This window comes from Fundulus heteroclitus, chromosome 10 (assembly GCF_011125445.2).
Source record: "Fundulus heteroclitus isolate FHET01 chromosome 10, MU-UCD_Fhet_4.1, whole genome shotgun sequence".
In the NCBI taxonomy this organism is placed as follows: domain Eukaryota; kingdom Metazoa; phylum Chordata; class Actinopteri; order Cyprinodontiformes; family Fundulidae; genus Fundulus; species Fundulus heteroclitus.
Genome location: NC_046370.1, coordinates 18282185 through 18426363, shown reverse-complemented (window position 1 = coordinate 18426363; position 144179 = coordinate 18282185). Strand labels below are relative to the sequence as shown.

At 40.2% G+C, this 144179-nt stretch overlaps 2 protein-coding genes across 2 annotated transcripts in view; one reads left to right on the top strand and one right to left on the bottom strand.

Moving 5' to 3' along the window:
* Positions 1 to 40910: 40910 nt before the first annotated feature.
* tbkbp1 (TBK1 binding protein 1) lies at positions 40911 to 132866 on the bottom strand. Its single transcript, XM_036142167.1, has 11 exons — positions 132852 to 132866; positions 132271 to 132702; positions 90579 to 90840; positions 82539 to 82664; positions 77618 to 77722; positions 72346 to 72493; positions 65862 to 66064; positions 64466 to 64527; positions 58817 to 58932; positions 52496 to 53277; positions 40911 to 48475 (listed from the first exon to the last, which is right to left on the bottom strand). The coding sequence occupies exons 3-11, from the start codon at positions 90822 to 90824 to the stop codon at positions 48347 to 48349; spliced, it is 1917 nt and encodes a 638-aa protein (XP_035998060.1). The 5' UTR covers positions 90825 to 90840; positions 132271 to 132702; positions 132852 to 132866; the 3' UTR covers positions 40911 to 48346.
* Positions 132867 to 141049: 8183 nt separating this feature from the next.
* pdk2a (pyruvate dehydrogenase kinase 2a) overlaps positions 141050 to 144179 on the top strand; it is an 8900-nt gene continuing 5770 nt past the window's right edge. The window contains 4 exon segments of the mRNA NM_001309982.2: positions 141050 to 141214; positions 142265 to 142406; positions 142818 to 142889; positions 142983 to 143167. Of these exon segments, the coding sequence (NP_001296911.2) occupies positions 141097 to 141214; positions 142265 to 142406; positions 142818 to 142889; positions 142983 to 143167 (517 nt within the window). The 5' untranslated portion in view covers positions 141050 to 141096.

The following is a 144179-nucleotide window of genomic DNA, read 5'->3' as shown; positions in this document are numbered from 1 at the left end:
AAGGAATTTAGCACACTGTCATCTCTTTGGCACACACATCATCACTTACTAAATTTAACAGCTCTGTCTCATCACATTTTGCCGGTCTGTTAATCTTGGTGTTTTCTTGAGACAAGTGACGACGCACCTAACTGCAGTAGTGCATTCATAAAAAAAAAAAAGAAGCTTTACTGCAGGAACAGACTGGCTGATAATAATAAACTCAAGCCTGAGCAGTGAAATCCAAAATGATGGAAATGCCACTAACGATTTTGGTGCTAAAATGTTACTTTCACATTGGTTTTTCATGTGGAACCTGGATGCTTGCAAATAATAAGTGTGTTTTTAAATTTCAGGAAACACAAAGCTCTGCACATTTAGTCTCACACCTAAGCCATTTTGTTAGTCCTTACAAGAGCCTACGAGTAATGCATTGCATTTTTTCCTTAAGATAAATCAGAAATACAGCGATGTGAGCTATTAACAGGAAGTTGATGAGGGTATTGTGCTTTTTGGTAGAATCTAAAGTGTATTTGAAACACAGTTTATTGAACTGCAAACAGCTAGAAGACATTTTGACCTTTAATTATTACAAACTGTTTGGTAAAAAAAAAACAAGTGCTTCCTAGCATCAACAGCAGTTCAAGAAGGGCACTGTTTGAGTTCACAGGTGTCCTGACCAGAGTAGAGCATCCTGTTTGCAAAACATCCAGGAGAATTTGAGATAGCCAGCTCCAATGCTAGCCATCGGGGTGCTGGGTTCAATAACAAGGGGATTGTTTTTGGGTCAGGCTGACAGTGGGATTTGTGTCAGCCTTCAAGTCTCTGCTGGTCTATCTTCATGGCAAATCCCAAACAGCCAAATTTTTTGGACTTTCTGCCGCAAATCGAGCTAGAAACTTCCCCGAGGTCTTTCCCTTCAACCATTCAGTTCAAACCACAGCCAGCATGTGATACTGTGCAAATATGGCATTCAGCTTGCGGTTTTGTTCACTAAGCATCTGAGTCTGGGTAATCACGACCCGGTTCAACCCCTTACAAACCTCCAGCAGCCTTACAATGGCCAAAACTGCTGGCAAGACCTTCCATATTTATTGATATATCAGGTAACCAGCAGTCCTGTTATCACAAATCCAATTATGCAGACATCTTCCACATCCTCAGTGGACAAAATAGACAGACACAACATCTTCCAAACTTCCCAGGGATCCATCACATATCAGGCAGCATGTGTCCCCGCTGGACAACTCAGCTCTCCCAAGCCTGGTCTTCTCTTTGAGAAAATTTTATCAACTGTGTTGAGCAACCAGCTGATCAGATCCATAATTTTCGATTCGCCCAGGAATTGAAAATTAGGCTCTGTGAGAATTACACAGCATGCAGACAGAGAAGCAAGCAGGAGAGGTCCAGGGGGGGGAGAGGTGCAGAAAAGTGTCTGCCTTTGTTGAGAGCAGGAAGTGCAGGGATAGCTATTGCACCTAAAAGGAAATCTTGATTAAAAACTAGTTTTTATATTACCTCAGGTTATCTTTGTCTGGTTAAGTGTAACAAAGGAGCAAAACAGTAATAAATCTGTAAGAGAGGAAATGTTTTTCATCAAACTATATTTAAAGTGTTATATTTAAGAATCTGAGACAATAAAAAAAAAATAAAATAAAATTCTGCACAGTATCCCCCCCAGCCCCCGTAAATCAGGCCTGGCAAATACCAAAAGCGGTAACGTAAAATTTCTAAAAACTATAGAAAACTCTTTTATAATCACATTACCAGGTTGTGCGTTGGGTTTTAATCATTTAACAACTTAACTGGATCCCTGTGTGTGTGTTCATCAACATGCAGTTTACTGTGGCTGTGTCTTTTATTTTCTGAACATTAGTGCCTGTATTTTCCTGTGTGCATCTTCGGCGTTTGTGTTTACGGGCTTGCACATGTGTCAGGGCGTGCACACTCGTGTGAGGGCCAACAATCTGTCAGCTCAGGTTAACCCGATGCAGAGTGGCCACACCTTGGGGGTGCGTGAGCCCGGGAGGCAGGCTCTCTCTCATCAGCAGCATTAGTCCGTCGTGCGTGATGGCTGCTGACCTCCGGCAAAGCATTGGCTATGTCAGTTGGCCGGTCGGGCCACCAATGATACCCGGTTTTGGGCTCGCTTCCTGCCAGGAGCGCCACTCACTCTCCTGATGTCGATGGTAAAGATGGCACGTCGGTTAATTTGGGATAGGCATCATCAAGGACACCTTGTTATAATGCCCCCATGTCTCTGAATCATGGAGGCGATGGAGAGAGAGAGGGAGAGCACTTTGAGATGAACTTCTTCCAACTTTCTCGAGAAGAAATTAGTAAGTCATAGTTAACCTTTAGAACTCGCTTCCAATGTTTGCACCTTTAACTGTCAGTGTTTTAAAGAAGGATCAAATTTCCTTTATTTGTCTTTGTTGCTTTTTAAAATTGTTTGTACATCTGATTATCCAAAGTATTCCTTTAAAATTATGAGTTATAAGCATGAGTTCCTGACCAGTTCACTTCCATTCAATTCAGTTTATTAATAAAGCCCCAATTCAATGCAGATGTTCTCTAAAGGCACTTTTCAGGACACATGGATCAAATTCATATATCGGAATATATTGAAGGATCAAATCAATCCAACTATATCAACAGATTAAAATTCAGTTAAATGTAGCAAGCATGTGGTGAGAGTGGAGAGGAGCAATCTTTTTCAACACGAGGAGACCTCCATTAGGACACGACTCATGGTGAGCAACCACCGGCTTCAATCAGCAGGGGATTTGACAAAACAGACAAAACAGGAGAACAGACATGGTTGAGGAGTACGTTCTATGTTAAACAAGAGTAAACAGGTAATGACTGCAGTAGCTCTGTTAGTCCATCCAGAAAAGAAACATGGCACAGCAGAGACGATCTCAGCAAGTAGTCAAATCTATAGGATGAAAAAAAAGGGAACAGAAAGTTAGTGGGCTCAGTAACTCCTTCTATGGCTTTCTCAGGGAGAGAGACAGGAAAGACAGAGTGGTAAGAATGTTATATATATAGAAAGACATGAGGTTATTGGCCACAAACCCCTCCAGGAAGGTGTCACAACTAAACACTGAAACGCTATGCCAGTAGTAGCTTTAATGGAGACAAAAAGACAGAACACACCATTGTCTTCACATGCAAAATCCTTCTTCCAGAACAAATACAGATAAAACCACATGAACTTTTACACTTTTAATGGGATAATATAGTCAGAACCTTTATCTTAATGCAATAGGGTACCAGGTTTGGGTTCCAATTTTGTCATCAGAAGAGATACAGACAACTCCCTGCTCATGTTCTACATGACATGGGATTTTACAGCCCAGCAGCTGAAACAGTATGGAGGCTGCACAAATAATTTTTATTCATTAGCAATTAGCTGCTAAACCCTTTACTGTGACCTCAGCTATCGTGCCAGATGAGCGACCCACTACCAGGAATAAGGTAGATCCTGATAAAAAAAAATGTTGCATCCTCTCTGCCGAGTTTTGTTCCTTTTATCCTATGGAAATATTTCCATGTCTTCGTTCGTGCTGTTATGTTTCCAGAAACAGGATAAGGTGAGCTTGAAGAGACCTGCCAGTAGGGCCGATCCGCTGATGACTGGAATACTACGGTTGTGCGCCATAATCAATGATCGGCTGGTCAGAAAAAACAAAATGTGGGAATAAACTATCCAAACTGTTTTTAGTAAACCCAACGTATGTATGCATTGTCAGGTTGCACTGAATACAACACTTGTTTTCAACGCAGCCGTCACCGATTTCGAAAGAGTCAACGCGAGCTGTTCTGAGAATTATTGATCAGTTTAAAAGTAATGTCGGAGGAAGCACAGAGGTAGTGCACAGTTTACTTCTAGAAAGTAAACTGTGTTTTCTACAGAGGTACGCCGCCTGTTCAAAGGGCTCTTAGATGTCAGCAGATAACAGGAAGCTGAATGTATTATGGCAATGCTTCTTAGATTTTGTGTCAGTTCAATAGTACAGTTTTAACACATTAAGAGTGAATAAAAGCTTTTTAATGTTGGTTTTGATTGGATCTGATTGAGATCTGACCGAAAAAGTGGATTTAAGGTGTGCAAAAAAAAAAAAAAAGGCAGTTCAGCGTTGTATTTAAATTTTTTTTTTTTATGTGAAGCTTTTTTTCTTCCCAACATTAAAGGTTTGGATCAAGTTCAGGTGAATAATCTGTGAACGGAGACGTTTGTCTCCCCACTGTGTGATGGTCAACAGTGGCAGCAGGTGCACCGTGGGGAGGATCAACCAGGAGGCCGGGCCACCACCAGGAAGTGACCCCAGCAACAGAAACAATGGAAAAAAAATCCAGGGTTTTGGAGCTTTGAAAATATGAAGTGACATAGGGTGCCCTTTGTGCGGGGAATTGACGTGGTACCAGGCTGACACTGTGGACCCTCTAGGGGTTGATCTTCCAGTCAAGATCAAATGCCAAAACTAGGTCAGGGGGAAAAAAGAAAAGGAGATAGAAGGCAAGTGAGGAGATTTTGTTCTGTTAAGAAGTGTTGAGCACCTTAATGTGTGGTGAGAACCTGATGTTATCTGACCATCCACTACTTTGTACCACAAGACAAAGTTGATTTGTTTTATCAGACATGCATCAGTAGCCAGTAGAGATCTGATGTCTTGTGGTTCCATTGTCAGAGTTGACTCGATGCCATACTGTTCAGCAGACACTCTTGCAAATACGGTAACTACTGCTGGTCCAGGCAGTAAATCAATTTCACAGGTATTAAGATGTGAGGGGTAGAAAAACTTGGAACTTTTTTTTTTTTACAGCTTTGTTGGGTTGTGGGAATTTAGCTCCAAAAATATCAAGATAGACTGAGTTCAAAAGTGATTTTGTCCTCTCAACCCAGTCTTGAGAGGACTGCGTTGCAAAGATCATTAAATAGCTTTGGGAGATTCAGAGGGTGTGGACTGCAGCTTCAGGGTCAACCATGCACAGATGTATCCAGGACATGGATTAAAACAGTCTCATTGGTTGTGTAAAGCCTCTCCTGAGCCAGATACACCAGAATCGTGTTACCTCGGCTGAGCAGAGAAGAGACTGGGCTGTTCCTCGGTCCAAGCTAGTATTTTCAGATGAAAGCAATTTTTTATTTCACACAGAAGGTCCCAATGTCTGAAGAAAGAGTGGAAACACAGATTCCAAGCTGCTTGAGGTCCAGTGTGAAGTTTCCACAATCGGTGATGATTCGGGGAGCCATGTCAATCGTTGGTTTTGGTCCGCTGGGTTTCATCAACTCTGGGGAACTTCAGGGCACTTCATGATTCCTTTCACTGACAAGCTTTGTGGAAATACTGACATAACTTTCTGCCATATTGAGCACGGCATCACAATGGCATGCTGAATCACCCAGCTTTGGCTATTAAGGAATCTATGGATATTGTCAAGAGGAAGATGAGAGGCACCAAAACCAACAAGGGAGATGACCTGAAGGGCGCTATTAAAGCAAGCTGGGCTTCTTTAAATCCTCAGGAGAGTCATAGGCTGATCACCTCCATACCACACTGCACTGATACAGTGATTCATGCAAAACAAGCCCCAACCCAACAGCATGCATTTACTGTACGGTGCATGAATACATGAAAAATCCCTTTTTATGTTGCTTCAGTGTAATGTTGAAAACTGATAAGAATCTGTGTTTTAGATTTCCATTAGCTGCAAACTATAACGTTTTTTTGATGCATTATAACTACTTTTTTGTAGTAACAAAAAAGTTGCCTGATCTTTCCTGTGCCCATGTCCTTGTTAGGAGGAAAATTGTCCCATTTAAGAAAAATATCTTCGCATTTGCAGATCTAAGCATACAACATCAAACAAACAAAGAATCTGAACACGTGCAGAAGAATAATACTTTATCTTTACATGCTTTTCTATCAAATCACTCCAGAACTTAGTGTTATGGGTTTGACTCTAAACTTTGCTACATATGGCGAGCCACTTTGGTCATATTTCCTACATTCAAGGGAACATGTCATACAAAATCCACTTTTTTAGCTCATATATACATTTTGTTGTGTACTTGGAGTCTATAGGAATGCAGAAATTATGAATGTAGTCTCTCTAGGTGCTGCGTAGATGTTATTATATTCCTTTTGGGTCTTATTTTTTTTTTTAAGCTGTTCAGTTTTCCCTGTTTCTGTTAGCTTTTTTGAACAGTGACATCACAGTATTTGCAGGATCATGGACTTCCAGCTAGCCAGTCTTGTAAATCTGCCATTTTTATTTCTCAGATGATATTTTAGTACAAGCTGAAGGATGCTGAAGTTACAAGTGAACAAGTCATCAGTTGTTCATGATACTGTCCCCAAGCATCCTCCAAAAATAGCCAAATGTGGTAAAATTAAACACTCTGTGACATGGAGGGGTGGGTGGGGGGTGAAGTGCCTCATTTAGATTTAAAGAGACAGTACCAAAACGATTTGCACTCAGACACACCTCAGAACAGGGGTAAAAAGGGGGGATGTGTGGGTAAATTAAAAAGGAATTCAGACCAAAGCATTGCAGTTCTACTTTACATAGACCACAGCTGAATGATTTCAATGTGAAAAGAATCAACTAAAAATAATAATATACCCCCTTTTAAACTGTTGACATAGCGATGCATACACAGTATGTGGCCAATACATGCTTCTGTCAGGCAAAGTAAATTTTATTTGTATAACTATAATGGATGACGCTGGTGAACCTGATATTCAGCCGGACACAGAGTTATGTTTTTAAAAGGTTTTTGTGAGGATGATTAGTGACAGCTGAGGCAGGCAAACAGAACCAGACTTGACAGATGAGTTATGGCAGATGGTGCAGGCAGGCAGGGATGAGCAGGGGATCAGAGGATGCAGGTAGAGACAGAACAGAACGAGCGATGTGGACTGGGGGAACCACCAGAACAGGCAGAACAAGTGGCTGGAACTCACAGGGAAACAGGCAACTTTCTTTAGAGAGGCTAACAGAAGAGTCCTGCTGGCTGAGCACACCAGAACTGGTACAGTCAAAGCACATCACACTAGACGAGATGAGATCAGACGGGACGAGAAGAGGGATGAGCTGACTGAGGCAGGTATACATGGACTGGGAAACAGGTGAGCAGAGCTGGAAGTAATTACTGGCAGCAGGTGGAGCTGATCTGGGCTAATTGACTGGTGACTGAGTGGCTGATTCAAGAACAGTCCGGAAAAGTCCAAAACAAAACAAACACAAACCTAAATCATGACAACAAATAGCCAGTTTTTGTACAGTGACTGTTTATTTAAGATACAAAATTCTTAATAAGTCAACTTTAACAAAAGATGTAGATTAACATCGTCTTAAAGCGATCCATGATTAGTTGTAACAACAGACTTTGTTTATCTATTTTAGATGTAAATACAATACAGTAAAATACCGTAAGATGTTTAGTTTTTATAAATTTAAATACTATATATATATATATATATATATATATATATATATATATATATATATATATATATAAATGTTAATATAATTAATTAATTATAATTAGATATCCGTTAACATCTGTTTAGGGTCTGGTCTTCGATCCGGTGTCGAGTCTGTGATTTCACATTCGGTACCCGTGGCAGTGGCAGTATCTTCATTATTTAACAGGGCTTCCAGTGTTGCCTGTCCCTGACGAGTCTCCCAGCGTCTTTCGCTCGCAGGACAACGGAGTTTAAGTGCTTTATGGATTAAAATATTTGGCACAGCAATTGGGTTTCGATTGCAAGGGGAACGCCCACCTGTTAGGTCCTTCATCAATTTTATTCGTATAAATGACTCAAAGTCTTCTGAGAGCACAAATGTGGGTCCTTTGGAAGTTGTCTTCTTTCAATGTTTTTTTTCTCATTGCGCTTCTCTTGTTTTCCATGAGAAATGTGATGAAGACTCACCTCACCTTTTTTGTTGTATTTTTCTTTAAAATTACAACCAACAGCGACACAGCGTGGCCTTGTCTACATTTCCACCAGTCAAACGCAATACAATAAACAACTTGGATAACCATAACTCTGTAGGCTCCAGTCCTGTAGGACCTAACCACATCATTAACCCAGCATGCATTGCGCAGGTGAAAAAATGGCGACCTCCGTGGGTGAAAAATATAACAAAGGACATACAATTTTTGAAGTAATTATGAGTTTTTACGTATCACAAACAGCCTGTTTAAAGTTAATAGGAAAATGCCGACATATTTAGGCCAACATGTTTAACTAACCGTGGATCCCTTTTAAACTCTTTACAAACGCAGGCTACTGGGAAGAAAAATCGTTAAAAAAATGCGCTCTGACTCAAGACTTTTGCACAGTGCTATGAATATTCTTTCTGCTTTTTTCCAGCAGCTAAAGTTGGCCTGAGTTCTTACTCATCCAAGACTGCCTGGTGAAAGCATTGTGATATGAACAACAGCGGCGATAACAACAGAGGGCTGATCTTACCCTCCAGGGGAGCGAGGGTCTGGCTGGTCCCAGCACACCGACCCTCCCTCTGGCTCATGTTTGTCATCAGCTGACCGTTCCATTTAATTAATTAAAATTAGCATCTGTCCCCATGGCATTGACTTGTTACGTCAGTTAGAATCAGCTTTTTGTATCTGCAGGGCCCTTGGGGGGCTGCTGGCCCTAACGAGGCCCAAGATCCTAATTAGACGATGTAAAAGGGGAGGTGAAGGGGGATGGATGGGGGCACAAGGAGGAGCTGGACAACTACGAGGGGTGGGGGGTGGGGTTGCCCTGGAGGAAAACTGTGTATTTATATGGCTACACATGATGGAAGGGGAGGTGGAGGAGACAAGCAGCCCTGAGTCTTTTCCTCTCCCTCTTTTTGCCGCACATATCCTCTCTCTTTCTCTGTTTTCCTTCTTCTGTCTTTGTCCGGTAGGTCTCTTTCCGCCTTGTTCTCACCTCCATTGTCTCAGTGAAGCGAGGAACACACGAGTCGACAAGGGTATGCGGCACAGATCAGAGCAGGACATGAACTTTTAAAGTCTTTCAGGGTTTTTTTTTCTGAGCTGTTTTGTGAATAAGTCTTCCTAAAATTTCTGTTTATTTATCTTTGTTTGGGTATCTCAAAATGTGATACATTTTGAATGAGTTCAACACAGCAAAAGGAGATCAGGCTGAAGCCTTTTTCGACAAATAATCATTGTTGCTACATGTCACGATCTGGCTTGTCTGCACCCTATTCCTACAGGGCCTTGCAATAATGCCCCTTGTAAAAATGTTTAGATCTTCACAGACTTGAATGTATTTTTCATTGGCACTTTATGTTACAGGCCAAAACAAAGTAGACAAGCTATGAACTGTGATTTCTGCGAAAACAAAAATCTAAAAATGTGTCACGCTTTTGTGTTTACTCTTCTCTAAGTCAATACTATGCGGAATCACCTTTCTCTGCATTTACAGCAAGTCTTGCCACAGACACTCAGTTTGATTTAGAATAGAAAATAAATACCTTCAATGCCCACAATGGGAAATTTGGACATGCTAAATTTAGACAGAGTTACACTCTATCAGTAATATAAATAAAAAGCTAATTTAACGTTATGTTCTAAAGAAAAAGAGATTGAGCTTATCAGAAAAAAGAAAATACCTCGCTATCATTAATAGCATGACATACTCAGATAAAATGTGATATTCAAGTTAAATAGAAGAAAAACAGTAGCTGATTTACAGAACAATGTGAGAAAACTATGCAATAAGCATGACTGTATATGACTGATATTAGCATTTGGGTGATAATGTAAATGATTCATGATCAGATCAGAAACTGTGCAACCATTAGCATGTTGTAAATATTTATTCAGTCTGTTGTGAGCTGCAGAGATTGGAAAGTCTAACAGCAGCGGCAGGAAGGACCTGTGGAAACGCTCCTTTGAGCATCTAGGGTGCAGTAGTTACTGAAAGAGCTCTCCAGCTCTGCAACAGTTCCATGCATGGGGTGGGAGACATTGTTCATCAGTGATGCTGTTTCTCCTACTGTCCTTCTGTCTCTAACCACCTGCACTGGGTCCAGGGGGCATCTTAGGACAGAGCTGGCCCTCCTATGTGTTCGTCTAGCTGCTTCCTCTCAGTTTCAGGCAAGCTTTTGTGACCAACAAACCACACCATAGGAGATGGATGATGCCACCGCAGAGTAGAAGAAGGTCTTCAGGTCCACCCCTTGCTTGGGTTGGGTTAGTGTGCGCAGAATGAAAGAGACTGTTGGTGTTTGGTCTTGGCTAAAATGTTCAGTTTTGGTTTAATCTGCTGCTTCTTTACCGTGTCCTCTCAGCTACTTGTAGTAAACTTCAACTGGGCCTTTGCACGGCTCTCTTCTCCTTCCAGCCACATTGGTAGAGTACACAACGAATTGTTGATTTACTGAAATGTTTTCCCACCTAAGCTGTACAGTTCCTCCAGAGTTACCATGGACCTCTTGGATGTTTTCTATTTTTAGAGGATGGGTTGAAAAGTGTTCTGTGAGATTTCAAGATGCCTGTGAAGTAGTTTCAAAACCTACCTTTTACCCTTAATTACTAGGCACTACTTTTTTGCAGGTAACAGATTATGAAATATGCTTCGATTAAAAGTTATTTTTATGTCTATTTATGATACGTTTGCAGACACTGGCTTAGGTTTTCTTTTAAAGGATTCACATTTTTTTCAATACTTGTAGTGACTACCATCTCAGAACTACAGTTCTGAGGTTTCTTTATGGCCATATTGACAAATCATAAAACACAAAAATCTAATATAAAAAGTCTGTGTGGACATTCTGCAGACTTTGTGATTCACTCTCTGAGCAGCTGCCCGTTGATGCGACTGCTTCTCAGTCAGAAACCACAGCTGTATCTCTGCCTGGGTTTCACTCTGGTGTCATATCCTGATCCTCCCTCTCAGGCCGAGCTCGGTGGAGACAGATGTTCGGGTGGCCCTGCTGATGAGGGACCAGCCAATGAGAGCAGACAGGATGTGGGCAGCAGCTCGTCCTGGATAGACGTGTGTCAGTAAAACAGTGGGTGACACTGAAGGATGCCCATGTGGTGGGAGATGTTAAAGCTTTCTGAAAGTATCAGAAAGAGCATGAATGTATGTGTGCGTGTGCGTGTAGGAGATAGAAAGCGAGTCTATTTCAACCCGCAGAAAGTCTGAACAAAAGTCAAGACAAATGTAAAAAAAAACCAAACAAACATATGCAGTCCTGTGTAAGGCCATAAGCTTTGTAAACCACACTTCAGTCTTTTACATCATGAACAAGAAAGTTATATCAGATAAAGATGACCTATTCATTACCTATACATGCTTATTTGTGGAGGGTCGCATGGGAGCCTGGGGCCCATTTCTAACAGCCACTGGTTGACAAGCGGTCCATCACAGGACAAGAAAGAGACACACAACCACACAACTGAGGGCAATTAAGAGGGACTAATTAACCTGAGTCATGTTTTTAGTCTTATGGAGGAAGCTTGAGTACCCAGGAGAGAACCAATGCATGCAAATGGAGAACATGCAAACTCCATGCAGAAAAACACGACGTGAACCTTGGATAAACTAAAACAATACAGGCAAACTACTACTGCAGAACTATAGGCCCATCTCCAATCTCCCCTTTGTCAGTACAATTATTGAAAACGCTGTGTTTCAACAATTAAAAACCTTCTCAACTACGACCAGCCACTTTGACGATTTTCAGTCACGTATTGGTGCTCACCATAACACAGAGACTGCCCTTGTCAAAGTGTTTAATGATATCCGTTTAAATGTATATTGTGGAAGAACCACAATGCTGGTATTATTGAACATCAGTGCAGAATTCGGTGCAGTCGATCACTAAAATTAATTTAGAGCACCAGGAAAACTGGGTCGGCCTTTCTGGTACAGCACTAAAGTAGTTTAAATCCTACTTAAAGAACAGGAACTTTTTTGTATCAGTAGGTAACTTTACATTAGAGATGACAAAAATTACTTGTGGGGTTCCCCAAGGGTCCATCCTGGGTCCCCTCCTATTCAACATCTACATGCTCCCTCTAGCTCAGATAATAAAAACAACAACACCAGTTACCATAAGTATGCAGACGACACAAAGCTCTACATCACCATGTCACCAGGTGACTATGAATCTGTTCAAGCACTGAGTAGATGCTTAGAAGAAATCGATGTGTGGATGTGTCAAAATTGCCTACAGTTGCATAAATACAAAACTGAAGTAATTATTTTTGCACCAATAGAGGAGAGATCAAAGGTTTGCACATGATTCAGTTGCTTCAGCTAGAAAATACTGATCAAGCCTGAAATCTTGGTGTAGTGATGGACTCAGACTTGAACCTTCCAAGGCATTTAAACACAATTACAAAGTCGGCCTTCTATCACCTGAATAACATTTCCTGAAGAACATTTCCAGGATTAAAGACTAATGTCTCAGCAGGATCTGGAACAAACTCGTCCATGCGTTTATCTTTAGTTTACGGCAACGGTGTCTTCACAGGTCTGCCAACAACGTCAATCAGACAGCTGCAGCTGATTCTGAAAGCTGCTGCCTTAGTCCTTACTAAAACTAAGAAAGTAGAGCAAATCGACCCGGTTCTAAAGTCCTTACACTGGCTCCCTGTATCTCAGAGAATAGACCTACAATACTTCTGTAAGTCTATAAATCCCTGAATGGCTTAGCACCTAAATACATCACATATTTGTTATCAGTGCATCAACCCTCCAGACCACTAAGGTCTTCTGGTTCAAATCTACTTTGCATACCCGGAACCAGAACTAAACTCGGAGAAGCAACATTTAGTGTTTATGCTCTGCTTACCTAGAACAAACACCTAGAAGACTGTAAAAGTGCTGAAACCCCAAGTGCCTTTAAATCAAGGTTAAAAACCTACTTGTTTAGAGTTGCCTTTAATTGTTTGTGTTTTAGTTTGTTCAACTTGTCTTATATCTTGACCTGCTGCTACTACTCCACTGCAGTGTGCTTTCCCCTGTAATGTTTTATTCTGTTCATGTACAGCAGTTTTAATTCTCATGTTGTTGAAATGTGCAATACAAATAAATTTGCCTTGCCATGAAACCAGCACATTGCTGCAGCAAGGTGCTACCAGCTGCTCCCCTGTGCAGCCCACAAAAATAATTTGCGTAATTAAAATATGCAGTTTTCCGACGATGATTACTTTTATTTGGAGAAAAAAAAGCTTATGGAGACCAACCTAGCCCTTCAGTTACTGTGAAAAAGTAATTGAAAAGTAAAACAACAAAAGAGACTGAGCAAAACTGCCCTTCATGGGAGTGTTTAAGGACATAAACTACTTAAATTCACAAAAAGACACAAAGGTCCATCCCCAGGACTTCTGGTAAAATATTTTATGGACTGATGAGACAAAATGTAAAATTTTTTGGAAGCTGTGGGTCAAAAAGTACACATCTGCTGTAAAGCCACTATGGGCTAAAATGTCCTTACAACTCATTTACTGCATGCCTACCCCTGTCATGTCTTTTTTAAGATGTTTGACCCACATGCAGATCACACCAGAGCAGCTTTAGATGTTTATTGACGCACAGAACAACGAGATCACAAGTGGTTGTTCAACTGGGCGAGGCCAAAGGGAAAACACGGGGGGTCGTGCTCAGAGATCTGTGAATGAAAGGTGAGACGTTAGATGACGGTTTAACTCGAGATCGTCAAACCTATGGATGGTGAAAGGTTACTACGAGCGCAGAGACCGAGCCGGTGGGAGTGGAGTGGAGAGCGTGGTCCAGCAAACTACCGCCAGCAGCTGACTGAGTGACAGGCGGGCGGTCCGGTGGTGTCAGGAGGGATCTGAGCAGCGGCGGCGGCAGAAGGGGGCCAGAGACAGCTGAAGGAACCAGGTAGTCCAGTGGGAGAGGGTCCTCAGCCCGGCTTGGCAATACCAAGGGAGCGTCGGGTAATCTTCTGGAGTGGGATCCTGTGAGAGGTCGGCGGGAACTTGACTAGAAGACATTGGGGCTCGGGGAGACAATTAGAGGTTCCAAGGACGAGAGACAACCCTGAAGAACAGGAGACAAGAGTTAATTGAGGGACGCGAGAGAACTGTCAGCGGCCAATTCGGCATACCACACAGGTTAACGCTCTGGCATCCTTCAGCTGTCTGAACGGCGTTCTTATAGTGCTGCCGCATGCAGCAAAACAGGCCACAGGTGTGTGTTCCCGCCCACTTGTCAACTCGAGTCACCTGCGAATGGGAGAGAGAAGGAAAAGAAAGCGCCAGCGGAGAACTAATGAGCCCTGACAACCCCCTTCTCTTTTTGCCCTACTTCCTGTTCAGCTTCTAATCCAAAATGGCCAGTTGTGCTACAAAACCTTAAACGAAGACAATGGAAAAAGAAAGGCGGGCAATCCATATTTTAGTAACAAACATCACTCCAAGGTTGTGGAGCATGGGTAGAGCGTCTGGCCCATGTTTGGAGGCCTCAGTTCTTAATGCAACCATCCTGGGTCCAATTTTGTACTCATGGACTTTTCTTCCCCAATTCTTTCAACCTCATTTCCTGTCAGCTTACTGTCAAATAAAGGCAACTAGTGCCAAAAAAGACTTTACACCAGAAGGATCAGGTGAATAATATGAGTAATAAACTCAACAATAAGATGCCATCCAAGAAGCTTTCTCTTTTACAGAATACAAGAACATGAAGGTACAAAGTGTTATACTCTAGGTAATGAACAGAGATGTTCATTACGTCAGCCTCAGGAGAGGTACGCACGCTTCAACTGCTCGTCTTGTTAAAGCCACACACACACACACACATGCACGCGCACACACGCACACCTACACCTACACACGCACACACACACACACACACACACACACACACACACACACACACACACACACACACACACATACCCTTTTGTCAGGTGTTCAGTTGTACCCTCCAGAGGCTGTTTTGTTACAGGGTTTATGAAAGGTCAAACACATGACCTCAGAAAATGAACTAACCCTAGATAACCAAATCCTGAAATCCCAGGCTTTTGAGGTAACTTAAATTCAAGCTACGCAATTCCAAATTAAAAAAATACATCTCTTCTCTCTAAAAAACAATATGAAGGCATAACCTTTGCAAAGTTGTGCCTGAATGAATCACCAAACTTCTGAAACAATAACCTTTGAACATATATGACCAAGAAATATTGATGGTCATAATGAACTTGAACATGCCAAAGGATGTGGGTATTCCCAATGATTGAGTCAACCATAAACTAATCAGCATTCCAGATTATTCTAGAGTCAAATGTGAGGATGTATGTTGTGCAGTGACTAATAGCACTAATGGTCCTCTTGACAGATTCTCCTACCTGGGCTCCTTTTGTTAGCAGCAAAGGATTTTATTTAGGGGTAATAAATACAGATTTATATTATATAAACAATTTGTTTTTAAAACTAACATCATTTTTTTGCATTCACAATTATGCTCTACCTTTGTTGGTCTATCAAAACATTAATAAAATCCAAATAAAAAAAGGTTTAGTGGTTAGTTCAAGGATTTTTAATACATTTGCAGATTTTTGTAAAACCAATTGCACACAAATCCGTCTTCAGCAATCTCTTGCAAGAAAAAACAAAATAGAAAATGAAAACAAATCCTGCAATCGCAACAGGGAATAGGACAAAACCTTTTGGGTAGATGGTTATACCGTACACTGTGGTAAGCTACAGAACATTGACCTTGGCCAATAATCTAAGCCTCTTTTTAAAAGTGTTGGACTTGCATTGGAGGTGTAAAGTAGGATCTGTCCATCTCCACTTTGTGAGAGAGAGGACTTACACCCTTTCTTTTCATGTATTTTTTTATTATTTTAGTTGTCTTGATTGGTAAAACATTTGACCAAATAATTTCTAAACTGGTCTGGTGATTATTTGAAAATCCTAATAGTTGTGTCTGTTGTGACAATATGGTAGAAATTACAAATGCAAAGTTGTGTGGGAGCACGTTAAATGCTGGCTGTTGTTCAGGGTGTGTGTGTGTGTGTGTGCATGGCGCTTGTAGTGTGTGTGTCCGTCGTAGCTGCGAGGAACTCCTTCGACCAATCTCTGTGTTTGTCATCTGGCAGGCATTCTCAATATAAGCTCTCTAATTGCTCAGAAAATTACGGCTAACGATGATTTCACTTGACACAGGCTGACATTACTGTGACACCACAACGCCGCGTGTGCTCCTCCCCGCCCCGATCCCCCTTCCCATCATCCTCACCCTCCTCACCTCCTCAGGATGTTGTGGTGGCCCCCATTGACCGAAGCCTTACCCCCGGTGACCGCAGCTTGCCCTCTGCTTGTTTAAAGCTGTTTAAAGCAGAGATGTCCCAAAGTTCAATCTGCTTTGGATTTGCGTTCTGCCACCTTTCATCAGTCAGATAACTCATTTTGTGAACAAGGATGTACTCCAATTTATTTCCTGACTGCCTAAATTCAAAAAGGGTTTTCTTCCTCTTCTTTTTTTAATGACCGGGTTTTCATTAAGTCTTTGATTTCATGGCGCCAGGATTCAAAATAACGAAACTCAAACCAGGGAGCGTTTATACTAAGGGAGGATAACTACTGACATGGTGCAAGTTTGGTCATTTGGTGATCAGAAGCAAAACAAACTGAGATAAATCATCAAACTTTCTTAATATTACACAGGGACAAAAGCAATGAAATGCCACCAACAAAAAACAAAATTATGTCAACACCAGGGCTGCTTCGGAGGAGTTTTTAATCTAGACAATTTTTGAGTAATTGATTTATCTCAGTGACATTAATACCCGCTGGTGTTTCCATCTAAACAACAGTTTTTATTAATAGAATAATCGAAACTATGAACATGTTTAATCAGATAATTTAAATATTTTTGAGTAATCTGAAAATCTATTTTTAAATGAATAGACCCAACCAGTTATATCTCCTACTCAGTTAATCTGTCTTGTATTAATCAGCTAAACTACACACATTTTAAGCAACACAACATAATTATTTGTTTAACTGAATGATTGTTTTGTATTTATTTATTTTTTTGCTCAATAACATGCTTAAATCTAATCACGCTATATTCTGCAATTATAAACTCCTTTTAAATAATCTTGCGTTAATATTAGATGATCTGTGGATAACAAACTTGGTATGTTTACCAAAAGAGAATTTACAGGTTCAGAACTTGGGGCTGCTGGGTTTAAGAGGTTAAAGCAGAAATTTATCATGTGTTGCATACCAAAGAAAGACGTAAGACACATTCAAGAAACAAAGTAGCCTAACAACAAAGGGACAATTTCAGGATTGATAGCAATAAATACTATTAATGTATTTGAAAGTAAAAAGTTATAAATTATGATGGGCCTGAACTAAATTAAAGAAGAATATTGGTCATTTACATCCTAAGTCCATACAAAAATCTGTTTTATTAAATTATATAGAACCTATTAACAATGTAATAGTGGGGCCTGTGATATTTTCTTGTAACATACATAAATTATGTTAATTGACTAAATGTAATATTTATCAGATTCAATGGTATTTATGGAGACTTTATGTCTCTAATCACATCCATGCACGGTACTAATCACATTTTAGTGCACCTTCACACTGGACTAACTCGCTGTGACATAAAAAATCTGCCAGAACGTGGTTGATCTCTGCAGTGTCCCCTGGGGTGCATCACAAACACAGTGATCTCCCCATCGAACATCATGGAGAACGTTGTTCCCAAATGCAAGCGGGCATGCCTTGCACATACACAAAGCTTTCTTGTCGTTGCAATGATAGCATATCTGGAATGGTGGTGCAATGGGGAAGATCCTGGTAGCATCAATGAAGAGAGTCCCATGTGCATCAGTGTGGGTTGGTCATTATAGAATCTGAAGCAGGATGTTATCATGCCCACACTGGGCTGGCAGTGCTTCAAGTACTTTACAGCAAAAAATGGCACTGTCTGTGATTTGTTGTGCTATGAAGATGATAACCCTGTCTGCATCCTCTCAAGCTGCAAATACTGATGGCGTCCCTCTTCCAAAGCAAGGCTGAAAAGTCTTTCAAAGTTTGGTTCTAAACTTTTACTGTCTTTCGTCCACCACTTGCAACTCGTCATGACAGGAAAGTGAACAGACCTGGAAAAACTTAAAGAGATAGACGGCATCTGAAAATAAGGTCTTCAAAAAAGAGGAATTCTTCCAAATAATCTAAACCAAAAAGTGATTCTGCGGACTGTCAGAAGACAGTATAAGGATGCATCCCTTCCGCTGATTCATTTGGAGATAAAAACATTGAGTGAAACAAAAATCATTAAGATTATAAATAGCTCCATTCAAATGTAGTAACTTGCAAAGAAACCTGGACAATTAAATCCTCTTGATATCAGATAGAAAATCTAGTGTTGTAAAGGTCAACATTCAAAGACTTGTATTCTGTATCTGATAAGTTGATAACTTGACTTTAAACACAAAAAATGTTTTTGAAATGGTTCACCTTATCAAGAGAGTTGGCAGGAGGTCCATTAGCTTCCTGCCATGACTGTTTTTAGTTTTTTCAACCTAAAATGTTTCTAAACTAACAGTTATATACTGTTTTCTGCAGTAGGAGGAATTGTTGCTTTTTTATTTAAGTAAAAGCAATGAGAACCTCCTATAGTTTTTCTTTGTTTATAAATACTTTAACGAGCCTTCATGGGGAACTGACAAGTAGGCGGACTTTTTGCAATGCAATAAACATCTTGTTTTAGGCAGACCCAAGAAAATAGCGTATATTAAAAGCCGTATGCATAATGTCTTTGTGTTCTTTTTAAAGAAAGGTTTCTCTAAAAATGATCAAACGCTGGACTGAAATGAGTGAAAGAGCAGTAAAAGTCCCAAAGGGAAAACCCAAGGCACTCGGAAAGCCTGAAGAAATTAGTAAAAAACTCTTGAGAAGACTACAAAAACTTTGGTTGCTTGGAAAGAAAACCCGAAAACCTAAACATGAAATCAAACAAACATTAAAAGCATAATTTAAAATGGTACTGATACACAGTTTTTCTGCTCCTGTGTAATTGCACATGTGAATCTAAATAAACGGCAGGATGTGCACGAGGATGTCCGTGGAGCCGGGCCCCTGCAGGCCGAGAGGTGTCGCCTCTTTGTCTTGTCAGTGTTAATGTGAGCGGGGGCAGCCAGGCGTGGAGCCCTGACAGATCAGCAGACAAACCCCCTGCTACACCCTTCCCCACCAGCCTCCCTGCCTTCAGCTCAGCGATTAAATATCCTTTAACTGTCCAGGCGTCACCCCTGGTGCCTTTGATTTTTATTTAATTTCAGGTCAGAACCTGGATGTCTGCGGTGCTCGGGCTACGATGCATCACTGCTGGCCGCAGGACGGCCAGTGGGCACTGCGGGGTGGCACATGAGATCAGTGCTGACACCAGGCACCTCACAGGCATCCCTGCCATACTGTCACAGCAGAAACCTGTGGCAATAACTCTTGCTTGGGCACATATATAGCAGGTATACATGCAGAACGGGCACTTATGGTTGTGACAACCAGGTTCTAAATATGTCACACAGTGTAGGAAGATCCTCCGTTAACCTGACCTTTTCAAACACATGGCTGTGTGCAGAGAGAGCGCCATAAACAACAAACATCAGAGCTTTATGGTTTAGACCCAAGTGCTTCCGCAATGGGGAGACGTTTGAATGTCGGAATAAATGCCGGCCTATGAGATTTTATAAAGGTTTTCAACCACTTTGTTAGCGATGTTGAAGCTCTTGCAGACATTTTTCATCTTGCTTGTGCGTCTTTACATCCTGCATCACTTAAACACATTTAGCAATTTGTTTATGTAATCACTCAAGGATATCTGTTAGACCAAGGCCTGAAGAGCTGTTGATTATGACCCTGTGAAAAAAATGACAATAAAAAAAGCCTCTCATCTAGTTGTGTTGTTCCATTAGGCTGGAGCATGTGTTAAATTATACACATGGTGATTTCCTTTTACTGTAAATTATCTTGCGAGCCACAAAAACAGACATTGTGGGTTGATCCCGCCCACACGGCATGGCTGGCAGGCTCGCTCGTGGTCGTTGGTACTCGAACTTAGTCAGTTGAAGCCTCATGAGTCAGAAGCTACAATATCCATGCAGACGGAGAGGCGCAGACCACTGTTTTATCTGATCTGTACCTAGGCAGCACAGTCACCCACTCTGCCACAGCTCTTTCTATGACTGATACAGAAATCATACAACTGCATGTGTTTAAAGCATGCTTTTAAATTCGGCAATCCAGGTTAATTATAGAATAGGAATAGATGCTCTTACACATTTTCTATGTAAGAATTCAACTTTTTTGATATACATGCATTTTTCAAACGCAGCTACAGCGGTTTTCAAGCATTTCAAAAGAAGATTTCAGTTGTTCACAGGAAAAAAAGCTATCCAAACTTATCAATCTACCAAACCAACGTATGTAAATATATAGTCCTCCTCCCCCAACTGTGATTTGGAAGTGGCCCAGTCAAAGCCTGGACTTTATTCTGATAGAGATGCTTTAACAGAGTTTTCATGCCTAAAAAGTCTCCAATATAGTTAAATAAAAGTTATTCTGCAAAGAAGAGTGGGACAAAATTCCTCCACTTTATTGTAAAAGACTCATTACCAGTAAACATAAACAAATGAAGGCTATATTGTTGCTGCCAAGGATCGCACAATCAGTTATTAGGTTTAGAGGGCCTTTACTTTTCAAGATGGGGTCAGGTTTGTTTGGGGATTTTTTTCATCCCATAAGTGAAATCATAATTTAATTAGCTAATTTTTACCTGATGTTAAAATGAATTGCCTGATCCAAAACATTTAAGTGTGAGAAAAAAATAAAATAAAAGAGAAACAATCTCTAAAATAGGACGAATACTTTTTCACACAGACTTGTTGTATGTTTAACGCATCCAAAGCCATGAACATAACCATAGTACAGGAAACAAATCTGGTTTTTGGGTTTCCAAGTGGGCCAGTCACAAGTCAAATTGAAACTCCTTGCTCTGATCACCAGCTGATTTCTCGTGCATCTTGTTTGGGGCGCACTTCAACTTCAGGTTTTAAGGTATTCATTTTATGTAAAATCTCAGTAAAGTCTCATGTTCACAAACTTGACACTAGCGATAACAACAGAAACACCCTGATTGCTCATGTCCATGTCACTTTATTTGTAGAGGACATTTAAAGCCATTCTAGTCAGATCAAAGTGACGTACAGCAAAGTGAAACAAATCCAGAAATCGCTAAAACAAAAAGAAATGTGATAAAAAGGAATATATAAAATAAAATGGCTTAAAACAACAAAACACATTACTTTAAACAAATTAAACAAACTTAGACGTTAAATATTGCATTTATTTTCAACAAAAATGACAAATGAGTGAAAGCAGACCGACCACAAACTGTTCAGGGATAAAACATTAGGTAAGAGCCTAAAATAACTCAAAAGAGACTGAATGCGGTCCATAGAACCCAACGCAAGCATTCGTCATGATTAAGATAATAGTCCAGCTGCCCTCTCTGATTAAAAGTTTTTAATCCATCCCGGAAGACCCCCAGGCTCTTCCTGTTAGGCTCTCCTGTCACTCACCCCAACGCAGTGATGGAGGTGTGGTGGAAGAGGAGGCGCTGGCGGTGGTTGCCGAGGATGCGTGATGTGTTGTGACAGCGGGAGGCAGGGCTGGCGGGCGGTCACCACGCGGCACCATATTGCCGGGCTCCCCGGGGATGAGGGATCAGCATGCCAGCCTTGCCAAGAAGTGCTAATAGGCGCAACACGTCTTGCTTTCACACATTAAGGCAAGCGGAGGGTGACAGATCAGAGCTGTGATCCCGCTGCCTGTGAGGAGAAAAAAAAAAAGGGGTCACACCACCCAATTGCCATGCAGAGCAGGCTAATGATGAAAAGTCCCCAAGTCGAGCAATGCGAACCACCAATCACAGGGCTGAAACCTCTGCGTAGGGATGTATCTCAGACTCCCGCGTGTCTCCGAGTTTTAGAGACTCGCTCTTCAAGCAGTGCCGCTGAAGTCCATATTGTGACTGACAATAAACCTGCAAGTGCTGAAACGGGATCAACACTTTTTGAACGAGACGTTCACATTCTCACCCAAAGTGGCCGGGTCAATAGGAACGCTACCGGCAACAACACCTCTGTTGCTTTTGTTACCAAAACCCTAGAGCTTTGAGAGCAGTCTGTTCAGCTAAAAACCAGAGCTTCTAGTTACTACCACCTGGGGGTGGGGACATATGGAGGATCTGGCAGACCCTTCAGCACCTGCCTCCATTTGTTTGGCTCAGAGACACTTTGGTATCGTTCCTGTCATGTTGGTTTGATGGCAGAAAACAGACCCGAGTTCACTTTACTGCTCAAATTGAAGCAATTTTCAAATTAAGCGTAAATGATTATTGACAGCTGTTTGAGAGGTGACACTTGTGTTTCTGGTGTGTTGGCACATTTTGCCGCAACACCCAAGATCGCGTTCCCATTATGATTACAGTAGAGCCATTTACAGTTTTCTCATAAATTTTTAATGTAAACATTTTTACTTAAAAAAACTGACTTGAAGAAAAAAGATGGATGGACGAACGGATGGATGGATGGACGGACGGCAAGTAAATAGATCAAAGAGTCACCAATCACAGTGTAGATTTTAATTTTTTTCCATTTTGCTATGACTGAATGGATGTTATTTCTTGGATTTGTTGTTTATTTGGCCGGCTGGCTGCATGCCACTCTCTGCTCTTCTCATTTATGTAAGCAGCTACACCTGCGGCAGCTCGTCTCTCTCATCTCCTCCACCCGTGCTGTTCCCTTCATATACTGGCCTCTCACAGTCACTCACTGGCAGACAATTTGAAACCCTTACTGAGTAGATGTCCAGCATTCATTGCCTGCCTTGCCTGTTATTTGACCAAGTTCTTGTCTCTGGACCTTCTGGTCTCGCCTTACCATCGGCTTCTGTTTTCTGGACAACGACCTGGACAGTAATCACACCCTCAAACGTTTGCCTAGCCCTTTGGATCTGTCTGTCTGCCCAGCAGATTAGTTTCGAGCCTCTGCTTGAAAACACCAATTTTGAAAAAAATAAATAAATTCCACACTAAGATGAGGTGGTTTTTCTGCCATATCAAAATTGGGGTATTTTGAAAAACTGCAATAAAAACTATTTTTTTCTAATCACACATGTCAAGCGATCAACAACCAGATGTTACTACTGGTGAAAAAGATGATAGTTGGTAGTAGAAGGATGATGGAATGGCATGTTTTTTTTTTTACGAGTTACTGCATGAGCAAACTTATTCATGTCATGTGTATGTTTTTCTTTTTACATTACAATATTGATAAAGGAAGATAAAAGCAAAAATAAACCAAACCAAAAAATGGAAATCATAGATCATGGCACCACCGACATTAAGTTTTTCCTGACCCAAATCTTTTTTTTTTCCCGTCTGTTTCACAAGGAAGTAGAAGCCTCAATGCAGCAGATCAGAAATTAGGCATAAGCTGTTACAAAAAGAAAGAAAGCACAGGGGTTTACTGTTTGAGTGCTCTGCTTGGAAACCTTTGGGTAACCTTTACAACCTGCTTTTTTGGGTTGTTGGAGTGATCTCAGCAGGTATCATACATGCTTTGTCTGCCTCCAAAAGGTCATTTCTTCCATGTCAGTGGGCCAAAGATGAACTCCCTGCTACTGTGTGTTTGGCATCTTGGAAGATACTCTAGTGAAGACCCTTGTAATATGTCAGTGGCTGTCTGCTCTCGATTAAATATTAAAGTAGAAGCAAGAGCAGGCTGTAAGAGCTGGTATCTCATAAAAGAGCTCACTTCTAATACAGACTTCAGTTACCTTCTTGTATCCAATATTGATAATGTGTTACGAGTAAGAACATGCTAATACAGGGGTGTGCACGTATCAAGACACTGAATGAAGCTAAATGTTTGATATTGGATTCTGTGGGACATGCAAAGTTTAAAGTGAAATGTTAATGTCAAATTATGAAAATGAAGTGAATGATTTATGGGCATGGTGGCTCACCTCTGTGTCACCCCTGATGCGTGAGTCAGGGCCAATCTGTGGTCCAACACTGGTCACATGACTGTTTGGTAAAAAAAAAAAAAATACAAACCTTTCTCTGTACAAGTGGAATCACATACATAAACCCCTATTTTTCTCAGGATTGCTGTGAATGACTTCTGAAATAAAAAAAGAACAATGATTTGTAATGTTTTTTTTAAATAAATATTTAGCTGTGTGTTTCCAAAACCATCAGTATATTGATGATTATATTGAGTATATTATCACTAAATGCGCAGTATAATGGCTGCTGGAAAAGGCTGCAATAAACATGTGTCCATGCACTTGGAGAATAGAGCTGGCTTCATTTTATTTTTGATGGGAATGTCCCAGTATAAATTTTGAGCTAGGAGGCGTGGCCAGCGAGAGCATATTTGTATAAAAGCCCTGATACAGTTCATTCTGAAGTGATCCCAAAATAAGCTGAACTGAGGTGAAATCCCATTACCTGAGAATGATTTGGTGCAAAAAATATAATGAACATGTGTTGTACAGCCCATAGACCTATCCTAACTTTTTAAAAAGGAAGTATAATAGATCCCCTTTGACCCAGTCCTTGTCTTTGTTTCCTTGAGAGCAGGACAGCTAGCCATCACAGGAAGATAAAAAACTAGGAGTTGATTGCTATTATATTATATTATATTCCTTGGTTCTTTTTACAAGCACAATAATGTTAGCACTGCTACACAACAAGCTGCTACAGGAAGTTCAAAATGTAGTAGTTTTTAAATTTACTTTTTTTACCTGCTATACCAGTCATCCCTTCAAAAGCTGCAGGATTATTCGAGACTCGTCTATTGGTATTTGTCAAGTTGCAACAGTTTGCTGGTCATTTTGCTCATTTGTTATTTCATACCTTTGCAGTTTAAGTCTTTTGGCTTTTTTGGATACAAAATGATGCCGACAGCAATGTTTGTCGTGCATGAGTGAGTCCATATTCAACACGGGACAGTTTTGTACTTTGACAACCAATGACTTAAATACCTTCTAAATAACAACCCACATCCATTCATCATCAATTCTTCACAAGGGTCAAAGGTGGACTAATGCCTAGCTCCAGAGGTATTATAATATACAATTGAAACAAATTATTTGTGAAATTTGAGCATTTTAAGAGCACATATGTTATCGCTTACCTTTAATGGAAATGTCAGGGTTGAAAGTGTATGACATTGAAGTAGAATGGTACGAAATGGCAAATGCCTGAATCTAAATTATTCCAGTATGTTTGTTGGTTGATGATTTGTGTTTGGACCTTGGGCTCCGATGAAACACACCAACAGTCTGAGGTTTCCAGTTGTGTCAGATCAGAGTTGTGTGCATGTGAGGGACTTGTGAGCTCCTCGCTGGGCTGGTGCACAAACAGGAAGAGGATGAGACACATCAAGGTTGTATGACAGGACCGGGCCTGGGTGAGCAAGTCAGGCCTGGGGAGAGGAGTAGATCATAGAACCCCAGGGCTCCTATGGATCTCTGGTCCTTGTCCAGGTATGCTTTTTTTCTTGTTTTGGACAAAGTTTACCCAGGCCCTAAGCATCCGTTTGTGTCTGAAACAGACCAGAGCTTCCTCAGATGGTGGGTTGTGTGCCAGGGTATTTTAAACATGGTTTATCCTGGTTCTAAGCATCCTTTCCAGGTAAAGAAGGCCAAGAGCTCCACCTAGTTATGTACCCCGGGGACTCACGCATACGAACAACCACAAAAGAGCATTCAAAGGGTTCTAAAATGTCAACACCAGCAAGCCTCTTTCCTATACACAGCAAACATGCTGAAGTTAAAAGCCAGAATGTCTGGACCCTAACCCCCAATCGTTTATTTATATCGCCCTTTACACAGCCAATAAAGGTGACCACAGGGCTTCACCATTTAAAAACAATAAAAAAAAGCATGCAGAGATAAAGAAAACAAAGCCTAGAACCACACAAAACAGGTAATAATGATTCAAAATCAGGAACATAATCTCAGGTGGCTACTGACTATTGAAAGCCAGTCTGAAATTATAAGTTTTGAGACTTATGACACTGGTGAAGCGTAGATCTAGAGGTTCCAGAGCTGGTTCCAGAGTCTGAGTGCTGCCACTGAAAAAGCCCCATCACCCCATGTTTGGACCTGTTCTTTGGTATATCTAACAAAAACTGATTTGAATATCTTAAAGACCTACCAGGCACATGAAAGCTTAGTAATTCAGACAAATAAGGGTCTGTAATTAGTGCTTTAAATAACAAACAATAAAACTTTAAAATTCTATTCAATCCAATTTTATTTACGTATATAATGCCAATTCACAGCACATGCCATCTCAAGGCACTTTACAAAGTGAAATTCAATCAAATAATGCAGACAGATTGGTCATAAAGTTTCTTTTCTGAGGAAACCCAACAGCTTTCTTTGGAAAGAAATCTGAATCTATTTTAAGGCAGACAAGAAGTAAATGTAAAAGGGGAAGGAACAGAGGGTGATGTGATCACTTTTGGAGGTTGCAGGCTAGAAGACGGGCAGCAGCATTGTGGACAAGCTGAATGCGACTGAGGGATGACCTGAGAGGACAGAAATAAAGGACACTGCAATATCCATTTTCTAGCTGATAGAAGGCACGAGTGGCCTTCTCCATGTCAGGATGTTTTGGACTCAGACTCAGGTTTAACTTTGGCCAGAAGATGGAAATGGTAAAACCTTGATTTTATGATTGAGTCAATTTGCCTATGGAGGAATTTTATAATGAACAGATCAACAGTTCAGTTGATAAATAGTGAAACCAAATAGAAAACAGTTCTGAAATCATATCTCCCAGGCTTAACATCTTCTATCATCACTCTTTATCCCTTTGTGATCCCACTGTAACACCTTTACAGATAAACTTGACTGGAGTTTTTTTTTTTTTTCACTCATCTGTCATCCCTCCTGATCCATCCATCCATCCGTCCGCCCCGTCCTCTATTCCCACTCTGACGCCTGCGGTCCCCGGGGCGGTGCTATGCTTGCTGAAGCACTGTGTTGTGAACGAGTTCGCTGCCTGCCATCAATATGGGTGAGTTACAGAGGTCAGCGGTTCAAACGCAGTTCACCGCCTCTCGTCGACACTGGCTGCGCCTCTACCCGCGCAGATCGGCGAAGTGTTGGAGCGTGTAAGTGTGTGTTTGAGTTGCGTCTGTGTGCAGATGCCCGGGCCGCCTGCTTGAATGTGACTTTGTCTCCACGTGTAACTAGACAATGCATCCCGTGTCTTCAGACGGTTTCGGGTTCTTAGCTTGCGTGTTAACTCACTGAGCCACAGCACCGAAGGGCTTCGATCTCTGCCCTGTTTTCAGGCAGCCAGCATAATGAACATGTTGTCAGTGAGGCATGTGGGACACCAGCACAGATTTCTGCATGAAACAGCAGGTGGCCAAAGTGTTTTTGATCAGCGCTATCACTGCTTACATCTGAGAGGAAATGTCACAGCAGTCAATACAATAGTAGATGCTGCAGTGCCTGAATATAATTTGAATATCCGAAATCTTTATCTTTACACAAACATCCAAGCACAGCCTCTTAGTTATTGGCTAACTGTTTCTCTTTCACATATTTGTGTTCCCATTAACCAGAACACCGACGTAAATGGAGATTAGACCTGCTGATGAACTAAAAATACGTCAAAGATCTTAAACTTACCAAATGTTAGAAGCACAACAGAGGTTAGCGCTAAGGTCAGGCTTCCACGGAGCACAACAAGTCCAATGCACGAGTGCCATTTATGGATTACATGGACACCACTGTTTAGAGAACTTGATGCAGTTGCAACTCAAAAATCACCTGGTAATAAAAGTTGATTAGTTCATGATGAAGCTGGAGGCTTGACCCAGTTTCTGATTGAATTGACCAATATCTTCCCTTATAGGGAATTGAAATAAAAAATTCTGATGGTTAGTTTTTCAAACCGTTTGTTAAATACATAGGGACGACTGATCAGAGTTCATCAGCGTTGCTCTGTTTCATGTAAATAAGTAAGGACTGGTCCTAGAAGAGTGGAAGAAATTTCCGTGGCGTGCATACATCTTCTTATGATTTAGGTTTCAAAGGCTAAAAATCTACCCTCCAATTAGCACACCTCTGCTGATGCCACGTAAGGTAGACGTCAACTTATCAGATTATTTCTGACCAAGGCCATTTGTATTTTCTTCATTTTGATTTTGACCAAATTCATTCTCTAGTGTCTACTCATTTTGTATAGTTGCAAAAGACGTCTAAACCGTGCGAGAATACTCCATGGATCATTTAAACACTTGAAAGCTGCAGAGGACCAGGGCTGACCTAAGTGACTGTGTTGTTCCATTGTGGATTATTGCATTTCTGTTTTTTTATGGTTTTCCAGTGTTGCACTCCTACTACACAATCAATATTACCCCCTCTGAGCATACACTCACTGGCCACTCTTTTGGGTACACCTGTTCATTAGCTACAAAACAGAAAATGTGACTCAGCCAATCAAATGCCAGCAACTCTATAAATTTAGTCATCTAAGATGTGTCGGAGGGGACTTAATGAAGGTCAAACCAAGCATTGGAACCAGGGAGAAAAGGAAGTGAGTTTGAATATGGCACGGTTGATTTTCATACCACTTTGTCTGGTCTGATTATTTCAGCAACTGCTGACTTATTGGGATTTTCACATTTAACTATCTCTCAAATATCCAGAGAATGGTCCAGTAAGTAATAAATGTCCAGTGACATCGAACATTGAAACAGATTGGCTACGGTGGCAAAAGACGGCACCGGGTCCAACTCCTGCCAACCAAGAATAGGTAACTAACACGACCGCTTACATAGACTCAACACAATTAAGCAATGAAACAATCAGAAAATGAATATCTGGTCTGATGAGACTCTATTTCAGCAACATTAAGATGGTAGCCTCAGAATTTGGTGTAAATTTGGTCCTGGTGATGGAATGATGTGGAGGATATTTTTTTGGCATAGTTTTGCCCCATTAGTACCAAACTACTGTTCCTTAAACCCCGCAACCTACTTAATTAAATTGCTGACCATGTCTATCCATTGATGAACACAGTGGACCCAACTTCTATTGGCTATTTCCTGCAGGATTATCCACCATTTCACAAGTATCGAATTATCTACAAGAAGTATAATGTACTCCAGCTGTCTCCACGGTCATCAGATAGACAGCATTTTGGGATTTGTTGGACTGGGTGATTCACATCATGGATATGCAGATGACAAATCTGTTGCAACCATGTGATGCTGTCATATAAAATATAGACAAAACTTCATTCACTCCTTTTGAGTTCCTTACGTTGCACCCCAGCAGCACTTTTTTTTTAAAGTGCTGTGCAAAATTATTTTGCCACTTACACATTTTTTTGCCATACTATTCAAAGCAGTCTGGCCCTATGTACAATAGAGATCTCATGATTTAACTGCAATTATCCCGTTTTTGTTTTTTTTGGAAAGTTATGAAAGTTATGCGCACTAATTGCCATAGTAGGATTTGACTAAGCATTCGAGCACTGTGCTTCTGGCTGTTGGTGTCCGGTCCTTTGTGCTTGCTGAGACCCTCCAACAGGAGATTCTACTCCAGGCTTTATAAGGGAAGCTCCTCCCATAAGACAAACCATCATTAATTGGAATTCAATCACCGTAGCAAAATGACACACAACCAAAACACACAGAATACTTAGCAGCACCCAGATCAGTTAATACAACCATGATGTTATCACGCTATCTGATTTCACAGGTGTTTGTTATTGTTCTATTTGTAAAGGTGGTTCACACAAACACTGCCGGGCAGGATATCACAAATGGAACATCCTATAATCTGCTAGGCTCCATCCCAATACCCTTATTGAGTAAGGACTCTTTAGCCAAAGTCCCAGTGGTCGCCATGATAAGTGATGTCTGAATAGTGCAGTCAGTAAGCTTCCTCACTGCTTAGGAACCCCACAACATCCCTTGTCGATGCGAAGAAGCCTTAAGTTATCCCACAATCCTTTGCATGACATATAAGTACAGTCCTCTCACGGAAATCAACGGAAATGTCCAGAGAGAAGAAAGCGCACACTTTGTGGTTCATCTTCAGAAGGCTGTAGGCCAGGCTTTGACTCTCATCATCCTTGTGCGTTTCCGTCACGCAATGAGTTAAAGGTTGTACGAAATCGGCACAGCAGTACGAGGCTCCTTTCCTCCCCGCAATAAAGTTCTTACTGTTGACCCCATGAAAGGTGAAAGACTAGGAGCTAGAAGCTAGTAGCTGGAAGCTACTCTTAAGGGTATTCGGAGGGTGCGTCAGTCTATACGTGACTTTGGAGGCCTCCATGTGCTGCATTGACATTGTGGTGTGAAAAATCACCAGGATAGAATGGAAACATACAACAGAATATCCTTTACACCAACATTAAGCAACCAACAAGCCTTCTAAATCATTGCATTCACAGCAGACCTCAACATTGTAATCAGTGGATGCTTGGCTTTACTGCGTGCAAGACACCAATCTGAAGGATTGGGCTATATATATATATATATATATATACAGTATATGAATAAAAGAACTGATCAGGAGCAAACTCATCAAGGCTGCATTGACAACTAATATGCTCTAATAATATGCTCTAACTAATAATGCTCTCCTTTTCCCAGCCTGTTAATTTAGGTGGACAGCTATGTCACCATTGCAGCTGTCTCAAACTTTTTCCATTTTCAGATGATGGATGGAGCAATGCTCCTTCAGATGTTCCAGGCTTGTGATGTTATTTTCATTACATAACCCCTCTTTAAACCTTTCCACAGCTTTATCTCTGAATTGTTTGTTGTCTTCCTTGGTCTTCGTGGTGCTGTTTCTTCTCTAATTTTCTCTAACGACCCCCTGAGGGCTTCGCAGAACAGCTGGACTCATGCTGAGGATAAATTTCACACCGCATTTGTAAAAGAAACTTGAAGACCATGCATTTTCTTTGCACTTCACAATTACGCACTATTTTGTGTTGATCTTTCACACAGCATTCCAATAAGATACACTGAGGTTTGTGTTTGTAATGTAGAAAAATGTGGAAAAAAATGCAAGGTGATTTTACTTTTATGTTAAACATTATATACCGTACAAATGCAGTTTTTAATTGATTAAAAATGAACAAAACTGGGGTTAGAGCTCAGGAGTCCAACAGGTAAATTCCCATAGTGTTATGGCTCCTGTTTTTGAATTTATTTAGAAATCTTGTTGTACAAGATGAACTCTGAGTATAATCTGACTCTAGTCTGCTCCAGAGTAAAACTGGATAAGATTCTGTGGGTTGTGTGGTTTATGTGGCCACCTAGTGGGCAACTGCAACTCTTCCCACATGGAAACAAAAGGGCATGGAAAATCTGTTCCAAAGCTTACAAATGGGTGATCCCGCTGTTTACACCACACAAGCTGAGTGCTAATGAGTCACAGATGTGACGTTTTTAGGTAACTGAATGGTTAAAACCTGGTTTAGGCTGAAAGTGAAACATTGCACACATGATTTATATGTAAAGCTCTGCTATAGAGCTCATCACTGGAATAAGAGGTTTCTAGAAAAACGGGTTTCGACGAAGACTTTTCAGATTGGATCTGAAACCTCAGGTGCACAAATATTAAACAGAGTGAATCTGTTTTAGTTCTTTTCAGAACGTTTTGACTCCTTCAAGACAGTGAAAAAAAACTTTGAACCACCGCTCATTTCTACCGTAACTTGCTTAACCCTGCAGAGACTTGGTGTATTTTTATTTGTAGATCTCATCTGACTTTCTGAAGCAGTTTTATTTTTTCAATTAGTACCCAAGTGTCACATCTCGGAAATATCCAACACAATGTCAGCTTAGTCGGGTTAGTTTTAAGGCCAGAGCAAGGAGAGCACAAATCTAACCAAAGGCTGAACAATTTTACATGTTTGTTGAGTAAAAACACTGTTAAAGGGTTTTAGTAATTAACTTTGCAGAAATAAATAAAAAATAAATATTTCCCTTTATAGTCCCACAGATGGGACATTGTTCTCAGCTGTGACACATAATCATCTGATTAGTTGCACCTGTCTTCATCCTGTCTCTCCCCTCTGCTTTTCCTTCTGCAAGCCCTGGTTCTGTTCTTCTGCTGATGTTGCCTCCTGCTGCCCTGTTTGTCCCTTCCCTCTGCATTTACTGCCTGTGCCTCATCGGTAGGTTTTCAGTATTTATTTTATTAAACCTTTCACCTTCATTACACCCTGCACCTGGATCCTCTTTTGGACACATCACGACATCCTCAGTGATGCATAAGACTTGTAGCCAGTTATTGTAACACTTGATGGTAGTTGTTGCTGCAAACGGTTGTTCACATGGGGCCAGTTTTTAGTTTGCTTCCTTTGATAAATGATGAGTCATCATTGATGACTGATCTTAGCCTTTTAAGAGTTTGTTTTTTGATGATCTGAAACGGTTCAGTGAGACTACAAAGTACATTAAGTCAGCATAGAGGGGATATTTTTTGCCACAGCCTTGTACTTCAATTGGTCTTTATAAAGAGTTTTAAATATTTTGTTTGGACCTGCTTTTCAACTAATTGTCTGTCCACTTCCTGTACCGAAGCTTGACTGCATTTTGTAACCTGTACAAAGCAAAATGTGAAAAGACGTGGACAGAAGAACTGCAATACCTAAAAGTATTACCAGAATTCAATTCAATTTTATTCATATAACGCCAATTCCAAATGCCTGCCATCTCAAGGCTCTTTACAAAGTCAGGTTCAATCAAATCATACAGACAGATTGGTCAAAACGTTTCCTATCTAAGGAAACCCAGCAGATTGCATCAAGTCCCGACAAGCAGCATTCCCTCCTCCTGAAAGAGCGTAGAGTCACAGGGGAGAGTCATCTGCATTGTTGATGGATTTGCAGCAATCCCTCATACTGAGCATGCATGTAGCGACAGTGGAGAGGAAAACTCCCCTTTAATGGGAAGGAAAACGTCCAGCAGAACCAGGTTCAGTTTTAAAAGGTCATCTGCCTCGACTGGCTGGGGGTTAGAGAAGACAGAGCAGAGAGACACAACAAGCACAGAAGCACACATTGATCAAGAATCCTTTCTATGTTATATGGGAATGGTGGAAGATCTGCATCCTCTGGATGATGTAACAGTCAACAGAACGCCAGACCAAGTGTACCTACTATGAAGAGAAAATGACAGAGAGAACAAAAAGCTGAAATAACAACAAACAATTCAAATTGGAGAACAGTAGGAAAACTCAGCAGAGTGAGAGAAATACATTGTGATGTACTTAAGGCTTGTCTGAAAACTAGACAGGGTGTCTGCCAATATCTAAAAGTCATGTCTTCAAAACATAAAATAAACCAAAAAAATCTACAAAGATCTGACCCAGGACCTGGGAGATGCATCCCTCCTCAGTTGCGCGTCTATTGAATGCCAGGTTCTAGCTCTTTGGGAATCATAATGTTGTTGAAATACTATTTTCTCTTAACGTGCAATCTTTAGAATTTGGACAAGCAAGAAGTTTCCACTTTTGAAGACGGTTTAGTTTTGTGGGGCCTTTATTTCTCCCCTCTGTTTCCAACTCAGGGAATTTACCCCAGAAATCGTCCCTGTTAGAAAGATGTTACTTCTGGTATTAGCACAAACATTCAGGGTAGAGTTTTGTGGCTGGAGCACGAGAAGCATTTCTGATTAGTTAAATTGTCTCTGTATCCTGTTTCTGTCTTTTCAATTAGACTCACCTTGAGCTTAATTTAACTATAACACATTTGAACGGACTACCGGTGGGAAAATATCCTCCCGCCAAAGTAAGATTTTATGGTTTAAGGAATTTGTTGTTCAAGGCATGCTGCTGCTATGTGTATGCGTAAAATCAAACCGTCATCAACAGGAATTTAATTTTTATTTCAGAGTGTAACAAGAACTCTAGAACCAATAGTTGTTATCCCTTCTGGAGCAATTGTACCAACAGATGCAGTGAAGGCAGGAATCCGAATCCATTAAATTAATTTAGAACTTGTTGCAGGAACGCCTTTTTGCACATAGTTTGTCGTGACTTTACATCAGTTTCAGACTGAAGCCGCCTGGGATGAAAGCTCGATTGTAGCTTTATTTTTGAGTCACAGCTTTTTTTGACCAGAAACAGACGAGATGAAAGTCAGACGATCCAGTTGGCATCAGCGGATGTAACTTACATGAACAGTATCACATTCAAAAGAAGCATGACAAACAGCCCAGGATAGATTTAGGATTTAGGGTTCAGGGGAGTTAAGTTCTGGGGGGAGAAAGGTTCAGGTTAGCAAAAAGGGAACGGATGCAACTAAAAAAAAAATGGAAACAAATTGTGTAAGACAGGTTATTTTTGTTAATTTTCATATATCAACAACCGGGGCCAGTTGACAACTGTAGCTCAATGAGAAGAGGAGTTGTATTGAAATCAGAAAGTTGTGGGTTTGAGTCCAGCTTTGTCTTTATCCATGCGTAAAGGTGTTCCTGAGCAAGGCACCGAACCTCAACTTGAGTACTAAACTGTGTATTGGTGTATGAATGTGTGCGCAAGTATGAATGCAGCTGAGTGAATGTGTGGGTGAGTGCTTTGAGTCGTCAGTATGACTAGAAAGGAGCCGCGTTCATTCAGTCCATTTACCACAACACTACACGGTTTTTATGCCTCAATCATTAGCAAATGATTTAATAAGTGGCTCTTCAAGCTAAAAATGAAAAAGAACAAGAAGGAGCAATACATTGTCTGACTATGGACTAAAAAGAGTGAGAAGCAGCTACAGTCCAAAGGGTGTCAGCGTGAAAATGTTTACCGTCATGTCATTTTTTTCACATCTCATCCTTGAAGTGGGTGTTTTTGTCAAAATACAACAAAAAACCTGTGAGCAACCACAGGGTTTCCTGCCTTCTAGATACAACTGCCATCACTCAGCCTCAGTTGTTTTGCTCCTTTTCTGCCCGTATTTCTAAGCACTTCTCTGGACTTCGCAAAAAAATAAATAAAAAAATCCAATTTCTTCCACTCAAACCCTATATAAAAAGCCCACAGCTTTTAGATCAAACAGGCCAGTCGAGAGACGAAAATTCTTGTAGCTTATTGTGAAAAGTCAAAAGTGGACCTTTGAAAGCTTTGTGTGCTTTTTTTTTCCAGATACAAGAAGAGCATTAAGAATAGCAGTGCATTTTTAGCATCACGGGTCAGTCTGACACATTTACAGCACAGCTGAAGTTATTAAAGTTCAGCACACTGTTGATATGGGAGAAACTCATGCAACCTACAGCATTTCAATAAATGAAAAAGTCAGTGAAAATTTGGTTTATTTCACTATTTAATCCAAAAGGCAAATTTGTATATTACATCAATTCATTACACACAGGATGACATATTTTATTGTTTATTTTTGTAACTGTTGATGGTCATGGCTCACAGCTCATAAGAACCAAAAAGTGTCCTTTGTCCAAAAATTAGGGCATTACATAAGATCATAATAAATTATTTTATGGCATCGATGTTATAATTTATGTTATGTCCTACACAATCTTTTGAAAAACTGTTGATTCAGCTGTTTGTGAGCAGACTGTCAACGAACATTTTGCACAAGGAGGGTAAGCCAGAAATGATCAAGCATATTTTTGTAATGTTCAGATTAAGGAAAAAGTTTGGTAGAGTCCGAAAGAAGAATGGAGTGAAACAAAATCCAGATTGATTGAGGTCCAGTGTTTAATTTATATAGTCAGTGACAGTCTGCCGGTCATGCTTCCCTCTCCCGACTCCTCTACCAGGATTTAGCGCCTCCCGACACGAAACATTACCTTCTTAAATGACCCCGTGGTTCATTGGCCGGCAAACCTCAGAAAGGATTGTCAAGAGGAATATGAAAGACACCTGAGCCAACAAAGCCCACAACGTGAAGGCCCCAGCAGAGCCTTCAGCTTGATCTGCTTCATGCCACCCTCTTTTGATGCAGTAATTCATATAAAAGATTCCCCAGCAAAGGTATGAGTGGGTATATACTATATCCACATGTGCATACTGTTTCTATGGTCCTACACTTCTGTGGTAATCTTTTATTTTATTGGTCCGATGTTTTAATTTCCTGAGATACCAAATTCTGTGTTTTTATGAGCTCTAATCAATAAAATAAACAAAAATGTAAATATGAAATAATATCCCTCTGTGCCATCATGCTTTGGACTATGAGTTTAGTCAGTAATTTTAAATTATCCTTGCATTTCATTGGTGTTTATTCATTCTGTGTTGGTTAGTCATTCTCCCTCTGCTCCTCTAGTCTTGTTCCCTACATGGCAGCATGACATTCAGGTAATTACTCTTACCAGTTTCCCTCCTCTGTCCTTTGGCTCTCTGTTTTCATCCACTCCTTAATTAACGTTTCTGTTGTTCCTTGTATGTAATTGCTGTTTCTACTTCTGGTTTGCTCAATGAATCATTCTCCACACAGTTTTGCCTTCTCCCCGCCAGCATTTGATTTCTTTCCAGATCACAAATGTTTACCGTCTATGTGTATGGAATCTATGTAATACATAGTTGGCCCTTCCTGAACTGAATTACTCAAATCAACAAATATTTCAATGATATTTAATTAACTGAGATGCACCTATGCATAGGCATTATGCTGAATTAGACTCGAGAGATCACGGGAAATAGAGACAACTAAAAATGTTTAACCTCTAGGATCTGTGCATCTACGGTGTTGTTTGTGCGTACGTCTTAAATAGCACTATTTTGTATTTACTCTATTGCTGCATCAGGCAGTTCATGTCAGCACAGGGAGGTTCTTGCTGTTTTTGATCGGTGAACACAACACTGCTTTTCATAATTATTGACAAAGTCAGTGAGGTTTCTGTTACTCCGTCTTCTAGCTTATCATGTGAACCCAGCGGGGTTTGTGGTTTTGTGGCCCGGATGGGTGTGTGCGTTTTACTTTTTCCTGAGGTAGTCTTGAGTATTGAGGTTAGCGGCAGAAGAGCTAAAGATGTAGGAAATGAACCCGGTGAGAAGGATGGTGGTTATGACCTGAGGTAAAGAGAACGGTCTTCTTAGAAAACAAAGTTTCAACGTTTTCTACGTCAGAAGCACTTCCAGTAAAGGGACGGATCTATTTAAACTGATGCTTTGCGTGTAAAAAAAAAAAAAAGAGAAAAAAACAGCTTTCAGAGATGGCAAATGCGATCGTTGAGAATGATATCAACATCTGCACGAAACAAAATCATAGCTAATAAGTTTATATATCATTCTTCGAAAGATCAGCAGTGTGCTTTTACTCATAGTGAAAATGTATTTAATAAAAACATCACAAGAGCTTAAATACACAGAGGTGCCAAAACCCTTAACCTTTACATTACAACCATAAACTTTAACAGAATACAGATGTGCAAAACTGTGAAGTGAAAGTAAAATAACATGCTTCATTTCAATTTTTTGGAACAAATAAAGTAAATTCTAAAGTGTGCTCTGCACGTGTGTTTAGCCGCTTTACTCTGATACACCTGAATACAAAAAAGTGCATGAAAGTGTAGGTTGTCCACTTAAACGGAAAGGTTTAGCAAGGAAAGCAGCCGAGAGATCCATGGCATCTCTGGAGGAGCTACAGAGATCCACAGCTCAGGTGGGAGAATCCTTTGATAGGACAACTATTAGTCATGCACTCCTTAAATCTTGCCTTTTATGGAAGAGCGGAGAAAATAAATCTACAAATAATTCCTGATCCACCGGCACAGCAAACTTGGCGCAATAGTCAGATGAGATCAGAACTAAACTTGTAAACACTATGAGTGGCCAAAACCTAACGCTGAACATCACCCTGAACAATTCATCCCCACACGGAAACATGGTGCTGAATGCATCATACTTTGGGGATTTTTTTTTTTTTTTTCCAGTTAGGATGACGCTAAATACATGATCAATTCTGGAAGTCGGTCAAAGTTCAGTCCTTCATCCGATTGATTTGGGAAAACTGTCATTCAAAGATCAAAGACCCGTATTCAGTCAGACTAAGTTTGAGGTATTTTAGAAAGAGAAAATGGGCACAAATGTCTGTCTCTAGATGTGCAATGCTGGAAGAGACATAGCCCAAAAAAAATTACAGCTGTGAATGCATCAAAAGGTGGTTCCACCGAACATTGACTTAATGTTGCTGAATACAAATGCATGGCTCACCTTCCAGATTTTCATGTATTCATTTCATTACATTTACCACTTCACTTCCCATTCAAAGTTATAGATTACTTTGTGTTGATCACAAATAAATCCCAATAAAGTATTGGGGTAAAGGTGGGCTTAAGTGCAGAGCATGATGATGGTAAAATTTTAAGGAAATGAAGAAAAAATATAAAATAAGAAGAACAGGGCAGGGAAAATAAATCACGAGGAGAAGCAATGGCAAATATATTGCCAGAGAAACGGGACGACCAGCAACCAGCAATGAGTGATGAAACCAGGGAGTTTGATTACAGATGGAGGTGTGAAGAAACGTGAGGTAGACGACAGCTGAAAATAATGAGGAAATGTTTAGCAGCTGAGACCAATGAAACAGATGAGCTGAACAGAGGGGAGCGATGAACTGAAGAGGAAACATGGGAAATAACAAAATGTACATGGGATGAACTAAGTACGAAATCCAACAATTAATCCACAAAAGAACTGAAATATAAACAAGCGCCTCAGGATAACAGCACAAGGGAATTTGTTTTTCATGTCATGAAATGCAAAAAGAAAAAAGAAAAAAAAAAAGAGTTAATTTGATAGATATGGACAAGAAATATGCCACTTTAAAAGTCTTAAAATGAAAATTCACCCTTATCATTGATTTTGGCATGCAAGCAGGTTTTAAAAGACAGTACATTTTAACCGAGAATGTTTAAGTCTTGCCTGTAAAATGTAAAGTCACACCGACACCGGTGAACATCCAAGGAACTGACATTGAGATAGTTGACTCTTATGGGTATTTGAGTGTTCACCTGAACCATAAACTGGACTGGAGTCACGACACATATGCTCATTACAGGAAGGGTCAGAGGGATCAGAGGCACTCCTGAAGAGCTCTTTTGACTCTGCATCAGCCATCTTCTGTTGTGTGTTTTTTTGGAGCAGCAGCTTATTTATAGCGGAGAAGAAGGGAGCTTAGGGAACAGATCTAGTGAGCCTAGGGCATGACTTTTGAGTGCCCTAGTGCAAGGCCTAGTGAAAAGGGAAGGGCCTTCAGGAGAGTAAGGCTTATGGCTGGGCTCTAATTTAAAGCCTTAGTGGTTTTAGATAAGCTTCACCATGAAGGCCAGCTCTGTCTTAAGATCCCTGTGCTCTCAGTAAAGGGGGTGAGAGTCAGAAACACTGAAAAAAAACAACAACATTACTATTACACTGCAAAATGGGAACTAAACGCAAGTAAAATTTTCTGGAAATGAATCTATTCAACCTTGATTTTAGCAGGCAAGTTTAATTGATCTGCCAATATAATAAGATTTTTGCACTTAAAATTGGAGCAACTGATCTCCATCATCTTTTTTCAATTGCAGTGTATCTATTATTATCTTTTCACGGGTAAAATACGTATTCTATATGCAGATAATCTTATTTACCTGGACAAATACACTCATTTCAAGAACATTTTACTTACTTATAGTTCTCTTTTTGCAGTGCAGACAGTGTTTCCCACCCCATACATGAAGGTGTTGCAAAGCAGGGGAGTTCCTTGAGTGACGGATCACAGAACACTCCTTTGTGCATCATCGGTACACAAAACTGCGTTATCACAGGTCCTTCCTTCCAGCAGCTCTTAGACTTTATAACCATTACTGCTCCCAACAAGTTCAAAAGGTTGTTTACGTCCTGGCTGTTTTTGCACTGTGTAGGAGTGCAATATTTTCTTGTAACTAGTCTGTTGTTATTTCTTCATGCATATGAAAATTTTGTACATTTTCATTTCAAATTTAATTTATCTGAGTAAAATCTTCCTCTCTAAATAACTGTAAAATCTCCTTTCTTATGTTGTAAATTTGTCTCTACAGTCTCGTATTGTTGGTTTTTGTATTTTTTTCACCTTTGTGTGTATCTGCATGCTCCATTTAACTTTCATTTTGCTGCTGGTAAACCTCAATTTCCCCACTGTGGGACATTAAAAGATATTTCTTCTTCTTCTTCTATGATACATGATTCTGGCCTCATCCTTGGATCAGAATCAGACTACTAGAGACCAGAGTTGGAAAATCCCAACATCAAGAAATAATTGTGACAGAATTAACATAGTTACAAACAATTTATACAATATAAATGTAGCTGACAAATTTCCTTCATAATCAATAGCCTGTTGTTTCCCTGGAGTAAAAATATTGCATGATTCATAGGCCTTTTTCTCCTCACTATTCTTCAAAATGGGAAAGTGAAAAGAACGTTTCAGCAAGGCATTTGTGTATTGATCTTCATAAATCAGGAAATAGCTAGAAAAACATAGCTACTCGTCTTAACCTGTGTGTGCAGTCAGGGCAAAAATGAACGGTTTACAATAACTGGAAGTATAACAAAGGTTGAAGGAGGAAACATGTTTATCTTGCTATTAGACACAACGAGCAAGATGGTAAGAAAGATAAGAAAAATCTCCTAAGCTTGCTGTTAAAGCATTGTAGCAAAAATGTCATTGTGAGCATGCAATAAAAGGTGAATTTACTGTACAGGCTTTGAACGCATCTTTACCAGCGGTGCTAATAAATGTGGAGGGCTCTATACGAAGTTTCATGTGAATCTAAAACAATACATCAAACAAAACAGGATGTGAGACGCATCCTGCTAGACTAATACCATCACAACAGGATTGAAAAGAAAGCCAGCACACGTGTCATTTCAGTGCAAGTTTATTGACAGGAATATTTACAGATATTTAAAAGAAAACAGACATTTTATAGACCTACGTGGCAGATTTCTTCTTCCATCTATATATTAGAATCCTTGAATGCCAGTGGTGCTGTTACTCCACACATTAATTAAACACACAAACATTATTTCTCATTAGTGTTGTGGGGAGTCCATTAGGGCTGAGGTCTCAGTGTGCGCTTAAGTTTACTCCACAGAAAAAAGAAAAAAAAAAACAACAACCTGACTTACATAGGTACTTATAGATGAGTGGAGCTTTACAAGAATATGAAAACTTTTTCCTTTTTTCCTTTAGTTTTGCTCTAACACTTTTTAAAGGATCACATTGTTTGTCTCCTGAGAGTTTCTGAGCAGAATTCCAAGGGAAGTTTCATTTAAAAAAAAAGCAAACCCAAAACTGATCTGCACTGCAGTTTTTAATTCCTTCTATCCTGAGTAAACTGTAAATTCAGCTTGTTTTAGGGACTTTGACCAAAGAAAAACGCACTCAAACGAGTCCATCACATGTTAAAGTTCATCGAACACCAAAAACGGAAACCTAAAGCAGCAAATATAAACTGCACTTTGCTGACCCCAGCGCAGCCGGTGTAAGTGCGGATGTGCGGCGTCACAAACATCCGTGTGCATCACTTCACGAGCTCATGCAGGGTCGCAGTCACTCTGCACTGCAGCTGCTGGCCAGCACCATTTGGTCATGAAGCTTGCAGCGCCGGTAACCACAAAGCCGCATCTTCACACGCGCACACACACACACGCCTTGAACAACCACGTTTGTTTGCTCAAAATATACAGGGAAGAATTTGTTCTCTTTGGTTAGGAGCAGACATAGATCCTTGTGTTTGGAGTCCAGAAAACATCTATAGTGTTCATGAAATTTCTAACTGCAGATCACTTCCCCCCCCCCCTTTCAAACAAATGTATCTTATCAGAACAAAAACAAATCAGGTTACAGTGCCTGGCAAAAGGAATTATACCCTTTATACTCTTTTTTTTCATGTTTTGTCACATTACAACCAACCTGGACCCTTCTAACACATAAAAAAGCTGCAATCTACACCATTGCATTGCAGCTCTGACTTGATGTTTAGCGTGTTGTTCTGCAGGAAGATGGACCTCTGCCCCAGTCCAACAGGTTTTCCTCCTAGAGGACCCTGCGTCCATCTTCATATTAACTTTCACCAGCTTCTTTGAGTAAAAAAATAAATCATTCCACAGCATGATGCTCCTACCACCATGCTTCATCATTGGGAGAGTTGGTTCAAGGTGATGTTTTCAACACATACAATTCGGAAAAATGCCAAAAAGTTTAGTTTTGTTCTCATCGGAAGGCAACAGTAGTGTGGCAAAAGTGTAAATGGGCACGGCCCACTAGTTAACATATAGACTCCAAATAAAATACAAAAACCTTAATGTGACAAAATCTGAAAAAAAATATAAGGGGCATACATTTTTCTGCAATGCATTGTGTATCCTTTTTTGATAAAATCATTTTTTTAATCCATAATCTTTTAAGTTTCTGAAACTTTCAAAAACACATGTCCACCTTCGGGCTGTGATATAGGTGCACTACAAGACATATCACTAACTAGTGAGTAATAGTGTAAGGTTTTAGGGGTTTTACTCAGATATAATTCATATTTACTCGTGTGGATTTATATATGGATATATAGATTTACAGACACTCCAATTTGAAGTTGTGGAATAGTAAAGTATATGTTGCATCAGCCTCAAACACTTGCAAAATAGCTGTCTGTACAAAACTCTAAATATTTGTATACATAGTAATATAAGAACACGCTGTACATACGGTTGAGAATACTTGTGAGCTATTCAAACCCCCTTTAATTTGAGTGTCAAATGCAACCCAAAGGCCGTAGGGAGGTTTTAAATGACAATTCTGTTTTAACACAGTTTGGTCAAATCATACAATTGTAACTGCCACACAAACCGTCATACCAAGCCTGGACTGTAATGAGGTAATGAGGATGGTTATGGCTGATGTAAAAGCAACAGAATATGGTGTATCTTTTCTAGACTTCTTTGAATTTCACTGGTTTCTTGAGAAATTCAGACTAGTTCTCAGGGTTTCCCCCCAGGAAACTGGTTGGCGGTGGTGGTGAACACTGCTTTCCTCACCACCCACCTCCTCCAAAAAAAGAAAACAAGGAAAAAAGATCGTTATCTTTAGATTTCTCTGCTCTCCCCCTGAACATCTGAACTTTAAAAGAAGGTAACGATGTCAGGGATTCTCATATGTATGGCCTGCAATTGTTTATTTGATCAACCGGCCTAAGCACACTTTTAAATTGTTTCTGTTGCTCAACAATATTCTGTCAAAAACCTAAGTTGCTGGCAAAGCACAACACTATAATGTAACAACGGAAACTCTTAAGCCTTTGTTTTTTACAGGACATGGAAGTCTGACAATGCTTTACATCATCTCTGCAAAAGGGGGTTTCACATAACAAAGGGCTGTGATTTCTAAAACTTAACCTCGGTTTTGAAGTGAGTATAAAACAGAAAGTCTGTATTTTTACACTGATTTTTCATTATGTAACTGTCACTTCAAGAACTTATCTAAAATAATTAAATTAAATTTTTTTTTAAAAACTTTTGGTATTAGCTTCTTTTATTAAAAAACTGTATCTAACATTGAGAAGTTGTATTTATTTTTAATTACAGTTAAGATCATAATTCAGAGTTAAAACCTGTTGGAAGGAATCCTGCTTAGTGCCAGTAAACTCAATAAATCATTTAAACTCTTTCCTTAAAAAACTGCAATAAAGAAAAGAAAATGTGATTATTTATTCTTTTGTCGCTTTCTGTCACCATTTTATTTCACTCGGTTTTCCTTAACCGTTGTTATTTTCAGTAAAAATCTATGGTTTGGTTTAGGTTTAAATTTGTTAAGTCCATCCATCCATCCATCCAATTGATAACTAACAAGATCTCTTTTCATTTTTGACTCTATATGAGCTCAGTGCAAAAGTGAATTAGCACAGAATACTCAAGATATAGTACTAACTGGATATTCTAATCGTAAAAATCCTACATGGTCCATGTTACATGAATAAAATTAGATTTTTTTCTAAAGAAGTGTATGATTGCCATCTACTTTTATCTATGGGAAAAATAAGTACATCTCAAAACTGTATTGTAATGAAGCAATTTTTCTAAGTCATCGCTACTAATAGAAAATAAACAGTGGCACATGCTAGTTTTAACCATTTTATTAAAAAAGTTAAGTTTCAATAGCCTAAATAGGTTTTTATCATTTGGTTATCATGAGACAACATTGATGATTGGTACCAGTTAGCTCCATTGACTTAGCTAGGTTGGTTGGCGTAATGGTTCATTAGCTTTAGAAATTACAACTTGGATTTGGGATTGCCGCACTCAATGAAATAGTCATAAAACTGAAGTTTTCATGTGCAAGTTAAAAACTGGATTCAGAGGCTATCACTACAAAAAGAAAATAAAGAACAGCTAGCCTGTTCTGGAAGGCTTAGGCTATAACAGCCTTGCTAGCTTGTTAAGAGTTAATGTTAGCAACCTAAATTACTTTTTAGTAATTAATTAGTAAAAACTTTGCTAGGCTGGTAGGCTACCATGTAGCATCTTTCTGCTTTCTCTATATTATTACCAAGTAGCTTTTCAATATAGTTAGATTGTTACGGGTTATCTTTTAATGCCGTGTTTCATTAGCCTTAAGATGTGTTCACACCGAACGTGAATGAGACAAATGGAGTGAGTGATTTATAAGTTATCCCTGTGTAAAGACACATTCAGGAGCAAATTAATGGTCCGCGAGATGTTTCGAGCGATGCGGGTAGGACGAAATGTGCAAGTAGAGCGAAGCAAAACTGCAAATACACCAAAGCGAAATTTCAGTCAAGTTAAAAAATTTTAACTTGTCCGTCAATTCTCGTCACATTAAGGATCCTCCTCGTCCATTTATTTAAGCACATTTTTTGTCTTACCTATTTAGACAGTACAATTAGACTATATTTTTATTGAGCAATGATTGACTCAAGATCCCTGTAGTTTATGTCTCCAACAATAAATACAGAACAGTGACCTGCTCAGCAAAATACATCTAACAGTGGGTTTACCAGACAGGAGGAAACGAATACACACTCCTCCTATTTGATGACGTGGTGAAGCGAGCTGAAGGGAAAAAGCTATGTTGTCAGCCTGGATGGTTTGTGAAAGAGAGGCGAAAAGTGTCCAATGGCAAGGGAAAAACTTGCCTGGATCGCATTTGGTGTGACCGTATCATTAGTCATTTTCTGTTGCTATATTTGTTCCTGAAAAATGTCATTTAAAGATTTACATTATAGTTTTAGCTGACAGTACATTATCTCAAAGGTTTTTCCAAAACAAATTGGATTTTACTGCTTGTTTTTTAATTACCTTGTGACAAAACTAAAGCATTATAATGTAGAGGAAGTATTTTTACAAGTTGTCACTGCAGGAAGAAAATAAAGATGTAGTACTGTTTCTGTAATAGCAACAACCTTGCTAGGTTGGCATCAGTTAGCCTCTTACAACTTAACAACAACAACAGCTTATTTTCAGAGAGCTCAATTTTTTTTTTTGATAAACTGGTATGGGTTATCTGGGAAATCTGTTTCATGAGCGAAGGAAATTAAAAACTGTAAATTGGAACTTAACCATGTTGTAATTTGAAGTCAAAAGAACAGTGGGATATGTCAGTTGTTGTGGCTACTACAATCAATGCACATAACATAGTATTATCTGCATTGTATACTTTCTAACAGCAAAGGAGCATAGTAACAAATAGATGTTGTAACACAATAAAATGTATACTACTGGTTTAATGAGGGAATGCTGGGCAGTCCAACAAAAAAAAAACAATGCTTGGTTATCCCTGTGGCCACATAAACTGAAGGTAATAATAGAGGTAGTAAACCAGAGTTGTCCTTTAATATTATTTTCAATGGATGTTTTATCCTTAAACCATAACAGCACAGTTGAAACTCTATTCTTCAACGTACTCCAAAATACTCCAAAACATTTCTGCTGTTAGTTTTTGAGCCGGTTTCTCTGCCCGACATACTCTAATCTACAGCCTTTCAGCTCTTCAAAAAAACCTCCAACCAGTTAAAATAAATGGGTTGCTGTGTGGGGACCTCCCCTACATTATAGAATGACAATGTGACTGAAAACCTCAGAGCAGGTGACATCAGTATAATATTGTTTCTGTTTCCTTTTTCGTTTTACAAAGATAAAGAGTATCACAAGTAGATCTTATTCCAAGTCACATTAGCGATTAAAAAGAAATAAATCCAGCTATCAAATAATAGTATTGTCTTTGCTTGAACCCTGGAAAAATAACTTTGCTGTCAGGAGCTGTTTCATCTGTTTGGATATAGTATTTCAGATGGAAATCTCATGCAGCTTGTTTTTTTTTAGGTTTTTTTTGTTCGGTGGTCTGGGCCGCTTGACATCAAACTGTGATGAAGATTAGAACTCAAGAAAGACATAGGAGAGTTCCCCATTGGATAATTTAGTCTTTCTACAGAAAAGTACCTCATGTGTTAGGAATTTGACCCTTGTCTCCCATTTATATTTATAGAAGTGTGCAAAGACATGGGAGAAACCTATCACCAACATAACACATGTGGTGCATAAACATTTAAACATTGCAAAAATATATCTTCATGTACACATTTTGTCCCATAGATGTAGACAAAATAAAATGTAAATTAGACACAAAATCTAAAAATCTACACACCAATTAGCCACAGCTTTAACACCACCTCCCCAGTATTGACTGGCGTGTCCCTCTGTGAAGGAGTCCTCGAGGATGTACGGCAGGCTGTCCATGGATAGGAAGTAATTGTCCAACATGTCCCACAGGTGGTGTTGCAGGGCACATAACCCTTCTTAAAGAGGACTTCTGTTGCTATCAACATCCAACAATTAGGTAGGTGTTGTGTACCACATGGACCCAAAAGCTCCCGTTCTCCATCTTACTTCGGTGCTGTCTGCAATCTGTTCACAAGGGAAGATTATGCACCTGGCCGTCCGTTGCTCCGTGGTCGAGTTGCCAGTCACCCAGTTCTTAAGCTCCTGACTGATCTGTGACTACACAGTCCAAGCTTGGGTGTTCGATGTGTATCACACCCCTCATCAGACTGGACGACAACAGCTTGTCTGTAAAATGACGAACCAAGGCAACCTTCGCTCCCAACGTTTAAGTCTTGGTGGCTCGTTTATCCACTGCTGGTTTCCTTACCTTTAATGTAACTAACATTTACATAGACCGGAGAAGACACAACTTAAAATTTCTTTCATTATTTGTCAAGCTGATTTCAGTCCTGCAGAACTCCCTGTTCTCTTGCGCCCAGGTAATACATAATCAGAGCTGACACACATTGTGGCTGATCGGTGCGTACGGACACTGACGACATACATTTTATAGGCAATGTTAACTTAAAGTGCTAGGATACTTTTTGAACAGGCCGCAAGCATAAGAAGGTATATTCTGATTAAAACATCCCCATCGTTTTAAAAAAAGAAGACATTTCCTCACAGGGGGCCCTGCCCTGCAGGGCATTATCAAAACTGTTTTTATGTAAAAGAAACTTTAAGCTCAATCAGACGTGGTTTAGGTTCACTTTCTCCAGCTTGTCCATTTGTTTGCCAGAAGGTGAATGTGAAAGTGGAATGCTTTATACTCCCTTAACTGTCTTGTTTTTAAAAAAGTAAACTGGTAGAAACTCCCAACTTGTGTCACTTTCTAATTAACTTCTTTCACCATCAAAAAACACCTTTCCACATGTCTTCACTCAATTAACCCAACTTCTACCAGATTTTTTTTTTTACCTTGGCTCCTGCTACACAGGATGAACTGCAAAATAATCGACATATTATTCAAACTGAAGACTCAAATCTCCCTGATCAGATACCGGTAAAAGCTGAGACTAACTTTAAGGCGTGCTGAGCCCCTTGAACCGGCCAGTGTGCCTCTCATGCATCAGGGTTGGCTTACCCGGCTAAATAAAGGCGTACCACACTGTGAAGAGGACAAATGGAAAGGTATCTGACGCTTTATCAAACTATGAGAAAAACAGCCGCAACCAGAGCCAGTGATTACAGCAACAAACCTGTCTGAAGGGCAATCAGTAAAGGACTCTAACGATGGCGTCCACAAATCCAAGACGGACCTGTTTCAGAACTTCTCAAACAGCCAAATCCTTTCTGTCGTTTTCTACCGACACCTACAGATTCTGACAAAAATCGAAGTGGTTCACCCCTAAATGCGATTCCTACACGCGACTCTCTATTTGGACAAATCTGCCGTTCTCTTATATATAAACCTTTTAAAAGGAAAGAGAGCAGTTGTGTGCGTGTAGGTCGGCTGGCCCATGGCGATCATATCTTGCTGTTCTCCAGGTGGGAGTCAATGTGCTTGATGAGAGCGTCGTCGGGATATCCGACGGGGAAAATCAGTTGGCAGAGAGGGCAGCTCCTCATGTCGTTCTCCTCACTCTCCATCCAGAGCTGCAGAGCAACACAAGCACATTTACACACACGTGTAATCGGTTATTCACATACATAGCGTGTGAACTGCAGCTCAGTTACAGACATGGATAATATATGCCGTTCACTGTCTTTATATCATGGTGGGCTATACTGTGCAAAGCCAGGAAAACTATTGCGCAAGAGCACTTGTCTGAAAGTAATGAAAGTCTGTCTGTCTGCCTGTAAGTTAAACATTTAAAGATGAGGGGTAACTCAAGACTTTTATGCAATACCTAAAAATGTTCTCCTTACATGCTTTCTAGACTAACATATTGAATTTAGTGTGGAAATGTGTCCCACACAGAATTGCTTAGTTAGTCTTGGACTGTTCTGAGATTCTCAAAATTTGACCAGCGAAGTGAGCATGAATACACCAGCTCCGACCTTTCACCCACAGCAACTTCTTTTACCAGTCACCTTTAACATACTTATATTCTTGACAGCACTTTTTGGATTAGTCATAGCAATCCTTTACCCCACACCAAGACCATGTTTAGTATTTAAAATATGAGGCTTCTGATGTTTCCAAAATGAAGCATTGAGTGAAAGCTCAATGGAACAATTGTCGACGTGTTAAAGTTATATACATTTTTTTTTCCCTAATTTCAAACTTTACATAGTTTTTAAGCAAACCATGATCAGATAAAATTTTAAACAGGGGTTTAAACAGGGGAATTTATCCGTATCTTAATTCAGTAGAATGATTGTGTTGAGTGTGAAAAAAGCTCCAGGCAGGAGATAGTTTTCCTTCTAAGGTAGGTTTTGTTTAAATAGATGAGTCTCGTTCTCTCAAGTAGCAAAAAAAAAAAAAAAATGATTCTATCTTTTTTATTGGCTGTGTGGCACAATGTGACCATGTTGCCCCAGCACTGCTTCTTCCAAAGCTGATCCCTAGGCAGCTGAAACCTAAAGCCCTTTTTCACTAGTACCTACTCTGTGTGGCTTGGCCTGCTTTTACTCAGTTATTAGGTTTTATGATAACAGTTACTTGGTACCAGCTCCTGCTTCAGTACCTGCTTCGCCAAGCAAGCTGAGTTAAGCTGAAAAGCCGACATCAGAAGACTGTATGACTGACTGGCTTGGTGTCACCTGTTGTGTCGCTAGAAGCACTGCATCGATGGATGTCGTGAGAAGCTTAACACGCTATAAAGCTATTATCAGACCATAAAGGACCACAACGGCTGAAGTGGTGTGAAGTGTGAACTGAAAAAATCTGAAGTGGTTCGACCTAATGGACGCCAATTTACGAGAACCGACCAGCGAGCAATGGGGGGGTGAGAGTCGATTGGGCTCAGCCACTGACTCTGTGATTTTGCATGGTGAGGTGTTTTGTGTCTTTAAACATCTTTAATGTTTAAAGTCCCATCGGTGGTCAGGTGACTTTGAACAGACAAGAATTTTCTTTGTTCCTCTCACTTTAGTGTGAAGCTCCGGTCGCCTCCTTCATGCTCAGCGTTATATTATGTAATAGGGACTGCTGTCTTCTTGTCCCATTTTTGAGTCCAGACTGAATGAAACCATCAAAGCGCCACCAGCCGCTCCCCCTCCCGAGGCGCAACTTTCTGGCTGGTTGGAAAGGCTGCTGTGCCAGATATTTTTTCCCTGTCACCCAAGCTGGGAAAAGAGACTTTGAGAACCACACGTCCAGAAACACATTTCAGTTCATTGAGAGTTGAAGCAACAACTTCCAGACCACAGGAGGCACTTCTGCTACTTCTAATACAATAGTTTTCTGGTGCTAGCTAAACTAATGGGTGGTCCTGAAACTTTCAATCCTTTTTTTTTTTTTACCATTAGGCATAAAACTATAAAGCCCATTTTATTAAACTCCTGATGAATCTTTAATATGTCTTAAACCTTTAATCAACTTGACAATACTCTCCACACTCATTCTCTTATTCATAAAGCTTTGCCTTTTAGTTGATGAAGTGGGTTGTGGAATTTGTGTTACGACTTGGTTTTCTACAAGTTTTTGCATTTATTTTCACTAATATAAAACTTTTTTTCGCCTTACTTTAGACAGGTGATGGAAATCATGCTGTGGCAGATGAAAAAAAACTTCAGACAGAAATGTGTTGATCATCAGTCTGATTATGATAGTATTTATTTGAGTATATAACTCTAATACTGTCACATAACCTTGAGTAAAAATGCCAAAAAAGCACAGAATTTTTTTATTGATTCTATTTAAAACAGGAATGCAACAACAATCCCCTATGCCAAAAAAAAAAATTCATTTTCATAGTTAAGATACAGTGATTGATAATATGTATTTGTTGTTTTATTTTGGATACCTAGGGACTTGGAAAAACATAGAACCCAGGCTACATTTGGTCATCACTTTGAAGCAAATGTACTTATTGTGCAAAATTGTGCAAGAATATCATTTAACATGTAACACAAGTACAACAAGCAGACATTAGCTGGTTGATTAGTGTGGCTATCAGCTCAGGTAGCCCACCTGCAGTCTGACACATATTGTAGCTTGTAAAGCAACCTTATTCTTGTCAGACTGAAGAGTGGAGCTCCTAATATTTCAAAACAGCTGGATTAGTTTTGCTTTTAAGTTGGGGAAAGTATGGAAGCCTTCTTTCAGTGAAGTGACCAGCAATGCACAGCATTAAGCCGGGAAGGGACCATGCACGGCTTGTTTGTGCTTCAGACAACAGGAAAGAACTCAGGTCACTCTCACACTAATCTGCCAGCTGAGTAAAATTATTTTAAACTGTAGGAAAGATGGGAAATGTTAATGCTTTTGAAATCATTGCTTGCATTTACATAAGCAGGCCAATGCATTTATTTTTCATGGAAAACGTTACTCTCCCATTTCGTTATTGAGTTATGGATTAAACAAAACACTGTAAATTTGGTTCATCTATAATTTGATAAAGAAAGGGTGGCGACGTTTGAATTTCAGCGTCGCTTTAAAGATTCGCTAGTCACTCTGGACGGAACCAGACAAACTGTTTCCTCGTTTTTTAAGCTAATTAAGGATCTGCACATCTTAACTCCATCTCTGTACATCATGCACAGTCATAAGATTTATATCAAACTTCTCTTTTTTTCACTGAGAATATTGAATAAGACCATTTCTCAATGTGCTGGCCACCTCTTATAAGGGAAGTAAAAGGCAGACCTCAAGAACATTGTGAAATCTAGTGTGAAAACTCTGCTTTTAATGGAAACCGTTTTAGAGTTAAGGTAAACTATGGTCCGAGCGTTTAAGGTAACAGCTCAAACATGTAATGGTACTTTTTACATCAAGGTGTTATCATTAATGACAGGTGTACAATATCATTTTTTTTAGTTATTCAGATTTATTTTTGGCATACGCTTTAACAATATTACTTTCAGTTCATTTTTCATTTGAATTTGTAGCAAAACTCGCTGTGCTATGCCCAATCACCTCAAACTTCAGATCCTGCATTTAATTCCCCTCAAAACAATCACTTGTTACAATTCCAATAAGTTTTTTTGAGCAGTAAACGCCGCAAAAACAGCCACGGTCCCGTCGTTTGTGATGTCGCAGTTATGACGCAGAGGCTCGAGTTGATGATCTAAGTCGTAGTTTCCCAATTCTCTAATTTTGCACGCTTGTAACTTGCACACTTGAAACCCTTAAGAGCACTTCCACCGGGTGCACAGTTCATAGGGTGTTGGGACAGGATCTAAGAGAGTGCTTATGTAGCTACCACAACAGAAAACGAAAAGTGCTGCCATCAAAATAAAAGTCGATTTATTTAAAATTTAAAACAGCCCATTTAACTTCACAGAACCAACACTGATGCATGTTTGATTTCCAAATTTCATGTGGGACGGTAAAGGCCGTGCAAAAGATCCGCAGGATGTATTATCCCATAACAAGGAGATTTTTCCCCTCTTTGTAAATGTGATCAAATTAAATGATATTCTTTGATATTCAATGATGAATAAAAGGCTTTTTATACCTATTTATCTAGGAAGAAAATAGTGTGGAGGATTAACGTTTTATTAACTCACGTTGATGGAAGGCCAGGACTGAGCGTGCTCGGATGTTGGGTAACCCTGCTGGGGGTGGCAGCTGAGGTTATTGGGCCTCTGAGGGATGGGGAAGGCTGTGCAGGAGGCAGGGCCCCTCATGACACTGCTGGGTACACCAGGAGAGAGCACCCCCAGAGTCCTCGGGGGGCTGATGGGATGCGGACAGGTCCACTCCTCCTCATCCTCAGAAGACTGTGGTGGTTGGGGGGCAGGCGTGGAAGGAGGAGGAGGCTCAAAATGAAGGTGTGCCACCTCTGACAGGGGGAAAGGCATCTCTCTGGAGTGGCGCATGGAGCTCTCGCCCATGCTGCTGTCTCCACCGGCCCCAGCCTGAAGGGGAGACGGGGATCCTCGATGCTGCAGTCCACTGTGAGGGGAGCCGATGTGTTGGGGCTGCTGCTTAGAGTAGCCCTCCACGTAGGGCCGTGGCTTTGGCAGGGTGGAGACTGGGTCTAAGGAGAAGCGGGGTGGGCACTGGTAAGCGGAAGGGTCAGCTACCTCTGAGTAGCTGCGGCGGCCCTGGAAGCTGGCTCTCAGGTGCTGGGTGGGGGGTCGGTAGGAATAGGAGGCAGGTCCATCGCTGACGTCGAGAAGCGGGGAGCGGCGGTGCATGTCGGGGGAGAGGCGCTGCAGCACAGGAGAGCGGCGCTGCTGGATCGGGGAGTGATGCGGCGGCACCGGTGAATGGCGCTGAGAGATGGGAGAGTGGCGCTGGGATACTGGAGAGTGGCGCTGGTGGTGGATGGGAGAGTGAAGCTGCACTGTGGGAACAGAGTGGAAAGACATTGAATTAGAAACCCGAAACAAAATTAACACCTTCGTGCTTCATGCAACGGTGATAGCACAATAAAGAGTCCACTTTATGTAAATGCACAGACTTGAGTTGGAAATATGGCCTCTTGTTTATTTATTTAGTTATTTTTTACCCTGAACAACAGAATCTGATTTTCCAAGTTTCTTAGTAACCACACTGACCAGATTCACATAGAAGCACAATGTAAAGAGTAGATGCTGCAGCTCTTTCAATTAAGGGGGACCTCTACACACCCATGTTCAATTCAGTTTATTTATATAGCGGCAATTTACAGCACGTCATTTCAAAGCACTTTACAAGGTTCATTCCATCAAATTATGCCAACAGAACCCAGCGGATTGCATCGAGTCATTGACAAGCAGCCTTCACTCCTCCCGGGTGTGCATACGGCAACAGTGGAAAGGAAAACTCCCCTTTAACAGAAAGAAACCTACAGCAGAAACATGCTCAGTTTGAACGAGTATCTGCCACGACTGACTGGGGGTTCAAGAAAATCCAGCAGTACTTTCTATGTGAGAGAAAATTAAAAATGGTAACTGTAGTACTTGCTCCCTTTATAGTTTCCTCTAGGAGCAAAACACAGCTAGCAGTTAGGCTCTGGTCCAGTTTTCAAGGGTGAAACATGCAGTCAGTTGTAGTAAAAACTCAGGCAATAGCTGTCATGAAGAGGGACAGAGTTAAATACTGAAAACAGATTTTTGTTTATTGGTGTAATATGAGAACATGATGAATTTAAGAACTTTTTTCACCTTTAATATAACATTTACAATTCAACAAACAATCTGCTCGAGGGGGAAAATATGAAAAATAAAAAAATCTGCAGTGACCTGGAGGCATCAATGTTCACACCCTAAAACTAATACTTTGTTGGAAAACATTTTGGATTTTGGGATTCAGTCCTGTCACTATAGTGAATCTAATGAAACTGAAATAAAGTTCAGGTCTCCTACTGAAATGGTCTTTCATTCATTTGTTAATCCTTAACACTAAAGGCAGATCTTACAGAGAGGTTCCAAAGGATCAAAACAGCCTCATTGTGATGGAACTATCACATTTTATAAGGTCGGATGAAATCATGAACCGTTCTAGATACTGGTCAAAACCTTCAGGTGTCTCCTATAGAGCTTAAAGGCAATCTTATTTTTCTGCATGGATGTGAGTCGAATCCAAGCATGACAAATGGCTTCACAGAAGAGAGGTAACATTTTCTAAAATTAAAGTATCCAAAATTAAAAGCTATATCAGATATAAAATCAGTTAAATCCTCTGAAGAGGACTTTGGAAAGGAGATGTCCTTACAATGTGAGAGATTAAAAACCTTTGCACGCCAGAGATGGAAAATACTATCTAGTCAAGATGTGGGTTTCAAGAATCTTTTATTGTCACCGCGCAAAACTGTGGTGACGTTTTTTTGGGACAGGATGCTCACAAACAACAAACAGGTAGACACAACAGACATGGGCATATTTTTTAAATGAATTAATTGATTTATATAAAGATGAAGTCAGTCTACGAGAACAATGCTGACTGAACACTAAAAGTTGATAAAAATGTGTTTTAACAAAGCTGTAGTTCACGGTGTGGACACTTGTGTAACTATCTTGTTGTAGGCTTTTATTACATTTTTCTCTCCTTTAATAGATTTATTTGTTTTCATTCAAATTGTACCAAGTAAATGTTGCATCAAAGGTGACATATTTTTATGCTGATTTAGTATGGTGTAATTTTTTAGTCACATTTTGCACTTTTAATACTTGCTGAATATATTACTATTTTAATGTCAAATATTTTCTGCCCCTCGTGTACTAATGCAAATTTAGCCCCTCATTTAGATTAAGTGATTAAAAATGCACTTTTCAATTTTATAATCCAGAGATCTGCATGATTTTAATAGGCCATTATTCATTTCTACCCACAGTACTTGTATTAAACAAAGTAACTCAGTTAAATTCGATTAACCCCGCCGGGAACCAGAGATGAATGAAAAGTTTTGTTTATTACTAAGTAGTTCAATTCAGAAAGTGAAACTAATGTCACAACACTTGTAACCCCCTTGAGTATTTGAGTCCTTTTATGTTAGAATGATTCATAGGTCAGAGTTAAACAGTTCAACAAGCAAAAATGAAAAGTATGTCTTCTGGTGATGGAGGTTATCGGGACAGTAATCACAGTACAAAGGCAGCAAGGGTGCAAAGAAAAACTTGCCCGAACAGGTTCTGGAGAGCACAAATGCAAAATATGTGAATAATATTAATAAAGTCAAATCCTTCTCTGCAGTCAACCAACTAATGTATAAAAGGTCTGGGGGTTTTTTTGGCTTAAAAAAAAATGCAAACATCTGTTTCACAGTAGCTGTCGGCTGTTCCATTGGCAGAAAACTCCCCATTTTTCCTCTCACACATGAATACACAGTTTAATAATAAAACAGGATACAGATTTTAACCATATTTGTCGAAAAACAGACTTGTTTTTGCCGCTCCACTCTCGCTAAACTGTTAAGATGCATTTTCCTCATTAGAAATCATTGTGGCCAGCTGCTGAAAATACCATTTTCATCAGATGTCGCAACAAAGGCATTCAGTTAATAGAAATGCACTTTATGTTCCTCTATGGGTCCATAAAAAGATTTATCTGCACAAGTACAGTTGTAGTGTTTCCTGTAATTACAAGATATGTTGATGAGTGAGTCAGCCCTGTAGCCACCACTTCAGCTACACTTCCCATTACAGAAGAGGAAACATGATTTTGGGCTGCCTGGCTGAGGGTGCCAAAGAGGGGAGGAGGTGTTTGTGCTTTTAAGTCTTCTCTCCAAATGAGGAAAAAAAAAACAAAAAAACAAAACAGGGTAAATTCACAACATGCTCTCGCTTCCAACATTCAAGAAAGCTAACATAGCTACATGCATTTTCCCTGAAAGTGCAAACAAACTGCCACAAAGGTGACTTTCGTGTTGAAGATGGCTTAAAAGACAATTACATGTACATCCCTGATGAAGTTGCTGAAGTCCTCCCTGGTTCTAGTCTGCGTGCTCGGTTTGTGGTTGGTAGAAGATGCAAACTTGCGAGACAACATGTGTTCTTTTGTGCTTGCAGAGAAAGGTGTTGCTACCGTTTAGCACTTCTTTTTTACTTTTACTCCACGTGCATCTCAGATGTCCTATCTTTCCTTTGAAAGTGCGAAAGCAACACAAACAAATCACAACCAACGCTTGGGAAAGACGTAGAGTAAACTTGATTTAACATGCGTTCGTTTTTTTTACCATGTTGTTGAAATTATTAGTGAAGGAAAATCTATAAGTTAGGTATCAGTAATTTTCTGCAATGTGAACACTTTTTATTTAATAATAAACAAAATCTAAAAGTATACACGTTTAACTTATAGCAGGGCAAAGCTGAAAAGGACACCGTAACAATTATGAGCACAAACGGTGAGGGAAGAAGAGTAATAAAGTGGAAAAATAGGTAAACTACAGGAGGAGTTGACTGAATGTGTGCATAGTGTGCTTGTAAAAATTCAACGCTCGCTTGTTAAAAATCCAGGTTTATGTGATATAAAAATTTGATGTAAAAATTTGGATTATGATAAATACTTTCAGAACCCCCCCCCCCCCCCCCACCCACCCACACACACACACACACACACACTTTTAACACAATACACTACAACTTAGTTTTTATAGAGGGAAAAATAAGAATCATATTATCAAAGTAGAGGCCTGTCTGCGTTAGCCAAAAGTACACTTCTACATCCATCTAAAATCAACAACACAAAAGCTTCACCGGAAAAATAAACTTTTACAAAGAGTCAAGGTCCTCTAATAATATTAAAAGGCCCTTTAGCACAGTTACGCAATCATATTATTGTCATTTTATTTTATTTTTTCCCTTTTACTTTGTTCTTTGATTCAGGTTTTACAGCTTAGATGTCACATTAAAGGGGGAAAAGATTCTGAAAGATTTCATCTTGGTCAAATTTTTCACAGTACAAAAACTTAACACTTTTACAGGGGTGTGTAGACTTTTTCTATCCACTGTAGACTGGGCGGAGTAATTACTGGAATGGGAACCACGTGTAGGATTACTGATGGGTCGCAAAAGCGAGAAGTCCTTTTGTGAGCCGGTTCTGACAGAGATCACAGTTTGGTGATCAGTGCGTCTCCAGAATCTGGTGTTTTTTTAAAAGAATATTTTAAGATGATTAGTCACTTTAAAGCTAAAAATACTTGGGATGCGCTGATCCGTTCTGTGTTTGTGACCTGTCAATACCGATTTTAAATTTAAGAATTATAAACACGAAAGTATAAAAACAGCAATAAAAACCATTTCTTGTCTGCCATTATTGTGGCAGACAAGAAATGGTTTATTATTTTTATTTCTATAACGATAAGAGATGACAGACTTTATGTATTTTACAATTTTTTCAAAACAAAATGATTGCCAAGTTGATATTTTAAACTGCCTTTGTCATTTTAGTTTTAGCAATTAGCGCAGTTAGCATTTTAAACTGAGAAACAGCAGTTTGTGTCTATCTTAGACACCCAAAACAGAAACATTTTCCAAAATAAAGGGGTTAAAAGCTCATTCAACTCAAAACAGACCAACATTTCTGTGCTCTGTTAATCCTCCCTGTTATCTGACAACAATTATGCGCTCTTGCACTTCAACGATATAATGACATGTTGAAAATACAGTTTTCTTTTCTCACACCCTAATGAAATGAACTAAGTTTGAGTCTCCTGTCAGTAAAAACATTCCTACCAAAAATGGTTGCCAATGGTTTTATTATGGTACATTGCTAATTGGAAAAAAGAAGTTTTCGTCCAGAGCCGATCAAGCTCATCATTTCCTTTGTAAAGGTTGTTGGAAATGGAAGGTGTTATCTTACAATATCTTGCCCACTGTTGAAAATTTTAGTTTATTTAAAATGCACAAAATAAATACCCATTGGATAAACGATCTTACAGCTGCTTTATCCAGTGCTTGCTTATGATGGGCTGGTGCCTATCTGCAGGAGTCAATGGGCGAGAGTGAGGGTCCACCCCGGACAGGTGGGCAACACCCTATTCCAGCACAGAGCAACATAATGATGGAGAGGTGAACCAACTGTCCCATCTAAAGACTATTTAGGGTAACTAATTAACCTAACAGAGATTTCTTGGACTTCAGGAGAAAACTGAAGTGTCCAGAGAAATCCTAGGGCTGCATACGGTGAACATGATATGCTATAATAATATTTTATGATCATGCGCTATACTGTAGATAATAAACCCATGTTGGAGTAAATCAAAGAGTCTGCCCAGAGCGGGTGAGTTTTTTCCTTTTGAAGTGCATGTTTGGGTTTCACAATGAATGCACAACTGTTTACAACTCTTTCTCTGAGAGTGCTGCAGCGGTGTCTCTGCAGCTAAAGGATCGCACTCTTCCATTCAACGACCGGGATCGTCTTGACCCAGATTTCTACCGCCGTTGCAACACGTCAACGCTAACCTGGGCTGGCCGGCTCCTGCGCCGCTTTTCTCAGGATCTCCGTCTGCTTGGAGCACAGCGCTTGGAGGCGTCCCAGTTCCTCCGTTAACTCTGTGTAGGCCAGAGCCAAATTCACCCTGAAGGAAGAGAGGAGGAGGGCAATTATGCAATTATCATAATCATTGTTACGGCAGAACACTAGAGTGCTGGCACGGCGTTAAGGTGTTACAACTGTGTGGTTATTTAAACTGTAATTGCAGTCAAATTCTCGTCAAAATGGAATTTTTTTTTTCTTCCTCATTAGCCAGGAAACGCAGGCAACCGGGAACGTGAATTAATCTTCGTCTTCTCTGAAACCAAATAAAACCTGCTGCAGTGACACACAAGTCAGGCTGGCTAATTGAGAAGCTCATATTTTTAGATTGCATGTCACAGCGCATAATTTAAAATAACACCATTTTCATGCAAGATGTATCTTGACGCTCTCAGGGGCTGCACTGACGGAGAAGCTCTATTTCCACAGCCTTAAACCAGGATGGCTTCCGTATTTTAGCCACGGCAAAGAGGTGACTTCCCCATCGGATCAATTCATTTAAATCGATCTGAACTGAAATGTATTAAACTACAATAAATCTAAACCTTTGTGCCAAGCCGTATTCGATCTGATAACAGGGTGAGAACAGATATGGCTGCAGTTTTTCTAAACTCTTCAGTCTTGATCTTAAACCGACTCATTCAGGTTCAGACGGCGGCAGATAACAGCTTTGTTGTGCGGGCTAAGACTCGAAACCTAGCATCGAATCTACAGAGATAACGTTGCTTATCTCAACAATTTCTTATACATGGGTGAGTACTTCAAGAAAATTGAATTTATCATTAGTTTCATCAACAGATTTATAAACTGAAAGTTTCAAAACACGACAGCGGGTGTTTTGTATGAAAACCCTCACCACGTACATGAAAGCTTCAAGGTATAGTGAAACCTCTCTTGACGGCAAACATGAACCAAGACCACATGATCTGCCTTGAGACGAGTGAAAATGCCAGAGTTGAAAAGGGGATGTTAATTGTGCGCAAGGCCATCTCCGTATCTGATAAAGCGCTGTTAAGCGTTTTTGATGTGATGACCTTGCTTAAAAAAAAAAAAATGACTGATCTCATTCTTCCATAAAGATGGTGAAAGATAAAAAAAAAAAAAAAACTTCTGCATATGCCGGGGAGTTTTTCTGCATGAAAACGAATAGACAGAAACTTCCCTGCATAACAAAAAACAAAGAGAAACATCCTTCCTACACAGCAACAAAACTGTAAAGTTTTAACATATGTTCTGCAGCACCCCCACACGCTAATTTAATTTATTTTAGTTGCTCCTGCATTTTTTTCTTATATCACAAACAGACTGCTGGGTTTTATTTCTTAAATGCCATCGATAATTAGAATCTATCTGGATACAAGCGCACTCTCAAAGCCAGGTTTGCCCATTCATCGCTGTCCTTTCTCCCTCAAGATGACTCGTGAGCAACAACAGGTACCACTAATTTCAATTTAAAATAAAGTGAGGGTCTCTATTTCAGGGAAGCCCACATCGATCGAATAAAACCAGAAAAGCAACTGAACAGCTCATAACTTCCAGTGGTTAGTTGGTGCTTGTTAATGGCCCACCTACTTTCCCAACAAACTGCAGTGACTCACACACAGAGTGGGGGTATCGAACCCCCCGATCAGCCCACCAGCTTATAACAAACAACATTTTTCCCTTTTGGTTCAGGTTTGGTACAGGCATCCTTGTTTGCGGCTTTAAAACCTGCTACAGAAGGAAAGTAATAATCATTTGCGTTACTTACTGGCACGGTGGGTGGAGCATGCGGCTTGATGCTATTATCTTAAAAAGCGTCCATAAAACTAAGCCGCCCTGGTTCTTTACTCCGGCTTCGGCTGTTTATTTCTAAAGTCTGATATACAGCGGATTTATTGACTGTTTTAAACTGACGCTCCCCTTCCTTTTCACACTTCTGCCATCTCACATTTCAGATTTGCCAGTGTTTTTTTTTTTTAGCAGTTTTAGAAGCAAGCCCTGGCCAGAACGCAACACCTCTCAGCTCTGGCTCTAAGCTCTCGCGGAGGGCAAACAGGCCCGTAAACGATAGGGCTTCGGTTAGTCTCCGATTGTCTCTCTGTGAGTCTAAAGATTTTTTTCTCACAGCTTGCATGCATTGGCTTTCTTGTGCATATGTTCATTTGTTTCCTCTTTACTCTGTTGAATGTGAGTGTGCACGTTTTGTACAGTGTACGCTACAGTGCGTGGGAGGGGTGTGATAATGTCAATGCAGCATTGATGAAAGGGTTGTGCAAGGGGATTGATCAGGTAGAGAAGTGTACCATATGTGCGTGTGTGTGTGTGTGTGTGTGTGTGTGTGTGTGTGTGTGTCTGAGTGGGAGACGAGTGTGGGCTGAAATCTGACCTCCGAACTGATGTTTTAAAGGAAGAGCCGTCTCTACACCTGCCTCTGGGATCTGACGTTCCCTAGCTGTTGGCAATCGCTCAGAAAAACATGACTTCAGGATACACAATGGTGCACGTAATACCTCGCTTCTTCTTAGCTGAGAGAGGGAGAGGTATTACGAGAAAAGGAAGCAGATTTTTTTTTTTTTAGACCTCCTGGAGGGCGCTGGGGTCTTAGAGAAATCAGACTGATTTTTTTTTTCTTTCTTCACACTCTGCAGTCCATGTTCTGAATTTTGTTGTGCACGGCGTAACACAGAAAGGCGTCAAACTGTTCTCACAACAAGCCACAGTTATGTGGTGATGCTTTGCATCTATAAAGTGAACCATACTGCGTGCAGTTATATAAAGGACTGAATAGTAAATGGGGCTATCCAGTTTAATTTGCGCTTTCAGAGTTTCAGCAATCTCTCTGCAGAAGTTTGCATTACATTTCTTACATTTCTATTCAATCCACCATAACTCGTCTACAGTGTGTTTCTCAGTCTTGCTGCGCCATATTCACACTTCTTTACTTTATTATTCCGTTCAACAGATTTCCAACGGACCTCATAATGGCTGTACATTTAGGTCTACATCTGAGTTGGTCTTACCATGCTAACGTTAGCGTTAGCATGCTCCGAAAGCCCTTGTGGTTGCAGTTTGTTTTAAACATCTGGATTGTACAACACATGGCCGCTACTTTTACCATGCCATGTAATCAAATTCTAGTCATGTAAAAAAAAAAAAAAAAGTACAGGAATTTTAAACAAACTACTAGCCTTGATCAGTTTAGCATTAGCATGTTTGGATGGCTCAAGGCCCCAGGGCAGTGATCTAGTGAGCTGTTTGAGAAACTAAAAACTTCTACATAGCAAAATCTGCAGTCGGCAAATTTTTAACACCGCTGGGAAACCACTAAATCACTATGTTGTTAATTTGTGGACAATTCTAACACCAGTTTAGTCTGCATTTCTGTTTGTATTTTCAACCAGAAAAAGGGAATTCCACCTGAGCAGGCAGTGATTTATCTGAAATTGCTCTCGCTTTCTGTAAACTGAGGACAGATTAGTCAGTCTCTCCGTAAAGGAATAGTTCTGCACTGGTAGAATGGGGGTTGATCTGGGGGTAACGGCAGGTGCCTGCTTGTGCCTACCGCGCTGGTGGCTTGTGGTTGAAGAGGGTAGCTTGTTCATAAATTAACGGTTCCATCTGAGGGAAGCAAGTCTGCACATGCAGTTACAAGAAGCACAGCGGCAAAGAATGGATGGAAATAGGACAAAATTCTCACGATAACAGCAGCTGAAGAGAAAATAAGAGTAGTGCTGCTTCTTTGGTTCTTTTGCTGTTTACAAAAAGCTTCCACATACCGAAGAAGTGTCTAAGTATCACCACTAATTAACAGCCAGAAGACTTTTAACAAGATTATAAGGTTTAGGTACTGATCAGGGCAAAGGTTCTGTGTTAATAATCTTCACTAAAACGTCCTTTTTTATCGGTGCAATTTACATTAAACGGGCCCAATTACAAGAAAGAGCTCCAGGAAAAAGTGTAGAGGCAATTCAGTGGGAGTAAGCAATATTGTTGAGTAAAACCAAAAGGTGACCAAGGTCTGGAAAAAAGTAGTACACTTCCACCGCACACTTAGAACAAAAAAAAAAGTCTGCCTCTTACGGCTGCCGCACCGTTTACTTTCTGTTTGCTCCCCATCGAAACACCTCTGGGGTTTCATTGTGTGGGAGTCAGTTGCCCAACTTGCTGTGGTTTTTTTTTTTTTTTTTTTTTTGCCTTTTTATTTTTTATAGCTGACACCTTGTAAACATCAGATGGCTGGGGTAATTTTGAGACACAGATGAAGATAAGAGACCGCCCTCGCTCTGCCGGTAAGAAGCATAAAAAGATAAGAGTGTAAACACAGCAGAAGATTTTATTCTGATGGTTTAGTTAAGCAATGATGAGACAGACGAAAAATACTTCATTTTTAAGGTTTTAAGAGAAAAACGATGTATATTAAAAATATATGTGAAGTGGACAGGAAGATGTCCTGGTTTGTGGATGCACTGCCCCCTGCTGCTCAGGGCGATTATTTGCTAAATCTTTGATAAGCTTCCTGCAAATTTAATAATACCTAAAGTTTTCCTATTTTAAAAGTTAACTCTCAAATTTTTAAGCTGTTCATGATCTCGAAGTTCTGTTAAATTCAGTCAATTTAAGTATAGAGAAAACTTAGTAAATATCTAATAAATGCTTTTAAACCTAAAGGTTAATTGGTTGTATATTTTATTCAATCACTTGCCAGAGGACTATAACACAGACATAGGATAGGGAATCAGTGAATACAAAATTGAAAATTTCATTTTTATGATATTATGTTTATACATCTTATCCATCTGATATCGATCCACAAACAAGCTTTTTGATCGTGCTTTAGCCTTCAGGCTAATACAAATAGATGCCGTTGTCTGGCTCATTTCAACAATTTCAAACTCTTTTCATTGCCTCTGCTGAGACTCTGTTATTCATCATGTCAAACCTTAGTTTCCTTTTGTTAGCTTTGTAGTTGTTTTGTTGCTCATCTTGCCTTTGTTGTGCCTTTAGTTTGATGTATCTCTGCATATCTATCCTCCATGCTTCACCTGCTCTGATTGTGTGGGCATTTATTTTTTTGGGAAATTATACTTCAGCACTGGACCCTATCTGAAAAGCAGTTTGCTACGTTTTCCCCTCTCTCTCTCTCTTTCACCAAACTAAAATAGTTCAGCAATTGTTTTGTCCATGAGTCAGAGACTGCTGATAACACTACCCAACCTCACTTTAAAAAAAAAACAACAACACACAAACAACAGGAAAAAGCACCTAATGAGTGAGTATGCTCACGTGAAGCCACAGCATCCAAAGAACATTAGTCTACTGTTAATTCTGTTTGAACCCAGTTAGTCAGTGATTGGAGAACTTGTTTGCTTCCTAATGAGGCCCCTGGAGGTGGGCCTGAGCACATCCCAGCAGGAGAGCAGAGATGAGCTATCGCTGAAACATTTCTCAGTCTTGCTCTTTTTTCTGTGGTGGTTGCTCAGCCTGTGTTCCTCCTTGCTAACATTAACCACACTCCTGCTTTCCACCCATCTCCGTCTCTACATGAACCCCGCCTCCCTCATCCCCCTGCTAAGAGACCCTTGGTGGTCACTTACTGCTCATCTCCCACCTTCTTTATCCACTCCACATCGCACTGCTTGCACGGAGAAGTCATTTCCTGCAGAAGTAGAGCATGAAATTAGATTAGCATGCAGGTTGCTGGTGGGATATTGGACAAAATCTGACAGCGAGGGGCGATCTAGACAGCAAGGGGGAAAACTTTTACAATGAAGTGCAAGTGCTCAATGCATGTTCTTCACGTTTTAAAATGAAACTGCTCAATTCAAATATTATAAAATGGATGTATTTTGTTATATTTTCAACTTCAATATATGTCAGATAAAATAGGATAATGAGGGTCTTTTTTTAAAAGACAGTTTCCATGGAAGCCCCAATTTAGTATCAAACTCAAATTCTGTATTTTTTCAGCACATTGCCTGCAGCTTCAATCAAGAGATCAGGGCTTCCTGTCCATTTGAGGCCCATGACGGAATTATCATTTTCATTATCTATGTTATTGCTGCACAATTATGACTACAATTGATTTTTATTTTATTTTATTTTTTTGGGCAGAAATCTTGAGTTGTTGCCCTCCTGCTGTTTACAATTTCTCTGCATGCAGAAAATGTCTTATGTTTGCGAGGTCAATTTGGAATGTAACAACTATAAAAAAATTGCACCACGATTATTCTTTTCAAAAAATCCTCAAATTAGTTGAAAATGTAAGACGTATCCCAAGCTGAAGTTAATAATAATAATAATGAATAATGAAAAATATTTCTAGTAGTAATTTTATTCTTTCCCTCAGACATTTTTTTTTAATTACAATATTTCTGGCATTGCACATAAAATGTCTTTAGAATAAGTTTTCATGTCAAAGTAAAATCTTTATGTGGTAAATATAGGACAAACATTTTGTTTTTCAACAATACACTTACATTTTTTATTTGCAGTGGTAGTAATTAAGATATTATAAACCTAGGCCTACAAAATAGGGATTTGAGCAGAAGATCATTTTCTTTAACAGCTGGAAAAGTGAAAAAAGATGTACAAAAACCTCTCTATAATACATGACCTTTACAAAGTAAAACACATCCGAAGGGAGTTAGTTGCACTGCAGTTTATTTAGGCATGTCACATTGGAGGGAACTGTTTTCAGAATTTTGCCAAAAAAACAAAAAAACATCTGAAAACCAAAGTATCGCCTTTCTTCTACTTCACAATTATGCCCTGCTGTATTTCAGATCCCAGATAAAACACATCGAAGTTTGTCGTTGCAATGTGACAAAATGTGAGAAAAGTTCAAATGTCGTGAATGCTTTCTCAAGACGCTGTAAATTTAATGCGATATTTTGTCGATGGTTTACAGTTCGAGACCACTTCCGAGCAGTAGCACGTCAGTTTAAATGGTCCAGATGCTGTGAAGCAGACCGAAAACAAACCAACACCGACCCTCTCCCTCTGGTCGTTCTGCAGCTGTCGCATCTCGTCTTTCAGCCGCTCGACCTCTGCCTTCATCTCCTCCTCTCGCTGACACGCCCCCTGGGCTTCGTGCCGCGCCCCTTCCAGCTCCGCCTCTAGCCGCTGCAGCTTCAGGTCGGACAGGGTGTCCAGGCTGCGCGAGCTCTGAAGGGTCAGGGCGGGACAGTCCAACACTGGCAGGAAGAAAGCAAAGAGAATCAGAGGAGAGCGTGTAAACATGCAGCACAAAAGAACTCAACACTGAGCTTTTTGTTGCTTTCCCCCCCCCCCCTCTTCCTGACTAATGCGCCGCCCTGCTGTCCACGGTTGTACAATCGATGACTATAAAAGAGCCAAAAGAGCTGACTTCTTCCAAGGGCAGCATCTTTCAGCTTGTACCTGGGTGATTTGATCTGTGTGGGCTGGTTAGTGATTCAGCTCCGCTCACACAGTCCTTGAGCTACAGAAGACATAGCAACAGCACAGCAGCATCATCTTTTATCTTTGCTCCTGCCTCCTCCATAAAATACTTGTATGTGCAGTCACCGGTGCAAACCACTGAGCAAACGCCGCATTTCCACACACATTTTCTCATCCGTTCATCACGATTTAACACACAAGTGATGGAACCCAAGCAGCTTTGATGCAAATTTCCGTGCGCTCTCTGCCAGTTTGATGCCTAAGCAGAATGATAACTCCCCCTCATCGGGGTATACTACGGCACAGGCATCTGTTGGGGTGGCGGTGGCACAACTTCTTTCATGTTCCAGCCACCCACGTCGCTGACGTCACATTGTCACAATGCAAGGCAATTAAAGCTGGCAGAATCTCATCTGCTCCGGTTCTTCCACAATATTGCAGACTTAGCGGTGTTGTTTCGGCTGCACCACACTCGTTGCGCAGGAGTTTGTCTTGTTTTCCGTTAAGCGGCTTTTCTTTTGCACATTTGGTTGTGCGGACTACTCACAATAGAGATCATCTAGCGGTGCGGACGGTTGAACGATACACGCAGAACACATAATGCCGTGCCAAGTGTTTCTGGAGCCCAAAATGACGGAAGATTTAACTTTTTAGCAACTAAATTTATATTTTTTTAATATCTTGGACTTAGAAGAAACAGCTGAAGGCATATTGTCAAACAAACAGAGGGTTAGCCTGACTTCATCTGACGTTGAGAGAGAAGAGATGGGTATTTGTTGTATAATTTATTGCTATGTTGAAAGATGTGTTATCATTATTTAAAAAAATAAATTTGTCGTCGCAGTAAAACATTCCTAAAACCCAACAGTATTGCCAGCATTGTCAGTTTTACTATTTTCTTCACTGTTTATTCCATGAGAGCATCAGCAAAGATATCAATAAAATAAAAAAATAAAATGATTTAATGCAGGTATCATGAACAGTTTAATAATTTAAAAATAGCACTTATTTATTGAACTGGTGTTCTGAAGAAGTATATTTTAATACAGATATGATTTTGGAGCTGTTTTTGTGACCAAATGTGTATGCACGCACCCAAGCAGTTGTCTAAGATTGCAACAATGTTGGAAATTCCTTTTTTATCGTCACTTATTTGGACTTAAAATCACGATTTTAAGTCCAAATTGCCCCTTCCTGAAGAGGCTGTTGGTTTTTATTTTTAACAGTGCTAATTTGCTGTGATTTAGAAGAACCTAAATTAATTGCATTAATTTAATGTGGTCTTTGTAGGCCTGCTCTAGGCGGCTAAGATAAAGCTTAGATCATAAAATGGGAAGATGCAATATTGTTTAAATATACAGACAGCAGTGTACACTTTCTTTTTTTTTTTTTTTTTTTTTTTTTTTTTTCCCCAGTGTCCTGTCTAGCACTATGGCAATAGGAATTGATATCTCAATGCCAGATGGAGCTCGACAGATTTTGCTTTTACAAGTGGAGCAAACAGCTTTCGCCATAGTGCTCCACTTGATTTATGCTTGTAAATAGCTTTATTATGATTCCTGCAAGGAGAATTTCAAATTATATGGACATGACAATGGGAGAGTAAAGGAAGAACAAAAAGTGAAAGAAAAGAAAAAAAAAGAGTAGAGGTGAAAGAAAGAGGAGATAAAAGGAAGAGAATGATAAAATGTCCTCTGTCTGCTCCATCACCTGGAAAGAGACACAAAAAGAACAGCACAACCAACAGACATAAAGCAACAGATACACTCGAATAACACCTAGATGCCATTGCTAAATCATATATATTATTATGTAAGCTGACATGTGTAATGTGATATTTGAAAAAAGAAAGTGACACAACATAAATAAATAAATTATAAGATTACTGTATATAAGTGAACACTTAATACCTGGGACCCAGCACCAGTGGGAGATGTGAAAGTGCACTAGTTTAGGTGAAGATTATCCAGAAATAGCTTGATAGTGATTGTGGAGAACCGAAGACCCACCTTCCCCGAGCACAGAGGCAGGCGTCAGGGGACCCGTAGCCCCGGACTCCCAAAGGGGTCCCTAAAGCAGGTCGCCCAGGAGGGGCCGACACAGGATATCTGCAACCCCCCCCCCCCCCCAAGGAAGGAGCAGAGATGACCCCGAGGAAATCCCCCAGCCACCGCAATGCCGACGCCCTCAAGAGCCGCGGAGACGAGCCCGTGGGCTCCGCCGGCAGCCAGCCCCGCTGAAGTGGTCCCGGCCATGGGCCCTGAGGGCCAGAGGCCCCAGGGGCGCCCCGCCCCCGTGACGAGGGCCCCGGCCGCCCCCCGGGGGGCCAGGCCCCGCGAAGAGGCCGCCAGGAGCGGGCCGGCGCACGCCCGGGAACCCGCCCCAAACCCGAAGCCAACTAACGCGCCAGGGGGCCAAGGCGCCCGCCAACGAAGTGGAGGAGGGCAGGACGTGGTGGGATGGGCTCCGCACCTATCGGAGACTTGAGATGTTCTTGGGAGAGGGAGCGGACCACACCCATACCTGGAAAAAAAAAAAAAAAAAAAAAAAAAAAAAAAAAAAACTCATTCACCCCATCCCTCCCTTGTGCCCCACTCGCCACACACAGAGAAAAAAAAAAAAAAAAAAAAAAAAAAAAAAAAGACGCTGTACACACATTCCCACATAACACTCACATCCATCACTGACCAAAGGGTGGGGGGTCACCCCAAACCGACTATACGACTGCTTGTGCCCGACCCCCGGCCCCGGCCCCCGACCAGACGCCCCCCGGACCGGGCCCCCCCAAGAGGGCGGGCCAACACGACCCGCACGAGCCACCCGGCCAGAGCCCCCCCCTCCCCCTAAATACCTAATAAACCCACTCCCTCCCCCCACCTTACCCTTGCCATCCCTGCCCCCCGTCCCCTGGGGGGAGCGGAGGCATCAGCCCCAGACCTGGTAGGCCGCTGACTGCACACCGCAGTCCCCCCGCCAAGACCCTGGACACAGTGGCCCGCACCTCCTCCAGGCCCCAGACTCCTTGCCTCCATCGGAGAACGGGGGTGTGCAGAAGACCCCGACCCTCCCTACGCCTGCTCAAATGTTGTGTTGTTGCATGTTGTTCTCAAGTGCGTTTAAAAACTGGGAGCGCCGAAGGGGATGCACGGCACAGCCCACCCCCCTTTCGGAAGGTAGCTGTTGCCAGCGCACCCCTTCCGTGTGACTGCCCAGAACCCTCAATGTCTAAGTGGGAGAGGAGGTGAAGGGAGCCGTCCGAGGTGAGGCCCACACAACATAAGCCCCCTCCCAGACGTCTTCCCCCCACCCCCCCCTACCATGGCCTATATGAGTGTGTGATGTGAAAAATGTTTGAAGTGAAAGTGTCTAAGATGCAAAATAAAATTGGGGAGAGGGGCGTCACCAGAAAGTGGCAACCTCCAGTAACGCCCCCTCCCTCATGACCTACATGTGTGGCGGCGTGATGGAGCAGGCAGAGGGAGGAGTCCGGGGATGGGGAGCAAATGACTGGGAAGCCAACCCAGGGAGCCAGCTCCCCTACTGACTCCAATATGCACCCCCGCTCCCCGAAAGCCCCACCTAGAGAAGGGGGCCTCGCCAGCGGCACCACCGTAGCCCGGGGGCCAGGGAGAGGCCACAGGGCCCGCCAGCCAACCACCCACCAGGACCAACACCTAAGCCCCCCCCAGCCCACCCACCAAGCCTACTTAAACTAACTAAATAAATTAATAAATAAATAAATAAATAAATAAATACATAAATAAATAAATAAATAATAATAATAATAATAATAATAATAATAATAATAATAATAATAATAATAATAATAATAATAAGAGGGGGGGACCCTGGCCAGCCGGCCCGCACGAGCCACCCCAACCCCACCCCCCAGGTGAAACCCGCACCGGAAGACGACACGGACCAGGACCGGGACAGGGGGCCGGACACAAGCCCACCAGAACGTCAACCCCCCCCCCCAACCCCCCCCCCCCCCCCGTGGATTTAATCCCTCCCCAACATTAACGTTCAAACAACTCACCATACATTCGACAGTAGACATCCAGGCTGGGTAGATCCCTACTCCCCCTCCTTTCCCCCTCCCCCCACTGGCAGAGTGCCTTTCCAATAAAGGAGAAGAGCATCTGCCCAGAGGTGTTAATGACCATGCCCCCCTACCAGCTCAACGGGCCCCGAGGCCCCCCAGCGCACCAGAGGCCCCGTGCAGGGGCGGACACCCGGGCGCGCGCCGGCCCACACCAAAAGCGGCACACCCCCCGGAACCGGAACCCCCGAGGCCCCGCCGGGGCCCGCGCCCGAGGGCGGCGCGCCCCAGGGACCCCAGACCCCCAGACCCACCCCGGCCCCACCCAGCGGCAGCACAGCTACCAGGTCAGTAACCCACGTCCGTCAACACGCAGCTCCCAAAGAGCGCCGCAAGCGGCTGCTGTAGGCCACCCGTAGGCCTCCCAAACTCCTCCCAGATGGGGGCAACAGACCCCGGAGCCGGATCCACCAGGCGCCCTACTCCAAGTGCCCCCAGGGCCCCAGGAACCCCTCCATCCAGCCACTGCGCCCTGCAGGAAGCAACCCACCGCCCCCTATTCCACTAAGTGATGGTGTTGATCAGAGGAGCCCAAAAAGACCAATCAGATGTGGAAGCAGATGCTGTCTCTAGATTAATATGATCCAACAAAAGATCTCTATACTGATTGATACTGAGATTTTGTTTACTTTTCCAATTCATGAGGATAGTTTTCTTTGCGATGCATAAAGCAGTAAAAACCATGTAAACTATTTCTTTTTTCAGAGGACTTTCCTCAAAATTACCGAGCAGGCAAACTGATGGGGATGGTGTAATCTTACAGCTCAAGCACCTTGATAAGTCCTTACATATCTGTGTCCAGAACCTCTGGACTGGTGTGCATAACCATAACGCATGAAAATAATTATCAGGATGATTGCCTATGCAGTGTGGGCAGATATTAGTGTACACTTTCAGTCTCTTTCTGCAGGATGACGTTTGCTCAGGGATGTGCCATCTGCTCAGCAGTTGAGTTGAACTGTTAAACCTTTGGTGTGACCTCTAAGAGACAAGTCTGGCACTAAAACAGGAATCTTCCATTTGATTGAACTACAAGTGTATATTTCTAATAGGTTTCTACAGCAGTAGTGTTGCTTAGGGTAGCATCAATATCCCAATCATCCACTGTAAAAAACAAATCAATTAGTGGATTTCAGTAGGCCTAATGGCTTTCAGGGAAAGTTAGTTGGAATTGATATTAGCAGGTCAGAGCTGCAGGTCAGAGCTTAAAAGAATTAAAGCCAGTGGATTGTAGTTGTTGTTTTTAGGGAACAATTTGCATAAATAAAAATGTGAATTAGCATCAAAGTGTTTTACAAAAAATGTAAATTCAGAATTGAACGAGAAAAATTAAAATCGATGTCTGCTTTGCAAGTACGTTTAGGACGACAAAAGGATGCGAAGAGTATAGCAGGACGCCACGTAAACCCAGTCATGAAGATCTCAGAACAGAGAGCCGCACATTCTGGACAGTCTGGAAACATACAGAGGCAGACTAAAGACGAACAGAAGACAGGAGTGCTTTTTAGAAACCAAGGTGGGCTGTGAAACACCCAAAGCAGCTAAAGCTACTTAAAAGACAAGGCATAATACGTAACTACGACAGACGTCTATGAAAGAAAAGAAAAAGGAAAACTGAGGCAGATAAATATAAAGAATTCCCACACAAATCTACACCCTGTAACCCGGTCATAAATCATGTAAAAAGCGACAAAGAGATTTGCTGTTTCTCTGCATAGCTGAATAGCCAGCGAGAGAAAAAAAAAAAAAAAAAGAAAGCCAAATTGCTGATTTGAAAAAGTTACAGAAGCAGTCGAGTGGTTGGCTGTTTTTCAGCATTTGCATGTCTTTGAAATCATTGCTTTTACTTTTGCTAAAACCTGCTTGGGCACACTGGGACTCCTCTGTAAATGGCCTCGATTTGCCTTGTAAAATGTGTCCATAAATTGTAAAAGAGATGGTAAGGCTGCCTACTGTGTTTGTCAGGGCCGGAGTGGAGCTGCAGATACTGCATGTCTTTGCTGTGCAGCTGCATGTTGAGCTTCTGCAGGGACTCGTCCCTCTGCCTCAGCGCGGACTCCAGGTTGAGGATCCGCTCGACGTGTTTCTCCACCAGGTTCGTCTGTAATCACACGCACACACGATGCAGGTCAAGAAGGGAACACGGTCAAATGTTATCTGCAAAAAGAACCTTCCAAACATGACATTAGAGATTTTACAAAACAGACAATCAGAAACACTGTACCATTAAAACTTCAAACAGAACTATCTATGCATAACTGATTTCTGGATCCTGCTCCAGAAATTAGGTCTGAACCAGAACTTCCAATGATTGTGAGCTCTTAAATATAAGCAGGGTTTTCAGGTTTTTAGGAAAACTCTTATATTTTGCGTCTATTTATTTCATCAGATTGATTGAGAGACACAGGAGGAGGACAGCAGGACAAGAATTTAATGGGTTCGATATTTGGCTTTGATTACTGATCAATAATATTCTTCATTATTTTGTACAAAGGATGCCACAAATATGGAATAAAAATCTAGCATGTGGAGAACTCATTGAGAGTATTTTGTAAATAATATAGTAATTTCTTTGTACTTTTATTACAGTGATACATTTCTTAAAACAATAGAGTTAGCAGAAGGTTTTCCCAAAGAGGGAAATTCATACTGTGGGTTTGAGGGGAGATTCAATTGCCTGATAATTAATTTGATGTCCAAATGCCACCAACATTTACCTGGGAGCTGTTAACAGGGAAAATATATGAATCCAAATCGCTCAGAGTGTGAAAAGATTGTCAATAGCTCTGAAATATTTAGGTCCACGTAATGCTTTAAAAGTGACAAAGAAGCCTTTAAATTCAATACCGAATACACAAAGGAAGGAAATTCAGGTAAGGAAAATAAACATGCAAAATGGAGTGAGATGACGTGAAGAACTAACACTAAACATTCCCCTGATTTGGGGCTTTTCAGCAAGACATGAGGGCAAAAGGGCTCAATACTGATCAGGTCTGATTAGAATCAAGAAACTACTTTAAAAGAATGTCTCAGAACATGAAGCAGAATGGAAGATCTCAAAAAGTAAAGCGTCATTCCCGATCTAACGAAAATTTAAACAGCGTTAAGACATTGTCAATAGGAATGGGAGTCATAGAGCGTTCTTCAAGGCTTTGGGACTCTAGAGAACCGTGGGGAGAGCCGTTATCAACAAACGGATGAAACTATGGAACAGAAGGGGGGCCTTCACAGGAAAGGCGGACCGGATAAAATTACTCCAAGAGCGCATTGACGACTCCTACAGGAGCCCATGAAAGAATCCAACAACATCCTAAACCCTGCAGACATGACTTGCCTCCGTTAAGATCAGTATTCAAAATTCACCAATGACAAAACAAGATAAGGAAAAAAGTGAATTTTATATATATATATATATATATATATATATATATATATATATATATATATATATATATATATATATATATATATATATATATACTTTTGGAAAAAAGTCTGTATATATATGTGTATATATAGTATTCTGTGGACTGAAGAGACAAAAGTGGAACGTTTTGAAAGCCGTGGGTTCCATTAAATCTCATGTAAAACCAACAAAGCCTGTATGAAAAAAGTTGTTATACTGAGAGTCATACATGGTGTTGCCAGTATTATGGTTTAGGGTTGCTGTACTGCTGCAGGGCCTGGACGACTTGCCATAACTGAAAGGAACCATAAATAGTGTTCCCTCCCAGAAAGTCCTGACGCCCACACTCACCTAGGCTATGCAGCGGAAAAACGATCCGAAGCGCACCAACTCCACCCCTGATATGACTCAAGTAAAACATAAATGACGGAGTGGCTTAGTTCCAATCTGACTTACATACGTATTACAGTGTCCCTTAAAGCTTCCTAGCTGGAAACCCCTCCAATGTGGTTGAATTAAAACTATTCTGCAAAGAAGAGTGCGCCAACATTCCTCCACAGTGATGCAAAAGACTCATAACCAGTTATGACAAATGCTTAACGGCAGCTGCGCCCGTCAAGTTGTCTCGGATATTAAAATTTGTTCCATTAAGGTGTGACAAAAAACTGACAAAAACAGAAGAAATCGCTGAGGGGGTGGGGTGTGCTCTTTCATGGCGCTATAGACTTTCATTCATGTACATTATTTCAGTTTAATGTAGCTCATTAGTGCTACAGCACCATGGCTCTTAATAAAGAGAAGTGTTCTAAGAAAATAAGTCATTCAGCAGCTCTTGAATCTTCAAATTTCTTTACATTTTTAACCAAAATAACAACTAATCAGTTGCATTTCTTGAGTGTTTTTAACCCCCTTTCACTTTAAATTGAAATGTCCTTCACCTTATAGATTGTGTTAATGAGTAAGTGAGCGACTGGCTGGAACGTGAAGGAGGCGCAGTTTGCAGATGAGGTCCGGTAATGAGCTGCAGGTGACCCTGCGATGGTCCCTGCCAGGTGGCAGCTCCCACATCTGTGGATTATTTCGTTGCCTCATCACTCTGACAGTTTAGAGCTGCTGAAGATGGACTCCGCTGTCAGGTGAGATGCTTTATTACCCCAGAAAGGCACCAAGGGAAGTTCGGCCAGCCAAGTCTGTTCAGTTGGAAAAGCTCCGCCTGGTGTTGATTTGTAAGCACTTAGAATAAACGAGATCTTAAAGTCTCGACCAGCAGAAGGATACACAAAGGGAAATTAAATCACATGTGGCTTAATTCTTAATGTGAGCAAAATGAATCAAGTAAATAGTCAAAAGCTGAATATTTTCCTTCTTTTGTAGCCAAATTATAGTCTACAGGATCAGAAAATGCAGTTTTTGTTGAAAAAACAAAGATCCATGACATACAATAAAGTACTTCAACAGTGAAGTACTTCATTATCTGATTGCCAGCATATTTTACTCAAAATTTTGGATGTAAACTGGACATTGGAGTAGGTGTCGCAGATGCAAGAATGAACTTTGTCCACCAGGGTTTGTTGGGAGGTGCTAAAGCCCTTAAATGATTTCAAAAACCTAATTCTTTCAAACTATTTTGTTAAAATTAATCCTGATAAGATCCAGATGTCCAAATTCTGCCTAATTGTTGTTCTTATGTTTCATTTTTATGTTATTGTTTTTATCTGTTTTCCATTGTAGCATTCTGAGGTTTGATGTCAAATGTAAAGTGCATTACAAATAAAATGTATTATTATTATTATTATTATTATTATTATTATTATTATTATTATTATTATTATTATTATTATTATTGTTCTTGTCATGTTAGCCACATAATTGAGTTTAGTTGTTTAACTGTTATAAAAAATTATTCTAAAATTTTTTGGTATCTTCAAATTTAAAATAGCTTTTTTTCTGTTTTTTTTATTAGATTGTATGTGCTAGACAGACACAAAGTAGTGTATAATTCTGAACATGATATGTTATTTTATTGCAAATAAAAAAAACTGAAAAATGTGGTGGGGTTATGTATTCAGCCATAACCCCACCAACTCATCCTTTTTCTCTGATGTCCCTAAATACATAAAATGCAATCATCTGCCCTTACAACTCACCTAGTAAATAAAGCGGACCTGTGCGTGAATTCATCTCAGTACATAACATTCTCACTGTCAAAAACCAGACCATACTCACACGTATAACCAGCACTGCTGGAAAAATTGATCTGCCAACACCCAACCTTTCTGAACTCAGTTACAAGTCCATCACACATGTCAGAATCTCAATAACGCAGGACTCTACTCATCCACTACAGGAATGCAAAATCTCATTGAGCTCAAGACGCAGTTATAGGACATTAAGGTGAGGGAGGACACGTTTTGGAAAGAGCCTGATGCCTGCAGTCATTGGCGTCCTAAACAACAAGCCCCAGCGAGGCTGCCATGTATTGACATGTTGTGTCCTGTGCAGTATTTTTATGATGTATTCAGTGTGGTGGAGTTATGTTGTGTCCTGTGCTGTATTGTTACTACCTTCTGGTGATGGGAGTCCAGGGGCTGAAAAGAATTTCCCATTGAGACAATAAAGTCTAAATGCAAATGATCAAGGAAGAAGACCAAATAACGCAGCAGGCAGTTCAAGGGAGTAAGTTTAGAAGAGGTTTATTCTCGGATTATTATTTTATTTTCTTGTATGTGATAACTACAGCGCTGCCAATGCATGTCCGGCGTCCACCTAAACTTGACAGACCAGGTAAGTAGAGCTTTAATCACAAAAGCAGCCCAGAGGTTCATGCTAACTCTGGAGGAGCTGCAGATATCCACAGCTCAGGTGGGAGAATGTTTTGACAGGGTAATTATTAGTTGTGTACTCCACAAATGTTTTCTTATGGAAGAGTAGTAAGAAGAAAGCCACTGTTTAAAGAAAGCCATATGACGGCAAGTTTGCCACAAGCCATTTAGAGGACACACCAAACATGTCACAAGGTGCTCTGGTCACAAGAGACCTAACAGGCACTTTATTGCCAGTGTGCAAAATGCTATGCAGGAAAAAACAGCACTTTAAATAAAACATATGTGGTACCTAGCGGCTGAAAAAGACTTAACACAGGGGCGCAGATTCATCTTTCAGTATGATGACAATCCTAGACGTGCGGCCAGAGCCAGAATGGAATAAAATGAAATTATAGGTATGTGTTAGAAAGTCCTGACCTAAATCAACTGAGAATCTGTGGCAAGGCTTGAAAGTAGACACTCACAGATGCTCTTCATCCAATCTGACTGAACAGGAGTGAAAAGTACAATTACATCATCAGCTGCAAAATATTTTCTCATGGGCCTCAGGCCACGCTCAGATTCCCTTCAATTATGTGCTATGTTGCGTTGGTGTGTTACAAGAAATCTCTATAAAATACATTGAAGTTTGTGGCTGTAATGTAACAACTTTTGTGGGGGGGGGGGGTATTAGCCTAGAAAAATATTTAGTAATGTACTCTCTGGTCGATGATGTTAATTGGAAAAACTATGTTATGTTAAAAAACAAATGCAAAATGTGCTCACTACTTTTTTCAACTTTCGGAACAGAAATATGAACATTTCTGCAGCAGGCAACTTCTAAATTTGAAGATCTTTCATATCATATTTTTAGCTCAAAATCCACATATTTCATTGAAGATTAATGATGTCATATCTGGCTTTTAAATCGAATCAAGGTCTACAAACTGTGACACTAATACTTGACGTATAAACCATTAGACACCAATGTAAAGCTATAAGTATTGCCACTGACCATCTTGTCGAGGTCCCTCTGGAGGTTGTTCTTCTCCATGTGGATCTTCTCGTAGGCCTGGATCACATCCTCCAGCTGCTCCTCCCTCTCCTTTCTCTTCTGGAGCTGAAGAGAGGCAGATAAAAAGCTAAAAAACACGTGTGTGTGTGTGTGTGTGTGTGTGTGTGTGTGTGTGCACACATACAGACAAAAACAAGTTGACACATTTTCCACTTCTGAGTTTTCAAACTTCGCCACAAAGGAAAAAAGATGGGGAAACTTATATTGTGAGAGTCATTAAATGTGTCCCTCAAGATGATGTTTTGTAACCGAGTGAAATTAGGACACTGAAATTCTAAGACGTCAGCATGCACTTCCCCCAATCTCACAAGCATATAAAAAAAGGACACATTTGATGTTCTGGCGGTTCAGTCTTCTTACCGTGTGGCATTATGTATGTCAGAGTGAGACACAATCTTATTTGGAAGAGCTGAGAGCAAAACTGGGTGAAATTAGGAGATTTTCAAAGGAGGCGAGGGAATAGAGCTTATCTAACCATGACGAAAAGGAAATATGGTCACTTTCATGCCTGTGCAAATTCTGAGTTATCCGGGTCATCGCAACAGCCAGCAGGCTTAAATCGGAGGCAACCGGACTTTTGTTCAGTGCTGGTCACTTTCAGACAACAGAGGGGTTGGGGGCATCAATAAGGGGCTGGAATAAACAGAGAGGTACTCTGCCTGCCGAAGCCCAGAGGAATGTTCCATTTGTCGATCGAAACGTGTGGTGAAAACTGGTACTGGTGCGCCGATGGCTAACGGAAAGCTTTGTGAAAGATTACAGCAGTATTTTATTGGGTTTTGATGTGACAGACCAACAAAGAATCAGAATCAGACATACTTTAATGATCCCAGGGGGAAATTACTTTTGTTACATGCTCCAGAACACACACACATTGTTATATATATATATATATATATATATATTTACAACATTCCACACAAGGTAATACCATCTCACAATAGTCATATCACTTCACCTTGAGGATCCAAGTGGATCCTTGTGACTTGTGCAAGAACAGTGCAGAAAATGCATAAATGACAGTTACGGGGGGGGGGGGGGGGGGTTGTAGAGATTGATAGCCACAGGCAGGAATGATTTCCTGTGGCGCTCAGTGGTGCATCTGGGTAAGAGGAGCCTTCTGCTAAAAGAGCTCATCTGCTGGGTCAGTGTGTCATGGAGAGGGTGTGAGACATTGTCTAAGATGGACTGTAGCCTGGACAGCATCCTCCTCTCTGCTAGTAAAGTAAAACATTTTAAATGTGTAAGATGCATGTTGTATAGAGCTCCTATTACTCTATTACCTCTAATTATAATCACCTAAATAAAATGTCCTTAATTAGTAAAACCAGCCCATCTGTGAATTCAATGCCCTTAGTCATGCATCACCCCCATAGTGACACATGGCAAATGGCTTGTACTTAAATAGTGCTTTAACTAGTTTGATTGCAATCAGTTATTTACCCATTCACACACCTGGGGGAGACTGACTAAACCACTGGGCACTCTCACCACCGCCAGCAGGCAATTTGAGTGAAGTGTCTTACCAAACGACACAACAAATGAGACAGTAGGAGCAGGGGATCGAACCGGCAACCCACCAATTGCAGGACAAACTCCCTAACACCTGTGCCAGTGTTGCCCTAGATGCTGTGGGGTGATACTGTGGGATGCATTTTTCTAGCGGGGAAACAAAATCCGGTCCGTAGATAAAAAGATGGATGGTCCTAAAACAGGATGGTACAATATAGTTTAGAAGACTCCAGACTATGGCAGGGGTCCATCTGCCACAACACATCCAGAGCTACAGTAGAACGGTTTAGATCAAAGCATATTCATGTGTCAGGATGGTCCAGTCAAAGTCCAGACCTAAGTCCAGCTGAAAACATGCGGCAAGACCTAAAAAATGAAGTTAGCAGAAACTCTTTGTCCAATCTGACTGAGCTTGAGCTGCTTTGCAAATAAGAAACTTGAAATGTTGTCCAAAGCTGGTAGAGACATGCCCCCAAAAGGCTTGAAGCTGTAAATTGCAGCCAAAGGAGGTTTTACAAAGTGTTGACCCACAGGGGCTGAATAGAAATGTGTGCTACACTCTTCAGATGTTTCCTTGGGAAACGTTTTGAAAACCATGAAATGCTTTTCCTTCAACTTCAGAACTTTGTACTACTTAGAGTTATTCACCTGACAACGCAATAAAATACATTAACATTTGAGGCTGTAACCAGACAAAATGTAAAAATGGTTAAATGCATTGCAAAGAAAGATGGCAAAAGAAAAAGGACTGTTCAATTAAAACAATTACAGCAAAGAAATAAAAAACAACGTATAGAACCATACGAGCAGGCAAAAAGGATTAAATATCAGAAACACAATCTTTGGGTGCTAGTTGCCATTAAAAGCTAGCCTTAATAAACAGGTTCTAAAGTTTGATTTTGAAAGACTTAGACCACTAATGAAGCTTAGATCCACAAGGAGCTAGTTCTAGAGTCTGGCTGCTGCCACTGATAAAGCCCAATCAGCCCAGTGTTTTGACCTTGGTGAATCTAATAACAACTCATTTGAAAACCTTAAAAACCTTTTAAAGTTTACCAAACACAAGTTTGGTAATTCAGATGAATATTGTGGAGCCAGGCCATTAAGTGCTTTAAATAAACCAATAAATGCTTAAAATCTATTCTGGAGTGGACAGGAAGCAAATGTAAAGAGTAGAGAGGAGGGGTGATACTATTACGTTTGGAGGTGTTGGTTGAGCCACTGTTTGACATCAGCGAATATTACTGTGAAGTGGCTTCAAGGATCAGTAAATCTGTAAATCATCATCATAATAATGAAAGGACTGCTCGTGGTGAGTCATTACTGAACCCGGAGGCAGCATTTGACCTTCACACACATACACTATGAACAAATTTTCAAAACAAGTTAGGCACGTAGCTTTGAATTTATCTTGGATTTTCTCAAATCTACCAAAAGATCACAGTGGTCTCAGATATAGTATCTGTACTGTACACCCCCCACTAATCTGGTTAATTCACATGTTGATTTGAGATAAAGTTGCGAGTATTTGGAGGTAATCCTGTCATTCAATGGACGAAGCCACTGCCAGCAGAACAGCCCTATAGCATAATGCCTCCATCACCATGACAGTCAGTGTTCTTAGGTCTGAAAGCCCTGTCATGACTCCTTCAAACATTGTTCTTACTATTGTGGCTAAATAGTTTAATCTGTCTCGCCTGACCATAAAACAGTTCTCAGGAAGATGTTTGGCTCGTCTATGTGGGCTGCTGAAAATGTCAGTACATGTTGAAGGTGTAGATTTCATGATCATTAGCCTCTTGCTTGGAGGGGCCATCTCAGTCCATATTGATGATAAACTAGCTTCACTGCAGACAGTGACGCTGATGTCCTATCATCTTCCAGTTCATGACAGCCTTGAGCTTTGGCATACAGCTTCTATTTTTGGCAAGTGAAACTTGGACAAAAATGTGTGTTCCAACCAGAAAAAGAAAAAAATGTTTCCTCTGAGAAAAAAAAGGCCACTACAGCTTTTCTAGATTGACAAATCCTGCATCTCTGTTTGACAATCCAGTCAACAAGTTGGCATCAGACCATAAAACGGCACTTGCCTGTCTGCTCTGTGTCAAGGGTGCTGTGATGTTAGACTGTTTCTCAGGAGCTGGGCTCTGCCCCTTAGTTGCCCTGAAAGGAACTCTTAAGGCTTCAGAATATCAACACATTTTGGATAAATTTTTTTAACTTCATGGTAACAGTCTGGGCATAGTGCCTTCCTATTCCATCTTGACTGTGCACCAGTGCACAAAGCAAAGTCCATAAAGACATGGATGAGGGAGTTTGGTGTGGAAGAACGTGACTGGGTCCTGGCATCAACTCGATAGAACATCTTTGGGATGGATTAAAACAGAGACTGAGGGTCAGGCCTTCACATCCAACATCAGTGTATGACCCCATATGACAAATTCCCGTAAACACTCACCTACATCTTGTGGAAAGGCTTTGTAGAAGACCTGAAGCTGAAAAGGGTGGACAAACATCACATTCAACCATATAGATTGAGAAGAGGATGTCACCCAACTTCATATATGTGTGAAGGCACATGAGTGAATACAGTATAACCTGTATACTGGTTTAATATTGAGATTCTCTACACCGTATTGGTCGGGTTTCCAAAGAGCACTCTCCAGTGAGCCATGTCTTATTTTGTCAGTCTGAATGCCAGGTGTCAGATACCTCTTTTAAAACATTTCCTCACTCTTTTGCAGTGTTTTTTTTTTTTTTTTTTTTACCACTGCTATTGCCAGTTTCACCACGGCCTTCCTGTGTGAGACGCCTGGCATGTCCCCGTGCCCTCATTCCCACAGTTGTGAGAGCACTGGAGTTACAGCTGAGCAGAAGAACACTCCAAGCCCCTCTCTGACATGTGTGTGAATGAAGCACGCACGTATGCACGCTCTTCGTCTTTTGCTCTCACTTTAACTTCTCCAAAGACATGTCCTCCAAAGTAAAGTGTAATGCATCTCAAAGACCATCAGTCAGGAGCTCCAGAACATTGACCTGAAGCTCCAGGGTTGCACTTCATTCTTGGACAGTTTCCCAAAGACATCCAGTCGTATCCATTTGTCGTAATTTTTTTGCCCAGACAGCAGCTGGAGCAGCTTAATTAGCTCTGGACATTTCTTGACCTAAATTGAGATGTAATTAAATTAGTTTTTAATGAAAAAAGGATTTCCTCTGAATGGGGCTTCCGGGGAAAAAAAAAATACTTTAGTGTGATAAAGGGTTTATTTTAGTCACAGTATTAAAAAAAGAATATGTGTTAAATTGGATTTCTTTTCCCCATGTTTTACTTCCTGATCTGGATTTGTACCTCATGGGTCAGGACGTTGACTCTCTGGTGCAGGTTGCCATTTTCTGACTGCAGCAGCGCTGTGTCTTTACTCTCGAAGGAGCAGTAGGAGTTGGTGTCCTCCCCAAACTCGCTAATCATCGGGAACTGCACAAACAAGGCAAATCAAACAGAGAGAGAGAGAGAGAGAGAGAGAGAGAAAAACACATTTTTTAAAAACATATTGCTGAAGAGTACAGTGGTAATTGTTCTGCCATGTTCCAGTTTTACATTCTTAAATGACCAGAGATAAACTTTAAGGGTTAATTCTGCTACTATTGAGATAGCATGTGGACTTTTCATTAGCGGTTGCCCTGAGCAGATGTTGTAATTTCAGAGCTTTTAAGAATAAGGATTTCCAATGAAAATAAATAAAGGGCCTAATTGGCCCCCAAATAAAAGCATACATTTACATTGTATTGCTTTATATCACTTATCCTGCCGTTGAAAGAAAGAAAAAAACATAGATTTTTAAACCGCTTGAGCCTTTTTCGCATTTTTTAACATTGCACCTCAAACTTGAATTTGTTCAATTGGGATTTTACATGATAAACTTACACAAAGTGCAGTATACAATTTGTAATATATATTCTTTACTAAACAGAATTGTATGGCATGCATTTGCGTTCATCAGCCCCAATGTCAATACTTTGGGGAATTACCTTTTATTACAATTACAGCTGCAAGTCTTCTGGGGCACGAGACAAAATATTTGCCCATTTTTCTTTGCACAATAGCTCAAGCTCTGTCCTATTAGGTGGAGATCATCTGTGAACAGCAATCTCCCGGTCAGAGATTCTTAATTGGAGTTAGGTCTGGATTTCGGCTTGGCGAGTGTAGCGCATGAACGTGCTTGATCCAAATCATTCCATTGAAGCTGTGGCTGCATGTTAAGGATCCTGCTGGAAGGAGACCCTCCACCCCACCCCTAAGCCTCTTACATAGGTTCTTCTAGGATTCTCATGTATTTAGCTTCATCTCTTTTTGTATTAACCTTCAGCAGATTTCCTGTCTGGAGAAAAGCATCCCCCTTAGCATAATGCACCATCATATTGAAACTTTGGTATGATCTGTTCAAATATATTTCTTTTAGTGTCCCTCGTTGTTTTTTTTGTCTTTTTTGTATTTTCTCCTACTTGTCCTCTGATTTACCTGGTTGTTTTATCCAGTACAGTTTGAGGAACAACATTTAAACTTCAGAAAATAAACAAATAATCAGTTTGATTAAATGTCTGAACAGAAAGAGTATAGAAAGTGTAGGTTAAGCATGTTTTGAATAGGATGTGCTTGATTAAGGTGTAGACCAAGTGTCTACATCACAAACCTGCTATTGTGCTCCTCAAAACATGTCTGCTTTGCAGGAATGGATCGTTTTCGTACCGAAAGAGGCCAAACAGAACAGTTCACAGCATCACACTGCCTCCACTAGCTTGCCGAACTTTTCATAATATATACCAGTGCCATGTGTTCCCTGGGTAAGGGACACACGTGGACCCGGTCTTCCATGTGATGTAAAAGTAAAACAGGATTAGTCAGACCAGGAAACCTTATTTCCTGGTCCAGTTGTGATCCTGTGACAGAAGTCAACATGAGTGCCCTGACTGTTCTGCAGCTATGATGCCCCGTGTGCAACAAACTGCAGTGCCCTGTGTTTTCTGTCACCCTTCTATCAGAACCAGCAGGAACTTCAGCAATTTGAGCAACAGTAGCACAGACAAGTCAACACCCCCCACGAGTAGCAATGACCCCAATGCTGGTTTACCACTGTTTTTCTTTCCTTGAACCAGCTGACATAGATACTGGTCATGCAGACTTGTAACACTTTACATGAGCTGCAGTTTTGGAGATGCTCTAGTCTAACCCAATCATGCAATCATAGTTTGCCCCTTGTCAGACTCATTCAAATCCTTATGTCTGATGATTTTTCTTGGTTCTACAACATGAACTTTGAGGAAGAAACGTCCCCTTGATGCTTAATATGTGCTACCCACACAGCACATGGCATAATGAAGAGATAATCAGTGCATTTCACTTCACCTGTCACTGGTCATTACGCTATGCCTGATTAGTGTAAATTTATCTGAAGTGTCATGGAAACTGTTGAACTAATACTTGTGAAAGGAAAAGGTCAGAGCTGCCACAAATTAAACTAACTGCGATGTTAAGAGCGCCTTTAATCCAGAGGTGGAATAGAGATGAATGAATATTTTGAACTCAAAGTTGCAATAATTTTGTATGAATCATAAAGTGCAACCACGACCTACATACCTGACTCCTCGTGGACTCAAAGTAAAGGGGGCACAGCAGGCATCCAAAGCCTAAATCAGATGTCCAATTTTTAAGACTTAATATACCCAAATTTAACCTAGTTGCTCGTGGGCAGTAAAACGTGCAATAATACAAGTTTTTAACTTTCATATTTTCTATTTTATTTTCCATACATGCCCTTACAATTGTCCGACGTGTAAAATGAGCTATCTTCTATTTACCACAGTTGCCTCTAGAGGCTGGATTAGTCAGTTTATGAGAGAGGGATATGGGTTGAATCCTCTGGTAATGCGCATGGGTGTGATGCACTGCGCTCATGTTCACCCGGCTACTTTGTTGAGTCTCCGCCGTAATTGATGCATTAGTGAGAGACCTCGGGCTAACTTCAAGATTTCTACTTCTATTACCTCACAAGACATTACGCCTCTAAACAAAAGACCCGTGCAGTCGCAGCGGCAGATGCTTTTCCTCTTCTCCCATGCAAATGCACAACACTGGTGTCATTTCATCTTGTCGCCAGAGGGGGCAAAGTTGTGCGAAAATCCTGGAAGTTACGCTATGCTGCTTTAAGATTGGATGCATTTTGGTAGGTACTAGACTGAAAACATCAGAAAAGTCTACAGAACGACTTTTAAAGTCCCCCAAAAAGCCTGGTGAACCATGAATGAGAACCAGTTTTAATGATTACAACAAAGTGATTAATGACTTTAGAGTTTTGCACTGTTCTCTGCGTAGTTAAAGACTTGCACTTGACACATTAAAGATCTTTATAACTTGAATTTGTGTTTTATTGACTGATAAACCTGTGTAGGAGCAGCAGCCTATCTTATCCTAAGTCACTTCTGAAAAGTTTTAGTTTACATTTAAATCAATGAAAAGTGTAATTAAGCAGCGTGAAAGTTAAATTGTCGACTATCAGTTGAGGGCTGAAGCAGATTAAATGTAATTTTAGATCTAACCTTTAAAGGTTTTTACGGTTACAAAACCAAACTCCGGTTGTTAGCAGAGAGTTGTGTTCCAGGCACGCTGGTTATATAACTCAGTGGCGTTCAACCTAAATGAACACATTTCCATTTAGAGTGCCTACCATAAGGGCTTTTCATTTTCTCTGTGAAGTCGTTGCCTCGCTGATGCAATGTCTATTTGGGGAGAAAACAACCCTTTTCCATTTAGAAGAGCATCTCTCTGTGCTCGGTTTAACCGTAAATGGGGTAAACATGTGCAGTCGCCCACCCCACCCTCCCTCCCCGAGGGCCAGAGATTCCTGACAGCGCTGAGATTCAAGAACTCTGAACTGGAGAGCAGCTTCTCTTCAGCCCATGTTCAAAGCGGCAAGAAGGGTTCCCGTCCATCACAGCAGCAGCTGCGCTCTGGAGCTTCTTTTCTAACGGGGTTGGTTGAGGCCGGGCATGTTGGCGGAAAATATTCTCTTTGTGTAATCTGGAATTATGTTTAAACATGAGCTGTAAGGAAGAACATAGTTTCTACAGGATACAGGCAGGATGCATAAAGATTTAGGTTAATCCATCCATCTATCCATTTTATGCCAGAAATATTAGATAGTGGGGCTCTTTCTCCCGAAAAGGGGGCAAAAGGCAAATTTCTAATGATGACTTCAAGTACAATCATTATTACTGACTATTAATGTCTTTTGTAAGAGTATTTCTTCTTTTCCTGACTGTCTTGATCACACCAACTGGCTCCACTCTGTTGAGCTGTTATGTTCCCTCAATCTACTGCCAAGTCCCTTTTGAAAGAGCCTGCCTTGTTTAAAAATCCTTCCCAACAATGACTTCCCAGATGATTTTATGTAACAAACCATCTGGAGCGTCGGGAAAAGAAACGATGGAGCCAAAACCTCACATTTAGGTACATCTGAGCCTGAGAATCTTACCATTTTAATAACTGTGCTCGTTCGGTTTCACTTAGGGTATTAAGTTATTTAAACCCATTATTAAATATAGCAACAGTTCCTGGTAATTAATATTTGGCAGCAGGGCTGTATATTTTGGGACCTCTTTTCTGTTCTGTTTGGAAAAGTAAAGCCTTCAGCAAAGTCTGCCGCTAAGTTTGGAGCGCAGAAGACTGAAGCATTAGTGACAACACGCCAAGCACAACACGGATTAATCCAGACAGTCTGATACTAGGAGCTGGTGTGGAGGTGGGTTACAAAGCACCTTGCAGGTAGGCAGGCTAATGCACGAGGTGCAGACACTGCCAATCCGTCTACTGGTGAGCGCAGTCAAGGTCAGCTCAGGTCATGGTCCAGTAACCCATTCCTACTTCAGTCAATCACTTTGAGGTAAAAAGTCGTTTTAGGATCAAGATAACTAGAGCTTTGACGTGTAAAAGTCAACGTGGCAACAGATCTCTCACTTCTTCTGTAAACTGACTGTAAACTGTAGCGCCACCTTGTTTAGGCAGGGCTTATAATCCATGTGAAAAAGTCAGACTCGGTACCAAGGTTGCCCTTTTTATTGCCCTGTTTTTTTTTTTTTTCCTGAATCTCACCAAAACAACCCACCATAGAAAAAGAAGCAAAAACTGTTGTTGTTTTTTTTCAAACTAAGGAACACCTTCGAGCATGGAACTCTGTCTCTTCATGCATGAACTACTGGAACAGCAAGTTTGCATAATAAAATAGGAAAGTTTGTTGTTCCACAGTCATTCCAATACAGCAACAAGGCTTTAGACTAAGACTAAAAAAAGACAACCCAGCAATGGTGTTTTTGCAGAGGCTGCCCATGCTAAGTCCAGAATTATTCATACCCCCAGCAAATATAGATTTAAAATGTACTTTTATTCAACCAACAGGTTTGTTTCTGACAGAAAACAAGATGCATCTCTCTAAACGACAACAAAACAATGTAAAAGGATTATTAGTTTTTAAGAAAATTATCTTTTTCAATCTACATTTAACCAAGTATATGTTGAAAATATTAATAATAAATTAAATCTGTATTGCTATTATCACTCAAACCCGTTTTGTAACTGCTCAGCAACTTTTTGCATGTTTCCACTCGGGAAGGCCTGAATTCTTCAATTCAATTTTAATTCAGGTTGCCAATTCACAACACATGTCATTTACAGAGTCAATTAATTCAAATCATGCAGACCGACTGTTTAAAAAGTTTTCTTCTTAAGGAAACCAAGCAGATTGCATCGACTCTGACTTGTAGCATTCACTCCTCCTGGTAATTTCGGTCACCCTAATCTTTAGCTCCTTCCACAGATTCTGCCAGGGTATGACTAATTTTAGGTCTATGTGTACATTTAAGAATCCTTTTAAAGTAGTGCTCCTCACTTTTAAATTCCTTTTATGTTGTGACCTCTCAGAGCCTCGTAGTCCTTGTTGTAGTCTGCGATCCTCTGATCAGATAAAGTTAGTGGTGCTTTATTTAAAAAAAAAAACAGATCTCTTAAAGCCAGTATGGAACAGGTTGTCAATGCTTGATTGCGTCAAATATTTTGCAGAGCTAGACTTTTTTGTTTTCGACATGCTTTTAAATAATACTCAATTTTATAACTTGTTTACTTTGTTTTATCACAAAATGTTTTGTATTTGTCTTTTTTATATCTTCCTCTGTATTTTTGAGCGTTTGTGAAGTTCTATGAGGTTTTTCACCTATCAAAGGTGCTATTTGTAAATGTATTTTCCTTACCAACTGCCCTGGGTTGCTACCATCTCATTGCGGGATTTGCTGCTTGTGTTAACAAGCAATTGATATTTATTTATTCAATTATCGGCAGAGCTCCTCGGCTCAGACTGCTGTCTGACCGGCATGCTTGCTGGTGGAGATGAGACTCGGTGGTTAGATTACGCAGCAGGTGAGGCAGAAATCCTTCTAGTGATGGCTGAATTGGCATGCAGACTGAACCGCGCCAGTGTGAAGGAATGAGCATAAAGTAATGACGTGGGAGGACAGAAAACAAGGAAAAACGGGAAAAGCAGTTGAAAAAAGGGGCCACAACGGAGGAGGAAAGTGCTGCAAGACACTAAAAAGGATGAAGCACGAGGGAATATAGGAACATAATGATGTGAACAGCGAGGGGGAGAGATAAATTGTTGAAATTAGGAACAAAGGAGGATTAGAAGGAAAAAAAGAAGTACACGCTTAGATATTTCACTAATCATTAGTCTTTGGTGTTCTGCTTTTTCTAGGAATTATACAGGAACACCAGACATTTTCCTCTTAGATTCTGTTTCCTATTTTTCACTTTAAGGTTGTCAATGTAATCTACTGTATACAGAGTAGGAATCAAACGCCTCATGTTTGCTTCTCAGAAAACCAAAGAGATCAATGCGATTGAAATAAAAAAAAAAGATTGCTTTGTTATTGTAGAATGTCAAATATGTGCAAATGAAGTTCAAGGAGGAGAGAGTCAGAACCCCTGGACGCCTCCAGCGAGCAGCTGTTTCTGCAGGCTTCAGGCTGCCAAACTGCTGTTGACTCACTCACAGGTGGCCGTTTGCTCAGGGACCGCTCCCAGAGAGGCAGGTGTTGATTCTGCTGGAGCAGGTGCAGATGTTGGCCATTTGGAGTAGAAGTTGTCGCAAATGCAAACACGCCAATCCGACTCGTTTCTGTCCTTTAGGTCGCCATCTGCCACATTATTTATTTATTTGTAATTTTTTTTTTTTATCTACCTGAGAAATCCAGGATTCATTTTTTGTTTCCCGCTGCAAAATCCAGCTGATGTGATTCCTAACGCTTAGGAAGATGTTTTTTTTTTTTTTTTTTTTTCATTTTGTACAGTAAAGGGAATCGATAGTATAAAAGTAATGCGGAAATAGTTTTTTTTTAATTTTTGGAAAAAGTTTTATTACAAAACACCAGAATAAGTATGAAAAATGGTCAAAAAAACTGATTCTTATCAAGGAGACACTGTTTTAAAATTGCACTTGGCAAGTAACAAACAGTAGGGATGGATGGATGGATGGATGGATGGATGGATGGATGGATGGATGGATGGATGGATGGATGGATGGCATTATCTAATCCTAAACTTTCAGAACTTTTGTCGTCAGTATCCTCAGGTGCTCTCAGGGCTGCAGTTTGTAGTTTGGAGTTGTAATTTGTTAATTACATAAATCCTCAATGGGGGAAGCAGCTTTCTCTGTATGATCAATTTCTGTGAAGATTTCCTACTACCAGAGTGCAGACTGAACTCTGAAAATGTTTTACAGAGAGTGTTTTGAAAACAACATTAGTCATGAAGGCTCACCACTTCTTCCACTTTTATGCTAATATTGCAGTTCTGCTATCTAATTTATTCGGCATTGCACAACCTTATGAGGCGTTAGTTTTCTTTCACTTTGTGTCTGAATTTCAAACTTCTTATTATGTCTTGTGTACCACTGATCAGTCAAATCAGGGGAAAGACGTTGCAAACAAGCTTGGACTGTTAATGCTATGATGTATGATAAACTAGATAAAACTACAAAACAATCATTTTGCACATTAACCTTTTGTTATCCGCATTTTCAAATCTAATTGAATGGCATTTGTGTGTTTTCTTCATCTAGAATGAAATGACCTTCAAAAAATATTTTTTTTCCTTTTTGAAACTCTCACCACCTTAATAAAAACAGAAAACATCTCAGTGGCTCTCTACCCCTTCCAATAAATTACAACAGCACAAATCAGAGGTTCTTCTTTCTGACACCAACAAGGGCAAAAACAGCTATCTTGGTTGTTGTTGTTTTTTTTTTTTTTTTAATGAGCCAACTGTTGGACCTGAGCATGTTTTCACCTTGATCTCATAGATCTTCAGCTTCCTTTTTATGCTGGTGTTCTCTCGCTCCAGGCTGGACAGTCTCGTTTTGATTTCCTGGTAGGCGGAGATGAGGGTGAAGTGGGAAGCAGAGTACACGTCGTCGGTCGGAAGGGGCGAGGTCCTCCACGCCATGCTGCCGCAGCCGTCCTCCTTCAGGCCTCCTGCGTCGCTGCCTCCTCCGCCCAGCAGCCCCAGCTCCCCTCCACCGAAAAGAGACTGCATCGCTCCGGGCCTCAACCTGAAAGCAAACCAATATTGGGACATGAATTATTTAAGCACCAAATCTTTTCCATTCTTTGGAGTGCACCCTCCAAAAATACCAGAATTTTATAGTGCCGCCAGGCTGCATATTCTGAAAGCACCAATCAGCTGCTTGCAAAAAAAAAAAAAAAAAAAAAAAACTAAACCATTTGAATTTTGGAGCTTAGTTTATAAAATCTAAAAATGCTAATATAAAAAAAATACAGAAGATAATGTTTAGGTTATATTTACGGTACTAGTTTTGTAGATGGTAGATAACTACATTGCAAAAGTCACTCAATATACAGTCATATTCAGTAAATTAGAATAATATTGAAAAGTTCAGTTATTTCAGTAACTCGGTTCACTTCGTGAAACACATTATTTAGATTATAACACAGATTGATGATGTTTTATAGCCTTTATTTCTGTCGATCCACCTCCAACTAATAAAAACACAGCATTAAGAATTAGAATATTGCATCAGACCAATAAAAAAAGAAAGAGTTTTCATGCAGAACTGGGGACTTAATGAAAACTATGTTTAATGCTGGTTTATAAGTTGTTGTTTTTTTTTGTTTCAAAATGTACTTTTAATCTGATAAACAAGCCTCTTAGAAGGTATGAATGTATAGCTCATTGCAACCTACAGGTTGCCAGAACACCACTCTCCCTATTTAGCCCGAGCTGGGCCGTTAATTGTGAGCACAGTGGAGATAAATGGCGATTAGCTGATAATCACGCTACAGATGATATCTACTGTTATTCTATGCTATATGTCCAGATCATTATGGATATCCAGCATTATTTCTTTTCTAATTGAGATCTGATTTTTTTTTTTTTAAAAGTGTGCCTTTATTTTTTGGAGCAGTGTATTTGCACAGAGGGCTGTGCAAAAGTTTGAAATTATTGCACGCTTGTTGGTTTGCAGCTATTGTTAAAAAAAAAACACAAAAAAACTTCACCTTCAGACTCATCTGACAAGCTGATGATAACGCTGATACTGTTGCTTTCTCCAAAATAAGGCTGAAGCTGAAGGCACAAGTGAAGTGTTGACCTAATAGACAATCATGCACCCCTATTTATGCTTTTATGCTACATTCTCCACTCTAGGAAAACAGCAGATTTCTCTGCACTGTACATTTTTGAAATAACCTATTTTTCTTCTTGTCATCATGATCCGAGCGTTGTATTTTTCATCTGCTGTGTTCGGTGCCCTTGAGATTATTATTGTCCCCGTTGGTACGCTTTATCCACAGAGACTCCTTACACATGGGCAGGTCCAGATGACGAACTCTATGGTTGACCAGTAGGTATGAAGTGGGCTTTAGGGGCGGCTAGCGTGAATTGATCATTGCGGCAGACTGCTGAGATCCTTTTGATTGCAGCCAAAGCAGTAGTGGGATGGGATGCACATAGCAGCCGTGGTGCCAGCAGTTTATCAATATCTTACTTGAAGCACCGCCAGCCCAATGTGGGTGTGATGGCATCTTTAACATTTGATTTTCTATAAAAAAATATTGGAATATCAATAATGTTTAATATATGCCAGATACAGAAGTGAATGAAAACATTTCCCATTTAAAATGCTTTTCGTGCCTGGTAGCAATACTAACATATACTTTCTTTTTCAATTTTGGCTGCATAGGTAGGCTCACTAGTGCCTGAACAGAATCTGATATTTTAATCAGACTGATTAAAATATGAGTTGAGTCCATGCTCTCGTTCCATTTCACAGTACTTAAAAAAACATGAGCTTTGACAGCCTACTCTGAGTGGCATGATGAATGAGCCAGGTAGTTAGCCGATCCTGCTACATCACAGCTAACCAGCCCTCATGCCCCAAAGACTCTCAGCAATGCTTTCAAAAGTAACAAATGGCACCTGTGATATCACCTCCCTGTTGTAAAACGACCATAGATATGAAATGTGCCCAAAATTCATACAGGATGTGGCAAGGGGCACTGAGATGTGTCAGTTTAAGGACACAGAGGTAGTTACACAAGATGATTTTTGATGTATATTGGAATAGATGTCATCCTGACTCCCAGCTCTGCCTTGTGAGTCAGCGGTTGCCTACTGAGCTATTTTCATCTACTCCCTTCCTCCACTATGCTATTTTTCTTACATTTCTAAGAGTGAGGGGAATAAAGCCTCGGCCAATCCACATCTCTCTTTCGCGTCAGTTTAGGAGGATGATCCAACAGCACTCCCACCCGCTCAGGCACGCACACACAAACTCACGGCTGTGCACACAAAGCCCAAATACAACAATAAGAGCTGGCTGGAATATATGTTCAAGCAAAAAGGCCTGTTTGGCGAAAGAACCCACAGACACGTGTGTCAAAAGTGGGAAAATACAGCTACATCTAAAAGGAATTTAGAACATTGTGATAAAGTTCAAAATATTTCTTAAAAAGAACTGAAACATAAATCATATATCTTCATTACGCATAGAGTGAAATATGTCAAAACTTTATTTCATGTAATAAGAATGATTATGGCTAAAATATAACGGAAACTCAAAATTCAGTGCATCAAAAAACGTTGTTTACATATGATCAAAGAAAAAGGATATTTTAAGCAGAAATGTCAGGCAACTGAAAAATATGTTACTTTCTAAGCACTTAATACTTGGTTGGGCCTCCCATTGCATGAATTACTAGATCAGTGCATCGGGGCAGTCAGCCTGCGGCCTTCAGATCATCTGCATAGTTGGGTCTCATCTTCTTGACACTATTCCACTAGGTTATAGCAGAATGCAATGCTTGGAGTCTAAAGCGGCACATTAGCCTGTCATCATCACTGGCCAGGATATCTTTGATCCCCGAAACCGCATTTCTTCCTAATTCTCCCATTTACAAGGTCTTCCAGCAGTATCAACGCATCCACCGCGCAGCATTACGCACAAACTGTATTTGACAGTTTACAGCAATTAAAGTAATTGCCTCACACCTTGTCACAACTACCCGTTAATCTGTAGTGCTTGTCTCCCTGGTGGGAGGAATGTGATGAGAAAACCCTGATAAAATGTTGGGCAGACTTTTATTTAAGATTGAATTTTATTTGAAAGGTCCTTCTGTATAGTTATGGTTCTCCAGCATAAGCATGAATAAAACTGGTGTTGTGAATGCTTGTGATAAAGTGTATTTAAGATTAAAATCTGAAATGCGGTGAAGTTGAACGTCTGAGAGGAATTCAACCACTTCACCATCTGCGTCGTCAATTTCCTCCGTTGCCAAAATGAGCGTACGCATGGGTCAGAGGACCACATATTTTCCTGTTAATTTTATTTATTTTTATTAGATTCCAACTTTTTCGTGGAAAGTGACGTACACAAGTTTCAGGCCCTATTTTGTGCATATGCGGGCTATATAAATGTAGCAACAGTTTTTTTTTCCCCCGTCAGCTTCTTTTGTTAAGTAGTCTGTGTCCCTCAGCTTCCCTGCTCTCCTTCTGCCATACCTGTTCCACTTCTCCTCTGATTGCTCATCTGGTTTCTCTGTCATTTTCTCACTCCTTCCTCCGTATTTAAGATCACTAGTTCTCTTTGTTCAGTGCTGTATCCTTCCGTTGCTCTATTCATTACCGTTTAGGTTTGTCTACACGTTACAGCCCATACTCCATGTTCTGGTCTTCTTATGCAACTCCTATACATACTCCTTTTTAATTTTCCTTCACAAACTGAATCACAATAATAACATGTAAATAGACTGAGCTTACACAATGGTTTTCCAGTCAATCAGAACCTTTAAGATGATTTTTATTCAAGTCGTGTTTACTCGTTTCACCCATTACCTTGCTCAAGGACACTTTAACTTGTGCTGCAGGGAAGCTGGAATCAAACTTGCAACTTTACAATTACTAGACAGCTGCTGTTGCTACTGAGCCCCGGCCACTCCATGCACGCCCATCTCAATCTTATTAAATCAGAAAATTATTTAAAAGTTGTATTTTGTCATTTAGCTTGAATGAACCTTATAAAAGATATGAGTGATTTGTCAATGTATAATTTCTGTTCACTTTGAGGATCATGGTTTACAGCTGATGAAAACATAAAATGCAGTTTTTTTGGAACATTTGGACAATGCATGAAACCTAAAAAAAATAAAATAAATTTGTATAGCTCTTTGGTTTTATCAGAGCCTACGCAATCTTTGGATGACTGCTAACTTGACAGTTGTCCAGCAGACAGTCTTTCACCAGATGGATAAACTACAAAAAGACATTACTAAAGAGTGCTGCATCCAAATATTTTCATAGAAAGTTGAAAGTAAGGGAAGATTTTGGTAGAAGAAAGCTGCACAACGAACACCGATAACTGTAGTCTGGAGAGGATTTCGAAGAAATCTTTCAAGAGCTTCAAGGAGATTCACGAGGTGTGGATAGTGGCTGGAGACAGAGGTTCAATGCCACCACACACTGGCGCATGCAGGACATGTTCTACAGGTGTATGACGGCCACTTAAACTGGCCAGCCGGATTGATAATCTGTAGCACTCTAGTTCTACACATTATCAATCTGGGACTGCTCCTACTGAATCCGTTTGGAGAAAGAAGGGAATTTCAGCAGAACTCTGAGCATCGTCATAGCTCCGGTTCTAGTATAAGTCCCCCACTGGCTAATACGCTTATTATATATATATAGTTTATTAACTTTATATACCATCCATCTATCTATCTATCTATCTATCTATCTATCTATCTATCTATCTATCTATCTATCTATCTATCTATCTATCTATCTATCTATCTATCTATCTATCTATCTATCTATCTATCTATCTATCTATCTATCTATCTATCTATCTATCTATCTATCTATCTATCTATTTTTTTTCTAAAGTTGCTTGCAACTTTCATGCGTTGCAATGTTTTTGGGCTTGTTTTGGAACAGGAAGTTGCTTTTTTTTTGGCTTGTTTTTCCTACTTATTGTTCCCACCCAACAAGACCTATTAATGGATCTGGTCGTGCTACTGCAGCGATACAAACAGTGTCAGAGTTACAAGTAGGGTTGCCAACTGTCTTGATTAGCCAAGATGTCCCAGATTTATTTTGACACCAAAATTAAAATGTCCCATACACTACAGCCATTGCACCGTATTTTGACTGCAGCCAAGTTCTGAATATGATGCAAAAATCCTTTATCATCCCTCAGGTGGGAAATTCAGGTGTACCAGCAGCAAAGTGAAAGGCCAACAGAAGCATGTGGATTCACACAAGGGTAAAAATATAAAAAACAAGACTGTATGCAAGGGCAGACAAAAAAAGGAAAATTACACTGTGCATTTATTTAAAATAGCAAAATGAAAGAAATATTAACTGAGTAGGGTCATTTTGAAAAGTACTAAGCATGCATGGATATCTGTGCAGAATAAACAACAGCCTGCTTACATGAAATGAAAAAAAGCATCATTGTATCTATGTGTCTGTGCCACACAAACTTACACTGAAAATTTCTAAGAATGCTGTTTATGATTGGTGAACCTTATAAATATCAAATCAACCTCAACAAATTCCATCTGCTCTGTGATGTTGTTTCACATAATCCTGAAGAAATTTGAGTATAATCAGGAAATTTGATCATAAATCTGTTTTATAATCAAGACCCTGGTAATGCAATGTGTCTGTGTAAATATCAGGACTTGGATAAGGTCCAAATTGCTGACTTTATTCAATTAAAGTCTGCAGAATTGCTGTGGGAACCAAGCATTCCGTGAGCATGAGTATGATAAGACATTGATACATAAAACATAGTTTTACATTAGCAGGAAAGGAGATCTATGCCAGAAATAAACTTCATTTTAATTTTTTTATTACCCGTTTGATACTCGCATGAAAAGTCCCAATTGAAAACCTGATGTCATTTATTCCGTCCATCACACATTATCTTGTTTTTTTATTTACCATTTTTGTAGAAGAACATGTTGTTGGGTCAGATTAACAAAAAATAAAAAAAATCTTAGAAGTTTCAGACACAACCTAATATCTTACTAAATAGAAGTAAAGAGAGGGGGAAAAAAAAACAAAGAAAAATGTTTAACAAAAGCTCCTTTTTTGGTGAAAAAATGCCAAGACAGCTAACATATGCCTTTTATTATACTGTAGATCAGATCAAAATGACATGCAATCAATGCATGAAACATCGCAAGCAGAAACTACTGTAACATCCATCCATCTTCTAATACACTTATCCACTTTCTCCAGCTGTCAATGGTATCCTGGACAGGTTGCCTGTCTATCGCAGGGCAACACAGAGACAAACAGGACAAACAACCATTCATGCACACACTCACACCTAAGGAGAATTTAGAGTCATGTTTTCGGACTGTGGGAGGAAGAGAGGGAGATAACCCACGTATGCACAGGGAGAACATGCAAATTCCATGGAGAAAGACCCAGGGCAAGAGTAGGACTTGAACCCAGGACCTTCTTGCTGCATGGCAACAGCGCTACCCACTGCCCTACCATGACATGTGTTCTGCAAATCCCCTTATGTTTTTTTCAGAAGCAATTTATTAACTTTCACTGTTTCCTAAATGTGTTACTGATAAAGATCTTAAAAATGGAATATGCATATGTTCAAAAGTCAATATTTAGCATAACCACCTTTTGCTACAATTATAGCTAAGTCTTTTAGGTTAGGTCAACTTGATTTGTGCATCTAGAAAGTGGCATTTTGCCCCTTTTTTTAGCAAAATAGCCCAACCTTAGTCAAGGGTCAACATTGTCGCTCTGGCTGTGTGTTTAGGTTTGTTAATCTTCTGGAAGGTGAACCTCTTTTAATTATCTCCTTCCGTATTCTTACCAACTCTAACCAGTTTTCCTCTATCTGCTACCCAGATCTCTCAGAAATGATGCTGCCACCATACCTTCCAAGTTGAGTATGTGGTTGACGGTGATTTGCATTGTTAGTTTTCCTCCAAGCATAGCGTTTCACAGTTTAGTTTGGATCTGAACAGACAAGCTTTTTTTCTCTGGGATTTAACAGTGTTCTGTGAGAGATGTTTTATAACCTAACCCTGCTTTAAGGCAAGTTTATTTGTAAAGTGCTTTTCAGTAACAAGGCAATTCAAAATGCTTTAAACTTCTCCACAACTTTGTTCCTGACCTGTTTTCAGTGTTCCTTCGTCATCATGGTACTGTTTGTTCCTGTTCTCCAACAATTTTCTAAGGTCTTCACAGAAAGGCTGGATTCATAAAGAGATTAAATTACACACAGGAGGGTTGTGTTTACTAATTAGGGGATTGCATTGTAAAAGTTAAAGGGGTGTGAATTTTCACTCAAAAAAAGGCCCAAGAAAAATTAACCCAATACAATTTGTTAAAAAATTGACAATTTCGCTAAATTTAAACTTAAATTCTAATCAGCTGAAGAGCAGAAGTTGAATTTGAGGGCCTTATAATTTGCATCAAAATGAACACATCTGGTTCCCTTTAGCTAACATCCATCGGTAAAGATAATGCTGTGTAGGCTGGTAACTGCGGCTACATTTGCCTAACAAAGGACAAGGACAAAGGGATATTCATGCTTGTGCTTCTCTAAATTAACATATATAGTTTACCCAACACAAGGCAGTTCACACACATTCACGCAGCTTAACTTCCTGTCTGCATATAGCCGTTACCCCCTACCTTTAGATTCAGAGTCAAAACTTCCCCTTGTAGTTTAAATCAGAAAACGCAGAGGGCCACCCTCTGTGATACTGACACGCCAGTTGTGGCGGATTAATTGTTAACAGAACAGACAGAGGGTGAAATTGCCATTCTTTGTGATTGTTTTTACCTCGAGCCCACACAGCATACACTTTTTCTCTTTCCCTGAGTTTGCCGCTCTGCCTGCTCCCTCCTCGTCCTTCCTTTCTACCCTTCTCCTTGGAGACCGCCCCTCTCCTCCTTCTGTGATATTGTCTACAGTATTGAAAGGGCCTCCGACTGCTGCTGTGTTTTGTGTAAATGGAAAGTCAAAGGAGCCGTGAACTGCGTAGGTAACACTGAGCAGTTAATGCACTCATCAAAAGCAAGTCTTTGGTTTCAAACAGATCTCCCATGGTCACTTTAGTGAGAATCTAGGATAGACAGACCGAGTCTGACATTTTCCTCCAGCATGCCTCAGCACTAAATTAAATTGTTACCAAGCTTCCTTGCCCTTAGTCTGTGTAACAGACTAAGGGCAAGGAAGGTTTTATAAGCAGTCGTTGTGCAGTGCATCATAGTATTTTGTTTATTACAGTTACATTATACCTCAACACATTTAATTGGATCATGCGATAAACCCCAACAAAACAAAGGATACCAAAATAGTGAGGAGGAATGAAAATATGCTGGTGAAGATTGTCAGTCATCCAGGTCATGGTCATTCCAAAAAAAAGTAAAAAACAAAGCAACTGGACTTGTTTTCCGTAGTTGAAGACGTTTCGCTTCCTCTCCAGGAAGCTTTCTCAATTCAAAAAGTCTGGAGTGATGTGGAGTACTCATTTTTTTTGGAGTGAAATGAAAATAGTTCATGGTTTACAACATTTTTACCAAACCAAATCTAACAAGTGTTTTGTGCAATTGTTCAACTGAAGGGAATACGATCTATTAGGATCTATATTTTTTGTATTTACACACATTTAATGGCAGCTCTGACATAGCTGTGTAAATATTTTTGCACTCCGAAATATTATTTGAGATATTGCCTTAAATGGGCTTAGTTTTCCCATTAGTGTCACACAATGTAAGAAGAGGGGAGGCCAGTGAAATTCGGGTGTAAGAACTATGACGTGGCCAATATTCTGGCTTCAATGAGGTCAGGACGACATGCAGATGCAGGATATTGCAAAAAGGGGCGTCACAATCCTTTTTAGACAACAGTAAAACACGCGGAGAGACACAGCCCTGCAATGCTGCTTTTTTGTCCTTGTACTAATCTGGTCCTTGACGTGCAGAATCTCATGCCTGGGCCCACAAACACAGAAACCTGAGGAGTCCCATCATACCTGCTGGCAGGTTAATTGGCTCCTGGTGTGTGCTGCGCTGGCCGGCTTCGGCCTCGTTTGCCGTGAAAGCCAGGGGAAAGCAGGTGCTCTGGGCTGAAACTAGGAGTTATGGGAGCATTTGGCAGATCAGAAAGGGAACGCCACCTCTTTGCCCTGGTCTCACTATTCACAGACATACTGTCCGAGTCAGAGGTGCCAAATGTCCGGCCTGCTGTGGGGATCACGGGATGACACTGAGAGGAGCTGGACAATGCCAGACGGAGAGAACGTATGGCATCAAAGGAGAAAGAGGATATAAATGGAAGAGCACCACCTGCTTTAGCATGTGAAAAGTGGAGGGCGGGGGAAATGGTTGCAATTCCCCTTATAGAAGATGCTTTATCAACTGTTCTTCAGTTGACTTTTTAATGCACAAAATCCAGTCTTATAGCAGCACATTATATGCTCGATTTTTTTTCTTTGTCTCCTCAAACAGAAAAAAGCAACCACATACACATATGGAGATGGTATCAAGTACCAAGCGACAAAATTACTTTAATACAAGAAGACAACACATATCAAATCACTGGCTGAATAAGCTGATCACTGAACCACATTGGGACTAAACGCTTTAAACAAATGAGACAACAGAAGGAGATGATGGCATTCACAAAATTCACTTTCATTCATCAGGAGAGGGTTTGTCTCCCTTCTGTTATCACTACATATTCAATTTATCTCTGGATATTGTCTGGACACAACAACTGTAATTAGAGATTTTGGTTGCAAAGGGTTTCTCTTTATCCAAACAAGGTTTTCAACAGTCAGAAAAGCTCCAATCCAATAAAAAAAAAAAAAAGAATATAAACATCTCATAAACTTTCAGCAAAAACAATAGAAGCTAGAAAAGCACCAATCAGGCTTTAAATACAACCATTTTTTAGTGTTCTTCGAGGCCCAAAACAGAAAATGCTGTCGGTTCTTTGATTGAGGCATTGATTTTAACTACCAACAAAGATTTTGCAAGTATAAGATCACCCTCACTTATCCATCAAAGCAGGAGTCCCTATCCCAAAAATCACAAATATTTAAAGGAGGTGGCTTTGTAGGGGGGAACTGATAATATCAGGATGGGACATGCTTTTAGTCTAAAGAAGAGTGGTAAAATAAAGTATTGTTTTGGCAACTCCTTCTTGGAACATCCATGCATACTTATAGTTAAACCCAAAGTGATTCATACCCCTGGCACATTTAGGTTTTAAGTCAAATTTTATTGTTACGGACATATTTCTGCTGACTGTAAGTAAGGCTTAAAACAATAAAATCAATTTTCCATTGTTGTTTTGACGATTTATCTCTCAGGATGAGATGTAAGTCTTTTGTCCGGAACTCTGGGTATTTGTTGGCATTAACAAGTGTTAATGCCAACAAATACTTTACATTGATTATTCAGGGTTATATAACATTTTCAACATCGTGTATAATTTGTATAGATACTTATGTGATGTACTATTTATGGATTGAATTGTGCTACTTTTGGCCCTATTGATGTTATTTATTTAGGTGTTCATTTCAAAGCTGCCTAAGAGACTTATATTAAAAGTCTCATCAAAGCAAAAGACATACAGCCAGATAAAAAAACAAAACAGCATGAAAGCAGTGGAGCTAATGCAATATTTGGTATTTTAGACCTTGTTTTAGTAAGCTGACAAACACCGAAAACACAAATCTTCTCAGATCTGCATAAGAGAATTCTTTTTTTTTTTAAATCTTCATATGAGTTGCTTAATTAATAAACCTCATGTGGGCCTGGCTGAGGCTTTGCACTTAACACGACGCCTAACAGGTTTCCTCATCAGGGTCATCAGTCAAAACACAAAATATAGACTTGAAGGAGAGAGTCCAGCTGATGAGAGTGAAAGCACATCATCATCAGCCCACAATGGTGCGTAAAACGTGATGCCAACAAAGCATAATGTTAACCATGATTTATTTTATAATAAACTTACCACGTTAGAGCACAACATGCATACAAATATGCAATTATCAATTTATGTTGTCTAAATAGAGACACACCTATGGGAATTCCGCAGCCGATTTCCAAAACCCACTTGAATATAATTTTTTTTCCGTCTTTCAAAAATAAATTACGCTGTTGCTTCATCGATTACAAGCTGATTGCCCTTTAATGCCTGCTTAACAGACAGGTTGGACCAAATTATGTCTTCTTGCTTTATAACAGGGACACTAAAGATTTTTTGCCGCCTTCTTCTTGTTTTGAACATCCGCCCATGACTGCCCATAAGAAGGCTTGTTGTTAGATGGATAGAGATGCTCTCACTCGTCTAAGTAGCCTCCAGCTGTTACAGTATTCTAAATAACAGAGCTGAATAAGTAGCAGTGGGCTGTGTTTCAAGGCTCCTTGGAATAAAACAGTGGATGAGCCTCTCTGATAGCTGTCTGACCTCAGACAAATGGTAAACAATGGAATGGATTTAACCCACTTAACACGCCGAAGGGGAGGTAGATGGCATGCAGACTCAAACAGCAAGCGCAATAAAGACGCACAGGCATCGTTGGGCACAGACAACGGAATACCAGACTGTTTCAGACACAAAAAGGAATGCAAGCAATTACTAAAAGTGATCAAATTTAATCTGTCAGAGTAGTGAGCACGGCGCCTAAAATCTGTCTTCTCACCCACACTTATCTCAACTTTCTTCTCCAAATACCCTAAAAATGCCTTTGCTCTTACAGTTGCAGTTCTGGACTCCTACAGATAGTTACGAAAACCTCTCATGACCATCAGGTGTTATGCATAAAAGAAATGTAAATGTCTGTACGACACAAGAGTACTTTAAATATGAATTATTTTATTTCCTTATATCCATTTATTTCCTGTCCCGGCTGTATTTTTTGTCACTGAACCAGTCCATTGAGCCGCGTGAACCTAATTCCAAGATGGTTCTTAAAAGAGTTCAGTTCTGTTCATACAAAATAAACTAAGCCAGGTACCACAACTGAAAATCAGGCTGCAATTCATCAGCTCCATTAACAGCGCTCATACAATCTTTTAGAAATTTATACTTGTCTTTTTCTCAGTCCATCATCAGTACATCATTTGGAAAAGGAAAGAGCATGACACCACTGCAAACCCAAGACAACAAGGAAAGCCTTAATCAGAGAAGCAGCCAAGCGACCCACAATCGCTCTGGAGGAGCTGCAGAAATTCTCTGCTCTGGTGGAGAATCTTTACAGGACATCTATTTCTCTTGCACCTCACAAATCTGCCCATTTTTAGGAGAGTTACAGAAAGAAAGCTAAAGTTTATTGGAAGTTTTTTTTGCAGTTCATCCAAAGCCCTGAATGGACACAGCACACACATGGAAGAAAGCACGCTGGTCAAAAGAGGTAACGTCTAAGTTTTTGGGCAATATGCAAAATATTATGTGCAAAATAAAAATAAATAAATAAATAATAATAATAATGTATACATACACACACATATATATATATATATATATATATATATATATATATATATATATATATATTAGGGCTGGGCAACGATTAAAATATTTAATCGCGATTAATCGCACTGATTAATCGCGATTAATCGCGATTAATCGCATTGTATTTACAAACTCCAAGAATGAATTCAAAAGTAGTGTAAAGAGCACTTTTATTTTAATGTTCTGCTGCCATATGAACAAAAGTGTTGTAACATTTGTAGCACTTATCAGTAACACATATTTAGTGTAAAGCTCAACTTAAACATGTAAAACAAAAAATAGCAATAATAATAAATTAAAGCTTATTGCCACTGACAGGGAATTCTCTTTATGGGGAAAAAAACTACCAAAAACAGGCAATTTCTGAGGTAACAGCAGGGAGCAGCATTACCATTTTATGTTCAATACCAAAGTTTAACTTGGCAGTGGTTCCAACTAACTTGTTTCTGTCATATTCCATGCTGGAAGAACTTTAAACTGAAATGCTTGCTAACTCGATATGCTTGCGTTTATTTGACGTTGATGTTTATTTGACGTTAAGCTGATTTGATATATATATATATATATATATATATATATATATATATATATATATATATATATATTCTCCAAAATGAGGTCGTCAGACTGCTGTCCACTTTAAGTAAGATACTCGCTGCTCACAGCAGCTCCACAAAACCCCACTTGAAAGCACAAACTCTCCTTTGGAGACCAAAATGTAGTGTACGCTAAAACACATACAAAACAGCCTGGGTCCCAGCTGCCACAATACACACCCACACAAACCCACAGGGGAACACACAGCAAAAAGTGCTTATGCAGCCTGTCAGCGCAGCACAAAAACACCACCTCTAACAAATGCCGCGCTGTGCTGTGCCATCCTGCTCCATGATTCATCACCAGGGGAATCAGCTGTGCACGCAGGCGGCCATAAACTTCCATGCATGTGCGTGCGTGAGTTAGAGAGAGAGAGAGAGAGAGGGGCAGCTGCCATTTGGGAGATTGATGGCAGGGGCAGGAGGGAGACAATGAGTTGTGTTGTTATATTTTTTTTCCCCCTCAACCCAGACGTCTGTTTTTTTCCATTTCTCTTTCCCCTCCCTCGCTGAAGCTCCCCTCATCTTTCTTTTTTGCTGAAGTTGAAGTTAAACGTCAACTCCTCCACCCTCCAACCATCATCCTGTCTTCCATCCCCATCGTTCTTCCTGACATTCATCCATCTTGGTTTTCACCAGCCAAGTTCATCGCATCCCCCCCTCCTGCTCTCTCTCTCTTCGCTGAAGGGGAAAAACTCTATCTTCACTATGAAAAAGAACTTTACCCACAAGAGGCATTAATCTCCCGATTAGTGCTAGACCCAATACTTGGATGCCCTTTCTCTTAAAAATGTGATAAAGCTGAGTTAGGCTGCAGCCCAGGAAAAAAAAAAATGAATAAAAGCATTGGCAACAATTAATAAGCCACCTTCTTTTACCAGTTCAAAAATGGACACACACACAGTCCTGAACACATCTGGAGCAAAAATTCATTGTATTCATTCTTTGCTGACAGGGTTAGTCGAAGTCGGATGACTCACGAGCCCTTCTGTGTTTCCTGCTGAAACAAAGCCTGTAATTTGGTCTCCGCTGGCAAAAAAAAGGAGCAAAAAGGAAGACAGTGCGATGCTTTCTCTCATTGCACACTTGGCTCGCCAGGAGGCTGGAGGGAAAGATGGCTGCTGCACACAGATGAGATGCACAGTACAATGAAGAGGAAATGCAGCCGAGCAGCGGAGGCAGTGAAGTCATAAAGAGATCATTTAGGCTACTCTTATAAATATTTTGACTATTCTACCAATGGACCAAATGATTTGGTGAAAAATAAATGCAAATGAGCCCAGTGAGGGTCTGAAGAAGACTCGACTGTTCCAACTTCATCTTATCACGTTCCTTTGTTGCTTCTGCATCTTAAGCTGATCTGAAAACGATGTAGGCTCCACCTGGGAACGGCATCAAACAGAAGATAAGCGAAACTGGGCGCTCCAAGGTGAACAAACTGCGCTACAACATTATTTTTTTTTGAAGACTAACAGATTTGTGTTTGACTCTAAGGGAAGCGAAGGAACTGATACATAACTCCATCTGAATTATGGCGCAGGCATGGATGTTCACTGTGCGGTTAGGGGCTGGATTTGTAGGACTGCTGACAGATTATTTAAGGTAAACTCCACTGGTTCCTTGGTTTTAAACGGGTATGCCTGTTTCTAAATCACAAACTGATGAAAATGTTCAAATAGATGAGTGAAGGAAGCTGACAAAACAGAGAGGAAAACAAGCAGTAAGTGTCTTAAAAATACTTATTTCGCTTATTGAACTTTTTACATTGTATGGTTTAACAGTCTCAAGCATTAAAAGAACAAGACGTGAATTTATTTTTTTGTCTGGCTAAGAAATTTTTTGTTTTTGTTTTTTTACACAATGTATTGTGAGTTAAAATACGTAATTTCATAACAAATGATTAATCGACTGCGCAGTCAAGCGTGTCCAGGCTTTTTATAGCAGGAATAAGCAGCGAGCTGGGGAAAACCCGGGATGACTTTTCTCTGCCAATGGCAAACGAGGGGGCGGAGCATGTGTCAATAGTTTGTTCATCAAATGCTTGCATTATTCTAGCTGTTCAAAGTAATCTTTGGTTCAATTGATCATGGGATAAAGTAGATTACTGGAGCATTTTTCACTGTGTGGATTAGATGCGTCCATTTATTTAGATACTTAGAGCAAACATAAATATTCATAGGCAAAATACAGATAAACACCTTAGTGGTGACACATTTTTCTAATGATGACATGTGAGGAGTTGAGGTGTAAATCACCGGTTTGTCACAATATGATGTTATATCAATTGGTTTAGATGACGATAGGATTTTTGTTAATACAACAAAGTCTTCTACGATTTCAGATCGATATGATGTGATATTATCTGCCCATCTAACACTATTATTTACATTGATATCAACATTTAAATAATAAAACACTGAAATAATAAAAAAAAAATGCGTTCTTCTAATTTCTAAATAATAACATTTATTATAATATTTTTCGTGGGGTGGGCACCAAAGAGCCCAGTGCTGGAATCTTGTAATCATGCCTCTGACTTTTTTAAATTATAAGTAGCTGGGTGAACGAGAATGCAGTGCATCACACCAATGCGCACAACCAGAAGATTCAGCCTCTATCCCTCTCTCATAAAATGACTAATCCGACGTCTAGAGGCAACTGCGGTAAATAGAGGATAACTTATTTTACACGTCTGCCAATTGTAAGGGCATGTATGGGAAAGAACACTTAACGTTAAAACTTGCACAATGCACCTTTAAGGGAAGAAAATAATCGGATTTGGTGTGTTAGAGCACGGTCCGGGTATGATCACGGACGTATGTCGACCATTTACATAAGAGGATGCCATTTACACAAGACGTCGAAGAAAACAAAGAAAAGTCACTCGATGAAGCCTTGTTTCCTCTGGAGGATTGTGTGTGTGCTAGAGTCGCGTGTTTAGTCTCGTGCGTGCTGACTTGGAGACCGGGAGGGAGAGACGGAGGATTCTCACTGGGAAAAAAAAAAAAAAAAAACAGTTGCTGGCAGGGCTTACAGTTCAACTAAACTGTTCTCCTTACTCACAGTTCTAATTAGTGCATGATCAGGCATAATTACTTTAATGTAAACTAATGGAGTTAATACAAATCATCGCAGAATCTCTGTTGGACTTAGGTCTGGATAAGATAAGATAAGATAAGATAAGATAAGATAAGATAAGATAAGATAAGATAAGATAGGCTTTATTGATCTCACATTGGAGAAATTCACTTGACACATCGGCTCAGTAGTCAATAATCAGAAGAAGGTGCCAAAAGCAGGAAAAGTTGCATCAGTTTCACACAGTGTGTTCTCATATATACAGTGGATCAAAAATAAAGTAAATAAGAAAAATAAGAATAAAAATACAAAATAGAAATAAGGCAGAGGATGTCTTATGTACATCCACGGTGACTATACATATGTATTGACATATATTCAGGTGGCAATAGCAGCAGAAGTCACTTCTTTCAGGAGAATACCCCTTCTTTAAGGGGTTATACACATCAGTAGCTCGTGGCACCAAATCAGTTTTGGTTTACTTTTAAAAGCGCACCACTACTGAAATAACGACCCAAGGGGGAAGTTCAGTGATCTGTTCTGTCTCTGCAAACTTCTGTTTCTTGCAAGAAATCAAGTGCTTCAAATATGCACCTCACATCGTCCCTCTCTGTGTGCTTCTGCTTTGGATCCCCCCGGCAGCTGGCTGCACAGACCATCTGTAATTGCTATGTTAGAAACTCGAGCCACAATGCCAGTTTACACTCACAGCAGTCAGCTGATACATGGCTGTGACCACCTCATCACTACCACAACAAAACACACACGTAGACAGAGGGGGGATCTTTAAATCATGCCTTTAAATGTTGTGAAAGGCGCTCATGTTTCATCAAGGAGGAAGTTGTGTTCAGGGTCCAGTGGTACTTTTCCTCCACATATAGTGTTTGCATGTACACAAACAATTTTTAATAATTTACAAGTCACCAACTTGACTTGTAACAGACATCAGACAGGACTTAATATTTTTTTCAACAATGGCTTTCTCCTTGCTCCTCTCCTATAAAAGGCATAATTGGGGAACATAATATTTGTCCTGGCATACATATTCTCAACCTTGAGCTGTGGATTTTTGCAGCTCCTCCAGAGTTAGTATCGGCCTCTTTGCTGCCTCTCTGATAAATGCTCTCCCAGTTGTGTCACACTATGGACATTTTCAGATGATGGATGGGACAGTGCTCTCGGACGTTAAAAGCCTGGGGTATTGTTTTATATCCGAACCCTGCTTTGAACTCCTCCACAACCTTCTCCCTCACTGGTCTGCTCTGTGCCTTTATCCATACTAAGTTTATTTTGCATACAAGCGGTAATTGTTTGCGCTGGATATTATTTAAGGGTATCAACTTAAAAGGAGAGTGAAAACATCTGCACTTTCAGATAGTTTCCCAGTTTGTGAGCCAAACGTCTGTTTAATTTTTTTGACAAGAAGCATACAAATGGCAATGACCAAACTGACCCATAGTCAGATGATTCTCACAAAAAAAACATTGTTGTATTTATACCCTCCACACATTCACATTTATGAAACAGATACACATGATGTGTGGAGGTGGTTCATTACTAAAAAAAACATCTGTGTACAAACTGGGTGTACTCTAGGTGGCATAAATGGTATCCTGCAGGACATTATTAAAATGTTATTAGAAACTATGGGAAGGTATGAGATTCTCACATTATGTTAATCTGAAGTCCCACGATTTCATTGCATTTACACAGGAAGATTCACTTTAGACCATCGTGATTTTTTACCCCTGGCAGGCTCAGATGTAATCTTATAATTTATGTTTCATCTGACTGGTGGTATCATTAACGTTTCAGATTGGCCCAGCCAGAGTGCCGATTAAAATCTAAAAGAAAATTTGTGAAAGGAGCTACAGATTAGGGTGATGGCCAAAAGGGTCTACCAATCTCAACATTTTGTAGATCTGCACAAAAGATGAATGGCCAAAATAACAGGGGGCACATGCAAAAAGGGGGTCAGGGTTTATGAGGAGCATTTGATTGCCGTAAGCTATTTTCATAAATCAATGAGAAAAAGCTAACTATTTTTTTGGTATGGCATATTTTAAATGAATTAAAAACAAGAACAAAATTATATTTTTAATATAACATTTTATGTAAAATGTAAGCAAACAATTTTGGATTTAACAGTGAAATATTTTATTTAAAAAAAGCAAAAACTTGGATATTTACAACTATAAAAATGCTTTGTGAAACATTTATTTCTGTTTTGACACATACACTTAGAAATATAGAATAAATACCCACAGAATTTAGTCATTTCAAAAGGCTAATTGTACAGCATGTTCCACCTTTTGACATGACGCTTTTTATTGAATGACACAAATAGGCTTATAGCAAGCTGACAATAACAGGTTAACTTTTCTGCTCACATCTCTGGCTATCTGCACGGGATAACTGTGATAGCCTTTGTTCAGCCAGCTGACCAGCAGTTACCAGCAACAGATGGGAGACAGCTGGCACTGTGCTACTCTATCCTTTTAAAACAAGCTATTTGCTCAAATGACAAGCCTGCAGTTGGCTGCTTAACAGACGTGGTGCCAATTTTGTCCAATCTAGCTTTATATGCCGCACCGAGTGGCCCATTGTTAGTTTCTACCCCTGGCTGTCTACAACTGGTAACTATATTATTATTTATAATAATATAGGTAAATATATATTTGCCGTGTCTCAGCCAGCTGACTGGCAGTGTGCAGCAACAGATGAGGGAGGGATACTTTAGCCTACAAACAATTGCAAACGACTTTACTCACTCCTGCACTGTTCCCGGCATCTCATTTAAAAGACCTGAAACGATAGGAACGGTGTGATGGAATGGATGCTTTGCCCTTTCTGCTCAGAAATAGATGTAAATACGCCAACTTAGACAAAATATTACACAAGAATCAGCATTTATTCTGCCAGTTGTTTAGCAACAATAAGACGTCTAATGTTGTCTGTACAGTAGAAAGGGGAGAGAGAAAAAAAGCAAAGCTGGCCGTGTTGTTTTGCCCATGACTCATACAACCCTGCGCTGTGTGTGTGATGCAGGTGTAGCTAATAAAAGATACAATTCAGCACACTCTCCACTAACAAGGAAGAAACCACGCCTAGTTTCAGTGTTTCCACACTGTTCTTAATCTCAATAAAGGGCCAACTAAGAGGTTTATCAGTTAGATTAAACTAAAATGGGTGAGAAATAGAAGTGAGCTCAATATTACATGGATTTTAAGAAGAGACAGATAAATAAATGTCCGTGTTCATGATAATATCGGGGTACTATGTCATTCTTTCTCAGATTCTACCTTGCAGGAGGGATCCTGCAAGCATGAAGGTACTCCATGCGATTAACCGTAGAGTAATTTGTCAAAGACAGTACAGTAGTTGCCTAATAAGATTTGACAGATATCCTCCATCTTTCAGCTTTCTAAAAAGGAAAACACATTTGTTCAGCTGAGAGTGGACGTGCACAAAAAAAAATCCACAAATCTCCTTACCTGGCCAAAAAGACAATCACACATAAGTGGAATAATTAGTCACTGATTAACTTAAAATGCATGTTTTTGGACTGAGGGAGAAAGTCAGATTCAGAGACATCCATACAAGAATCAAGAATCTTTTTTTGTCATTATGTGTTATCATACTGAAATTATTTGAGGAGACAGACACCGGCTCAGTTTTTTTTTTTGATTTGTTTTTGTTTATCAGTTGATTGCACTGACCCCCAAAGCTTCCTGAAAAGCTTAACACATGCAAATAGTCTTTAGGGTTTAAGAAGGCTCAGATATGAGTCCAAAAAGTCCCTTTAGGAATGATAGAACTTGCTGTGTCGTTGCATGAATTAATTGCCCAACACTCCATCACTGATACGGTCATGCCCACAGTAAATATTGTGCAATGCTTCAAGTTATATAACTGTGCGATGTACATGGATGGGTGTCCAGCCAGACATTCCCAGAGAAACTAGTGAGCAAATAAGCATTACTGGGCTGGTGGTTTATTGATCAGTATTCTCAGGATCCATTAGTATAATAGTTGACCTTTGAAGAAAGGTTTATACTGTCCATTTTATGTCTGTTGTTGATAAAATATTTCCGAGTTTTATGTCTTTGCTTGACCTTAGCTCACATCGCCACAGCTCTCTTCTTTTTCACATCCTCCTTCAGTGACTCATAGAGTTCAGAACTAATAACAAGAGCAATTAAACCATTTTCCATTCACTGTCGTGGTGGTAGCTCACTCACTTCTTTGTGACGTCTTGCATCTATTAAACCTTACGTCATAGGGTGCGAAATGAATTGCTGCCAAGATTTTATTGAGCTCAATCAGCGGGACATGTACGTGCCATTGCAACGTAAACAGCAGTCTCATAGACCCTCGGAGATCTATAAATGATCCCACCTCAGCCACTGTTTGACAGAAATCAAAGAATGGCTTAAAGGCAACTATTTGCAACTAAATGCGAAGAAAACAGAGACCTTCATTATTGCTCACGATGCTTCCCTGTTGTCAGGGATGCACCAAGAAAAGGTCCAACATGGTTTTTACCTCTTGAAGAACATTTCAAAGTTGAGATTATGGGTGTCAAACATAAAGAATTAGAAATAGTAGTGCATGCTTTAATCCCATCTTGTTTGGTCTATTGTAATAGCATTTTTACAAGTCTCAGTAAATGAGCTTTAAATCAGCTTCAGACGGTCCAGAATGTGGCAGCTAGACTCTTAACGCAGACAAACAGCAAGAGAGGACATCAATCTCTGTTCTGACCTCTCTGCACTGGCTCCCTGTACAGGATGGGATACGTTTAAAAAATGTCAGGGTACTTTAAAAATAAGAAAAGCTCCAAAATATATCCAGAACTTATTGATGCCTCACTGTTCCTCTTGGACTTTAATATCATGTGAGCAGAGGTTGTTGGTGATGCTACGCATTTTAAAACTTGTGGAGATCAAACTTTTCAGGCTGTGGCCCCGGGGCTCATGGACTCTCTCCCGTTGCCCCTGCGCTGCATGACCTCCACTGACTCTTTTAAGAAGCAGTTAAAGACATTTTATACAATCAAGCTAGATTGCTACATTTACTTCTAAGGCCTAAAGTCATGCCTGGGTTAGTTTTTAATTTACTGGTCACTGAAGCCCAGAACCAAAGGGTTGAACATCGTCCAGAAAATTCCTTGATAGACTTGGCGGGTAAATGTGAAGTACACAGCGACATTATAATTTTTCTGAAATACTGGTTTCTCCACCAGCATCCCAGGGAAAGTTTACGCTGGGGTGTTGGAGAGGAGGCTCTGACTGATTATTGTACCTAAGATCCAGGAGGAGCAATGTTGCTTTCGTGCTGGCCGTGGACCTGTGGAACCGTGGACCGGATCTTCACCCTGAGATGGTCGAGGGAGTACGCTTCTATGACCTACGTGTGTTTTGTGCATCTAGAAAAGACCTAAAACCATGTCCCCCTAAGAATGTTTTGGGAGGTGCTGCAGGAGTATGTGGTATCTTGGTGGCTTTTAAGGGCCATCCCGTCCTTGTATGCCCAAAGAAAGACCTGGAGGGACTATATATCTCTCCAGCTTGGGAATGCCTTGGGATCTCCCAGCAGGAGCCGGTGGATGTCGCCGGGGGGCTTGTTGCCCCATGACCTGACCTTGGATAAGTGGAAGACAATGGATGGATGGGTATTAAATCTAATCTACAGTATCTATACTTAAAATATCTGGTACATTACAGAAATCAAAATATATCATATATGCTTTATATATATATATATATATATATGCTATATATATGCTATATATATATATATATATATATATATATATATATATATATATATATATATATATATATATATATATATATATATATATATATATGCTATATATATATATATATATATATATATCAAGTAAAATTGATCTATTGTAATCAAGTGAAACTTGATATACTTAACATAAAAAGTAGGCTGCATATATCAAACATCCTTGACACGTCAAATATACTCTATGTATCAAGTATATTTGGGATATCTTGAGGTACGTGTGCTTGTTTTATCAATTTTATTTAAAATATGAAGTGCCGTATATATGGTTCCAACTTCGATTTCTCATACGGATGCACCAAAAACCGTTTGGTGTTTCCAGTGTGTTAATGAGAGGTGCGAATTCAGTTGAAACAGTTTCATATAAAAAGTTCCTATATTTCAATCTGGACAGGGCCTAAATAAACACAGTAAGCTCAAGACCAAGAAAGGGCACGCGTGTTAATTAGCGAGCGAAGTCGAGTGCGACTTGGAAAGAACAACCAGATAAAAAAGATGCACAGTAGCACAGAACAGAGCAAAAAAGAACAAAGCTGGTGCATGCTTTCCTGATCCGCAGCATGTTATCTATACGCCCCTCTGCCCTGTCTGAGGTGCACAACAGGTTCAGTTACAGCCTCCATTATTTGAGGACGCTCAGATCATCACAAGCTTAAGACAGAAAATAAAAAAAAACAAGTGTTTAATTGCCTCTCTCAAAGCTGATATGAAGATCTTAGGCTGGTGATTAATTAATGGAGCCTGGGGCTGCGGGTTCACGCTGGATGAAACAACATGATGTGTGAGAGGGAAGAGAGCAGAGGCTCGGATCTGAAAGACTACACAGTAAAACGAAAGACGGCGGGAAGACAGCGTGTAACATCTCGTGTGACGTCATTCAGCTGGAGCGTAAAGACGTCTGCTCATTCAGGTGACGCTAACATTTCTGATCACGCATGTGTGTCGAGCTTCTGGTGCACATGTGCATCATTTTTACGGTGCTTGGCAAAGGACAAAGCTGCCCAGCTTCCAAAAAAATGATCCTCTTCTCCTCTGCGACATTGAAAAAGGTGCATATATGGCTGTCGGTGCAAGAGAAATGGATAAACCAACCTCCACGATAACAACCAAAAAACCCTTACATCACACTTCTCTCAGTTAATAACCTCCAAGCACCCCTTTGAACATGTGTGAGAGTCTGAGGACTATCCGATTACACCAAAACGGCAAAACCCCAAAGGTGTGAAGCGGAATCTGATCCTCATGAGGAAACTCATGCAAAATGTAAAAAAAAATAAAAAATCATGCGCCCCAGTAGACATTTATGGATGACCATCTTTTCAGAAAAGCTGTATTTTACACAAGGAGGGCCTCTTTTTGTCCGTGTGTGCAATATGTGAGCCTGTGAGTATGTGTGTTCAGGGAATAAAAAGACACTGAGGGGGTGGGGAAAGAGTAAGAGCACTGGAAATGTACTCCAGTGACTCTACAGCTTCCAAGTGGACAGCTGGATTCTGCCTTCCAACTTAACAATATGCACATTCAAAACTATATATATATATATATATATATATATATATATATATATATATATATATATATATATATATATATATATATATGTATACATATATCATTAATTTTACCAACATGTTTCTTCTGACAGGAAAACAATATTTATCCTTTGGAGGGGCCCAGGGCAGAGTCTTGCATTAAATTTGATATATGAGGAATACTATGAGGAATATTGAGCATTTTGCAAAAGTATACACAAATAAGGGAAAGCACATCAGCGTCAATTTATTATCAGCATCAGGACTTTGAAACGATTGTGCAGTTTCTATACTCTATACTTAAAAAAAATCACTGCCAGCTAATCGTTTCATCCCCAGAACTGACAGGTTTCGTCATTCCTGAGAAAATAATAAAACCGGCATGTACAGTGGAGGTCATGGAAGAGCCAACACCAATTTCATCCTGAGGGTATTAATTCAGCCATGTGTAAGAGACTGGATATGATGTGAATGTCACATTGGCACAGAGCTCATACTCTGAGAGATCCTCACCGACAGCAGCGGGTGAAAAAAATGCATAAAGATGTCCGGGGCTGCAAGCCGCAGCAGAAAGTTAGCTCAGACGGCAGGAAGATTTGTTTTTGTGTTGCCGTTGTTGGACAACAGTAGAGCCAGTAGGTTCACGGCGGCCAGAACATTAGGAAAATCATAACGAGATCAGGACTCTATGATCTATGATCACACAAGCTGTTCTAAATTAAAAGATGCTTGTGCAGCATATGCATTTGTACCAACTCTGTGCCCCCTCTAATCCAAGTTGGGGTCTTCTTCAGCAAATCAGCATCTACCGACGTTATGCCCTGATTAGTTTTAGTTTGACTACCCCATGCCCATCCTTGTCCAGAAACAGGTGCCAGTGTCACTGGGAATACAAAGATGCTTGCCGGAGATTTGTCAAAAATCTTTAAGTGTCTGCCATTATTAACTTTTTTCTCACCACACATAACAATTGTTCACGTATTCTAATTACTTTTTTGGAACCTTTAATGCCAGCTTTTGAGATGAAACTCTTTAAAAAAAAAAGTGATATGTAATAGACAGAAAGAAGAAACGTATAGAAAAAGTTCAAATGAACCTTAAAATATACAACCAGGGCAAATTCTATACAATTTTCATTAACACAGACAAAGTAATTAAAAAAAGTAAACAAATATATACACACACACACACATACATATATACATATATATACATACATATATATATATATATATATATATATACATATATATATATATACATATATATATATATATATATATATATATATATATATATACATACATATACATATATATATATATATATATATATATATATATATATATATATATACACATACATACATACACATATACATATATATATATATATATATATATATATATATATATATATATATATATATATATATATATATATATATATATATATATATATATATATATATATACATAATAGGGTTAAAAGGTATTTCCAAAGGGATGTAGCGCTGTATATGAGTACAGTACCGTTGCTGCAAACCCTGCAACGGTACTAGGTTTTCTTTATTAAACCAGCAAGCAATGCGAGCAGAGTCACATAAAACCATGTGATGAGTGCTAAGAGTAGAAGAAAGATCTACGGCAACCAATTAAAAGGCTGAATCTGGGGGGACGCAACATCTAAGGAAGATAAAAGAAACGGCTACAGCAGATCCCTTCCGAGCTGACAGACTGAAAACAGGTAGAAGAGACTGAGGCCAGAATCTGAATACGGAGGTCCTCGTACTGCCTGGACTGCTCTTTCTATTTAGCGGAAAATGAAGAGGAGCCGACTCTGACAGCCAATTACTCAGACACGAGCACAAACAGCCTTGTTAGGCAGCTGAGGCTACATGTTCCTGGTGATGTACATGCTGCACACATCATGCATGTAGACCAGAATTAGCTCAAAGTCACCGTCGTGTGTCAGGGAAAGAGCTCAGATAGCCTTTTTTTTTTCTCTACTGTTTGATCAGACCAGGCCTCTGGCTGCAAGATATACACGTACAGCATGTTCTTGTCTCATTGTGGTTGCAGCTCGTTGCACAGAACCAAAAGAACATTTAAAACAGAGCTTTAAAAAAAACAAGAGGCTGGGGTGAAGCTCTAGCTTTGCAGTTGAAAAAGCAGCAGCATCCAGGGCACAGAATGATCCTGAGTGATCTCTTCCTGTCTGGAGTGTCACTCTGCCTAAAGCCGGCTGTGTTTTTCAGCTGTGTTATTTATTGGAAATCCATGCGCTGGGACCTGGCCCGGCTGCAAACGGATGGATTGTCCCGCAAATGTAATTATTCTGCGTACCCTCAGTCAGTCAGTTCAGCAGGCAGGTTGTTAGAGAAGTCAGACTGCAGACAGAAGAAGGCATCTTTGTTCTGATAGATGACAGGGAAACGGCTGAATATTTCTGACAGCGCATTTACAGACTCTGGCCTCGTTTCATGGACTGAGAAAAATAAAAACAATGCTATCCTGTGAATTTAAATTGACAGTGCTTCACATAGCTATTTAGACATTTTAATGTTTTTGCACAACACTTACGTTAAATATTTGCTACCAGGGCTGCACAGTAGTAGCACTGTTGCCTTGCAGTAAGAAGGTCCTGGGTTTGATCCCACGACTGTTGGGTTAATTGCTTACTCTAAATAGTGGAATCATAGTGGAATTTACAGTAACAACACTTCAACGTATGTATCATAACAATCTTCTCATTCTTATTTTTCTTTTGCATCAAAACAATCATTCGACTGATTCCCTTCATTTTCAGCATCTTGATCATTTAGATCTGTATCAGGCTTGCACATAACCAGTGAAAGTCCATCCATCTTGTCAAATAGATCACTAACATGGAGACTTTAAATGCATGTCACATGAAATAACATAGCTAGCTGTATCTCCTATACAGCATCTAAGTAGTCCTTTTGAATTAAAATCACATTGATGGTTGCAGTTGAATTTATTGTGCGGCAGTTTTTTTTTTGTTTGTTCCTACAATGGTTCTGCAAATAACTTATTCCCCCACCAGAGCTATACCTCTCTGCAGCTCCATTGGACTGAAAATATATGGAAACATGCGTTTGTAGCTTGACAAGATAAAAGCTAAAGATGTCTGAACACTTCTGTAAAGTAGCTAGAATTGCTAATGTGCAGTCGAAAGTGTTAAAATAATTGTAACCAAAGCTAATATGGACATCTGATCAGGAAACATGTTAATCATTCACTGGTTTAACTCGCGTTGTGGTGTCCCAAAAGGTAGTCGCTTACGAAAATTGCTACAAAAGCATTTATTACCCGTTGCAGATTTTATGGTGCTTTTCAGATTTCTAAACAAAAATAGCACCATTACTTCGTAGCTGCAGTACAATGAAATCTATTCGAGAGACGTTGGCAAGACGTTTCCTTATAAAACACAGGTAGGACACTTTCAGCGTGTGAGCAGATATTTTTAGGCGCACCACAGGGAGTTTAAGCAATCCTGTAACAAGCGGCGAGCAAATGGGTAACCTGGTTTCCCTGCGACACAAAAAGAATCGTGAATCCCCAGCGAGCCTGAAGGCTCCGGGTTCGACGAGGGCTTTCTTCCTCTTAAAAAAAAGAAAAAAGTCCTTTACACACAACTGCTGTATCTTCCCATTCCGTACGCACTTTAGTCCCGCTCTGTGTCAGAAACATATTGGACATACTGTGCATATTACAGTTAACCGGTCGGCACAGTGTCTGCAGTAGGTGTAGAGAGTTTCAACAACGTTACATCACTTCTTTTTTTTTTTTTTCCCAGTTTCCCCAGCAACCAGGTGTCCTCCAACAGCAACCACCACCCTGTTATGTCATTCGGCTGTTGTCAGGCAGTGCTCAAGGTTTCCTTACAAACAAAACCGTCGTGTTTCAGTTCTGCTCTTGGAGAAAGACTTCGGCGCAGTCAGTGGAGTTGCTGCTGAACAATGGAAAACAGCCGGGAAGGTGCAGTGGGAGGTGTGAGTTTGTTCCCTTTGGGAGCAGCAAAGAGGAGTTTGGAAAGCCTTTTTTTTCTGCAAAGTGACTCATCTAAAATCAGAAATCTTGATTTAGAAGAGGACACTAATGCAGGTGATCCGCCCAGCGATTTTCTTTTTTTTTTTATTAGAGACATGAGAAGTACAAAATTCACTGCCTTTCAGCTACAAAAACTTTGCTGATGTGCCAAAAAAAAAAAAAAAACATTGTAAAAGATGGAGGATTAACTGATTAAACGCTTGGGGAAAATTGCGACAGAAAATAACTTTGTACAAAGAATTTGAATGTGTTTTTCTTGAATAAATCAGCTCGTGTTTCTTCTTTTGTTCAGCCCTCTGTGCTTTTCTGAGCGTGACGAGCTGGTGGATGACCAAAATCAATTATTACCAAAACCACGTCTGTAACAGAAATTAGTACCAAACGATGGCCCTCTTACCTGCCTAAAACAGCCGCTGCACATATCAAACATATTAAGTATATCCATCCAGAGTAGCTGCCTGTTACAACAATAAAGCAGCATAAAATAAAATAAACAGTTTCGTGTTGTAAATTATTATTTTTTTTACTACACTGCCTTAGGCTCACATTAGATAAATTCTCTTTCTCTTAACACTTCACTTGTTTCATTTCGCCGTATGAGAAGATCACGGTTACAGACTGCTGACCATCATGGTTTTTGTCATGAATAACAATAAATTTATTGGCAACTCTGGTAACGGTGTACAAGCACTTCTAAATAAATGGAAAAATCCACTGCATTTGCAACCTTTCTACGTTTTCTAAACCTAATAGTCTAATATTGTAATTTGGACCCTGAGTCTGTAATAAAATGTATGTATGTATGTATGTATCTATCTATCTATCTATCTATCTATCTATCTATCTATCTATCTATCTATCTATCTATCTATCTATCTATCTATCTATCTATCTATCTAATATCGTAAGATCATCCTCCCTTATAAATGATTCATCTTAAGCCTGGATTTTTTTTTTATAATGTTTAGGTCTGGACATTTTTTGAATACCACAAATATAAATGCAACAAATTAATAAGCAGAGCTAATTTACATTGCTTGTCTTCCTGATAGAAAGTATGCATAATACAAAGTATATATATATATATATATATATATATATATATATATATATATATATATATATATATATATATATATATATATATATAAGAAGATTTACTTACATGTTTAAACAAGTTTACATTTTTCCTCATGCCCACACACACTTACATACCTGGATGTCCGCATGTGCAAATACCCCCACATGTTTTTATACCTGCAAGGACCTAAACACACACACACACACACACACACACACACACACACACACACACACACACACACAGACCAGGTATTGCACTAAATCCCACTCAGAATCACATTTTACCTGACGTTAGCTAACTCTGCACACAGATGTGATAGAATATAGGGCATATTTTTGCCTGATTTATAAAGGTGGTAAAAGTTATACATTCCTTGACATAACTGGTAGGGTTTTAAAAAGTTAGCCCCCATGATGGAGAGAACCGTCTGCCCAAAGGCAGTAAGTCTGAGTGGAGTTATACAGTCCCCTCTTCTAGAGGCTCTGGGGATTCTGCCCAGAGAAACACACACAGGTTGATTTTTAAGGCATTCACCCAATGGCGAGGGAGGTGGGGGTGGCAAATCGTGCAACACTTTATCCACCATACAGCTCCTTTTAAGGCCCATAAAGTAAACCTCCATAAACATTTAAAGCACTCCTATAATTTAACCTTTTGGATTTTATTGTGGATGCACAAATATAAGTATTCAACAAAAGACAGTCAATGGATTTTTGTGTATGGCGAGCCATTTCTTTCTTGATTCACATATGTTTCAGGCCACTATTCTGTTCAAAAGACTGAATGACGTCTTATTTCAGTTTTCTGGTGAATTTGAGAGGATAAAAAGCCCACAGCATCCTAGTTCCACCACCATAACTACCTAGAGTGTGTAATGCAGTAAATATGTTGATGAAGATTCTCAGTCTTCCAGGTCATGATCAATCCAAAAAATGGTTAAAAAAAATAAAATAAATAAAACACAAATCCAGTTGTTTTATTTTTTTAACCATTTTTTGGATTAATGCAGCAAAGAACAATCCTAATCTCATCTGACCAAAGAAAAAGTCCCGGTTTAGAAAACCCCACATGTGATCAAGAGAGGCTTTTTCTTGGCATTCGCCCTAAGCAACCAGTTAGCACTTATATATCTCCTAATGGTTGTTATGCACAGTCGGTGACCCCAAGCTGCCCCTCTATGCTGCAGTTCTCAAACAGTGAGCTTTTCACACATTTCTTCCTCCTTCTCACTGTGAATGGTAGAAAGATAAATATGGGTTCTTGTCACATCATATTTATGCCCCTGGGGGGAAAAAAAGTAATGGATTACAAACAAATACAGCAACAGTTGGTGGGCTACAAACGTCTTCCCTATCCATCTATCTATCTATCTATCTATCTATCTATCTATCTATCTATCTATCTATCTATCTATCTATCTATCTATCTATCTATCTATCTATCTATATATATATATATATATATATATATATATATATATATATATATATATATATATATATATATATATAGGAGAATTTATAGAATGTCTGCAAGTCAAAAAGAAACCTTAGCTAATAAGACTAAAAAGCCACTTTGATCTTTCATCGCTCTGTTCATGCGTCAGAAGCCAGCATGTTGCAGACTGATTTTTATTGACAATGAGCTGAATTGCCAGGTAGTGTTCTGTGAGAGAGCAACCTAAACGTATTATTCTGAGCTCATCAGCTTGTCCTTTGATAGTCCAAAACTTTTTTTGTCTCTCTCTCTCCGTATGGCAGGAAATCTTTTTTCCCTCTCTGAAAATAGTCCCATGCCTCTGGTGTTAGGTAGACCCGGCATAGATATCATTAAAACGAGAATTAATTTCCTTATTCATCAATTTCTCATACGGTGACGCTAATCTGACTGGCAACCTGTCAAGGCTGTTCTCCGCCTCTTAGTCATTTAACCACGATGGATGGAGGTTGGAAACCTGCGCACGAAGACACTTGCGTGGCCGATCACCATCACATGTACTCACACATGCACAGACCGCTCGGCTTTGCACCCCGCTGCCGCCCGTATGAATCTTAATACCTTTATCTCCAGCTTCTACCGTTACGCCCCAAAATGCAACAGATTTAGGTTTAAAATTATTTCTATTCAACTGAGAAGTTGGCGTCTAATAGGAAACCAGATATTAACCAAAATCTATGGCTTGTTATGCAAAGATAAACGCTGTCATTATCATTGTTTTTGAGAATGAATCTTGAACTAGAAATCTGTCGTTTATACAACAATACAGAGAGGTGCCTGGTACCGCAGTCCTTTGACTTATTCAGGAGCCACATGGAAACATCACTTGTACAACTCCCTCAAAGGACAGCAGCAGAGAAGTGCGTCATTCCCTGTTTTTTTCCCCCCCTCTCTGTCTCCTCTTTGCTTCACCTCTTCAACCCTTGAAAGCCATTCATGAATATTCCATCAGCCAGCAGGGCCTCCACCCGCCCTCTTCATTTAATGATTCAGTCTGTATGTGTCTTACATAAACGTCCGTGTTTATGCATATGACCAGGATCGTAGCGTATCGCTTCACAAACCCGCAGACGGGAGACGCGGAAAATGAGTAGGGAATGGTTGCAAAACACACAGGAGGAGAGTGAACGAGGCATAAATGATCAATCTGTGAATTATGCCGGCACCGTCTCCAGGCAGGACACGTTGTACGTGTGTGTATGTGTGGCTAATATGTGCTGCCCACTGATAATGATACTGCAAAGCAAGACAAATGACCTCCTGTTCCTATGGTTGCCACTGAATCTCAGGTGGAAACTACAGCATCATCATCCAGCAGCGGAGAGAACAGAGTCTGGTTTTTATGCAAAGCCTGCCCTAAAAAAATCAAATTAGTGATAAAATATTATGCAGGGTTGGAAATTATTTTTAATATCCTTGACTCAGTGTGCCTAACCTAACATCCTCTGTTTCTTCGTGGAACTTTGGGCATACTTCATCTATTTTCATTTTTACTTTTCCTATTCCAGTATGTTTTAGGAAAATAATCCAGAGAGGTCTAATAGAGCTTAATAAATCTATTAGTTAACATACCGTCTGAAACATTCAGCTAAACTAAAAGTAAAATAAAGTAGTAGCCAGGGGCCACAAAACAGACCACTTGACTGATCATCAGCAGGTGCGACCCCTTCTTTCAAAGCAGATACTTTGCATGTTTGCTGGTCTGGAGCTTACAAGAATGGTGAAAACTAAATGTAAAGGAGCAAAACACTTACCAATGACCTTACAGAAATTATTTTTGCTGCCCATCGGTATGGAAAGGAAGTTGAAGTGAAGGACCATCAGCAAGTGTGACCACCTCTACAGAAAAAGGAGTGTTGGTCCTATGCCAGTCAGGAGCATACAGGTATTTTTTCAACACATAGGTGCCAACGTCCAGTTTTCAAGATGTGTCCCTTCTCCATTTTAATTTGGAACATGTTAAATGTTAAAAATCATGACAGGACGACTGAAAAGCAAAAGGTTGAACAACCATGATTTGTTTGAAGATTTGCTGGAACGAGAGCCTCTTCTCTGTCTGAAACAAACATGGCACCAAAATTTTAGATCTGCGAAGCTGTCTTTGAAAAACAAACAAAAAACGGCTAATTTAATGGAACAATATCTTTTTATATAGATGAGACAAACGCTAGAGGCGTTTCAATATAATACACAGCACCATGTTTACAATTTAAAAAGCAGCATGTCAGCAACAGCAACTCATACCAGTTCCCGATTACGGTGTGGGAGAGTTAATGATCTGGGCTTTGTTTTGGAGACACAGGATTTGTGCAACTTGCACTCACTGAATGGACCTTTTAACTGTAAACCAAAATATATAAAGGAGTATAGAGAAAAGAAAATATATTCAATATATTCACATGCACAAGGAAAAACAAAGTGTGAGTATTTCATGACATGTTTCATTTCTAACTCACAAAATGTTTGTTTGTTTAGCTCAAAATGTCTCAGATAAACATATCTAAGAAAAGGCAAAAACTCTTATAACTGATAATTTATCAGTCTGACGTCAGAACGGAACTTAGCAACCATCACGAGTAACGAAAGTGAACTTTTTTTTTGCTGTTCGACTTCAATTTGAGCGTTCACCCCTAGAGCAGCTCTTTACCATTGTAGCTGTAGAGCTGAAAAGTCCAAGGTCTCATGGCATAAAGAAAACACGGCACAGTTTTCCCAAAGAACATGACACTGGATGATTGCATTTAGTTTCTCTCTTCTCTTGAATGGCTCCAATCTGAAGCTTGTTAAGTAATTTCTATAAATTGTCATGCCAGAACACTTATTAAATTCCTTGGCAGAAGAAAATGAATTAAACTGATTTTGCCGTCTTTTAACTGTCTCACAAACTGTATTCATTCTCTGATTTATGGCTGTGACAAATTGTCATGTTCGGAGAAAGAAAACAAAACAAGCTTTTGAAAGACTCTTGCTGACATCTCAAGACCACATCTTTAAGCTGCTGTCACATGGTTTCCTATCTTATCTCTAGGACTGTGTGGAACTTCAAGTCCTGTCACATCTTTGAAGTATTTGTGGTTGATTCGGAGGTTCTGTCATTCTGAATAGCGCATGTGTGTTGGGATCAAAGCTGTGGTAATCTGTGTTCTGCTGCTTCACAATGCGCTGTTTTACTTTTGCCACAACAAATGGCTGACTTTTCACATCAAATGATCTATTGGCTGTCTCGGAATTAAACGTTTTCTGAGTTCAATACTTCTGAGTGGTCAGAATGGTGAATTAATAGTAAAGTATGTCAAAAGTGAGTGAATCTTCACCGGCGTACACAAAGCTTCTGCATTGTGTAGCCAGATATCTAGTAATGTAATTTTGGTCAGTTGCTGCAATATTTGAACTAAAGTTGTTTTGAATCTGTGCAGCATATGTGCCTTGTGAGAGCTACGGTGCACATGAAGCAGAATGTTTCAGAGTCGAAGGAAATCTGTGGGAACAAATTGTTTCAGACTTTGCAAGCTGAGGTGATGGCTGCCCTATACTATGAAACTGAGGCAGAGAAACTGAGGCTGCAATTCAATGGTTTGGTTAAAAGCATAATCATGTGATAAAATGGCCCAGTCAAAGTCCATACCTAAATTCTACTGGGAATCTGAGGTAAAGCTTGAAAAATGCTGCTCACAGCTGCCCAAACAGCCAATCTGACTGAGCTTGAGCTAATTTACAAAGAAGAATGGGAAATCATTCCAGTCTCTAGATGTGCAAAGCTGGTTGACATATCAGAAGACTTTCAGGTGTGACTGTAACAAAAGGTATTTCATAAAGTGTTGATACAGAGTTTCTGAATGCATACATACATACACTTTTGCGGCTGTATGTATACGTATGTATTGGCTCAAAAAATACGATCTGAAGGAAAATACTGGATCACACCAATATCATTCATCTAAAGAACCATACATTTATGACAGAAATTGCATCTGTTTAGCTCCTGCACATTAATTTATTCAGCAAAAAAAAAACAAAAAAAAAAACACTTCCTCTGTTCAGTCGAAGGCGGCAATGTTCCCGGACTGATTGCGTCAGTAACCTCCCCTTCGAAGCGCACATGAACAGACTCTCTTTAGACAGGAGCAACTCCAGAGCAGCCTTCGTCAAGGTCAGCTGGCACAGTTCAGCCCCACTAAACACGCTCTAATTGTCTCCACCGACAAACGCTGCGAGAGCTTGTTTCTGACTGTGAATCATCTATAATGAAAGCGCTCTCCTGTCTCAATTCTATAAAAATAAAAACGACAAAGACACTCGACGTAGCGGGGGGGGGGGGGGGGGGGAGCGGCTGATGTGGACTGTCCTTGGACGATTCAATCCTGTTCAAAACAAAATCAGACTAAGAGACCTTTTCCTCTTGAGAATAGAGTCCCCGGCACATTCGCTTCAGAGCATCTTTAAAAAGAACAACAAACAAAATGAAAAAAAGGTGCTAATCAGCACATTAAAATGTACGTTCTACAAAAGCTTTGAGTTTACATGGGTTTGCGGCAATCTAATTTAAAAACGTGGAAGGTAAAGATCCAAAACAAGATTAAAGAGGCAGAAAAAGAGCAAAACAAGCACAGGCCCAACGGAGACTATACAGGAGACATCGGCTGAGTGATTGGTGATTAGGAGGTGAAGGTATGAATCATGTTCTTAAATTAGCTCCTTTTGACGGGACCCCTGGGGACCTGAAAAGGAGGCTGAATGGTTTAACTGAAGCGATGAAGCTCTGCAGATTGATGCTCAGGATGAGGTGACCCGCTGGCCTCGGTTAAAGGCTGCTGCCTGATTGAAACGTTCGCTTCCTTATCAAGGCTGTTTGATCGCGTGGATTCGTAAACGTACAATAAGTATTCAGGGCTGAAGGTTCTCCTTGGTGATTTCTTCTTCGTTTACCCCTGACTGTGCAGGGCCTCGGCAGCACCACATAGCTGTTTACTCATGATCCAAGCAGCCAGACTTTTCATGTATTCTTTTAAAGTGATCCCGATCAATGATGCTCCAGTGCTCTCAGAAGTTCTGCGGCTTCTTTTTCACACCCCATAAACATAACACGACCTTTTCAAAGCCTCACTTGACTTTTTTTTCTCAGCCTTCATCCATGCTCCCATAAAGCAAAAAATGTCAGTTGGCTGATCTACAGCTTTGCAACAGATTAAACTCCCAACAATGCCCCAGAGGATGTCTGATGTGATAATGAACAGCTCTCGGTTTTTTACATAATTGACAAACTCTGTAATTTCATGTATAGAAAATAGACGGGCACAATTCTCAGAAATACTCATGCTCTCAAAGACAATACAAATTCCCTAATATAGTTTATTGCCAATAAATTATGACTGAATAAATCGATTTACTATTGGTTTGCATTCTATTACCAACACAGCGAAAAAAGGGTTGGACCATAGCATATCTGTAGAGCTATGCAGAGATGGAAATTCACTCTGCCAAGGATACTAATCCATTTTGTTCCAAATAGCCTTGTAAGGTTAAAAAAAAATCCCTTTTTTTCTGCACAAAATGATCCCCGGGCCTAATTTCAGTACTGCCACGTCACCAACACAGGTCCCTCAAAACATTAGAGGCCTGGGAGCATTGTTTTAAACGGATATTTAAGGTTGACCAGTCTTTGTCTTTATTTAGTCCAGAAAACGTAATATTTAGATTGTATCTAGGGACGCACAATTTATCAGCATTAGTGTCGGTATTGGTACTATGAGAGAAACTGGGCCGATATTAAAGAGCAATGTTTGTTTCCAGTTTGCTGCTGCTTGTGGAAATGTTCTGAAAGGGTCATGTGGTGTTTGTTTGGACATTTGACAGGGACAGTTATGCAGCACACAATTGTGGGGTATTGAAGTGAAGCGGAGCAGTAACGTTGGCTGATTGATCATTTTTTTCACAATGTCGAAAGGGTAGGAAAATGCATAATGTGTATAGTATTTGTAAACATTAGTTATCAGCCATAAAAGCAATATTAAAGTCAGATATTTTCATACCACTGCATCCTACTTTGAACAGAATGGAACATCATCTTTTTTTGACTAACGTTTAATTCACAGACAGGTTGCACTAAAAAGGGGCAGATGCGTCTTCTCGAGTTAAGCAATGGTTACCTCCAACCAGAAGCACTCAAAGAACAGTCAGCTCCAACAGCATCCAGAACTTCAAGACGAGAGGTTCGGTTGCTGAGAAAGTTTTGAAATGCCCAGAAATCTCTGGGATCATCTCCTCCCGAAGAGGGAGCTACAGAATCATGACGCCTGCAGTGCAGAGCTTGATCAGCACTGGCAGCAGGCGGTGTAGGTGGGTAGGGGCATCTGCAGGCAAAGTGAAATGAGGACTTTATTCACCTGAGTAAATGCGATATATGTCTGTGTCTCGCTATAATTCAATGTTGTGAACACATTGATAGAGAAGAGCAGATACAGATAAAAACAGAAGTGGTGTTTGTAAAAAATATGGGATGGTAAAATCTAACCTCATATAGAAACTCAGTAACTACCCAAAGCTGATCTTTCTCATCAACACTACTCAAGTACATAATAAAATCACCTGACATAATTTACAAAAAATATAACCAAGAACAGTAACAAACAAGAATGATTGTTACTTTTAATTTAATTTTCTCTAAAGATTAGAGTTGACTAATATTTTCTCAAGCCAGCTGAAATAGTTTGAGAATCAGTCCGATATGGACGGACGGACGGACAGAAGAACGGACGGACGGACGGACGGACGGACGGACGGACGGAAGTATTTGCCTTTGAAATGTAATATTTGCGTTCTTCAGCAAACCATTTTAACAAACGTATAAATGTAATGAAGCATTACATTTGTGCCGCTGCTAAAACTTTTAGCCGTGGCTAAACACAGAGCTGTTTTCCTGTGACTTTAAAAACATGAACAAGCTGTTCAGCATAGATACATAAACAAACAGGCTTCTCCATTGTTGGTGAAAAGGGCAAGGTGTGATTTCTGCTTCCTCCTTCATTGAAAATGCAACAGAAACACGATTTAACCTTTGGATGATATTGTCTTGAGAAAGGAGAGGGAGTGTAGCGTTGTCACTTCTGTTGTCAGATCTGTAACACAGACTATCTGGTTCATTGTATTTAGATATTATACAGGAGAGCAGTAGCCAGATCATTTTCAAGATTAACTTTAACTAAAACTGAAACATTGGTATATATTAACCTATAAGGCCATTCTAAGCCACCTGTCATCATAACTTCAGATACTTATCTAAAAAAAAAAAAGGTTGTGTGGGTACAGTCTCAGACTCCAGGATATTCTATGATTGTCATTAAAGTTCAAGAATTTTTATCAACCACTAGGGCTGATTGATCTCACAACAGTTAAAAAAAATCAGCATGTGATAACCATTTGCTAAAAATCACAACATAAATCCAAGAGCTCCAGGAACAAATATGTCCTACATCTTGGCAGCAGGTATCTGCGCCCAGAAGGAAGCGGCTTGAGCTCATGGTGTCGCGGGTGATCCGAATACGCTGGGATCGTTCTGGCTTTTCTCACTGACCTAATCTTTATCAGTTCAGTCAAGTTGTTTAGGTTAGGTCAAGTTTGCATGTTGTTGCAAGTGAAAGCACGAACCAGCAGGTCAAGTTATAATTTACTACAGGCTCAATAAAACATCTCCACAGAAATAGAATTCACATTAAAACCACAAAGCTTCCAATAGAAATATATTCACTGACTATCCTTGGGCTATCAATGATAGTTCCCAGGTACTTATACTGCATCACAATCTCAACATTTTCACCAGAGATTACCACAGGTAAGGCAACAGTGTTGATGTGTTAAAAAAAAATCAATAACAATTTCCTGTGTTTTTTTTTATACATTTAACTCTACAAAATGAGGACAAATAACAAAATCTCTGATCACTGACCAGAGATCAGGGTCATCGCTGATGGAGAGTGTCAAGATGACAGAATCATCAGCAAACATTAAAATGTGGTGCTATGAAAGCTGACTGCAGCAATTCTTGGTATAGAAATGAAATGAAATGAAATTAAAATAAATAAAAAGGGGGAGAGGACACATCCCTGAGGGACCCAGTAGAAGAAAAGAAGGAAGAAGATAGAACCCTGTAAACTCTCACCCGCTAAGACCATACAGTTAAAAAGGTTCATCAAGCGACATATGAGGCCAAAGTCAACACCATAACAACACTGCAGATTATTGGCTAAACTATGAGCTTGAATGTTGTTAAAGCTGATAAGGAATCAATAAAAAGTACTTTTCGAGCTCTCTGGATCCCTTAAATCTTTGTTTAAAAGAGTTCCTGGTGCATCTTCCACTCTACCAGACTAATAGGCAATTGAAGAAGGTCCAAAATACTTCTAACCTTTGGTGAAATTACCTCGTTGACAATTTTTCTTTTTAAATAACTTCATTACTAAAGCGGTATGGGCAAATGGCTTGAAGTTCTGTATTTGACGGCCTTACTTTTGGGGACAGGAACAGTGACAGAGTCTTTCCGAGGCTGGGAAACCCTAAAGGACTGGAGAGACAAATTAAAAAGAAAAAGAAAAAAGGTCAGACAGCTGCAGGGCCAATTTTCTGAAGAAAAAGAAATTGCCTCCAATGCCACCAGGACTTTCGCTCTCTTTGACCTGTCTAAAAAGGCTAAAAACACTTACAATGTCAATCTGCATGAATGAAGGCACATTTTTAAAACTAAAAAGCTCTTCAGTGAAATCATAAAAGGTATAATGATTGTTAAAAAAAAAAGGTTAAAAGCTTTAGGTCGCCGAAGAGTCACACAGGGAGTCAAAAGAAATTGGAGTCAATTTGTTCAGTATCCCCCATCCCCCACACCCCCCACCAAGCCAGCTGATCAGAGTTATTGGGCCTGGAGATGTTTTCAACCTAGTTTCAGTTCTTTCTTCACTTGTTTCTTAAGTGAGTAGTATTTAGCCATGACACCATTAGTAAGATTAATGTTTCACAGAATAATATGATTTTTAACCAACAAAGGTCTATTATTCGAACATATATACGTGATAGATTTCCTGGAATAACTGATTTCCAACAATAATGGTAATTTTAGTTTCTATAAACTCATCTAGAACATGTCCCAGTCAGTGCAAATGAAGCAGACCTGAAGGCAGTGAATTATTTTTTTCTGACCAAACAAGAACTAAACGTGGCTTTGGCTTGTGCTTCCGCAGGACCAATTTGTACGCCTCCAAATAGACAACATAATGGGTCCATCTGAATACCCTTATTAAGTAAGCCCACCTCACGAAAATGAACAAAAATGTCCGGAGAGAAGTTTATTTTCAGAAGGCTGTAGGCCCGGATTTGACTGGCATCACTGTTGTGCGTTTCTTTTACATAATGACATCGGAGTTAAAGGCTGCACGAAATAGGCACAGCAGTCCGAAGCTCCTTTCCTTCCCACGATAGAGTTCTTACTGTTTACCCCATGAAAGGTCAAGGAACAGGAGCTAGAAGCTATATTATTATATTATATTAAGGGTATTCAAATGGAGCCAATGATTCAAGGAGCCTAGTGGAGTTCCACTCAAGGAGATCTAAGGAGGTTTGTTCACTGTCGGTAGCAGTTTGAAAACAAAAATCTGGAAAATTTGTATCCAGTCCCTTTATTCTGAAACCCAATTCAACCCAATCCTTTCAGAAGCAGAAGTGAAATCTGTGTGTAGTTTAGCATCATTACAAACCTATCTGTTCGTTAGAGAACATTAGGGATCAAACAGCATCATGAAGACCAAGGAACAAGCATGCATGTCCAGGAGAAAGTTGTGAAGAAAGAAAAAGACACCACTCCAATCTTTGGACATGCCGCACAGCTCACCTAAAAATGGAGCCTGACACTGCAACCCTGCACACTTGTCCAAGGAAACTACCAGGCTGGTCAAGGATACTAATCAGAGAAGCAGCCAATAAGGTCTTGGTAAATCCACACCTTAGGTGGGAGAATCTGTTGACAAGGAAAACTACACCCAGAAAGAAAAAATCAAAAGTGTAATTTTAGAGTGCGAGCCGTGTATCAGACAGAGCAAATATCTTGAAGACAGTGCTCTGCTCAGAAGAGATGAAAATATCATTTTTTTGCCCAGGATGCAAACAATTACATGTGGAGGAAGACCAGCACTGCACGTCGTCCATAAGACAGCACCCCTACTGCCAAATATGGTGGTGGTGGCAACATCATGCTGTGTGAATGGTGAACTGGAAAAAAGGATGCCGCAAAATACTGGCAATCTAGACAAAAAAAACTGTCAAAGATGGCAGAAGACTGTAGATTGATTTTTCAACAGAACATACATCTAGAGTGACAACAGAATGGCTTAGATCAAAGCATATTTATGTGTTAAATTGGCACGGTCAGAATCCAGACCTGTAACAGCTTGAAAATTAGTTTTCTCCGAAGCCCTCCACCAGCGAGTAAGCTTTTTATTTTTTTTAAATGCTTTGTCTTTAGATGTGCAAAACTGACAGAAACAGGAGCATCTGTCATTGCTGCGAAAGGTGGTTCAGGGAGCATTGACTACGCCAACATGCAGCTATTTTTCCAACACTTATAATGTTATGTGCATAACACAAATTCCCAGTAAAGTACATCAAATCTTGTTGTCATGTTAGAAAACGTAAAAAAACTTTCAAACTCCAGCAGAGCACCGCAAAATACTCTGTCTGAAAACGATGGATGGTTTGAAAGGACTTCTCCGACACTCAGATCTCTCTGTGGATGTCTTGCCAAATAGCATCGATTTGAATTAAAGTATATGTGGTTTCTAGTAACTCGTCTCGGGATATATAAATGAGTTTTCCTATAGGGGGAATAAGAGTAAAGACATGTCTGGTTTTCTTGATTGGGGTTGTTTGGCTCCCGCTGACCGCTCTCCAATCAGCACCGAGCCCAAGTTGAAGGTTGACTGCCAGCCTGCGGCCAGGGCATCGCTCAGCCTGGGTGCTGATGTTGCAAACAGCGGCTCTGCTTCCAGATCTGCCCTGTTTCCCCCCCATCCTCCTCCTCCTCCTCCTCCTCCTACTCCCCCACCCCGCATCAGCGATGCTCACTGCAAACACACTGCCGCTGTAGTAATACTACACAGAGTAGATCTGTGGGAAGCACAGATCTACCTCGCCTGGCGTTTTTCTGCGCCCCGTTCACTAAAACATCCACGGCCCATCCAGCACGCAGGAGAGAACCTGAGCCACGTCGCATTGTTTGGGTAGAAACCAAGATAACTTACGCGCTCCAACTGATCGATCCGTGGATGACATTTCCCCCCCTCTTCTTTTCCCTCCCCTCTCTGGTGGAGGATCAAGCAAAAAAAAAAAAAAAAAAACGAGGCGTCCTCTCTTCTTGTTATTGTCTGGTTGGTCTGGATGCTGCGGGGAGTCCAGGTGGAAGCCCGCTCGGCTCCTCTTGTGGCGCGGCTCAGCACGCCTCCCGGAGCTGCTGCTGCCGTGCAGGACCGAGGAGCTCCTCACTAATGTGGGATGATGATGATGTCGCGGGAATAGGAGCGTTAGTTTCCTCCTAACGAGAACATGCGCCGCCTGAGTCACCCCGCATTTTCCAGGCAGAGTCCAATCTGTCGGGTACGCTGTAGTAGAAGGTTATTAGTCTAATATTTAAATCCTGTTGGAATTTAAATTAAAGCCCAACGGTATTCCTCGTCCTCCACAGGAAAAAAAAAGAAAGAAAAATATAAGGTGGAAAAGCATGCATCTATTTATAGCCCACGCTTTTCCAACAGCTTTCATTTAAAGCCACATGCCTCTTCCAAATGCTACATCCTCCATACATAAGCTTTGTTTGTTTTCGCACCTTCTGCTTGCAGGACTGTGAGGAGAAACGTGGCTTGAGTTGTTGGCACCGGCTCCAAAGCGAAGTGCCAGGATCTGCCAGCGTCTTTTACAGCCATGGGAATAATGTGGGTCAATGCCCCACTTAATGTGAAGCACATACTGTTGTCTTACTGCGTCGCCTCATAGGGGAGCGTCGACTTAAATTTTTAATAAAGGTTTCTGGGGGGGAACAAAATGCTTCGTCCAGTCCAAATTAAATAGAAATAATATTTGCAGTATTGAAATAAAAAAAAAAAACGTATAGGGTCTAAAATTGTGTTAATTTATTCTTGTTATGGTGCCTTGCAAATGTATTCCTATTTACATTGTGTAGAATAACACATGGTAATAAATAATTGTGAAATTGAAGAAAAAAATATTTTTTTTAAAAAATGTAAACACAAAGATTGGAACACATATATATTCAATCCCTCTTCACTTTAGTATCCGTAAATAAAAACCATACATCTCCCAATATACTGGCTAAACCGAACCCTGATTTGATTGATTTGATTGGATGTTGAAAAATTGAATTTCAAATTATCTGAGTTTGACACCCAGCACAGTGCTTGCACAAACACCTATCCCTCTAGAGCACGGTTTCCCAAAGAGGGGGTCGAGACAACCCCAGGGGGGGCATCACGAGACACTTTGTGGGTCACAAGATGATTTGATGCTGATGTGATAAAAAGATTTATCATTTCCTTATTTCTGAATGTGAAAGTATCACTGTACAAGATGCTCCACATTCCTCATTTTAACACAAATTGATGGCTTCACCTTTTCTTTGTAAGAGTTCTTACAAAAATACTACTTCATTCTTGTAATTTTAGGACTTTATTCTCATAAGTTCAACAACAAAAAAAGAAAAGAAAAGAAAATCCTCTTCGACAAAATGGGGTCGCCTGGCATTTATTCTCGGGGTCACAGGCAGAAAAGTTTGAGCAGGGGTGTCCAAACTTTTCGTCATGTCAGCCAAAATCATCAAGTCAAAAGGACAGACAGGGAAGGTGGTCAAAGTTCAAAACACGGTGTCATGGTTTGGTGTTACGTGCTGAGGACCCACGTGCAGAAAGGAGCTAAATGGTTGATGTGGAATCAGAAATGAACCACGGAGAATCAGGCAGGAGCACCAGGCTGCGTCACAGGAGAAGCGAAAACAGGAGGATCTGATGAGAAGTGACTGAACAGAGAGACTTAAATGCTGAAGAGGTTGATTACTAGGAGACAAAACGGTTGAGTTTAATTACTGGAAGTGGAACAGCTGAGGGAGAGCAGGCAGAAGTAAAGGTCTCAATCAGAGAACACAGAAACTCAAAAACCAATATGACCAAAAAATCCAAAGTCCTTTATAGCTAAACTAAATTTTAATGAAGCTAAAAAACAGGGCAATGCTAGGAGAAAACTTGTTGCAAAGACCTGCCACTGGACCCAAGGTTCATCTTCCTGTCGGACTCTAAATATCCATATCCATAATATCTGGGCTGCAATGAAATGGTTTGGATCAAAGCATAGATGTGTGTTAGAATGGCCTAGTCAAAGTCCAGACCTAAATCATTTGAGAAACTATGGCAAAACCTGGCAAAAAGGGATTCATGCTTCACACTTATTGTCATCACAATATTGTTAAAAGCAAAGGTGTAAAGAAATAAAATAAGTAAATTCAAACTGTAGCCATGTTTGTTTTTTTTAAGTTGATAAACGCTTTTGCCGGTGCTTGTTGCATCCAGACTTGTTCATATGATAAAAATAAAAAATAAACTTTCAAATTGTCAGAGGTCAGCCTCCGGCATGTGCAAAAATCATTGAATTTGGTTAACATATCCCGCCGACCCCTCAAACCAGATTGAATCACATTGGTTTTCAAATTGCTTTTTTATCGTCTTGTTTTTATTTCCTTCATATCTGACATCTTGACTTCATATCTAACGCACTCGAAAAATACCGGGTCTGGACACTAGATGGCAGTGTTGCGCACAATAACAACCCTCACCTTTTCTGAGCCGTACATCAGTTCAGCCCTTGCAAAAGCTTTGATCCCTGCTCAGTGAGATCAATACAATACACATCTGACTGTTTCCAAGAGTTGTTTTCTCAAGCCGATGCTAAAATTTCTGTTCCTAGCAAAGCTATGTATACTCTCTGAACTTATTTGACATTTTGTCACCACAGAACCATAAACATCAAAAGGTTTTGTTGGAAATGTGCAATGTAACAAGGCAAAGTAGGAAAAGGAAAATGGTGTATGTTTTTCTAAGTATTTAGCAAATAAAAATGTAAAAAAAAGGCATTTGTATTCAATGCCTGTACACCTTTACTCAGATTCCATTATAAAATCTAGTGTGCAAACAGGCATTTTGAAGACCAAAGAACACAGCAGACAGGTCTGGGATAAAGTTGTGCAGAAGTTTAAAGCAGGATTAGGTCATAACATCTGAAGGGCCACTGTTTAGTCCATCATCTGAAAACGGAAAGAGTATGACAAATCACAAAAGTGCCAACGAAAATTGTCTTCCCCTTTAACTGACAGGCTAGATGAGGAGAGCAAAAATGAGAGGAGCAGAAAAGAAGCACATGGTAACTCTGGATGAGCTGCAGAGATCCACAACCCCGTCCCCTTTTAAGAAAATGACTGAAACAAAGATATAGATGTTCTTGCCAATTAGTTTCATGTTTTCTTTTTTGCTAATTCAGATGCATGAGCCCAGCTCAAACATGCTTCATTCACTCTTCTTTCATTTAGATGTGGCCTTTTTCCAGTGCTTTTATCGTTTGGCATTTATTTAAAGCAACATTAACGACACCGTGAAAGCCTCTATTCTTCAGCCTGATTTTGTGTATTTACATAGGACTTTTTTATCCTTTGTTTCATGAAAAAAGACCCAACAGAGCACTAATGTGCCAGTGATTACACAAGACGGAAATACTCTTAATAAAGTGCAGTAAGCCTGATTATTTGTGAAATGTAATTCCCACAGTTACTTATTAGTCATAGTCCATTTTACCTCTAATCAGGAGGAAATTTGGTTTAGCGCTCAGCCTTTTGTATTTAGATGCACGTTTTCCAGTCAAAGAGAGCCCAGCGTTAGCGGTCCACGGACAGCTCCCCCTGTCCTGCATGGAGGGGATTTTCCACCGTCGGTTGCCCTTCGAGCAGCACAGCAGTGACAGGATGGCCAAACATTTTCGCCTCACATGCCTGGCAGTTTGTTGACTGTTGGGAATTGGAGCCGACAACTGGCAGGAATGTAGCTCGATGGGGAGCGGAAAAGTACTGGTGGCAGCCTGAGCCCCGGTCCTCTGACCAGTATCGCTCCCACTGGGGCCACCTTGAAGCAAAGATAACCTACAGTTTCAGGCCACAGCAAGATCCAATTCACCATTATGCACTGTAGATGGGTTCTAACGTCATGTAAAGGCTCATGGAATGTTATTACGACAGTGTAAATTGAGAAATACATCTTTGGACTATTATTGATGCAGGTGAAGTGGACAGACATCTGTTCACTCCTGATATTGATCAGCATTTTCTCTCGACCATATCACATTTCAGCAAAATCAGCAAAAGATGTATTTTTTGGTAAAGTCTCCGCACAACCTGCATTCTTTTACTGATCATCCTCAATTCATTTATTAAGGTTTATCCTAAAGATCAAGATACAATTAGTACTGCCGCTGCTGTTGTTAATGCAATATTAAAACGAGAGCATGAAATGACAAAGAGTGGATGCTAGTAAAATACCCCTGAGTGAACCCTGTTCCCCCCAAGTATCCCACACCAACACAAACATACAAAGTTTGTCTTGAAGAATGTATATTCAGAGTAGAATGTTTCACTCCTGTTTTTAGCTCTCTATATACAGAAATATTCATCCTTGTCTCATTATAAAATTGTCACAGTGCCAAAAAAACAAAAAATACTCCTTTTTGTGGGATTTATGATTTTATACATTTCCAACTGAGTTAACTGTGCTCATTGCAGGCCGTTCAGGCTGGCCTAATCTAATTATTACGGATTTTGAACTATAGATGATTAAAGGAAGCACAGTTTTTTTTAACTGTGAAATTACCATTTAATTTGGGACTGAACTGGAAGCTGTGAATCAGAATTTCCCAATGCTAGACTCATACAGCGTGCAGCACCAACTCCTTGTTGACTGAACATGCCAATAAGCATTAGAAAACCATTTGGGGCAGCTAAAAAGGGTTTCCTTTGCCAGAACTCCTGTCTGCCCTCGATGGGCAGGGGCTCTGAGTAGGGAGGCATATGGACCAAAAAACAGACCAAAACAAGCTACTCAGAGCATCAAGGGAACTTCGGTAAGCATTTCACAATGTCGTCTTACAGTCTTCATCATTAGCTCGCCTAACAGCTCCTTTGAAATAAATGTTGCAGAGGATTGTTAATTATTCGTGGTTTACTTTGATAAATCCACAATCTCCTGTTTTGCTAGGCCATAAATATGATGCGACAGAGAGGGTCGTCTCTCTGAACTCCTTTTCAAAATGGGAAAGCCAGGAGAACGTTCCATTTAAATTAGGCTGATGTGCGTCGATCTTCCCAAGTAAGGCAATGGCAACTAGAAAATGCAATCGGAGCTATAATTTTAACATTTTAAACAACTTTTACTGTGAAAGACGAGGCTGTATGGGGACCCATTTTCTTATTCCTGCCACTCACAGTAAGGAGGATAAGGAAGGTAACAAACTCCAAAAGCTCACTCTTTGAATGCTCTCTGCAACAGACCTGTTGGAGTCACCGCGTCTCCATAAGTTTCAGGAGCATGCAAAGAGAAAACCTTTTCCATCCTTCCATCACAAACATTAAAAAACTGGAGGTTGCTAAGTTTTACTAAGACTTAAACAGGGACTGTGTGCATTTTCAGATGAAGCTAAGTTTTCAGCAGCAAACCTCCTGGTTGGCTCTGGTATAAAATATAGAATCATTATGTGGACGTGGATCTTATGCTCACTGTTACGTTCAGTGGAGGTTCTGCTGTGGGCATGTTTCACTTCTAAAAACCCTGGGAACCTCTTTAGAGAGCATGGCAATGTGAACCAATTTTAAATACGCTGGGATATTTTAAATAATAATCTGGCGCCCTCTACCAGAAAATGAAAACCAAATCATCACTGGCTCTTTCAGCAGGATAATGATCCAAAACATAGATAAATCAACACAGAAATGGTTCACCAGAGAGAAAAATCAACATTCCTCTCTGGTCATTTCGCTCCCTGGGACTAAATGCGATAGGAAACCTGTGGTGTGAGCTGAAGAGAATTAAGCTTTAGCGAGGAGCCAGGACTCCGCATGATCTTTAGAGGAATGGTCAAAGAGCCTCTCTCTGTATCCTTGAGCCAGGCCAATGATTGTGGGATCAGGATTTCTGTTAAAAGTAATTTCATATTTTGAGATTTTGGTGTTTATCCATCCATTCATTCATCCATCTTTAAGACATATCCTGAGTTGGCACAGAGCATCCAACTGCTTTGGAAAAAAAGTGATGTTTCGAATTTAATAAGGTACAATTCTCTACTGAACACTTGAGTTCTGTGTGTTTGAGCTGCTGCACGAAACATTATTGCCAACTGGTATTTGGTATTATCCAACTGTATCTTTGCCATCCGCTACGCAGCCAAGGTAGCCAAACAAAAGAAAAAAATTATCTATCTTAAAAGCACATGAAATCATTATAGATTAATACATTCTGGATGGGATTAAGGCTTGGCCTCTGGTTGTTGCAGTTCTACAGTTTCCTCATATTACTTATTCAGATCAGATTCCTGAAAGAAAATCCAAGGCTTCTTTATTATAGATATATTACTGTAATCTTTAATTTCCTTTTGCAAATGTTCTTTGGCTAAAAGAATCTGCCCCATATGTTAACAGAATCAGGTCAAAAATCCTTCCTATCCTGGTAAGCTTTGGGAATTGGTGTTCTTTTTTATGCAGTTGCACCCCAGTAGAAACACACAGTACAGCTTCTGCTGGAACATCGTTTTTCAGATGTTGCTAAGGTTCAGCAGGATGATTCAATTCACTCTGTGAACCTTTTAGAAATCAGCAATGTATCATCAGCTGAATCCAGCTACAACCAATACATAGTTTTCCAGATTTTGTATGAATAAATCTCTGTGAAGTGCTACTTCCATTAATATTCACCCCCCTGAGTTAATACTTTGCAGAGTTACATGTTGATGCAAGTGTTTTGTTTTTTTTTTTGTGGAGGGGGAGGGGTCTCTACAAGCTTATCACATCTACAGACTGAAATTTTCCACATTTTCTTTGGAAAATAGCTCAAACTCAGTCATATTCGATGGGTTAACATCTGTGAACGCTGATTTTAAAGTCTTGATGCAGAATCTCAGATGGATTTAGGTGCAAACATTGACTGGGCTATTCTGACAAACAAATATGTTTTCATCTAAACATTTGCCCTGTAGGTTGGATGTTTAGAATGGTTGACCTATTGGATAGTTGCCACCCCTCCCCGCCAACCCTCCTCCCCACAGAATGATGCTGCCGCAACTGCGCTTCACTGTAGAGCCGGTGTGTTCAGGGTGTGTGGTGTTGCTTTTCCACCTCACGCACACATGTTATGATCCCGCTCAGCAGGGATCAGGTTACATTTTCATGTAAGCGGCCAAAACCAAAACAACGCACCATCCTTTGTTTTCTTGTGCAAACGTCTGACACCGCACCCCTGTATTACTTCCTGTTTCACTGCTTCCCAAAACAAGAAACTCCACGAGCTAAAATATGTTCTGATACAGAGCTCACTCACGCTGGTGGTCCCGAGACAATCCAAGCAGCACTGACGCAGCCGCCGCTTATGTAACGAGACTCGATCGGGACAGCCAGTTCCCTGATGAAGGCACTTCTATTCAAAACTGTACCTGGCAAGTCTCCAGGAAATCACTCAGAGAGAGAGAGAACTGAGAGGACATAAACAAGGAGCAGCAGATAAGACCTTGTCATCAACAAGATTAAAGAGAAACCTGGAAATAAACTTTTTAATGAACTTTTTAATACCAGGTCCTTATTGCTGGATTTAAACACAAATAAAAAGATAAATCGCTTATGTGATTAAACATACACTTCTAGGAGTTGGTAATGGGAGAAAGTTGGACAGTATATAAAAGGAGCGGATGGATGGATGGATTCAAATTCTAAACAAAGTGCTAAAGGTCAGCAACTGTTGTCCATGCAAATCTGGCCTTTATGAAAGGGTGTTTTGAAGAAAGCAACTCTCAAATGAAATTCCTTGAAAGTCCTGCATGCTGTTTACCATGAGCCATGTAGGGGGGCACAGCAAACATGTTGCAAGAGGGTACACTAGTCAGAAGACACTAAGACGGGAGCTTCATGACGCGCATGAAAAACACAGAACATCCCTCCAAACACGTCATCATCCCCATCAGGAGACATGGTAGTGGCAGCGTCATGCCGTGGGAATTTCTTTTTTTCTTCTCAGCAAGGACGGGGAAATTATTTAGGGTGAATGTGAAGATGGATGAAACTTAAAGTGGGACAGTTTTTGGGAGAAACCCTTTTTGGATGCCCCAAAATATTTTTAAAACTGGGGCGGAGGTTCTAGCAGGACAACTATTGTATATCTAACCATGCAGCCAAAGGAATGGTTCAAAGCTAATTTACCTAAGGGCCCAGTCAAACTCGAGACTTAAATTCAAATGCATATTTAATCCCATCTAGTCAAACTTGTAGGCCAATGACATCTGTAGTAGTAAATTGAAGTTTATTGTTTACATTTTATATTAAAAGAAAATGATAAACCTAAATGAACTGTAACATTAGCCCTCCTGGTCATGTGCTCCTGACATCCACGCTCTCGCCCCCACCAAAGTTGTCCGTAACAGACAGTTGAGGTGATTCGTGGAATGAAGTGGGGTTGCCAAACGGCACGTCTGTTTACGCCATCCGTCGCTTCAACCGTTCTGGAACCGTTTCCTTTCTGGGCGGGCCCAGACGTCGCTAGCCACGCCCCTTCCTGCCTCGGATTGGTCACTCCTTTGAGGGTAAACAAAGTTCCTCCCCTCTGATTGGTTGACGATCAGTATTTCATCCCCCTGCTCGCGCTGCAGCTGCAAACACAACCCCTCTCGGAGAGGAGAGAGAAAAAAGAAAAAAAAAGAAGCTCCCCTCGGATTATTGTTGACACAGAAACAGGACCTAGAAGGAGCAGGACCCGTCTCTAACCGCCACCATGAAGTTTGTGCGCTTCATAATGAAAAACGCCGCGTTGGCCAGCGCGCCCAAGCACATCGAGCATTTCTCCAAATTCTCCCCGTCTCCGCTCTCCATGAAGCAGTTCATCGATTTCGGTGAGTTTGGCGGCCCGTTTTCTGGCCGAGCTACCCGAAGCCGTGGCTAAATGCTGCAACATTTACTCACACAGGGGCTTGTGTTTGTGTGTGACCCAGAGCCTGCATCTGCTTGCTGCAATCCGCTGCTCACAGGCTCACAGTGTTGCATCAGATCTGCTGCACCACTAACTGCCCCCCCCCCTACCAATAATAAAAAAAACAAAACAAGTTCTGGTCTGCAGGTGTTAGCTGATATAAACGCATCCTTTTTTGTACTCTCATAAAATGCAAACGCCATAACATAAAAGTTCAATGTTATAAATGTTTAATAGTCTGCTAATACGCATGCTCAGACGGGGTTAAACCCTCCTCTCCCAAATAACCCGAAACGAGAGAAAAAATAAATATTGTATGTTTGTAAGTAACTGCTGAATTTACAGTCAGATCGTCATTTATCTCTACATTTCTCGCTGTCCACCCTTCAGGTTGCATCAATGCTCACCTGGCTCACTGCACACACAAAAAAACAACAACTTCTAGTCTGCCCATACGCATATGACCATTTTATAAATGCATCCTTTTTTTTGGACTTTTATGAATGCAAAATGCGCTGAAGTAGTTCAAGCTTAATGTTTCCAATAGATGTGCCTACTCAAACCCTTTTAAAACCTCAAAAAAAAAGTAGAAACCTTGGGAATAAAGAAGTAAAATGTGATATTTCTGTAAGGACATTGCACTGCAAAAAGAGACCTAAAATAAGTAAAATATTCTTGAAATAAATGTATTTGTCCTTGATTTGAGCAGGTAAATAAGATTTTTTGCCAATGGGATGAGTATTTTTACCCCTAAAACAAGATAATTAGATATACTGCACTTGAAATAAGATGACAGAGATGAACTGTTCCTATTTTAAGTGCAAAAATCTTATTCCATTGGCAAATAGTCCTATTTACTTGCTCAAATCAAGGAAAAATAGTTTCATTTCAAGAAAAAATTTCTTATTTCTGGGTCTATTTTTGCAGTGTGCCTTCTCTCCATGTCGGCTCACTTCCTATCCCTAATTTCCAGGTTCCATCAACGCCTGCGAGAAGACGTCCTTCGTCTTTTTGAGGCAGGAACTGCCCGTGAGGCTCTCCAACATCATGAAGGAGATCAACCTCTTGCCGGACAAGCTGCTCACTACCCCCTCTGTTCAGATGGTGCAGAGATGGTGAGTTGTTTACCCAGGAGGTGGCCTGTACAGGTTTAGGGCGAGATCGGGGGGTGGGCATCTGCCTGTCTCAGACCTCACCCCCTTCTCGTGGCCCGGGCTCCATTACAGTCACGGCGCCCTGTTGTTTATTCGCCCTCATTAGTTACATCACGCTCCGAATTACAACAAAGCCCTCTGACCGAGTTGTGCTCTCTCCAACTTGCTGAGAGCGGAGGATGTGGGGAGTGGCTGCGAGCGGTGAACTTTAGCCCAGTTTCCCCCGTCACGGGCCCATGTGACCAGTGTTTTTCTCACTGCACTATTTTTGTTTCCCTCCCTGAACTTTTTGCTTTCCTTCGAACCTACTCTGCTGTGTCCCCTATGTTTCCCGTCATGGGTTCACGTGTTCGTTTGTGTTTTTTTTTTCAGGTATAGTCAGAGCTTAATGGAGATCCTTGATTTCCTGGACAAGAATCCAGATGACCACAGAGTGCTTGCAGAGTAAGGTTTTTAGTTCTGTCCAAATATGAGACGTTTCGCTTTCTGTTTGCGAAGGCCCGACAGCTGAACGTCGTTTCCTGTCCCCCCCCCCAGGTTTGTCGACACCTTGGTCACCATCAGAAACAGACACAACGACGTGGTGCCGACCATGGCGCAGGGGGTCATAGAATACAAGGAGGTCTTCCCCCAGGATGTGGTCACCAACCAGAACATCCAGTATTTTCTGGATCGCTTCTACATGAGCCGCATCTCCATCCGAATGCTGATCAACCAGCACAGTAAGACCGCATGCAGTTTTATTTTTGATCTTGTTTGTTTTTTTTGGCATGTTTCTATTGTTTTTATTTTTTTCATATAAATTTTGACTTTACTTGTAAAGCCTTTTTATTTGTAATTTATTGTACATTTATTTTTATATCCATATATTCTTGATTTTTTATTTTTTTCATTTCATTATCATTATTTCTAACAATAATTTTAGCAATTACTTTCACATTTTAGTCCTTTTTGTATTTATTTTACATGTATTTCAAATCTTTTTCTATTCAGTTCTTGGATTGAGGGTTCACACTTTTTTTTCCTTTTTTTTTCATCTGTAAATTATTGCGATACATTTTCTGGAGATGCACGGAAATCTTCCTGTTTGACATCGATTTCCAGGTTTATCTGATGTCTGACCTGCTGAGTCTGATTTTGACTAGATTCCACATTTTTCTTTGTTTTGGCACGATATCACACAAAAAGCAAAGAGGGGCTGCAGGTTCTTTGGTTAGAGGTGGCAGTGCTGAGTCAAGCAGAAAGTCAATGAATTACAACATTATCCCCATTTATGCCACAAAGCATTTAGCCCCAAACGTTTATCTGACTTTTTCTTAGAACTTAGAAAAGTGCATCAAGGCACATGCTGTAGGTTATGGTGTTTTTTTTATAGACCAGAAATGGTGAGAGTTCTTGGTTTTGATGCATGTAATGTACAGTACTAAGTAAAAAGCTAGTTAACATTATCAATGACAAGAGCTGATTTCCAGAAGATAAAATATCTAATCCATTAGATACAATCTGAGGTGATTTTAAACTGCAAATGTAACAAACTCATTACTTTACTCCTTACTTTATAAAGCTTTTGAATCCTAAAAACGGGAAGGAGAGAAATGGGCTTATGTATATGATTTTCAGATGTTTAAGTTTACACAGTCCCATTGCAAACATCATGCACCACAAATGATAAGAGACAAACTAGGAAAGCAACAAAGTCATTAAGGCGACTGATCCGTCAGCATGTTCCTCAAT

What these genes read in the sequence shown, in the direction of transcription:
- tbkbp1 (XM_036142167.1), bottom strand. Translation starts at nt 90,824, where the DNA reads ATGCAGTCTCTTTTCGGTGGAGGGGAGCTGGGGCTGCTGGGCGGAGGA. An exon ending in TGAAGATCTATGAGATCAAG is followed by an intron (nt 82,665 to 90,578) that starts GTGAAAACATGC and finishes TTGTTTGTGCAG; the next exon opens with TTCCCGATGATTAGCGAGTT. An exon ending in GCAGGAGCCGGCCAGCCCAG is followed by an intron (nt 53,278 to 58,816) that starts GTTAGCGTTGAC and finishes CTGTTCCCACAG; the next exon opens with TGCAGCTTCACTCTCCCATC.